Consider the following 143,972-nt stretch of genomic DNA (forward strand, 5'->3'; position numbering starts at 1 on the left):
AAACAGACTCAGTGTCTCGTCACAACACACTGAATGACAAATCACCGAGTGGAACCTCTCACGTTAACGCCACCGCGGGCTTATTTGTGGTGTGGCACACAACGGTTGTACATCTCTCATACTCCAACTATTTTATTCATTTTGCTATTGGTGACATCATTCATATGTGGTCTTATTTGAATAATAAGGATTCGAAGGTACTGCCACCCACTTTCTTGGCCAATAACGCCTTTATGTTATCAGTATAACAAGGCACTGGCTACAAATAGCAGAAGTCCCACACACATTCTTAGTGTGCACACTCATTAAAATCCCCCCGCTGTCTACCCACTGAGGAACAAGAGTGTAACTTTTTGGCAACTTCAATTTAAGCAATTGGGTCAAAATCTCTGGTCCATGTGCAAATTTAGTCAATCCTTCAAATTGGCCGGCGATATCTGCAAGGCTAGCAGTAGCAACACACAGACTTCCCTGCTAATGGCGTAGCTAAAACAGTGTTGCATAAGCCCAGATCAAAGGGTAGTCAACTCTGTGTAGGGATTGGCGCTTAGAAAAGAGCAGATAGCATCAGATGGATTAAAACACATTATGGCCTGTGCTGACAGTCTCGGGCCTGCTAAGGGTCAACAAACACTAACAATAATCCTTCTTCTTCTTCTAGGTGTGTCTACAGGCATGCTTCTGTTCTGCACGATGCAAAGTGGTATCTTTAATATATCAAGGTCCCAATACTATGTGATTGTATGTAGTTCTGTCCTTCAGCTGTCAGTCTATTCATGTCATATTTTATGTTTTGTGTGGACCCCAGGAAGAGTAGCTGCAGTTTTGGGGATCCTAATCAAATACTAACAATGGCTCCAACTTCTGTGGATGAGTGTCAGGACAATTGATTTGTTGGCTCATGGTGAGAGTCAACCATGAGATGTGCATAGGCTACATGGGATCAATCGATACTTTAAAAATGGTATTGAAATCTGATGCTAAGCAGACTCTAAATTCATGTATACATACATGTTGTATATTCTGTACTAAATCAGAGGCGAGACCAACCATGAGAGAAGTCTCTGAGGAGTTGATCAAAATCAGAGCCTATTTGGTACTAAAAACACAATCATTTCTAAATGTTGCTGAGAATGTGTTCATTATCCTCCAATGGACTGGTGTCAGCTGGAGGATCCAATCAATATCAGCTACTTTACAAGGCAACAGATCACATGACCTATCACTGGGTGACATCTTCAAATCAATACACAGGATCGGTGCTTTGTCTTGAATACAAATAATCAAAACAATTGGTCACAAAACCAATCAAATAGAATATTGGTGTGACATTAAATACAAAACACACCCTGAGGTAGTCGGGAACATTATTTTCATGACGATGTATTAATAATGTATCTATTTATAGAATTATTAGGCCTTTTTCAAGCTTATTTTTAAAACCTCAACCAGTACAATATAGTCTCAGGAATGTCATGCAATAAGTGGGCTGTCCAAAGGACAAATCCTATCAGGGCTCTCATGAATCACATGTCAATAATTAGGTCATATCACAACTGAAATGAATCTAATATCATGTATTGTTATTAGTTGGATACAACAATATATATACACATTGTTGGCTATCTAATAAATGAGGTAGTTTATTTGCTACTGTTCCGTTTACTATAGGTCCCCTTCCATAGAATGGAAAACAACAAAGCGTGGATCACTGACGGATGTCTGATCCAGAAAATATACAGCAAACGTCAGAATGTTTTTCACGTTTTGTTCACCAATTCTCAAGATGCATTAGATCAGCCATACCACTTTACACACAAGTAATACCACATCCCCATTTTGGTGTTTGATTTAGGCTAATTAAATTCGGAGAATTTGTTATGCAACTGGTTTAGTGTATCTCCCTAATTTCCCGGTGCGTTCTCTTTTTGCCTTCTGTTGACACGAAATACAATTATAATCATACATCAGGCTTCATTCATATACATTCTCAACAACGAAGAATCATACCTTATTATTGTCGAAGTCCACAGGGGTAAAATTGTTAGATAATACGCTTCTTTCTCGGTATACTGCGTCTTGGAAGCAGGCGCGCTATAATCTGTTGCAGCCAATCCAATAATCTAATCTAATTGGAGTCAGCAGCACTGTTCTCAACCTCAACATTCTTATCCGTTGGTTTACCTGATAAACGAATAAAAATGGAAACCAAGGTGCATTATCAATTCCATTGCATATTGGACGTGCCCGTGGGCGCATAGTGGATGCGCACACCAGGTGTCTATCTACATGTGGAGGTTTTTAATCCATTGTAAAGCGCACCGTTCACTCTTTTCCAACTGTTCCCTGGTCCCGTGACTGCCTCTCTGAAACCTGGCCTCAGAGCAAAACGTATTATATTTGACCAAAATCCGGGTCACTCCATTTAGTATAAAATGTTACTTTACATTAGGTTACATTACATTGGCCCTAGCAATGTAATAACGATCGTAAAATATAATATGAATTATAGGATGTATAGTAATATGATATGCTACGTTCGACTGCTTTAGTATGATATGCTATGTTAGGTTAGGGTTAGGAGTTAGGTTAAAGGGTTAAATTTAAGAGTTAAGGTTAGGGGAAGGGTTAGCTAACATGCTAAGTAGTTGCATAGTAGTAAAACAGTAGTAAGTAGGCGAAAAGTTGCTATTTAGCTAAAATACTAAAGTTGTCCGTGATGAGATTCGAACACGCAACCTTTGGGTTGCTAGACTTTCGCATTAAACACCAACCCAACCAACTCAACCCAACCTTACCTTACCCTACCCTATCCTACCCTACCCTACCCTACCCAACCTACTACCCTCCAGATTGCAAGACATTTGTGTTAAATGTCCACCCCACCCACCGCCCTCCTTTCATTTTTGACTTAAGTAACTTACTGTCCATACCAAACGTAACATATCATACTATTTGAGCAGGGTTGGGTAGGTTACTTTCTAAATGTAATCCGTTAGTTACTAGTTACCTGTCCAAAATTGTAATCAGTAACATAATTTTGGGATTACCCAAACTCAGTAACGCAATCTGATTAAATTCAGTTACTTTTAGATTACTTTCCCCTTAGGGGGCTTTAAAAGACAGAAAATAATAATACCAATTGAACAACATCTATTGCAAGATAAATCAATGTTAGCGTTTAGATAACTGCCCATAAATGGGTGTTGCATTTGACTTTATGGGTTGGTTATGTAGACTTCTTCTAACCCATTGCTTTCCACTAAAGATAATAATATGATTAGGTTACATCTTTACATTAAAAACCAAAGTCTGTCAGATTTCCAGTCATTCCAATTAATTGAATAGGACTTGGAAATATGGTATAGTATAGATTAGCCAAATGATTTTACCTGAACATAACCCCAAAACTAAGGATTTATTAGCCTACTCTGTTGTTTAAGATTTTGTTGTCATGGAGGACTTTTTGGACTCATTGCTTCAAGTTGAAAAATAAATGCTGCTCTCGTGGAAGGGCATGCTTTGAGCACTACCAAAAAGTGCTATTTGCATGTGAAAAATATATGCCATATACTGCATTTGCCATAGGCCTATTGTTTAAGTGTTTGTTGGTGACCCTTTGATATCTCTATAATTTGCAGATGTTTAAAGGGCGAATCCACAGTTGAAACAATAACAAAGCTGTTAAAAGACGAGGGATGGGCCTGGAGAAATGTAACCACTTTCAGATTAATAGACAGAGCTATGGATGCAAGGACTGACACTCTATTATATCAAAAGTATTGTTTTAAACATATTTTTTCAGGCTACACAGTGTTTGTTTACATTTACAATGTTTACAAACATTGGGAGGGGAAAAAAAGCTTATATTTTGGATTCTCATGGGTGTGAAGGTTGAACTAAGCTCATGATCTGATTAGGATCTCTTTTAGTTCTCATTTGGACTAATCTTCCAAGAATCCTTAAATATATATTAAAAAAATATATATAATACCATCACATTTTCACATAACACACTGTTACAAATAACAGACATAATACACTGACATATTGACCAGATAAATACTCTGACAGTCTGAAAATATAGATTGGTTCCTTCATCTACCATAGTCCTGCACAACCTTCAAAGTAATGTATTTAAATGGTTCTAAAGTATTGTTTGAAATAATAAAGATTTCTGGTTTGCTCAGATAAATTATTACATTTCTTTATTGCTCTGAATCTAAAATGTTATTTTGCCTATTTCTCTTTTCTGACGGAATTACACATAGATGGTGGACAATCTATTTCTAGTATTGAATGTCTGTCTCTTATCAACTGAATACCGTTGTGAATTTAGTTTGGCCTCATGCAACCGCTGTCAGATTTCAAAAAAGCTTTACGGCAAAAGCACAATATTCAATAATCTGAGAACAACGTTCAGCCACAAAAGAAAGCCATACAGTTACCCGCTAAATTGTGGAGTCAACAAAAGTCATAAATAGCCTTATAAATCTTCACTTACCTTTGCTGATCTTCATCAAAATGCACTCTCAGGACTCCCACTTCCACAAGAAATGTTCGTTTTGTTCGGTAATGTCCATCATTTATGTCAAAATAGCGACTTTTGTTTGCGCGTTTGGTAAACAAATCCAAAGCCACGAAGCGCGTTCACTAAAAGCAGATGAAATGTCAAAAAGTTCCGTAACAGTCAGTAGAAACATGCCAAACGATGTATTGACTCAATCTTTAGGATGTTTTTTGTGTTCCAACCGGAGAATTCCTTTGTCTTCAGAAATGTGATAGAACAGAGCTCGCTCTCACATGAACGCTCATGGCAGACCTTACTCATTCCCCTCTCCTTCGGCCCCACTTCACAGTAGAAGCATCAGACAAGGTTCTAAAGACTGTTGACATTTAGTGGAAGCCATAGGAAGTGCAAACTGACCCATATCCCACTGTGTATTCGATAGGCGATGAGTTGAAAACCTACAAACCTCGGATTTCCCACTTCCTGGTTGGATTTTTTTCTCAGGTTTTGCCTGCCATATGAGTTCTGTTATACTCGCAGACGTCATTCAAACAGTTTTAGAAACTTCAGAGTGTTTTCTATCCAATACTAATAATAATATGCAAATATTAGCAACTGGGACTGAGGAGCAGGCAGTTTACTCTGGGCACCTTTTCATCCAAGCTACTCAATTCTGCCCCTGCAGCCATAAGAAGTTAATTGAAATGCCTTCCAGGTGACTACCTCATGAAGCTGGTTGAGATAATGCCAAGAGTATGCAAAGCTGTCATCAAGGCAAACGGTGGCTACTCTGAAGTATCTCAAATATAAAATATATTTTGATTTGTTAAAACCTTTTTGGGTTACTACATTATTCCATATGTGCTATTTCAGTGTTGATGTCTTCACTATTATTCTACAATGTATAAAATAGTAAAAATATATAAAACCCTTGAATGAGTAGGTGTGTCTAAACTTTTTACTGGTACTGTACGTGTGTCAAGGTAAGTTCTGATACAAATTTCCTCTGACACAACATCAATGTACATCCAATTCAATGGAAGGAAACATTTAGCACACATACAAGCAAGTGAGATCAACTTATTTTGATTTATATCTCCTTGGACGTTTCCAAGATGATTCAATAAACATTTCACTGGGTCCAAAGGGACTGATATTCCGGTAATGGCTGAAACTGGTTTCAATACCATGGACAAATATCAGATTAGGGCATTTCCAGATCTATGTATAAATTGTCCATTGCCTCTCCTTACAGTGCCAATATTTGTCAGACACAGAAACTTGCATGAGTTTAGATTTCTTAGGGGTCATACATTTTAAATGGATTAATAATATATTCATAACAGAATTGGATAGTTAGCATGTTTTTCCGGATATTTTCCCATGTTTCAGGAGAAAGGCCCAAATCCTTTTCCTAGGTCAGTTCTACACCGTGGTAAACAGAATATCTGGAATTATTAATGATTTTATAAAGTTGACTAGCTATGTGTCTTTTGGACTTAAAAATGTAAATAAGTTTGTTTTGAAATTCAGTAGACTTTGGAGGGTAGATCTTGTCTCACAGATGTTTTGAAAAAATGAGTAGGAAGTCTTTGTTTAGAAATGTATTCAATTTACCCAATAATCTCAAATTGTTGTCAAAGAGGGGCTTGGGGGGATTATATTCCAACAAAGCCCATAGTTTTATGTAAATTGAAATCCATCTTATGTCAGGATTCTTTATCCCTTCCCAGTATTTCGGATTGTACCACTTAGCCTTGAAGAGACAAAGAACATTTGTTCATGTCTAAGACTTCTTGTTCTATGATCTCCCAAGGAGTGGGAGTGAGATCGTTGTTATAAGCCAATTTAAGAGGGTACCTTGCATTAAATGCCAAATAGTATTTCTGAATATCAGGAAGGCCCAGGCCACCTCCATTTCTGTCCATTGATAATTTTGAGCAGCTGACTCAAGGGGGTTTCTCTCTACAGAATAACTTCCTGAATAAAGTATTGAACCTCCAGCTAACATGTCTAAATATTCGGAAATAACTTTAACTTTTTTTTAGAAAGATAAGCTTGAACTGTGCTTGGTGTAGGGTAATTGACTCAACAACAAAATACACATATCTAAGTTTAGCTTTCTTAAGTATCCAGAAAATCTATCGTTATTTCTGGGTTGTTTATTGAAGTTAGCTGGCTAACTCATTGATGCTGCTTTGTAGTATAACCCTCTGCTCTGTGAATTAATTAACCCAGCTGTCTCCATGGAAATGGCAGCCTACACATGATACATTGGGAACAGTGTTCACCTCCTAGCAGACACACTACTGATACAGGGGGAATGTAATCTCTTCATGGATAAACAGTTTCTGAAAAGTACAATTTCAGTAAAAACAGCTAAGTTGTTTCCATTTACAATGGAAAACATTTGCAATTGTAACTGATAAAGCCAATAAATCCCATTGGTTTCCAAACAAGTCTAACAGGAAAATGCAAACTCCCAAAATCTTCCTCTCTCCCTATCCTCCTCAAGCTGACAACTGCTGCTGATGTAGTTTCTATTAATTTTGTTGCTAAGGAACAGTTACCAAGGGTCCAGGTGCCAGAGAGGTGAGACAAGGCAGACTTCCATACATCAGCGGTCACTCAGAGACAGATGTAAGATACCCTGATGATGGCCGATATTCACAGCCGTGTTTCACATAGGCTTACCACAAAAATAATCAAACAGAGCAGCAACATAGGTCTCAAATAAAGTTTAGAAATTCACTGTAATTATCTTGCGAAGATATTCTGTGATATATCAATTTATTCATACAGCATCAATGCACTAGCGAGAAAGAACTGGTAGGTGAAAGCAAATTCTGCATTTATGTTATATATCAATGAGAGGGGACTATTGAGATGCATCACTTCCATCCCTACCTGCCCATTTGTCAACCTATTCCTGGTTTTGGAGATGGCTAAAAAATTATAACCAGGAATGGAGACCCCTGCTCTACGTGACCTGATGTCGTCCTCACAGGTTCTGTCACTCTCCTCTTCTCCCTCCTGCCCCAGACTGTAATCTCAGCCAACCACCCAGTTAATATCATCCAAATTATAATCCAACCTGATTTCCGAAGGAATATGAAGAAATGTAGGATGGGACCTGCAGGACTTTTAGCAACATTCAACATAAAACAAAACAAAATTAGGCTTTGGAAAGATCTAAGGGCAGGTCTGTTTGTAACAGCCCTTTCACAGACTAGTTCACAACCAGACAACCAACCATTCCACTACAGGAGTATCCCCAGCATCCTTCAGAATGGGATAAGCTTCCAGGGTAACCCTCCATTTTACAGCCTGATAATAGGTAAATACATAGTAGCAAAAACGAAATATGTACTAACAATTTAGTCTTAAACGTAGTAACTAGGAACCAAGCAAGTAAGTACTACATATTTAGTGTAGGTAAGTACAAGTACGTACCAGTGAGCTTACCAGATGAGCTAAATGCCTTCTATGCTCGCTTCTAGGCAAGCAACACTGACCCATGCATGAGAGCGCCAGTGGTTCCAGACGACTGTGTGATCTTGCTCTCCGTAGCCGATATGAGTAAGACCATTAAACAGGTTAACATTCATTCGCAAGGCCATGGGGCCAGATGCTATACCAGGAAACTTACTCAGAGCATGCGCTGACCAGCTGGCAAGTGTCTTCACTGACATTTTCAACCTATCCCTTACCTGGTCTGTAATACCAACTTGTTTCAAGCAGACCACCATAGTCCCCATGCCCAAGAATGCCAAAGTAACCTGCCTAAATGACTACTGCCTCGTAACACTCACATCTATAGCATGAAATGCTTTGAAAGGCTAGTCATGGCTCACAACAGCACCATCATCCCAGACACCCTGGACCCATTTCAATTTGCATACTGCCCCCAACAGATCCACAGATGACAATATCTCTATTGCACTCAACACTGCCCTCACCCACCTGGACAAAAGTAATAGCTATGTAAGAATGCGGTTCATGGTCTACAGATCAGCTTTCAACACCATAGTCCCCTCACCAAGCTCAGGACCCTGGGACTGAACAACTCCCTTTGCAACTGGATACTGGACTTCCTGACGGGCCACCCGCAGGCAGTGAGGGTAGCCAACAACACATCTGCCATGCTGACCATCAACACGGGGGCCCGTCAGGGGTGTGTACTTAGTCCCCTCCTGTACTCCCTGTTCACCCACGACTGTGTGGCCGTGCACGACTCCAACACCATCATCACGTTTGCTGATGGTAGGACTGATCACTGACGATGATGAGGCAGCCTTTAGGGAGGAGGTCAGAGACCTGGCAGTGTGGTGGCAGGGCAACAAACTATCCCTCAACGTCAGCAAGACAAAGGAGCTGATCGCGGACTACAGGAAACGGAAGGATGAGCACGCCCCCATCCACATCCTCAAAAAGTTATACAGCTGCACCATTGAGAGCACTGGCTGCATCACCGCTTGGTACAGCAACTGCAAGGCACCCGACAGCAAGGCGCTACAGAGGGTGGTGAATACGGCCCAGTCCATCACCGTGTTTGAAAGTAACTCCTATAACTTTTCTTACACAAGTTGTATGTGAAAGTAAATTCGGAGTGAGGTTGGGTTCATGTGCTTTTTTTTGTTTCCAATCTACAAATAGGTTCCCTTCTTACTAAGGCATTGCAAAACCTCCCAGGTCTTTGTGGTTGAATCTGTGTTTTAAATTCACTGCTCGACTGAGGGACAGATAATTGTATGTGTGGGGTAGAGCGATGAGATAGTCATTCAAAAATCATGATAAACACTATTATTGCACACAGAGTGAGTCCTTGCAACTTATTATGTGTGACTTGTTAAGCAAATTTTACTTCTGCATTTATTTAGGCTTGGCATAACAAAGGGATTAAATACTTATTGACTCAAGACATTTCAGCTTTTCATTATTAATATTAATTTTTAAAAAGCTTTGGCATTATGGGGTATTGTGTGAAGGCCAGTGACACACATTTTTGAGGATAAAGTCTAGAGGTGTGAATACTTTCTGAATGCACTGTATGTACATACAGTGCCTTGCAAATGTATTCATCCCCCTTGGTGTTTTTCCTATTTTGTTGCATTACAACCTGTAATTTAAATAGATATTTATTTGGATTCCATGTAATGGACATACAAAAAAGTATTCCAAATTGGTGAAGTGAAATGAAAAAAAATACATGTTTTTAAAAACATGCATATGTAGTGGTGCGTGCATATGTATGCACCCTCTTTGCTATGAAGCCTCCAAATAAGATCTGGTGCAACCAATTACCTTCAGAAGTCACATAATTACCAAGGAGCTCTCCAAACAGGTCAGGGACAAAGTTGTGGAGAAGTAAAGATCAGGGTTGAGTTATAAAAAAAATATCAGAAACTTTGAACATCCCACGGAGCACCATTAAATCCATTATTAATAAATGAAAAGAATATGGCACCACAACAAAGCTGCCAGGAGAGGGCCGCCCACCAAAACTCACGGACCAGGCAAGGAGGGCAACAAAGAGACCAAAAATAACCCTGAAGGAGCTGCAAAGCTCCACAGCGGAGATTGAAGTATCTGTCCATAGGACCACTTTAAGCCGTACATGCCACAGAGCTGGGCTTTACGGAAGAGTGGCCAGAAAAAAAGCCATTGCTTAAAGAAAAAAATAAGCAAACACGTTTGGTGTTCGCCAAAATGCATAAGGGAGACTCCCCAAGCATATGGAAGAAGGTACTCTGGTCAGATGAGACTAAAATGTAGCTTTTTGGCCATCAAGAAAAACGCTATGTCTGGCACACACCCAACACCTCTCATCACCCAGAGAACATCATCCCAACAGTGAAGCATGGTGGTGGCAGCATCATGCTTTGGGGATGTTTTTCATCGGCAGGAACAAGGAAACTGTTCAGAATTGAAGGAATGATGGTGGATGGCACTAAATACAGGGAAATTCTTGAGGGAAACCTGTTTCAGTGTTCCAGAGATTTGAGACTGGAGCAGACGATCACCTTCTCCAGATGACCTGGAGCCAGTGGGTTTGGCGACGAATATGAAGTGAGGGCCAGCCAACGAGAGCATACAGGTCGCAGTGGTTAGTAGTATATGGGGCTTTGGTGACTAAATGGATGACACTGTGATACACTACATCCAATTTGCTGAGTAGAGTGTTGGAGGCTATTTTGTAAATGACATCGCCGAAGTCAAGGATCGGTAGGATAGTCAGTTTTACGAGGGTATGTTTGGCAGCATGAGTGAAGGATGCTTTGTTGCGAAATAGGAAGCCGTTTCTAGATTTCATTTTGGATTGGAGATGCTTAATTTGAGTCTGGAAGGAGAGTTTACAGTTTAACCAGACACCTAGGTACTTGTAGTTGTCCACATATTCTCAGTCAGAACCGTCCAGAGTAGTGATGCTAGATGGCTGAAGAGCATGCATTTAGTTTTGCTTGCATTTAAGAGCAGTTGGAGGCCACGAAAGGAGAGTTGTATGGCATTGAAGCTCGTCTGGAGGTTTGTTAACACAGGGTCAGAAGTATACAGAATGGTGTCGTCTGCGTAGAGGTGGATCACAGAATCACCAGCAGCAAGAGCAACACGATTGATGTATACAGAGAAAAGAGTCATGCCGAGAATTGAACCCTGTGGCACCCCCATAGAGACTGCCAGAGGTTCGGACAACAGGCCCTCCGATTTGACACACTGAACTCTATCTGAGAAGTAGTTGGTTTGGCAGTCATTTGAGAAACCAAGGCTGTTGAGTCTGCCGATAAGAATGCGGTGATTGAGAGTCGAAAGCCTTGGCCAAGTCGATGAAGATGGCTGCACAGTATTGTCTTTTATTGATGGTGGTTATGATATCGTTTAGGACCTTGAGCGTGGCTGACGTGCACCCATGACCAGCTCGGAAACCAGATTGCATAGCGGAGAAGGTACGGGGATCTGTTTGTTAACTTGGCTTTTCGAAGAATTTAGAAAAGCAGGGCAGGATCGATATAGGTCTATAACAGTTTGGGTCTAGAGTGTCTCCCCCTTTGAAGAGGGAGATTACCGCAGAAGCTTTCCAATCTTTAGGGATCTCAGACGATACGAAAGAGGTTGAACAGGCTAGTAATAGGGGTTGCAACAATTGCGGTGGATAATTTTAGAAAGAGAAGGTCCCGATTGTCTAGCCTAGCTGATTTGTAGGGGTCCAGATTTTGCAGCTCTTTCAGAACATCAGCTATGTGGATTTGGGTGAAGGAGAAATGGGGAGGCTTGGGCAAGTTGCTGTGGGGGGTGCAGAGCTGTTGAGCGGTGTAGGGGTAGCCAGGTGGAAAGCATGGCCAGCCGTAGAAATTATTATTATTGAAATTCTCTATTATCGGGGATTTATTGGTGGTGACAGTGTTTCCTAGCCTCAGTGCAGTGGGCAGCTGAGAGGTGGTGCTCTCATTCGCCATGGACTTTACAGTGTCCTAGAACTTTTTGGAGTTTGTGCTACAGGATGCAAATTCCTGTTTGAAAAAGCTAGACTTTGCTTTGCTAACTGCCTATGTATAATGGTTCCTAACTTCCCTGAAAAGTTGCATATCGCGGGAGCTATTCAATGCTAATGCAGTATGCCACAGGATGTTTTTGTGCTGGTCAAGGGCAGTCAAGTCTGGAGTGAACCAAGGGCATGCTGTTCTTAGTTCTACATTTTTTGAATGGGGCATGCTTATTTAAGATGGTGAGGAAAGCACTTTTAAAGAATAACCAGGCCTCCTCTACTGACAGAATGAGGTCAATATCCTTCCAGGATACCCGGGCCAGGTTGATTAGAAAGGCCTGCTCGCTGATGTGTTTTAGGGAACTTTTGACAGTGATGAGGGGTGGCTGTTTGACCGCGGACCCATTACGGACGCAGACAACGAGGCAGTGCTCGCTGAGATCATGGTTGAAGACAGCAGAGGTGTATTTAGAGCGCAAGTTTGTCAGGATGATATCTATGAGGGTGCCCGTGTTTACAGATTTAGGGTTATACCTGGTAGGTTCCTTGATAATTTGTGTGAGATTGAGGGCATCTAGCTTAGATTGTCGGACGGCCGGGGTATTAAGCATATCCCAGTTTAGGTCACCTAACAGTACAAACTCTGAAGATAAATCGGGGGGCAATTAATTCAAATATGGTGTCCAGGGCACAACTGAGGGGGGTCTATAACAAGCGGCAACAGTGAGAGACTTATTTCTCCTGAACTTATCTCGGCATGACGTAACGAAGGGTATGAATACTCATTGACTCAAGATATTTCTGTATTTAATTTTCAATAAATTTGCCAAAATTACTAAAAACGTGTTTTCACTTTGTCATTATGGGGTATTGTGTGTAGAGGGATGAAAAACAAATGTTTTAATCCATTTTGAATTCAGGCTGTAACACAACAAAATGTGGAAAAAGTCAAGGAGTGTGAATACTTTCTAAAGGCACTGTAAATCCGACCTGTCAGCCCCGTTTCTCTTAAAGATAACGAAAGATTAGATAATGTATCTAATGATGTTCTACTCAATATGTTCTTTATTAAACTCTATTCTTGCATCCCCTCCCCTATCATACTCATATCTCAGTCTCTCCCTTTTCCTCTCATATCATCCACACTGTATCAGTACATGTTCCACTGTTTCTGTTTCCTGGCAGTAATCATACCTTCCAGTGGAATGCTTTCCTATCATATTTCATGTCTTACTCGGCCGGCTGTGTCCCACCCTTAGCCTTCTAAAGATGGCCTCCTCTCTTCTGTCTCTTCCTGCCGTTCTCCCTGACTTTCCTCTGTACTTGGAATACATGTCTACCTTTTGTGTCTCTGTTCCACTGCTCCTGCCATCTCTGCACCACTACTTCCCATATCAGTCGCTTAGATTCAGCCTTGCTCGTTGGCACCTCCACATCCAACTCTCCTAATAGGCTAGTGGCCTGGACCCTTTAATGTCAACACGGAACCCCGCCGATCCATCATGACTGGACTGCCAACGTGATCGCCCGATGTGGTCTCCACAGGCTATTCTGTTACGATTTTGCCGAAGAACCAGCTACTAGCCCTGGACCGCTAGCTTTTCTGAACGCTGTGTCCCCTGCTCGCCTAGCGTAGTAGTGACCACCGAATGGCACCCTGACTCACCTAGTGCTGCTCTTTTGACCCTATGATCACTCGCCTACACAGCTGATGCCCCCTGGACTGTTTCAATAACACGGTACCTCATTTTGTTTACCTGTCGGCCCCAGTCTCGAACTCAGGTCCTGAATGTACCTAACTGACCCGCTCTGCCCATTCATCACCATTTACCCGTTGTTGTCTTTGCTCTCCTGATCAACACCTGTGATTGCTTTTTACCTCTCTCTAATGTCAATATGCCTTGTCTACTGTTGTCCTGGCTAGTTCTTATTGTTTTATTTTACTATAGAGCCCTCAGTCCCGCTCAAAATACCTTAGATAGCTCTTTTGTCCCATCCCACACACATGAGGAGAGACCTCACCTGGCTTAACTGGTGCCTCCAGAGACGAAACCTCTCTCATCGTCACTCAACTCCTAGGTTTACCTCCACTATACTCCCATCCTACCATACCATTGTCTGTACATTATCCCCTGAATCTATTCTACCATGCCCAGAAATCTGCTCCTTATATTCTCTGTCCCCAACGCACTAGACGACCAGTTCTTATAGCCTTTAGCCGTACCCTTATCCTACTCCTCCTCTGTTCCTCTGGTGATGTAGAGGTTAACCCAGGCCCTGTAGCCCCCAGTTCCACTCCTATTCCCCAGGTGCTCTCATTTGTTGACTTCTGTAACCGTAAAAGCCTTGGTTTCATGCATGTTATCAGAACCCTCCTCCCTAAGTTGATTTTATTCACTGCTTTAGCACACTCCGCCAACCCTGATGTCCTAGCTGTGTCTGGATCCTGGATTAGGAACTACAACATTTTCCGGCAAGATAGAACTGTCAAAGGGGGTGGAGTTGCAATCTACTGCAGAGATAGCCTGCAGAGTTCTGAGGGCATGAGACAAAATAATGTGTAGTTTCAGTGGAGAAAGTTGTGTGTGTTAGTTGTGGGGTTGCCCATGGGGCTGGAGCTCAGAGGTGTCCGGTGAGAGAAAGGCAGGTTGAGGTTGCTAGGGTCAGATTAGTACAGAAAGTGTTGTATGCTGAAGCAGTGAAGAGAGTGGTAGAGGAAGATGGGTACAGGGTGAGGGACCATAAGAGAATTCCTGTGAGTAGGCAGAGACTAATAGAGAGTGATGGGAAGAATATTTGCTTCAGTAAGGTAGGTTTCTTGGCAATCATAGCCATGGTTGTCAATTGCACTGCAGAAATTTATCAAAAGTCACAGAAAATAGAGGTTGTCTTGAGATTGTGGCAGCAGCAGAGAAATACTTGGGATTGTGAAGTTTTACTGCAGAACAGTTCAGGGGTGGTAGTGTTCTGTCCTCCCAGAGTGTTAGGCTGGAGTAGGATTAGATAGGGTAAATAATGGAGTGGTGTGTGTTTTTTTTGTTGTTTTTTTTTAGATAGGGCTAATAGTTGGCATGGTCATTTTTCCTTTTCCCCAATTGTATAGTACTGTACCACAAATAATTTAATGTCAGTAGGCCGTGAATGGCGTCACACTCCAGTACATTAGGGTGCGGTGTATGCACCTTAAATTGGATGCGATCCGCGAACACAATCTGAAGACTTTCTCCAACTGCTAACATCAGTGGAATCTAAGGACGATTGCTGAGACGTGGGTTGATCGGCGCTCCGGTAACAACATACAGGAACTCATTGATAACTTTCCCAAGTTGATTGGGAAAGTTATCAATGCTAAAGAGATGGGAGCTTGTTGGTGTTCTGTAAGGACATGGAGCAGAGGGAAAAAGCTCTCAATGTGAAGCAAATAGGGAAGTGTAAGGTGGTGTTGAGCTGCTGGAATGTTCAAGCAGGGAAGCAGTGGATTAAAGGGGTGATAACAGGAATGCCTGTCAGCGTTAGCACTAAAGAGGTTAGCAACAAATTGAGAGGAGGTGTTCTCGTGAATGTTCAAAGATTGCAAGCAATAAAGGGGTGGAATTAGGGTAGACAGCCTGTCTATTCTGTTACATTTCAAGGACAGGGTACTGAAAAAAAGTAAACATAGGATATGAGTTATTATGAGAGGGCGTATGTACCGAAGCCTTTAAGATGTTTTACTGCCAGAGATTTGGGCATGTGGCAACAGCTTGTAAAGAGAAAAAGAGCTGTTCCAGGTGAGGAGTGGAGCATGAGCATGGGAAGGGTGGGGATGGTGTATAACCAAAGTGTTCCAGCTGTGGGGGTGCTCATAGTGTAGTATATGATGGGTGTGGGGCAATGAAGCAGGCAGTGGAAGTGTAACAAGTGAGAGTGGAGAGAAGGGTGTCATATGCTGAGGCAGTGAGGGTGGTCCAGGGAGATACAGGTTCAAATGAGAGATGGGTAGGAGCGTCTAGACAGAGGATTACGGGGCAGGTGGACAGCGATATCGCATACATAGATAGGAGAAAGCTGTTGACGGTCATAGCAGGAGCAATCAATAGCACTGCTAAAATAGAGTCTAAAACAGAGAGGATTCAGCTAATAGTGAACGCGGATGGGAGGCGTCTGAGAATGACAGGGTTGACATGGGAAGAGGTCAGAGATTACCTCAACTACTGGATATAAAAGCGACGTCAACTTACCAACATTACGATAAGGAATACGACTTTTTCGAAGCAGATCCTTTGTTTGGACCTCCACCCTGGACATGGGATCTTATCACAGAGGCCAACCCAAATGAACGCGGTCGCCGCAGGAGTGGTAGACGGAGCAGTCTACTGGTCAGACTTAGAAGGCGAGCACACCATCCACTGCTTCCGAGCATACTACTCGCCAATGTCCAATCTCTAGACAACAAGGTGGACAAAATTATGGCACGAGTTGCCTTCCAGAAAGACATCAGAGATTGTAACATTCTCTGTTTCACGGAAACATGGCTCACTCTGGATATGTTCTCAGAGTCGGTACCGCCACCCAGTTTCTTCACGTATCGCGCCGACAGAAACAAATATCTCTCTGGTAAGAAGAAGGGCAGGGGTCTATGCCTTATGTGTAATGACTCATGGTGTAATCATAGCAACATACAGGAACTCAAGTCCTTTTGTTCACCTGACCTAGAATTCCTTACAATCAAATGCCGAACGCATTATCTACCAAGAGAATAATCTTTGATTATAGTCACAGCCGTGTATATCTCCCCCCAAGCAGATACCTCAACGGCCCTGAAAGAACTTCACTGGACTTGATGTAAACTGGAAACCATATATCCTGAGGCTGCATTTATTGTAGTTGGGGATTTTAACTAAGCTATTCCGAGAACAAGGCTTCATAAATTGTATCAACATATCGCATGCACGACACGAGCTGGTAGCATTCTGGACCATTGCTACTCTAACTCCCGCGAGCCTATAGACAGAAACTAAAACAGGAAACGTTCGTGCTCAGGTCTATCCAAGGCTGGTCCGACCAATCGGATTCCACGCTTCAAGATTGCTTCGATCACGTGGACTGGGATACGTTCCGGGTAGCCTCAGACAACAACATTGACGTAGACACTGACTCAGTGAGCGAATTTATTAGCAAGTGGGTCGGTGATGTTGTACCCACTGTGACTATTTAAACCTTCCCTAACCAGAAACCGTGGTTTGTTGGCAGCATTCGTGCAAAACTGAAAGTGCGAACCACCGCTTTTAATCATGGCAAGGCGACTGGAAACATGACTGAAAACAAACAGTGTAGCTATTCCCTCCCCAAGGGAATCAAACAAGCGAAGTGTCAGTATAGAGAAAAAGTAGAGTCGCAATTCAACGGCTCAAACACGAGACGTATGTGGAAGGGTCTACAGTCAATCACGGATTAAAAAAAGAAAACCAGCCCTGTCGCGGACATCGACGTCTCGCTCCCAGACAAATTAAACAACTTCTTTGCTTTCTTTGAGGAAAATACAGTGCCACTGACATGGCCCACTACCAAAGCCTGTGGGCTCTCCTTCACCGTGGCCAACGTGGGTAAAACATTTAAACGTGTTAACCCTCCCAAGGCTGCCGGCCCAGACCGCATCCCGAGCCGCGTCCTCAGAGCATGCGCAGACCAGCTAGCTGGTGTCTTTACAGACATATTCAATCAATCCCTATCCCAGTGTGCTATGCCCACATGCTTCAAGATGGCCACCATTGTTCCTGTTCCCAAGAAAGCTAAGGTAACTGAACTAAATGACTATCGCCCCGTAGCACTCACTTCTGTCATCATGAAGTGCATTGAAAGACTAGTCAAGGATCATATCATCTCCACCCTACCTGTCACCCTAGACCCACTGCAATTTGCTTACCGCCCGAATAGGTCCACAGACGATGCAAACACCATCACACTGCACAATGCCCTATCCCATCTGGACAAGAGGAATACCTATGGAAGAATGCTGTTCATTGACTACAACTCAGCATTTAACACCATAGTACCCTCCAAACTCGTCATTAAGCTCGAGACCCTGGGTCTCAACCCCGCCCTGTGCAACTGGGTCCTGGACTTTGATGGGCCGCCCCCAGGTGGTGAGGGTAGGAAACAACATCTCCACCCCGCTGATCCTCAACACTGGGGCCCCACAAGGGTGCGTTCTCAGCCCTCTCCTATACTCCCTGTTCACCCATGACTGTGTGGCCACGCACACCGCCAACTCAATCATCAAGTTTGCAGACGACACCATGGTGGTAGGCTTGATTACCAACAACGGCGAGACGGCCTACAGGGAGGAGGTGAGAGCCCTCGGTGTGGTGTAAGGAAAATAACCTCTCACTCAACGTCAACAAAACAAAGGAGATGATCGTGGACTTCAGGAAACAGCAGAGGGAGCATCCCACCATCCACATCGACGGGACAGTAGTGGAGAAGGTGGAAAGTTAAGTTCCTCGGCGTACACATCATGGACAAACTGAAATGGTCCACCCACACAGACAGCGTGGTGAAGAAGGCGCAACCTTAGGAGGCTGAAGAAATGTGTCTTGTCACCTAAAACCCTCAAACTTTTACAGATGCACAATAGAGAGCATCCTGTCGGCTGTATCACCGCCTGGTATGGAAGCTGCTCCGCCCACATCAAAGCTGGGACCGAGAGACTGAAAAACAGCTTCTATCTCAATGTCATCAGACTGTTAAATAGGCATCACTAACAGAGTAGCTGCTGCCAACATACAGACTCAAATCTCTGGCCACTTTAATAAATGTTATAAATTGATTTAACAAAAGGTATCACTAGTCACTTTAAATAACGCCACTTTAATAATGTCTACATATCCTACATTACTCATCTCATATGTATATACTGTATTCTATACAATCTACTGCATCTTGCCTATGCCGCACAGCCATCGCTCATCCATATATTTATATGTACATAATCTTATATTTTCCTTTACATTTGTGTGTATAAGGTAGTCTTTGTGAATTCGTTAGATTACTTGTTAGATATTACTGCATCGGAACTAGAAGCACAAGCATTTCACTACACTCGCATTAACATCTGCTAACCATGTGTATGTGACAGGAAACATGTCTTAATCCGACTATGGAGGGATATGTAGTGGTTTCTAGGGACAGATATATGGGGGGGAAGCCACCATCATAAAGCAAGGACTTTATGAAGGTGGCAAAGGTATTGAACAGGAATATGTGGTGGTGAAGGTGTGGTTGAGACTGCGAGGAGGGGGCTAGTAGTAGAGAACTACTATAATACTACTACTACTTCCCAGATATTGGACTGGGAAGTGCTCGAGGGGGTGGAAGGTCAGGATTTAGGATTGAAGTAAGGTGATGTGGTGTGGGGATTTTAATGGATGAAAATGGCCAAGTGATGTAAAATATGATTGTAATTAAAGATATGTTATGCCTGAATGATGGCAGAGGGACCGGGATCTATTTAGCCAGGGGGAAAGAGTCTGCCTTGGACCTCACTCTGGTATCTAGTGCGATGGCAGGAATCTGTGAGTGGGAGGTATGGGAGGAGTCGACAGTAGGGAGTGATCATTTCCCCAGAGTATGCACAGTAGGCCGGAGGGAGGAGGAGGTGTCAGTGGATGGTGTACTCAGGTGGATAAGAGAGGGGATGTGGATAGAATGAATAACTTGGTGAGAACAGTATTAGTGGGGGCAGCTACTGAGGCTATATCTAAGAGTTCAGGGAGGAGGAGGAGGAGGAAAGCAGTCCCATGGTGGACAAAGGAGTGTGGGGCAATGGTGAGGAGTAGGAACAGGGCATTTAGAGTACTGAAAAGGACGCATAACGTCCAACATCTGATTCAGTAAAGCAGGCCCAGGCCCTGGTGAGGAGAACTATCCGTCAGGCAAAGGGGTCATGCTGAGGTCGGTTCTGTGACATCATTGGAAGGGCGACACCTGTGGGAGAAGTGTGGGGGATGATTAAGAGGATGAGTGGGGTCAGAAGAGAATGGGATTATCCAGTGTTGACACGTGGGAAGGATGTGGCAGTAACAGATGAGGAAAAGGCAGAGATGATGGCCAAATCGTTTGTCCAAGTGCATAGCTCGGCAAATTTGTCAGAGGAGGGCAGAGGGGGAGAGAGAGAAAGAGAGGAGCACCCTGGGGTGCTAGAAAGGAGGGATGATGTAAATTATGCGTTGAATGCACCATTTACTATGGCAGAGGTGAAAAGGACAATTAGATAAGCCTCGGGTAACTTCACCTGGGAAAGATGAGGTGTGCTATGTTATTTTGGCCCATCTTTGTGATGAAGCACTGGATAAGGTATTGTTGTTGTACAACAGAGTGTGGGAGAAGGGGAAACTACCAGGCAGCTGAAAGGAAGCAGTAGTGGTACCAATCCGGAAGCTAGGGAAGGACCCAATGCTACATCAGAGTGGGTTCAGGAAGGGTAGGGGAACTATAGACCCAGTGCTCTGCTTAGAAGCAGATGTCAGTAAGGCTCAGGTGAACAAGAAGACTGTTGTAGCTGTCTTTTTTGATGTGGAGAAGGCTTATGATATGATGTGGAAGGAGGGATTGTTAATCAAGCTTGATATTATGGGGGTAGGAGGAAGACCGTACAAATGGATAAAGGATTTCATGTTTGGAAGATCTATCCAGGTGAGGGTGGGGTACGTCTCTATCAGGCAGCTACCTGGTGGATAATGGTACACTACAGAGGAGGATGATTAGTCTCTGTTGTTCTCAATCATGATCAATGATGTTTACTCTCAGGTACGGACGGATATTGGTAGGTCGGTATTTGCAGATGATGGGGGCTTATGGAAGAGGGGAAGAAATGTGCCATACATAGTCAGGAAGGTACAGGAAGCAATTAATGAGGTAGCGCGGTGGGCATTCATGTGGGCATTCAGGTTCTCTGTAGCGAAAACTCAAGACAGTGTTCTTTACCAGGAGGAAGGTGGGAGATTAGATATGCGGGAGATGAGGTATGCTTGAGGTTATATGGAAGAAACTTGGAGAGGATAGGGTCCTTCAGGTTCCATGGGGTATACTTTGACACCAGACTGACCTGGGCAGAACACATTGAAAGTGTGGTGGGAGAGTGTAAGGTGCTAAATGTGATGCGCTGACTAACGGGAAAGGAGTGGATAGTATGGGACTATGTATTTTGCATTGATCCAAAATATATCCTTTTTCGATGCAGACTAAAAATTTAAGCAAAAACAAGCAAGTTTTATAGCCATACTATGGTTCACATTTTGCATATACAGTATCTGTACATTATTAGGTTATGTGGCATATGCTGCTCTACAATGATTCAACTGCTTTGTATTTCGTTAGTGTAAATTCAAACAAAAGCAACTAGCTAAAACATTACTGTTATTCAGCAAATACAAGTAAATGGTTCAAATGCAGTTTCTGCTTGTTTAACTTTGTTCTGTGGGGTTAACATGGAGTCAAGTGAATACTGTTTTTTGTGCTTTAAAAATTTGGTTAATAATAAAAAAATAGAATAAATAAATAATCCACAAAAATGAGAGTTGGTCCGGGTGCAAAGTCAAAGGTCAGATATATTATCCTCATGATGCCCATACGTCAGTGTTTCACATTTACTTGTGTGTTTTGTATATTTCTGTTTTTGTGAAGTGTAATATACTATGGCAGTATAGCGTATGATTCGGCAGCCCAGACCTCATTGGAAAGGCTAGATGTCATACATGGGCAAGGATTCAGAATATGTAGTGGGGTGTTTCGGACCTCCACACTGGCTGCACTACAGGTGGAGATGGGGAAAATGCCATTGCAGATTAGGAGACAGCAGCTGGCAATGAATATTATTGGGTCAACCTACAGGGACACGGGGTGTCTCATCCTGCGAAAGGGATTTTACAGGCATGCTGGGAACATGAGCGAGAACAGATCCCAAACTTTGGGTGGTTGGGCGAAAGAGATGGGACTGTATAGAAGGGAGTTTAGTCCAACGATAGCTATTCCTGTAAATCCAACATGGCCAATCCCGCCTCCCGTAGTTGATCTGTGTTAGAAATGTTGGAGAGATGTTGGTCCATCTGATTTGTTTAATAGACATCATGATAGGATTCAGGATTTTGTGGCCATTTAAACAGATGATTCAAAAGATCCAAGGACAGGACGCACTGGGTCAGCATTTGTAGTGCAGGAATGTGGGGTGGCGGGCAGGAAACATATTACAGATCATCTGGCTGTATATACGGCAGAGCTGATGGTCATACAGTTGGCCTTGCAGTCGGTGGAGGAAGTCAAGCCAGACAGAGAAGTTATTTGCTCTTATTCATGTGCAGTGTTGAGGAGTCTGCAGTCCTTTAGCTCACGAAGCAGACAAGACCTGCTTTATGAGGTACAAACCCACTACAAACCCATTGCAGGATCAGACAGATGGGTATACAGATACGATTTACTTGGGTCCCAGCCCATTTATTTTTTATTTATTTATTTAACCTTTATTTAACCAGGTAGGCAAATTGAGAACACGTTCTCATTTACAATTGCGACCTGGCCAAGATAAAGCAAAGCAGTTCGACACATACAACAACACATGGAGTAAAAACAAACATATAGTCAATAATACAGTGAAAAAGATAAAAAAAATAAGTCTATATACAATGTGAGCAAGTGAGGTGAGATAAGGGAGGTGAAGGCAAACAGATATATGTATAAATAAATAAAAATATAAAAAGGCCATGGAGGCGAAGTGAGTACAACACAGCAAGTAAAATAAAAACTAAAAAAAAAAAACACTGGAATGGTTGGTTTGCATTGGAAGAAAGTGCAAAGTAGAGACAGAAATAATGGGGTGCAAAGGAGCAAAATAAATTAATAAATAAATACAGTAGGTAAAGAGGTAGTTGTTTGGGCTAAATTGTAGATGGGTTATGTACAGGTGCAGTAATCTATGAGCTGCTCTGACAGCTGGTGCTTAAAGCTAGTGAGGGAGATAGGTGTTTCCAGTTTCAGAGATTTTTGTAGTTCGTTCCAGTCATTGGCAGCAGAGAACTGGAAGGAGAGGCGTCCAAAGGAAGAATTGGTTTTGGGGGTGACTAGAGAGATATACCTGCTGGAGCGCGTGCTACGGGTAGGTGCTGCTATGGTGACCAGCGAGCTGAGATAAGGGGGGACTTTACCTAGCAGGGTCTTGTAGATGACCTGGAACCAATGGGTTTGGCGACGAGTATGAAGCGAGGGCCAGCCAACGAGAGTGTACAGGTCGCAGTGGTGGGTAGTATATGGGGCTTTGGTGACAAAACGGATGGCACTGTGATAGACTGCATCCAATTTATTGAGTAGGGTTTTGGAGGCTATTTTGTAAATGACATCACCGAAGTCGAGGATTGGTAGGATGGTCAGTTTTACAAGGGTATGTTTGGCAGCATGAGTAAAGGATGCTTTGTTGCGGAATAGGAAGCCAATTCTAGATTTGACTTTGGATTGGAGATGTTTGATGTGGGTCTGGAAGGAGAGTTTACAGTCTAACCAGACACCTAGGTATTTGTAGTTGTCCACATATTCTAAGTCAGAGCCGTCCAAAGTAGTGATGTTGGACAGGCGGGCAGGAGCAGGCAGCGATCGGTTGAAGAGCATGCATTTGGTTTTACTTGTATTTAAGAGCAGTTGGAGGCCACGGAAGGAGAGTTGTATGGCATTGAAGCTCGCCTGGAGGGTTGTTAACACAGTGTCAAAAGAAGGGCCAGAAGTATACAGAATAGTGTCGTCTGCGTAGAGGTGGATCAGAGAATCACCAGCAGCAAGAGCGACATCATTGATGTAAACAGAGAAGAGAGTCGGTCCAAGAATTGAACCCTGTGGCACCCCCATAGAGACTGCCAGAGGCCCGGACAACAGACCCTCCGATTTGACACACTGAACTCTATCAGAGAAGTAGTTGGTGAACCAGGCGAGGCAATCATTAGAGAAACCAAGGCTGTCGAGTCTGCCAATGAGGATGTGGTGATTGACAGAGTCAAAAGCCTTGGCCAGGTCAATGAATACGGCTGCACAGTATTGTTTCCTATCGATGGCGGTTACGATATCGTTTATGACCTTGAGCGTGGCTGAGGTGCACCCATGACCAGCTCTGAAACCAGATTGCATAGCGGAGAAGGTGTGGTGTGATTCGAAATGGTCGGTAATCTGTTTGTTGACTTGGCTTTCGAAGACCTTAGAAAGGCAGGGTAGGATAGATATAGGTCTGTAGCAGTTAGGGTCAAGGGTGTCCCCCCCCTTTGAAGAGGGGGATAACCGCAGCTGCTTTCCAATCTTTGGGGATCTCAGACGACACGAAAGAGAGGTTGAAGAGGCTAGTAATAGGGGTGGCAACAATTTCAGCAGATAGTTTTAGAAAGAAAGGGTCCAGATTATCTAGCCCGGCTGATTTGTAAGGGTCCAGATTTTGCAGCTCATTAAGAACATCAGCTGACTGTATTTGGGAGAAAGAGAAATGGGGAAGGCTTGGGCGAGTAGCAGAGGGGAGGGCAGTGCTGTTGTCCCGGGTAGGGGTAGCCAGGTGGAAAGCATGCTTATTGAAATTCTCAATTATAGTGGATTTGTCGGTGGTGACAGTGTTTCCTATCTTCAGGGCGGTTGGAAGCTGGGAGGAGGTGTTCTTATTCTCCATGGACTTTACGGTGTCCCAGAACTTTTTTGAATTTGTGTTGCAGGAAGCAAATTTCTGCTTGAAAAAGCTAGCCTTGGCTGTTCTAACTGCCTGTGTATATTGGTTTCTGGCTTCCCTGAAAAGTTGCATATCACGGGGGCTGTTCGATGCTAATGCAGAACGCCATAGGATGTTTTTCTGTTGGTTAAGGGCAGTCAGGTCAGGAGAGAACCAAGGGCTATATCTGTTCCTGGTTCTAAATTTCTTGAATGGGGCATGCTTATTCAAGATGGTGAGGAAGGCATTTTTAAAAAATGACCAGGCATCCTCTACTGACGGGATGAGATCAATATCCTTCCAGGATACCCCGGCCAGGTCAATTAGGAAGGCCTGCTCGCTGAAGTGTTTCAGGGAGCGTTTGACAGTGATGAGTGGAGGTCGTTTGACCGCTGACCCATTACGGATGCAGGCAATGAGGCAGTGATCGCTGAGATCTTGGTTAAAAACAGCAGAGGTGTATTTGGAGGGCAAGTTTGTTAGGATGATATCTATGAGGGTACCCGTGTTTACGGAATTGGGGTGGTACCTGGTAGGTTCATTAATAATTTGTGTGAGATTGAGGGCATCAAGCTTAGATTGTAGGGTGGCTGGGGTGTTGAGCATGTTCAAATTTAGGTCGCCTAGCAGCACGAGCTCTGAAGATAGATGGGGGGCAATCAGTTTACATATAGTGTCCAGAGCACAGCTGGGGGCAGAGGGTGGTCTATAGCAGGCGGCAACGGTGAGAGACTTGTTTTTAGAGAGGTGGATTTTTAAAAGTAGAAGTTCAAATTGTTTGGGAACAGACCTGGATAGTATAACAGAACTCTGCAGGCAGTCTTTGCAGTAGATTGCAACACCGCCCCCTTTGGCCGTTCTATCTTGTCTGAAAATATTGTAATTGGGGATAAAAATGTCTGAATTTTTGGTGGTCTTTCTAAGCCAGGATTCAGACACGGCTAATACATCCGGGTTGGTAGAGTGTGCTAAAGATGTGGGGGTGGAGGAGAATGAAGCAGTTGATGTACTGGCTAAACAAGCACTTAGTAGTGGTGATGTTGATGTTGTAGTTTCAATGAGCAAGGGAGAGGCAAAAAGCCTGATATGGACAGTGATGGTGCAGAGACGACAGGAGCAGTGGAATAGAGATACTAAGGGCAGGCATTTATTTCAAGTACAGAGGAAATGGTAGGATGGCAGGAAGGGAAAGAAGAGAGGAGGCTATTTTTAGAAGATTAAGGGTGGGACACAGCCAGTTGAATAAGACTTTAAATGTGATAGGAAAGCATCCAACAGGAAAGTGTGATTATTGCCAGAAAACAGAGACCGTGGAGCGTGTATTGCTACAGTTTGGGCAGTATCAGCAGGAAAGAGAGGATGAGATCTAGTATGAGGGAGAAGGGGATACGGGAAATTAGTTTATAGAGTATATTAGGTAGCAAGTAGGATTTAGTTTCTCCGTGTCTGCCCCACACTCCAGTACATTGGGTGGTGGTAATGCACCATAACGTTGGATGCCAACCACCGATAAAACCCATCGAAGAACACAAGAACACAAGAACGCTAAAGACTTGGCCACGAAGCTAGCTAGGCCGTTTACTTGTATTATAGCCATGACCATGTGCCTTACTGTAGATTGTGACAGCCGGTTAAATGGCGTCCCTTGAGAAGGCAAGAACAAGATGTATGTCAGAAGAAGTGCACTTAAATCATAAGGATATGTATATTTGGAATATGGAAGAGGAATGGAGGGAAAAAGAGAGGCAGAGGAGGTCTAAGAGAGAGAGGGTGGAAGAGGGTGAGCTTGAGTCGGTAAAAAATTGCGGGGAAAAGGGAGATGGTTTGTTAAAGCAGAATGGTAGAAAGTGTAAGCAGCATGAGCTGAAGACAGGAGGAGAAATGGAAGTTAATGAGGGCGAAGTATTGGAGGTGGTAGGTGTGGTGAAGTTCTCGGAGCCCGATGCTAGCAACAAGTGTCATGAGTCTGTGACAGTAGGAGTGAAGTTTAGAAAAAGTGGACCCTTGCCTTTTGGCTAATCCATTTGTGATTTCAGGGTGGGTGAAAACAGAGATGGGTGCTGTGGAATTGGTGAGGGTAACAAGAAGTGGTCTTGTGATAATTGTTAGTGTTTCTGCTGGTCAGAAATGTGAATTGTTTTGCTCTCAAGAAAAGAGCGCCATTGAAAGGAGTGATTACTGGGGTAGCAGTACATGTAAAAGTTGACCAACTGAAGGGGAAGATTCCCGGTGTTTGTGGGTGGCGTGATTGGTGAAACAGAAGAATCATTGTCTGTTCTTTTGAGTTTTGATGTTGAGTCTGCCCAACAAAGTGATGTTAGGACCTATGATTTATCATGTACGAGCTTTTATGCCGAATACATTACATTGTTACAGGTGTCAAACTTATGGTTATGTGGCAGCAGTGTGTAGGAGGGAGGTTCCTAGGTGTGAGAAGTGTGCAGAAGGACATGAGACAAAGGAATGTGTAGCATTGGGTAAAGTAGTGGTATCTGTTCGTTGTAGGGGTGCCCATGGAGCTGGGGATCAGAAATGTCCTGTAAGTAAGCGACGAAATAGGCGCCCTTATTATTTTCGGTTCCACCAGGTCTTGTTTGTGACTACGTCACGCATTTTCATATCTGAGCGAGGGGCCCATCCTGCGGACAGGCTCATCCCCTCAAACCCCAGAGGCAAGAGACAGTCCTCTGACATGGGAGTCCAAATACCAAAGCATTTTCCCACTTTGGTTTACTATCGTTATTATTATCGTTCTTGATTTTATCGTTCTTGATCGTTCTTGATTTTTCGTTCATTTTTAGGTTCATGATAAGCAGGCAGATATGGTGCACAGTTTTCTTTTATTTATATCGATGCATCATCGGGAATTTAAGGTCATAAGTCTCAATGTAAACGGACTGGGGAGTGCCATCAACAGAAGTAAGGTAATAGCAAAGATGAAACGGGAGAGAGTTGACATACTATTCTGGCAGGAAACTCACTTATCCACACCTGAACACAAGAAACTCAAGAAAATGGGATGTAGGAACACTTTTTTTTCTTCTTACAAAATGGGTAGAAGGGGAGTTGCAATCTTGATCCCAAATTCAGTTAATTTTGAGTTTATGTCAGAAATAAAAGACAAGGAGGGTAGATTTATACTTGTTAAATGTAAACTGTTATAACAAGGAAGTTACATTATTTAATGTATACGCACCCCCAGGGAGTGACATGGTCTTCTATAGGAAGGTGTTTGATTTAATTGCCACAGAAACCACTGGCACTCTTATCTGTGGAGGGGATTTTAACACAATTCTAAACTCAAAATTGGACAGCACTTTCCAGCATTTTCCTATTTTTCCTATCAAAATAGGAAAATGAGCCTAGTTGCCAAAAAGATCAATAGGATACTGCAGGATCTAGGACTGCTCGGTGTATGGCATGACACCCACAAGACCAATAAGGAATATACTTTTTACTCAGCCCGCCACACTGAATACTCCAGGTTAGAATACTTTTTTATGTACAGTGCAGATAGACACAGGCTTAAGGATTGTAGGATCTGGCAGAGCGACTTATCAGATCATAATGGAGTTTACCTCACTCTACACCTTGATAGCAAACCAAGAAATACTATATGGAGACTTAATACAAGCATGCTGAATGATCCAGCATTCAAGGAATCAATAAAGACAGAATTGAACATCTATCTGGAGAATAATGATAATGGGGAAGTATCTCCTGCTATATTGTGGGATGCAGCTAAGGCGGTTATTAGAGGAAAGATCATAGCCACATCGTCTCTCAAGAAAAAGATTAAAGCACAAACTGCTGAAATTACAGGAAACCCTAAGAAACTTAGAACGATCTCATAGTCAATACAAAGACCCTCTTATATTACGAGAGATTCAAAAGGTGAAACAGGAAATTGACCAGATTTATAGAGAAGAAGTAGAGAAAAAGCTTAGGTTCCTGAAACAACGATATTATGAAGCAGGCTCAAATTACTAGCATGGAGACTCAGGAAACAACAAGCACAAAATACAATTTTTAAAATAAAAGATCCCAAAACAAAAAAGATCACATGCAAATTAGATGAAATACAGAATGCATTTGAATCATATTACACAAATCTGTACAAGCGACCAGAGAAGGCAGATGCACAGACAATAGAGCACTTTTTGAACTCACTTGATCTCCCCTCAATTGGGACAGAGCAAAATGATAGACTAACTTTAGAAATATCCACCGAAGAAATTAATAAAGCAATATCTCAACAAAAAGTCAACAAGTCTCCAGGCACTGATGGCTTCCCTTCAGAATGGTTCAAGACCTTCAGAGAACAATTAGCACTTCTACTTAAGGCCGGTTTTAACTGGACTCTGAGGGAGGGGGGTCTCCCACCATCATGGAGAGAGGCCATCATATCTGTAATCCCAAAAGAGGGTAAAGATAAGAAAGAATGCAGTTCATATAGACCTATCGCAATTCTTAACACAGATTATAAACTATATGCATCAATAATAGCCAAAAGAATGGAGAACATAATCCCAGAATTGATTGACGGAGATCAAACTGGTTTCATACAAAATAGGCAGACACAGGACAATATAAGGAGAACACTACATGTCATGGACCACATTACTCAGAATAAGACAGGTGTAATATTAATCAGTCTAGATGCAGAAAAAAGCATTTGATTCAGTGGGATGGGATTACCTATTCCAAGTTATGGAAAGATTTGGTTTCAACAAAGTGATACAGTGCATCAAAACACTGTATTCATGTCCGACCGCTAGAATAAAGATAAATGGACATTTGACACGAACAATAAAATTAGAGCGAGGGGCAAGACAAGGCTGTAATCTTTCACCCACGCTCTTCTCCTTGTACCTCAAACCATTAGCACAGGCAATAAGACAGGACCCAACCTTAGAGGGAATAACAAATAGTGAACATAAGATATGCATGTATGCGGATGACGTTCTGTTATTCCTTAAAGACCCAGGCTCAAGCGTACCTAGATTGATGGATGTTCTACAAACATTTGGAACATATTCAGGGTATGTGCTTAATAACGTACACAAGACCCAAGCCCTAGTATATAATTATACCCCACAGGAAGAGCTGAAGAATAGGTATAACTTCACCTGGACCTCTTCATCCATTAAATATCTTGGAGTATACCTACCAAAAGATACACCCAAACTTTATTGCATGAATTACGATCACATCAACAAGAAAATATATGATGACCTAGACAGGTGGAACTCGCTTCCCTTAGATCTTAGTAGTAGAATTGAAACAATCAAAATTAACATCCTGCCAAGGTTACTGTATTTGTTCCAATCACTGCCCATAGAAATCCCACCTAAACAGTTGTGGTCCCGTGTAGCTCAGTTGGTAGAGCATGGCGCTTGCAACGCCAGGGTTGTCGGTTCAATTCCCACGGTGGGACCAGGATGAATATGTATGAACTTTCCAATTTGTTAGTCGCTCTGGATAAGAGCGTCTGTTAAATGTAAATTTTTAGGGAATGGGATAAACGGATATCAAGGTTTATCTGGAACAGTAAGAGACCAAGAACTAGATAAACAACATTACAATTACCAAAAAACTGTGGGGGTATGGCCTTACCAAACCTAAAAGATTATTATGTGTCAGCCCAATTGAGACCCCTGGTTTGTTGGTGCAATTCAGAATACGAATCCAAATGGAAAGACATCGAGACAACTTTGACAGAGATACCCATACAGTCAGTTTTGGGAAATAAGGACATGGTAAAAGAAATATACAATAGACAAAATCAGTGGATTAATTTCTCTCTGAAGACATGGTTTAGGGTAGTTAAGCAAAATAATTTAGACAGAGAGATCAAACTGCTGAGTTGGCCCGCATACGACCCCAGCTTCATCCCTGCAACTCAGGACAGCAGATTTAAACAATGGACGCAGAAAGGCATCACATCATTCAGTACAATTATAAGGAATGGGAACCTAGATAACTTCCAGGACCTAAGTAAAAAATATGGCTTGGATAAACAAGATTTTTACAGATACCTACAAGTCCGACACTATTTCTTAAGGGAGATAAAAGTGACTGACCCTCGAGCACCTCCAAAACTAATCCAAGTATTCACTAACACATACAACTTGGGGAGTAACAAAAAAATGATTTCAAATCTCTACTTGGGAATTCAATCCTCAAAGAAACATTCTACAAACTATATTAAAAAGAAATGGGAGGAGGAACTTAACATTGAAATAACTGATGAAACATGGTTGAACATATTAGAGACTCAACAAAGCTCCACCAACTCAAGATCATGGAGAGAATTATGTTGGAACACTGTTATACGTTTCTTCATAACACCTAAACTGAAATCAAAACAGACTGGCTCACCACACCCTTGTTGGAGAGAATGCGGTCTATTGAGAGCGGACCACTCTCATATCTTTTGGTCCTGCCCCGCAATCGAAACTTACTGGGGAGAAATAAGATCTAACATTGGAAAAATAATGGGATTTGACATAGAACAAACATTCATTTCTTTGTATTTGGGTGAAATACCTTACACAATAGAGAAAAGTACCTATTGAAGGTCCTACTGGCAGCCAGTAAAAAGGCTATCACTAGGAAATGGCTACAAAAAGACCCTCCCACAGTGGCACAATGGATAGACATTGTAGAAGAAATACACTACATGGAGCGTATGACCTTTGCTTTAAGAACTCAACAGGAGAGAGGTCAGGAATACTGGGAGAAATGGGTTTCATACTTGGAAAAGGTCTAATTCAAAGATGCTAATGTAACTAATATGATGATGAAGGTATGAAGTGCACTGTAACTGCCATATCTTTTTTGTTCTTTTATTTTACTTTATTTGTACTTTCTTTGTGTTCCTACAATAAAAACAAAGTATATAAAAAAGAAGAAATGTCCCGTGAGAAAGAGGCAGGTTGAGGTTTCCAGGGTTAAGGTAGTGCAGCATATGCTGAGGCAGTGAAGAAAGTAGAGGAAGATGGGTCAAGGGGGAGCGATCCTGAGAGGAGTGGTGTTTGTAGTATATATGTACCAGCACAGAGGGATAGGCCAACAAGTGATATATGTTTCAGTAAGATTGGATTTGAGCATTTATAGCAATGGTTATCATCTGTACTGCAGGGATGGAAAGTAAAGTCGCAGAAAATTGAGATTGTGGTGGCAGCTGCAGAGAAGTATTTGGGTGTGCGAGACTTGATATCAGAAGAGTTACAGGGTGTGTTAAGTGTTGGTATCCCATCCTTTCAAGTTGTTGGTCTGAGGTAGGACTAGATAGATTTAAATAGTGGAGTAGGGTGGTGTTTTATTATTTGATTTATTAATAATTATTTTATAAGTTGTGTAGATTATCGTTTTTTTTTAAAAGCAAAGTATAAGGGAGTTCTACTCCAGTCTAATAGGTGGCGGTAATGCAAACATTTTTTGGATGCCAACCGCCGTTAACCCTAATCGAAGAAGTGCCTCACTGTACTTGTGGTTTTTCATGATTACAGAAGATAAAGTTGAACGCAAGAATGTATACAACAGCGTGCTTCAAATAACAAGTGACTGTGGAGCATTTCATAAACATTGGCTAGTAGGCTGGAGAGCAGCTAGCAATCTAACTAGCTAAAACAGCAGTCTAACGTTCGCTGGCTTGATAACGTGAACCGTTTTAACTTTACCTAGCTACCTGCCACATTATCTATCCAGCTGCAAGATATTGTGTAAAGCATTCTGCGTTTCGTCTTGCGACACAAAAGGGAACATCATGGACAAGGTAATTTACCGGCAAAACATTTTGCTGAGAGAAAGCAGCTACCTAGCTGGCAGCTTAGCAAGATAACGTTAGCTAATGTCAGTTCAGTGATCTCATCATATGGCTGTTAATTTTTCAGTTATTTAATTGTATGATCTGAAGTAGCTTGCTCGTTATCTGTCTTATTGGTAATGTTCATGTGTTGCCATTAAATACTTAGTTAGCTAGCTTGTATCACAGAACAATGAGACAGATATTTCACCAGATGTATACATGTGAAGCATCCGGTTGGCGTTTCCACTCACTATCAAATAAGGTAGTGAGAGGAAGCCCAGTGGCCGGCAGTGGGAGAAGATGGAACGAGATGGATTTTGGCTGACATTCTGCTAATATACTAATCGATGAAACATTTGATCTCAATACTTTTCTGCAACCAAAACAAAAGTCTGTTACAAACAGAGTGGGCTTTTTTTGTAGACTTTACCCTTTTAAAGTGTTTTTATTTTTTTTAATTGCGTTTAGACGGGGTGGAAAGGACTTGAGCCCATTGGATCTCGCTAACTCGTGCTTTTGGGTCTTCCCACCTTGCTTGTTCTGCCCACTATGGCTCATTTGTTCCCATTTGAAACGACAGACCACAGCCTATCTTGTTTTAGTTATACAAATCGGTGCTTGTATCTCACCTGCCACAGATAGAATCCTCCACTTGTTTCGACCATATGACAGGGAACGCCCAGGGTGTCAGCCACATGGCATCAGCCCCGGTTTCAGGCAGAGGTGTACCCCACCCCATGGTGTCTTGGAGGTCACTTATTCCAGAACATACAGTCCTTTGTTTCTCTGTAGTTTTTAATAAAACGTTAATTAAATACAACCACCTTGGCGCTAATGCTCTGAATAATATTTTTCTACAGGCTGATTTCTTAAAGGGTCTCCCTGTTTACAACAAGAGCAATTTCAGCCTGTTCCATGCAGACCCTGTGTGTAAAGCATCGGTGAGCACTTACTCATCTATCAGAACATTTGTAATATGACAGATGAACATCATCAGTCTTGCCCCACCTGAAACGCTTTTAAATTACTTTTTACAGAACCGAAGACCGTCCGTGTACCTCCCGACATTCGAGTACCCCTCAGAACAGAGTAAGTTCCTTCATCCTTACTGGAGAGCACAGACTTCATCGATAGTCTTTATTTGCTTTGTCTTGGGAAACATGTACTGCTAGAAATGTAAAAAATTATTTTAAACTCAAGCCATTTCCCCTTCCAAAACAACAAAATTATTCTTCATAAATGGATTTCTTTTACTTCCTAGTCATTGTCACGGAGAAAACAAATATCCTCCTTCGCTACCTTCACCAACAGTGGGACAAAAAGGTGAGTTGGTGGGGGCTTCCCATTCCTGAATGAATAGATACATTTATGAATACCAAGGTGTCATGCTGTAAATGTAAGGTGTCATGCAAGAGTAACAGAGGTGACCTGTAACAGACCAGGAACTGCTTAAAGCATGGTCAGCCATGCTCACTCTGAAACATCAACTTTGTAGAGGAGGTTGTCAATCAGGTGAGTGAAAGCACTGATTGTCCTCCTCTGTTGGAACAGAATGCAGCGAAGAAGAGGGAACAGGATCAAGGAGAGGGAGGGAGTCCAGCACCTCCACACAAAATTGCAAGGACAGATAGCCAAGAGATGAACGAGGACTCTTAGGAGTGTGTGTACGGATGCGTGCATCTGGAGGAAGTACAGGCACACAAGACATGACTATAAAGACATACGAGACACTCACACTTTGACAAACAACCTGAGAAAATGTCCACCCTGGTTTGGGAAAATGAAAAAAGTGGCTTTTTTTTTGTTACCTTCAAAGAGTTTCCTGCCTTGTCTAGTGCCCTGTTTTCAGCTTCACTGCCTAGCCCTGACCACATGGGGCGCTGCAACATCTTTCCACACAGTTTGCTTCAGCAGACCCAATACACTGAACTTCTGCCTGCCACAGGAGGGGAGGATTCCAAGGGTGTATATAAACCCTGGATTGATGATGCAATGTATTGGCCATTGAGAGGCTTTGAAGCCACTGGTCTGCCATATTGGCACTCTCCAGTAGAAGCAGTCCGCCATAGGAATTAATGGAATTGAACAGTATTTCAATTAAATGTTTGAAGAACAAAATTACATTCATTTCATGCTTTTTTTTGCTGTAATGGGGACAGTAACCCTAGTACTCGCATAATATAATTTAAAAGTATGCATTAAAGTGTCTAATAGAATAAGTGTCAAAAACAAATGTGGCTTCCAATCTTCTTTTTTTTTTACAATGGGGGATTACCAAGATGGCTGTGCTGAGGCTTCAATACAGTGCCCCGTCAGTCATCCAGGGTTTATACACATCATTGGGAAGAATCCTCCCCCTGGACATAATGTTCAACGTGCATTATCTTCCATTCTGCTCTGGATTTGTTTGTGTTTGAAGTTTGCTGCTTTGTTTTACTGTCAATTTTAGTTCTGAGATGTTTACTAGGACAAGTCAGTTAAGAACAAATTCTTATTTACAATGACGGCCTACTCCGGCCAAACCCGGACGATGCTGGGCCAATTGTGCGCCGCCCTATGGGACACAGCCTGGATGACAAGTGACTCAACAGTTTACTAGCTTAGTTTGAATGTTTGCTGCTTTCTGGCAAAGTATCCCTGTTAAAAATGTAATGTCAAACCAAATTGTTTTAGTCACAGGTGTTGACTACTCAGTTTGCTAGAATTGCTTTTCAATTTGTTTACACTGCAATCGATGGACCCATTTAGGTATTTTTGTGAAACTCAAAAGTTATAGCACCGGTAGAACAAAGAATAGTAGCCTACTTAAATATGAGGGGTAGAGAGAATGTTGTATTCAGTATGAAGACCTACAGTGTCTTGTGAAAGTACACACCCCTTGCACATTCTTCACATTTTTGCTACCTTAGAATTAAATCTAAAAAGGAATGAAATGGGATTTTTTTTCTCTACCTTGTAGATCGGTTGGAAAATAAAATGTAATCCTGTGTTGTCTTTTATTTTATTTTTTATAGCAAAATATGAAGACTGCAACGGGTATGTAGACTTTCACTAGCGACTGTATGTAAATATAATAGCCAGTGCCTGCTGTTAGATATTAAGGTCTTGGCTTGATATTTATCAAAAATAACTGACTTTGAATCTGCCTTTTGTAAAATGAATACATGTAGCTACATGGATATTATACTAGATGCTGTTATTAAATGTTAAGAGAAGCACTGCTACCCAATGTTTGTGATCTTGTATTAAAAAAAAGTCAAACTTCCCGAGCTGGGTTGGGGGGGGGTTGTGTGGAGAAGAGGATAAAGATGGTATGAGACGTAACAGACCACTTGCCATGGAATGCAAAAATAGGTGCAGTCGCCAACCTGCCTTGTTCCAGAGATTTAGCTGGTACTAGTACTGGTAACATTCAAATCATTGAAGATAAGATAGTAATGAAAAGAGATGACATGATTAATATCTGCTCTAGAGGTCGAACGATTGATTAATTAAGGCCTTTTTGGATGCCGATTACATTGCAATCCACGAGGAAACCGCGGCAGGCTGACCACCTATTACGCGAGTGCAGCGTCAAAAGGACCTTGTGGCTGCAAGAAGCCAAGGCAAGTTGCTAGCTAGCATTAAACTTACCTTATAAAAAACAATCTTCACATAATCACTAGTTAACTACACATGGTTGATGATATTACTAGTTTAACTAGCTTGTCCTGCGTTGCATATAATCAATGCGGTGTCCTGTTAATTTATCATCGAATCACAGCCTACTTAAACTTTGTCAAATGGGTGATGATTTAACAAAAAAACTATTGTTACACAAATGTACCTAACCATAAACAGCAATGCCTTTCTTAAAATCAATACACAGAAGTATATTTTTTTAAACCTGCATATTTAGTTAAGAAATTCATGTTAGCAGGCAATATTAACTAGGGAAATTGTGTCACTTCTCCTGCGTTCAGTGCAAGCAGAGTCCGGGTATATGCAACAGTTTGGGCCGCCTGGCTTGTTGCGAACTGAGCTAATTTTCCAGAACCTTACATTATTATGACATTGAAGGTTGTGCAATGTAACAGCAATATTTAGACTTAGGGTTGCCACCCATTCAATAAAATACCGAACGGTTCCGTATTTCACTGAAAGAATAAACGTTTTGTTTTCGAAATGATAGTTTCCGGATTTGACCATATTAGTGACCAAAGGCTTGTATTTCTGTTTATTATATTATAATTAAGTCTATGATTTGATATTTGATAGAGCAGTCTGACTGAGCGGTGATAGGCAGCAGCAGACTCGTAAGCATTCATTCAAACAGTACTTTACTGCGTTTGACAGCAGCTCTTAACAATGCTTGATACACAGCTCTGTTTATGACTTCAAGCCTATCAACTCCCGAGATTAGGCTGGCAATACTAAAGTGCCTATAAGAACATCCAATAGTCAAAGATATATGAAATACAAATGGTATAGAGAGAAATAGTAGATGCGTCATAATTCCTACAACCTAAAATTGGTCGATTAATCGGTATCGGCTTTTTTTGGTCTTCCAATAATCAGTATCGATGTTGAAAAATAATAATCGGTCAACCTCTAATCTGCTCTATATAATACATTTCTATACATTTTCTGTAACGTTGCACCCTTCAGAACAGGCCCCAGACCTTTGTTAATATTTACACTGCTCAACAAAATCACTGCAAATGTATTTTCCAGATGCGCAATCGAAGTGAGTTGACTGTTGTCAGTGATCTTCCTTTTGTAGGTATACTTGCCATCCTCTGACTTTGAAGCATAAAGACATGTTATGCTTCTACTAGACTCGTCAATATACACGCTACGCCTAGCCCTGTTTTATTGTGTATAGATGGGTTGGCTGACATCATGAAAATTATGTGCATCGATGTGGCCGGAAGGTGCACGTTGTGATTGTGAATAGTCAGATAGATTGCAACACTGAAAAGAAGCTGCCTTGTGGGGGATCGTAGGTGGCTTGTTTCAGTTCATATCTTGTTATTGAAACCATGTCTTGTTTTGACTGATGTCTATGCCTATATGGCAAAAATTCGCTAGCTAGCGAACCAACAACTGTAAACATGTATTTGAGAGACAAATGCTCATTGTGCAAATGTATTTGTTTTCAATAAACATTTGGAGATTAAATATAGTTTACATGTAAACAGTCTAAGCCCCATAGTTGCGTATGTGTCGAAACAACCAACCTATGTAGGTCAAATGTTCTTTTCAGCTTCGCTCAAATAATTTTTTTTTTTTATTGAAAAGTAGACCGCTGCTGGAAACTAAGACATTGCAGTGCTTGAGGCATCTCTACAGACCAGGGTTCGATCCCAGGCTGTGTCTCAGCTGGCCATGACCGGGAGACCTATGAGGTGGCGCACAATTAACATGGACACCGTTAGGGGAGGGTTTGGCCAGCCAGACGTCCTTGTCCCATCGCGCTCTAGCGAATTCTTGTGGCGGGCCGGGCGCATGCACGCTGACTTCGGTCGCCAGCTGTAGGTGTTTCCTCTGACACAATGGTGTGGTTGGCTTCCGGGTTAAGCGAGCAGTGTGTCAAGTAGCAGTGCGGCTTGACAGGGTCGTGTTTCGAGGATGCATGGCTCTCAACCTTCACCTCTCTCGAGTCCGTACGGCGATGGGACAAGACTGTAAATACCAATTGGATATCTCAAATTGGGGAGAAAAAGGGAGTAAAAAGTACCCAAAAATTATAACTTTAAAAAAAAAAGTTGTTTCCGTTATGTAATTGAAACAATGTAAATGTACATTTGGTTCATACTTTCATGTTTCAGTGAAGAAAGAAATGAACATTTCAGTTTACATTTGTTTTATTATCTATTTTCAAATCTTACAAAAAATATGACAAAATAAAATAAATAATCCCATTTCCCAGTATTATATTTTTCTTGAAAATAAAGTTTTTTTTTGTACAGTGGTACATTGGAAGAGAACATGATGTCTTGTCAGTTAGTGAGGCTGTTGTGAATATGTTTTTTTTAAATTTAGTTAAGAGGTTTAAGGGAAGGGTTCTACATACTGGTAGCTGTACAGCACATCTCACCTCCACTTCACGGCATCATCAACACTCCTCCCACAAGTCTCCAGAAAACGTATGTTTTGGGAACGAGAGGGACCTTTTCTTTATAAAGTTGGAGGAAATACATTCCTAGCGTAAATCAGAGAAACTCCATTTAGTATGATATGTTATGTATCGTATGGTATGAATTAATTTGTGATGTCCATCACCAACTTTGTATGATATGTTACAAATTACAATTCATATTATATGTTAGAAATTTGCAAAACGTACAATATGTTACGAATTTGCTAGATGTATATGTTACGAATTCTAGCTAGGTGTCTAACATTAGCTAGGCTAGGGGTTAAGGTTGGGAGTTAGGTTAAAGGGTTAGGGTTTGCTAAAAGGATTAAGATTAGGGGAAGGGTTAGCCTAAAGGGTTAGGGGAAGGGTTAGCTAACATGCTAAGTAGTTGCAAAGTAGCTAAAAAGTAGTAAGTAGTTAAAGTTGCTAATTAACTATAAATTGTCCATGATGAGATAAGTAACCATACTAAACATAATATATCATACTAACTTGAGTGTCCCGGATGTACATGTACTATGTTATGTCTAGTCTATGAGACCAGGGTGAAATACCATATTGAGTCTCATTGCAGAAGCATGACATTATTCTGTAGCTTGTATAGTTACAGCTAGGCAATCCATGCAAAATGAAAGTTTATGCATGTTTTTTTGCCAAAATTCATATTTGATAGGCATTTTAGGTAACCTCGTCTCCTATTTAAAGCACAGAGAGAGATGAAAAGAAGAGTGTACCAGGGAAGCTTCCTTAGATTAGGTTTCCTATTTCAGAAGGGAGACCGGTGTGTGTCTGGTTCAGCCCAGATGGAGAGAGGAGAGATGGGATGTTAATACCCACACTGAGAAGCCAGGTAAGGTGGAGATCGAAATATTTGGGTAGTGGAACTAGAGATGCAGTTGGCTAAGGCACGGACCAGTAGAAGACTAGTGTATATGGCTGTGCCACTATGTCCCTCCAATACTATATTATTGCAAAGATCCTAGCCAAAGAGGATGACGCAGAGGTGCAAAGTTAATGTTTACTGCATGTCTCTGTGCTGAATCTCTGCTGTGAAGTGCAGTGGTTCGTTCTTCTTTTCAATGAGGAAGACTGGATGTACTATGAGTTTATAGGCACAGATCTAATATCAGATTACCTTCCCCAAATCCAAAACTTAACAGTAGGGGTGGGACACACACAACTGACTGCTGATCAGTATCCAAATACAATGCCATTATCCTCTAAATTAGAGACGTATAAACCACTTTCCTGTTCTCTGGCACCATCCTCTGGCCACATTATAGAAAATAAAGATGGTTGATTAAATCCCTTTGGATTTGCTTGTGAAAGGAATTTAGAAATCTGGGATTTCGAGAAATGTAACTATGTTCTCACATGCCAGTGTACTCAGAAAGGTACTGGTTTGGCAATATCCCAAATGACGTATATCCCAAAAGACACAAGGGGAAATAAAATATATGCCAGCTCTCGAATGATTGGGAACAGCAGCCATCCAGATGAAATAACAACAGCATCAGCATAAGATACTAGCGATAAGAAAAGCAAGCGTTTGCATATGTTAGGTTGTGTTATGAGGCAGGCTGGTATGGCCCATCCTTACACCTGCGGAACAAGCTCTGCTTGTCTCAGTGCAGGACTTCGGGGTTTAGTGCAAATGCTCTCTCTTTCTATCTCACTAATCTAGTCAGATCTTTGTGTTGAACTGGAGTGCCATGATAAGTACACTGTCTATAATGTGTCTCTCTGCAGGCTTGAATGGGGAGAGATTAGAATGGCACACAGTAACCCAAACTCTCCATAGCACATACCGTATACTGTCTAGTCTACACACACATCCATGTCAACATCCTGTGGCATCTTCCTTCATCGGACTCTCAGTTTCCTGGGCAGGCATCAGTCAAAACAACTGTCATTCTCTCTCCCTCTCTTTCTTTTCCTCTCTCTAGAACACATACTGATACGAGACAGTATGTGTTGTCTTTTATCAAACGACCTTCATCTCTGCCGTACACAACATCCACTCTCACTGTCAGACATACCACGTCAGATATTCCTGTTGTTTTCTTGGGAGGTATATACTAAGCTCGGGTGGTTCTTTTTGCTTTGTAAATAAAGCTCATGGCACTTTATGTATGTCTTTAAAATGGGAGATTAGGCTGATGAGAATGAACTTCACGTGTTTTGCAGTACTGCTCAAATTTTAAACACCGATTGATATTGCACGGCTAGCAAAGCCGCTTCGTTTAAGTAGAAAAGCTGATAGGCCTTCAGTTACAAATGTGTATGAGATCAGGCGACCATTTTGTGGATGCTACGAAAGGTCTCGTTACGCGTTTGATTCACACACACCAATAAATGTTTTTCCTTCTCTCCCCCAAAACCAGGCTATTATGTTTGTGGCAAGATGGCCACCAAGATGATTTCAATTTTCAGATGAGAATAAATCAAGATAAACTGCTCTTCCTTTTTCCCCGAAATGTTTTAGAAACACAGCTCATGCATGTCTATATGTATTGCAGACAAAAGTGAGGTATGTGTGTCTCTATACGCGCACGGTTATGTTTTCATCATCATCACCATCAGCCCATTCCCCTCACAGCCTCTAGGCAATGTCTACATACACAACCTCAGACCCAGACAGCACGGAGAGAGGCTTGGCCTTTTCACCCCACTTATTTTTCCTTGTAGTAGATATATTAAGTTCTCACAGCAGTTTGTCATCTCTTTCCAAAGAGAGACTAGACTTTACGGTCCGGGGAGTCCGTGTGGTGTTCGTTCTCCCCTGCGTCCCCTCCAGGTGAACGGCTCTCGTCCGTCACCCCATTCAGGTCAGACTTGGTGGGCTGTTTGTCAGACGCCTGGTACCCCTCTCCTGGTCGGGGTAACTGGGTCCCATTCACACAGGAGCCCCCCTCCGACTTCCCAAAGTTAAACAGTTTCCCCGGGTTGAATGACTTGCTTGGCGACTGAGACCACTCCTGGTTACCACTTGGGACGGTCGCAGACATCGTGGTAATCGTTGCCGTGGCTGCCGCTGCTGCAGCAGCGGTCGCTGCCGCAGCGGTCGCTGCCGCTTCCTTCTTATTCTCGGGCGACTTGAGGAACTTGAAGCTAAGGAACCCGGGGAGCTTGGGTTCGTTTCCGGTGGGAGACTGAGGGGAGCGCACGCTGCTTGAGGATAACTTGTTCTGTAAAGGGATGATCTGTTTGAGCTTCATCACGTTGTTGTTGGCCAGGAGGGAGCTGGGCCTCTTGGGCTTGTCCCCCCCTCCACCCTCCCCAGTGCGGGACTTCCCCCCATGGCTCTTGTCGTGGTGGTGGTCTCCCCCGGAGGAGTCCTTCCCCTCATCTCTCTCCCTTTCCCTGCGAGCCTGGTACTCCGCCTGCCTCTGCCTCTCCTCCTCCTCTCTCTTCCTCCTCTGTAGCTGTTGATAGTGTTGCTGTGCTTGCCGCTCATGCCTCTGTAGGGAGAGAAACAACCGTTACAACAACTCATTCAATCACAGTCTGACAGAATTGTGCACACTCTGAACCGAGAAACTATCTATTCACTCTTAACCTCTACCAGGTACAGCCAGAAGAGGATGGTTTCTTTTCTGGGGAGTTTTCCTACCCAATGTGCCTCTGCTTGCTCTTTGAGGTCTAGGCCGGGTTACTGTATCACTTTGGATTACTGGGTCACTTTGTGACAACTGGTGATATAAAAAGGGCTTTCTAAATCAATTTGATTGATTATTGATTGATACAATGAACTCCTCACAACATCAATGTGATTCAGGCATGGACAATTTACCTTAAAGGCCTCCCTGCGTTGGTACTCCAGTTTTGCTATCTTCTCTCCTACCCAGCTGGGGACATCTGGGATCGCTACGTGAATGATGTACTTCAGCAGGATGGCAAAGTGCTGAGAGAGAGCGAGCAAGAGAGAACGTGATAACATTTAAAAGACCAGGCTGGTCAGGCTGTTTGAGTTAGCAGGCCAAGCCAGAGAGCTGTTCACCTGTGAGCTGTTTACTGGCTGCAGTGCTGTGTTGTTTATTTAGTATGTTGAGACTCTCCTATTCTGTTCACCCCCCTCCCTTTTACACCTCACCACCAGCAGTGTGACAGAGTGGTGGAGATGTCCAGAGATCATGTAACACTTGAGCTTTCTTACAGGTACGTACAGTCTCTGGCTGGGAGTAGGGTTCACATCACTCACCACACATCTGCCCTGTCAACAATCACAGAAGTAGCCAGGATTGATCCGCCTCATTTCACACTTTATAATTTTTTACTGCTATGGGCACTTAGCTGAAAGCTGCCTCAGAGAAGAATACATTTCATTGAGGTAGCTGTGGTTAGCGTTAAAATAGTATTGCCTGTTTCTAAGCTTTCATAGGGCTTAAGACACACCTGCTGCTGACTAGTGAGCAAGACTAGCTTCAACATGGTAGATACCGTTCTAACGAAAATCCCTTCTCTGGGATGTAAAACAACTTTGACATCTTTACTTACGAAAGATTTAAAGAAAGGAGGAGGTTCATATGAAATTGCAAATGACATGCCCAGCAGTCTCCAAAATATATGTCATATTTATTATTTTGACTTCATTTTAATCTCATCTGAAAGCCTGCTAGTATACTGCACACTGAGGACGGCTTGATGCCAAAACGCATTGGTGCAGCTGCAGGTCACAATAAACGTTTGAAATGTGTCTTGGAAGACACTACTATGACCACAGCTCACCGAGGTGACTTTTAAAGAGACAAGTCTATAAGGCCTGCTGGGCTGCTGTCAGTTTGAGAGGTTGAGCTGCTCTGAGATCAGTTGACCAGCCATATATCCTCCCCTCAACTATTAGAAGACGTCAATCAAATCTGACTCTGGATCAGTGCTGAGAGTTAGTCTACCACCTACAAAATACCTATTTAAACCCTGCCAACACTGAAACAGAGTGAGACTCAAAACCCCATCAGCCAACTGAGCTAAAGCCTAGGCATTAGCTGATGTCAGGTGTGTGACTGTAGTAGAGTCTGTACTTCGAGAATGACAATGGAGATGATGGCCATCTCAGGGCTGAGCCAGGGGAAGAGTCGCTGCAGCTGACCACACTGACCAATCAGGTAACAGTTGACTATGATGGCGATTAGACCCATGGCTTCCATTGCTGTCTGCAGAGAGAGACACACACACACACACAACAGACAGGCTTACTGTATTTACATGCAGTATAACACAAAACCTCATGCTTTCAAAGCTTACACAAGGTAAATTCATGATTAGGTTTATACTAAAGGACAGGGCTCTGTTTATGAAATATTAGTGCTGGGCTGCAAAAAAAGCCTGTGAACACCGTGGCCTTCCATAACCAGAGTCCCCCGTTCCCACTGCCGGTCTTAGAACTGTCCTTTAGTCCTACCTGTCCCTGGCCCTTAGTCCAACCTGTCCTTGTCCTACTTGTTATTGTCCCTCAGTCCTACCGGTCGCTCAGTCCTACAGTTCTGTTCTACCTGTCCCGTCGCTCAGTACTACCTGTCCCTCAGTCCTACATTCCACTGTCCGTCCCTCAGTCCTACCTGCCACTGTCCCTCAGTCATATCTGTCACTGTCCCTCAGTCATATCTGTCACTGTCCCTCAGTCATATCTGTCACTGTCCCTCAGTCCTACTTGTCATTGTCCCTCAGTCCTACTTGCCCTGTCCCTCAGTCCTACTTGTCCTGTCCAGTAGTCCTACCTGCCACTGTTCCTCAGTCTTACCTGTCCATGTCCCTCAGTTCTACCTGTCCCTCAGTCCTACCTGCCACTGTCCTTCAGTTCTACCTGTCCCTCAGTTCTACTTGCCACTGTCCCTCAGTCCTACCCGTCCTGTCCCTCAGTCCTACTTATCCCCAGTCCTACCTGCCAGTGTCCCTCAGTCCTACCTGCCAGTGTCCCTCAGTCCTACCTGCCAGTGTCCCTCAGTCCTACCTGCCAGTGTCCCTCAGTCCTACCTGCCAGTGTCCCTCAGTCCCACTTGTCATTGTCCCTCAGTCTTACCTGTCCATGTCCCTCAGTTCTACCTGTCCCTCAGTCCTACCTGCCACTGTCCTTCAGTTCTACCTGTCCCTCAGTTCTACTTGCCACTGTCCCTCAGTTCTACCCGTCCTGTCCCTCAGTCCTACTTGTCCCCAGTCCTACCTGCCAGTGTCCCTCAGTCCTACCTGCCGCTGTCCCTCAGTCCTACCTGCCGCTGTCCCTCAGTCCTACCTGCCGCTGTCCCTCAGTCCTACCTGCCGCTGTCCCTCAGTCCTACCTGCCGCTGTCCCTCAGTCCTACCTGCCGCTGTCCCTCAGTCCTACCTGCCGCTGTCCCTCAGTCCTACCTGCCGCTGTCCCTCAGTCCTACCTGCCGCTGTCCCTCAGTCCTACCTGCCGCTGTCCCTCAGTCCTACCTGCCGCTGTCCCTCAGTCCTACCTGCCGCTGTCCCTCAGTCCTACCTGCCGCTGTCCCTCAGTCCTACCTGCCGCTGTCCCTCAGTCCTACCTGCCGCTGTCCCTCAGTCCTACCTGCCGCTGTCCCTCAGTCCTACCTGCCGCTGTCCCTCAGTCCTACCTGCCGCTGTCCCTCAGTCCTACCTGCCGCTGTCCCTCAGTCCTACCTGCCGCTGTCCCTCAGTCCTACCTGCCGCTGTCCCTCAGTCCTACTTGTCATTGTCCCTCAGTACTACTTGCCCTGTCCCTCAGTCCTACTTGCCCTGTCCCGTAGTCCTACCTGCCACTGTTCCTCAGTCTTACCTGTCCCGTAGTCCTACCTGCCACTGTTCCTCAGTCTTACCTGTCCCTCAGTCCTACCTGCCACTGTTCCTCAGTCCTACCTGTTCCTCAGTCTTACCTGTCCATGTCCCTCAGTCCTACCTGCCAGTGTCCCTCAGTTCTACCTGTCCCTCAGTTCTACTTGCCACTGGCCCTCAATCCTACCCGTCCTGTCCCTCAGTCCTACTTGTCCCTCAGTCCTACCTGCCAGTGTCCCTCAGTTCTACCTGCCAGTGTCCCTCAGTCCTACCTGCCAGTGTCCCTCAGTCCTACCTGCCAGTGTCCCTCAGTCCTACCTGCCAGTGTCCCTCAGTCCTACCTGTACTTCAGTCCTACCTGCCACTGTCCCTCAGTCCTACCTGCCACTGTCCCTTAGTCATACCTGTACTTCAGTCCTAACTGCCACTAAGTATCATTTCTACATTTTTTTGTAAGTTCTTTCAATTTGACATATTAAGTACTGAGCTTGAACATGACTGTTCTACCTGCCACTGTCCGATACTCTCCACCCTCTGACCAAAGGGCCTCTGCAGGCCGGTACAGAGCTTTAAGGCATCGCTGCGGATCTCTATGATGTTGTTAATGAGAGCACACATGGCCGCCAAGGGGAAGGCTGAGGAGAAGAGAACCACATAGCCAAACTGGACAAACATCTCCTGGTAATCCTGGAAGGTGTCCTGGAAGGGACAAAATACATAACAGACACTGTCAGCACTGTGACATGGATAGATGATTATCACAGTGTTTAATATCTTTATTGTTTCAGTAAGGGCCAGAACAGAAGTTGTGTAAATGTAGTTGTACATGTATGGGAAGTTAGCTAGTCATGGCTAACTTTGCCTCGCACAGTGACGTCAAAAGACCTAAAGTAATATCTTACTGATTCTGAGTGCAAGATACAGATACCATGTATTTACTTTTCTTGGTGGTAATACATACTGTATCTGCACTGTAGGGTTGTGCCACGAAAAGAGTGCCTTTTGCGTCCCTTTGATATTTTAATACGAAATTGTGCACCAATATTTTGCATTTTAAAAGCTAGTTATATTAGGGGCCACCCAAGTAGCGCAGTGATTTAAGGCACTGCAGTGCATCGCAGTGCTATCGTATGGACATTTCAGTCGGCGCTTTGCGCTGACAGAAACAAACATCTCTCTGGCAAGAAGAAGGGTGGGGGTGTATGCCTTATGATTAACTTTTTGTGGTGTAATCATAACATACAGGAACTCAAGTCTTTTTGTTCACCTGACCTATAATTCCTTACAATCAAATGCCGAACGCATTAACTACCAAGAGAATAATCTTTGATTATAGTCACAGCCGTGTATATCCCCCCCCACCCCCACCAGACACCTCGACGGCCCTGAAAAAACTTCACTGGACTCGATGTAAACTGGAAACCATATATCCTGAGGCTGCATTTATTGTAGCTGGGGATTTTAACAAAGATCATCTGAAAACAAAGCTCCCTAAATTGAATTAGGATATCGAATGCGCGACTCAAGCTGGCAGCATTCTGGATCATTGCTACTCTAACTTCCGCGACACATACAAAGCCCTCCGCCGCCCTCCTTTCGGCAAATCTGACCACGACTCCATTTTGTTGCTCCCTGCCTATAGACAGAAACTAAAACAGGAAATGCCCGTGCTCAGGTCTGTTCAATGCTGGTCCGACCAATCGGATTCCACGCTTCAAGATTGCTTCGATCACGTGGACTGGGATATGTTCCAGATATCCTCAGACAACAACACTGATGTAAACGCTGACTCGGTGAGCAAGTTTATTAGCAAGTGCATTGGTGATGTTGTAGCCACGGTGACTATTAAAACCTTTCCTAACCAGAAACCGTAGATTGATGGCAGCATTCGCGCAAAACTGAAAGTGCGAACCACTGCTTTTAATCATGGCAAGGCGACCAGAAACATGACTGAATACAAACAGTGTAGCTATCAAACAAGCTAAGCATCAGTATAGAGAAAAAGTAGAGTCGCAATTCAACAGAGACGTATGTGGCAGGGTCTACAGTAAATCATGGATTACAAAAAGAAAACCAGCCCTGTCGCGGACACTGACGTCTTGCTCCCAGACAAATTAAAACAACTTCTTTGCTCACTTTGAGGACAAGACAGTGCCACTGACATGGCCCGCTACCAAAACCTGTGGGCTCTCCTTCACCGTGGCCAATGTGAGTAAAATATTTAAACGTGTTTGTTTTAACCCTCGCAACGCTGCCGGCCCAAACGGCATCCCTAGCAGCGTCCTCAGAGCATGCGCAGACCAGCTGGCTGGTGTGTTTACGGACATATTCAATCAATCGCTATCCCAGTCTGCTGTGCCCACATGCTTCAAGATGGCCACCATTGTTCCTGTTCCCAAGAAAGCTAAGGTAACTGAGCTAAATGACTATCGCACTGTAGCACTCACTTGTGTCATCATGAAGTGCTTTGAAAGACTAGTCAAGGATCATATCACCTCCACCCTATCTGATACCCTAGACCCACTCCAATTTGCTTACCGGCCCAATAGGTCCACAGCCGACGCAATCACAACCACACTGCACACTGTCCTAACCCATCTGGACAAGAGGAATACCTCTGTAAGAATGCTGTTCATTGACTACAGCTCAGCATTTAACACCATAGTACTCTCCAAACCCGTCATTAAGCTCAAGACCCTGGGTCTCAACCCCGCCCTGTGCAACTTGGTCCTGGACTTTCTGACGGGCCGCCCCCAGGTGGTGAGGGTAGGAAACAACATCTCCACCCAGCTGATCCTCAACACTGGGGCCCACAAGGGTGCGTTCTCAGCACTCTCCTGTACTCCCTGTTCACCCATGACTGAGTGGCCATGCACGCCTCCAACTCAATCATCAAGTTTGCAGACAACACTACAGTTGTAGGCTTGGTTACCAACAACGACGAGACGGCCTACAGGGAGGAGGTGAGGGCCCTTGGAGTGTGGTGTCAGGAAAATAACCTCACACTCAACGTCAACAAAACAAAGCAGATGATCGTGGACTTCAGGAAACAGCAGAGGGAGCATCCCCCCTATCCACATCGACGGGACAGTAATGGAGAGGGTAGAAAGTTAAGTTCCTCGTCGTACACATCACGGACAAACTGAAATGGTCCACCCACACAGACAGTGTGGTGAAGAAAGCGCAACAGCGCCTCTTCAACCTCAGGAGGCTGAAGAAATTTGGCTTGTCACCAAAAACACTCAAACTTTTACAGATGCACAATTGAGAGCATCCTGTCGGGCTGTATCACAGTCTGGTACGGCAACTGCTCCGCCCACAACTGCAAAGCTCTACAGAGGGTGGTGCGTTCTGCACAACGCATCACCGGGGGCAAACTACCTGCCCTGCAGGACACCATTACCCGATGTCACAGGAAGGCCAAAAAGATCAAAGACAACAACCACCCGAGCCACTGCCTGTTCACCTCGCTATCATCCAGAAGGCGAGGTCAGTACAGGTGCATCAAAGCTGGGACCGAAAGCTGGGATCCAGCTTCTATCTCAAGGCCATCAGACTGTTAAACAGCCATCACTAACATTGATTGAGTGGCTGCTGCCAACATACAGCCTCAAATCTCTAGCCACTTTAATAATTCATAATTGGATGTAATAAATGTATCACTAGTCACTTTAAACAATGCCACTTTATATAATGTTTACATACCCTACATTACTCATCTCATATGTATATACTGTACTCTATACCATCTACTGCATCTTGCCTATGCCACACGGCCATCGCTCATCCATATATTTATATGTACATATTCTTATTCATCCCTTTACACTTGTGTGTGTATAAGGTAGTTGTTGTGAAATTGTTAGATTACTTGTTAGATATTACTGCACTGTCGGAACTAGAGGCGAAAGCATTTCGCTACACTCGCATTATCTGCTAACCACGTGTATGTGACCATATAAAATTTGATTTGATGAAGGCATGACCTGAGTAAGCATGGGGTAAATCAAGGTCCATGGTAACAGGAATCCATGCTCAGCAAGCACTTGATCAGCTACACATGGCCAGCTACGTTACTCAGTATGGCAACGCAAATAGAACTACAGCACTGATGGGGTTTGCTTCTCTAGTTGGTTTAAGTCCCATGGATATATGATGATGGAATAGTCTATTTAGAGAGTTGGCATTGTTGACATTTCACATAGTGAGTGAGCATGTTCATTAGTTAGTTTGTGTGTGTGTGCATGCGTACATACAGTTGAAGTCAGAAGTTTACATACACTTAGGTTGGAGTCATTAAAACTCATTTTTCAACCACTCCACACATTTCTTGTTGAACAAACTATAGTTTTGGAAAGTCGGTTAGGACATCTACTTTGTGCATGACAAGTCATTTTTCCAACAACTGTTTACAGACATTCATTCAGTGTATCACAATTCCAGTGGGTCAGAAGTTAAATACACTAAGTTGACTGTGCCTTTAAACAGCTTGGAAAATTCCAGAAAATGATGTCATGGCTTTAGAAGCTCCCGATAGGCTAATTGACATCCTTTGAGGTGTACCTGTGGATGTATTCCAAGGCCTACCTTCAATCTCAGTGCCTCTTTGCTTGACATTATGGGAAAATCAAAAGAAATAAGCCAGGACCTCAGAATTTTTTTTTTGTTGACCTCCACAAGTCTGGTTCATCCTTGGGAGAAATTTCCACAAGCCTGAAGCTACCATGTTCATCTGTACAAACAATAGTACGCAAGTATAAACACCATGGGACCACGCAGCCGTCATACCGCTCAGGAAGGAGATGCGTTCTGTCTCCTAGAGATGAACGTACTTTAGTGCGAAAAGTGCAAATCAATCCCAGAACAACAGCAAAGGACCTTGTGAAGATGCTGGAGGAAACAGTTACAAAAGTATCTATATCCACAGTAGCCTATATCGACATAACCTGAAAGGCCGCTCAGCAAGGAAGAAGCCACTGCTCCAAAACCGCCATTAAAAAATCCAGACTACGGTTTGCAACTGCACATGGGGACAAAGATCGTACTTTTTGATGAGAACTGTTTGGCCATAATGACCATTGTTGTGTTTGGAGGAAAAAGGGAGAGGCTTGCAAGCCGAAGAACATCATCCCAAAAGTGAAGCACGGGGGTTGCAGCATCATGTTGTGGGGGTGCTTTGCTGCAGGAGAGACTGGTGCACTTCACAAAATAGATGGCATCATGAGGGAGGAAAATTATGTGGATATATTGAAGCAACATCTCAAGACATCAGTCAGGAAGTTGAAGCTTGGTCGCAAATGGGTCTTCCAAATGGACAATGGTCCCAAGCATACTTCCAAAGTTGTGGCAAAATGGCTTAAGGACAACAAAGTCAAGGTATTGGAGTGGCCATCACAAAGCCCTGACCTCAATCCCATAGACAATGTGTGGGCAGAACTGAGGAGGCCTACAAACCTTACTCAGTTACACCAGCTCTGTCAGAAGGAATGGGCCAAAATTCACCAGCAGGGAATTTTTTACTAGGATTATATGTCAGGAATTGTGAAAAACTGAGTTTATATGTATTTGGCTAAAGTGTATGTAAACTTCCAACTTCAACTATATCTATGTAAGTGTTTGTGTTGTCCTACCTCATAGGTCTGCATGCAGCTCTCAATCTCAGCCTGTGCCAGAATCGTACTCTCCTGCTCCTCTGGCGGGTCGATCCACGACTCCCTCTTGGTATCAGAGTCTAGTCTCTCCAAACTCCTCTGCCGTCTGTGATGACGCACCCTCACCGTGCTCTCCTGCCCAGAAGGCAGTGGGGCAGCCGCCACACTTTCATTGGCCGAACCACCCGTTTCCTTCATCTCATTGTCATCGGCATCATCATACGTCTCGAACACCGAGGCCGGGTCCATCCCCTTCTCCACCATGGTGGGGCTGCCATCCTCCAGGAAACTATCCTCTATTGTGGGGACGCAGCCCCCTCCAGACGACTTCCTGTCCACCTTCTCTATGAAGCTAACCTTCCTCAGCTTCAGGCCACAGTCTATCAACTCCTCGTTCTCTCCCTCACTGAACCTCCCGCTGTCTCCCTCCTCCCTCTCCCTTTCCTCCTCGTCAGGCACCCCACATCCACCGTTCAGACATTTCTTCTCCCTATAGAACAGCAGAAAGGTTAGGCTTCCACTTACTTTAGTCTAATCAACACCATTGTATCTAATAATGTGAATAGGTCACACATCCTCAAACAAATCAAAATATAGACTTGTCTATACTCAAAGAAACATGCCCTAAAAAAAAAGCTCTAATTTAACTTATTCATGAATGAATATAAGCCGTTGTGTCAGCATTACCTGGGGTCAGGCTGTCCCACCCCGGATCTGGTTCCCCTCAGGCCGTGGCCCGGTACGGCCTGGTCAGTGGGTGAAGCATGGGCCTTTCCTGCGGCCAGCCGGCAGTACTTGAGCAGGGTTGAGAGGAGCAGGTCCCAGACGCCGCGCAGGGTGAGCTCGCCCAGCTTGTGGCGCTCGTACAGGTAAGGCTGCAGCACCTCTTTCACGTTCTGGACAAACTGCCGGGTGATCAGGAGGGTGGCCAGCATCTGACAGGATCAAGGGTTAAATAAAGTAGAGGATCAAGGCTTAAAGGTCAGAGTTGTCATGATCGGTCACTGGGTTTAAATACCATCGGTGGAGCTTTCCATAAGTAGGCACCACACTAAACAAATAAAATGGTAAAAAATATAATTTCTTTGCAGAAATACACTGAGTATACAAAACATTAAGAACACCAGTCCATGACATAGACTGACCAGGTGAATCCAGGTGAAAGCTATGATGTCACTTGTAAATCCACTTCAATCAGTGTAGATGAAGGGGAGGAAACGATTTATACATGGATTGTGTTTGTGTGCCATTCAGAGGGGGATTGGGCAAAATAGTTAAGTGACTTTCAATGGGATATTATAGTAGATGCGAAGCGCACCGGTTAGTGTCAAGAACTGCAACGCTGCTGGGTTTTTCATGCTCAACAGTTTCCTGTGTATATCAAGAATGGTCCACCACCCAAAGGACATCCAACCAACTTGAAACAACTGTGGGAAGCATTGGAGTTAACAAAGGCCAGCATCCCTGTGGAACGCTTTCAACACCTTGTAGAGTCCATGCCCTGACGAATTGAGGCTGTCCTGAGGGCAAAACTCAATATTAGCAAGGTGTTCCTAATGTTTGGTATACCCAATGTATAATATTCACTTGGTACTATATATATGATGGACTGAAAACAATCCTCTATATAAACCGCAAGCAGTTCACGCCCATTCAAATACAGTAGATACACACACTACTCTGTATGCAGCCTAGTCAAATGTGCTACATCAAAACCATGACATGCAAAACTACTACTGCAGGAATAAATACAGGGCATTGTGCTCAGGCCCAGAGGTAAGACCCAGGAAACATACACGGTGTCCTTTCACTGCAAACCATGACCAAGTCAAAGCACAAACCACAGATAGCACATTTACAGACAGCCCATAGTCAGTCCATCAGTTTACACAAAGGCTCACTCAGTGCTTATACATGTTCCTTAACACGAACAGAAAGTGCAGTATGAAAACATATCCCAGACATTTTTGGCTTTCAGAAATAAAACACTGAGAATATACAGTAAACACCCAAAGACAGTAATAACAGAGTGGCTGAACGAAACCTAACCTAAACATATAAAAGCTTTCTATGCAATGCCAACGATGCATAAAGATGCTACAAACTACAAGCACAACAAACGAACAGACAACAACTCTAAACAAATAAGCACGGGTGAAAGTAAAGTGGTTCGGTACGGCGTCCTGGCAAAACATGAGCCTATCACAGTAGTGGACACAAAATCTGGCCTAATGTCAATCGGCAAATGGCATGACACCTTTTGGTGTTTTGTGTAACAGATGTCTCTTTCCATTCACCACTGTTTGGAGGCTGGAAATATGTTGCGAGTGGATGAGCATGCGTGGGTAGCCTAGTGAAGGAGCCCGTTGAAGTGAGTGATTGACAATCATATGAAAAAGCATGATGGGTTGTGTTTATGCCACAATAAAAAGGTAATCATTTTAAAAGTTAAAGACAAATCTTCACGACTAGGCCCACAGAGATCATATTGAATTAATAGGGATTCTATATGTAATTCTATGATTAGGCCCATAGAAAATATGGGGTGCTGGGCAGGTAATGTCAAGATGACTCTAGAGACAGCAGGAGCGGTAGAGATACTCTGAATGATCGGCTATGAAAAGCCAACTGACATTTACTCCTGAGGTGCTGACCTGTTGCACCCTCTACAACCACTGTGATTATTATTATTTGACCATGCTGGTCATTTATGAACATTTGAACATCTTGGCCATGTTTTGTTATAATCTCCACCCGGCACAGCCAGAAGAGGACTGGCCACCCCTCATAGCCTGGTTCCTCTCTAGGTTTCTTCCTAGGTTTTGGCCTTTCTAGGGAGTTTTTCCAAGCCACCGTGCTTCTACACCTGCATTGCTTGCTGTTTGGGGTTTTAGGCTGGGTTTCTGTACAGCACTTTGAGATATCAGCTGATGGTAGAAGGGCTATATAAATAAATTTGAAATAAATTTGAAATTTGATTTGATGACTAACCCCTGACCCCACGGTGGGGGCCGAAGTCATACTTTGGACCTAAAAGAGGCCCTGATGACCCAGATGGTGAAGACCAGCAGCGTGATCTTGAGAAAGAGATATGGCAGCACATTGTCCTTCAGCTGCCCGAGAAGACTCTGGCCCAGTGAGAACACCAGTAACATCTAGGACCACACCACAAAACCAGCACCAAAGACCCACACAACACAGAGACAGATGGAGAAATAGGCAGAATGGAGAGAGAGCAACATGTGAAGAAGGTAGTGGGATTAAGGAAGGAAGACCAGGGAGGTGAAAATGGTTTGGGTAACTTTTGGAAGGAGAGGAAACATGGTGGGATTTCAGTCGCTTTTACCTCTTTCAGACGCTCCATGTCTCTGAGGTAGAATCCAATGTAGAAAAGACTGAGGTAAGAATTTACAAACTGAAACTGCAGATAAAGAAACAAAACATGTGAGTTGAAAAACTTGAGAGAAAGTATAGTAGATTCTGTATTTCAATCATTTGTCATGTGAAAAGTGAGTCCAATTTCCATGTAATAAGGAAGAAGATGACACCACTCACAAGAACCATTTTGATGATGAGATTTTTCTCATAGGCACTCTGGAGTCTGTAGTTTTCTGTGGGGGAAGAAATATAATGTCAGCATTCACAGAAATAATCATCATCACCTGAATAAAAAATAAATATATATATATATATATATATATATAAAATAAACATCCTCTCACTGTCAACTGCGATTATTTTCAGCAAACTTAACATGTGTAAATATTTGTATGAACATAAAATTCAACAACTGAGACATAAACTGAACAAGTTCCACTGACATGTGACTAACAGAAATGGAATAATGTGTCCATGAACAAAGGGGGGGGGGTCAAAATTAAAAGTAACAGTCAGTGTCTGGTGTGGCCACCAGCTGCATTAAGTACTGCAGTGCATCTCCTCCTCATGGCCTGCACCAGATTTGCCAGTTCTTGCTGTGAGATGTTACCCCACTCTTCCACCAAGGCACCTGCAAGTTCCTGGACATTTCTGGGGGATGGCCCTGGCCCTCACCCTCCGATCTAACAGGTCCCAGACGTGCTCAATGGGATTGAGATCCGGGCTCTTCGCTGAACATGGCAGAACACTGATATTCCTGTCTTGCAGTATGGCTGGTGGCATTGTCATGCTGGAGGGTCATGTCAGGATGAGCTTGCAGGAAGGGTACCACATGAGGGAGGAGGATGTCTTCCCTGTAACACACAGCGTTGAGATTGCCTGCAATGACAACAAGCTCAGTCCAATGATGCTGTGACACACCGCCCCAGACCATGACGGACCCGCCACCTCTGAATCGATCCTGCTCCAGAGTACAGACCTCGGTGTAACGATCATTCCTTCAAAGATAAACGCAAATCTGACCATTACCCCTGGTGAGACAATACCGAGACTCGTCAGTGTAGAGCACTTTTTGCCAGTCCTGTCTGGTCCAGGGACAGTTTGTGCCCATAGGCGACGTTGTTGCCGGTGATGTCTGGTGAGTACCTGCCTTACAACAGGCCTACAAGCCCTCAGTCCAGCCTCTCTCAGCTTATTGCGGACAGTCTGATCACTGATGGAGGGATTGCGTATTCCTGGTGTAACTCGGGCAGTTGTTGCCATCCTGTACCTGTCCCGCAGGTGTGATGTTCGGATGTACCAATCCTGTGCAGGTGTTGTTACACGCGGTCTGCCACTGCGAGGACGATCAGCTGCCCGTCCTGTCTCCCTGTAGCGCTGTCTTAGGCGTCTCACAGTACGGACATGGCACATCTGCAGTCCTCATGCCTCCTTGCAGCATGCCTAAGGCACTTTCACGCAGATGAGCAGGGACCCTGGGCATCTTTCTTTTGGTGTTTTTCAGAGTCAGTAGCAAGGCCCCTAGTGTCCGAAGTTTTCATAACTGTGACCTTAATTGCCTACCGTCTGTAAGTTGTTAGTGTCTTACCGACCATTCCACAGGTGCATGTTCATTAATTATTTATGTTTCATTGAACAAACATGGGAAACAGTGTTTAAACCCTTAACAATGAAGATCTGTGAAGTTATTTCAATTTTTACAAATTATCTTTGAAAGACAGGGTCCTGAAAAAGGGACGTTTATAAACGCACTACCGGTCAAAAGTTTTAGAACACCTACTCATTCAAGGGTTTTTCTTTATTTTTTACAATTTTCTACATTGTAGAATAATAGTGAAGACATCAAAACTATGAAATAACACATATGGAATCATGTAGTAACCAAAAAAGTGTCAAAATCAAAATATATTTAATATTTCAGATTATTCAAAGTAGCCACCCTTTGCCTTGATGACAGCTTTGCACACTCTTGGCATTCTCTCAACCAGCTTCACCTGGAATGCTTTGCCAACAGTCTTGAAGTAATTCCCACATATGCTGAGCACTTGTTGGCTGCCTTTCCTTCATTCTGCGGTCCAACTCATCCCAAACCATCTCAATTTGGTTGAGGTCGGGGGATTGTGGAGGCCAGGTCATCTGATGAAGGACTCCATCACTCTCCTTCTTGGTAAAATAGCCCTTACACAGCCATATGTGTTATTTCCTAGTTTTAATGTCTTCACTAGAAAATAGTAAAAATAAAGAAAAACCCTTGAATGAGTAGGTGTTCTAAAACTTTTGACCAGTAGGGTGTGTGTAATATAATATAAATATATATTTATATTATATATAATATAAATATATATTTGGTGCCTTGACGGAAGGGCACCACCAGGAGTGGAGCCTGCGGCTTAATTTGACTCAACACGGGAAACCTCACCTGGCCCGGACACGGAAAGGATTGACAGATTGATGTATATATATATATATGTTGTTCTGCCTTAGTACTCAGGAATCAACTGTCAAGCTTGACAGATGAGTGCTCTGTGTGTGTGTGTGTGTGTGTGTGTGTGTGTGTGTGTGTGTGTGTGTGTGTGTGTGTGTGTGTGTGCGCGCACATACGTGTGTGAGTGCATACGTGCGTTCATGTGTGTGTTTGCCTGCGTGTTCTCACCCATGTTGTTGAGCCAGCAGGCTATCTTCCGGTACACCTCGTCACAGGCGGTCACAGTGATGGCCAGCATGATCTTAGGGATGAACCTGGCCAAGCGAGGTACCTCCTTGATCCCCATCACAAACTCCTGTGAGACAACAACAGCTGCCTAATATTGTTGCAATCCTCGCTAATATGAGCCATGTTACGATTCCCACCAAGTGGGATAACTCTATTGGCACAACGCATAGGGTGTTGACATTTCATGGCAGCAACCCGTTACAATCAATTCCACAGGTATATTTCCCTTCAAATCCTTTCTGCGGTTGAAGGAAATGTTATTTTGTAGGGTTGTTAAATTCGGTTAACTTTCTCAAAATTCCCAGGTTTTTCCAGAAATCAGAGTTGGAAGCTTTCCTGGAATGATGAAGGAATAAGCACAAAATCCGCAATCCTCCAACCACGATTTCTGGAAAACCTGTGAATTTTGGGAAAGCTCCCTAGACACTAGGAAGGCAGTTATGTAGGTAGAGCAGCAGCAGGCAGAAGGAGCAGTACTGACATACCTGCAGCTCGAAGCAGATGAGCATGGCCAGGAAGACAAAGCAGAGACAAAGGAGACAGATGGGCAGGCTGATCAGCCACCTGAACATCCTCCTCCTCCACGGAGGGTAGTATAACTCCTCACAGCCTGTTATGGGACTGCACCGCTTCACGCCCTGCAGGGGGGAGGGGGCGAGAGAGGAGATGGAGGGGATGGGGCAAGAGGGAAAGGGTGAGAAAGAAGGTAAAGGGTGGGAGGAGAAAAGTGGAGGTAAATGGAGAGTGAAGAGAAAAGCAAGAAAGGGTAGAGCTGACACTTTCAAGGAGTGGGACACTTTTTTTATTTAACTTTTATTTAACTAGGCAAGTCAGTTAAGAACAAATTCTCATTTACAATGACAGCCTACCCCGGCCAAACCCGGACGACGCTGTGCACCGCCCTATGGGACTCCCAATCACGGCCGGATGTGATGCAGCCTGGATTTGAACTTGACTGCTGCGCCACTCGGAAGCCCCTAAAGCTTATAACCCGGAAGCTTGTAAGAAATCCCGCTATGCCATACGACGAGCCATCAAACAGGAAAAGCATCAATAGAGGACTAAGATCGAATCGTACTATACCAGCTCCAACGCTCGTCGAATGTGGCAGGGCTTGCAAACTATTACAGACTACAAAGGGAAGCACAGCAGAGAACTGCCCAGTGACACGAGCCTACCAGGCGAGCTAAATTACTTCTATGCTCGCTTCGAGTCAAGTAGCACTGAAACATGCATGAGAGCATCAGCTGTTCCGGGCGACTGTGAGATCAGGCTCTTTGCAGCCGATGTGAGTAAGACCTTTAAACAGGTCAACATTTACAAGGATAACCAGGACGTGTACTCCAAGCATGCGCTGACCAACTGGCAAGTGTCTTCACTGACATTTTCAACCTCTCCCTGTCTGAGTATGTATTACCAACATGTTTCAAACAGACCACCATAGTCCCTGTGCCCAAGAACACTAAGGTAACCTGCCTAAATGACTACCAACACGTAGCACTCATGTCTGTAGCCATGAAGTGCTTTAAAGGCTGGTCATGGCTCACATCAACACCATTATCCCAGAAACCTTAGACCCACTCCAATTTGCATACTGCCCTAACAGATCCACAGATGATGCAATCTCTATCGCACTCCACACTGCCCTTTCCCACCTGGACAAGAGGAACACCTATGTGAGAATGCTACTCATTGACTACAGCTCAGCGTTCAACACCATAGTGCCCTCAAAGCTCATCACTATGCTAAGGACCCTGGGACTAAACACCTCCCTCTGCAACTGGATCCTGGACTTCCTGACAGGCCGCCACCAGGTTGTAAGGGTAGGTAACAACACATCCGCCACACGGAGGACCCACAGCTGTGCATGCTCAGTCCCCTCCTGTACTCCCTGTTCACTCATGACTGCACGGCCAGGCACGACTCCAACACCATCATTAAGTTTGCCGATGACACAACAGTTGTAGGCCTGATCACTGACAACGACGAGACAGCCTATAGGGAGGAAGTCAGAGACCTCACCGTGTTGTGCCAGGACAACAACCCCTCCCTCAACGTGATCAAGACAAAGAAGATGTTTGTTGACTACAGGAAAAGGAGGACCAAGCACGCCCCATTCTTATTGACGGGGCTGTAGTGGAGCAGGTTGAGAGTTTCAAGTTCCTTGGTGTCCACATCACCCGCAAACTAACATGGTCCAAGCACACCAAGACAATTGTGAAGAGGGCACGAGAAAACCTATTCCCCTTCCGGAGACCGAAAAGATTTGGCATGGGTCGTCAAAAGGTTCTACAGCTGCACCATCGAGAGCATCCTGACTGGTTGCATCACTGCCTGGCATGGCAACTGCTCGGCCCCCGACCGCAAGGCACTACAAAGGGTAGTGCATACGGCCCAGTACATCACTGGGGCCAAGCTTCCTGCCATCCAGGACCTCTATACCAGGTGGTGTCACAGGAAGGCCCTAAAAATTGTTAAAGACTCCAGCCACCCTAGTCATAGACTGTTCTCTCTGCTATCGCACGGCAAGCGATACCGGAGCGCCAAGTCTAGGTCCAAGAGGCTTCTCAACAGCTTCTACCCCCAAGCCATAAGACTCCTGAACAACTAATCAAAGGCCTACCCAGACCCCTCTTCTACGCTGCTACTCCTCTCTGTTATTGACTATGCATAGTCACTTTAACTCTACCTACATGTACATATTACCTCGACTAACCGGTGCCCCCGCACATTGACTCTGTACCGGTACCCCCTGTATATAGCCTTGCTATTGTTATTTGACTGATGCCATTGAATTATTTCTTACTTAACACTTGTTTTTCTTAAAACTTCTTAAAGCATTGTTGGTTAAGGGCTTATAAGTAAGTATTTCACTGTATTCGGCGCATGTGACAAATAAAATGTTATTTGATTTGAAATGTTCTCATGTCCTCCTCACCATAAACTGTGTCCGTGGTTCCTCTAGGGACTCGTTAGGGGTATCCAGCGTACCCCACTTATAGGCTAGCTCCGCCCCCCTCCTCTTCCACCTCTCCAGGAACAGCGTGGCCCACACCACGTTGAACAGAGCAAACACTACACAGCAGATATCACGACTTGTCTGAGAGAACACACAGAGAATACACAGGTGAATCTTTAAATAGGAAACGTGTAACCTCTATAACACCTGTGTAAAAACTAAAGGAGTACTGGAGGAAAAGAAAAACGTCTTAGGAAGAAATGGGATCATCATATCTGAGGTTACTTCGAAACAGTTTCTACATTTTCAAGTGTCAACAGTTCGATATCTCACTCTGTGATTCAGTTGAAAAGGCTAACATTGTTAGAGAACGGCATAAGTCTGTTAGAGAGCAGATGAGTGTATCACAATTAACATCTGTGTGTCTATGTCCTAAACGTGTTCCAGACAGTGCACTTGAAAAGTAAGTGGTAAGTAAGCCTTGGACAAGTAAGGTTTGTCCGAGCCAGAACTGCCCATAGGGGCAGAATCTTATAGTGCCTTCAGAAATTATTCATACCCCTAGACTACCATATTTTGTTGTGTTACAGCCTGAATTCAAAATGGATTATACACGCAATACCCCATAATGACAAAGTCAAATCCAGGGGTTGGAACCGGTTCAGGAAACAGAACAGAAAACCGTAAAAGAACAACATTTTTCCAGTAACAGAAACGTAACCTGAAACGAAAGTGATCCATACTGTTCCCGGAACAGAACCGTTACTTTTAAAGCATGGGAACCGGTTAACAACATTGTTTTACGTTTCAGCCATTTTTTCTAGTCCCACAACAAAATACAACGAAGCACCTATGCAAAGCCCTCCCTCTGTCACTCAGAAACTTATACCAGTGTGTCACGCCTTGATCTGTTTCACCTGTCCTTGTGATTGTCTCCACCCCCTCCGGGTGTCACTGATTTTCCCCAGTGTATTTATCCCCGTGTTTCCTGTCTCTCTGTGCCAGTTTGTCTTGTATGTTTCCAAGTCAACCAGCAGTTTTCCCATTCTCCTTTTTCAAGTCCAAGGGTTTTGACCCTTGCCTGTTTCTGGACTGTGTAACTGCCCGCCTGACCATTCTGCCTGCCTTGACCACGAGCCTATCTGCCACTCTGTACCTCCTGGACTCTGATCTGGTTTTGACCTTTTTGCCTGTCCATGACCATTCTCTTGCCTACTCCTTTGGATTAATAAACATGTTAAGACTCCAACCATCTGCCTCCTGTGTCTGCATCTGGGTCTTGCCTTGTACCTTGATAAGTATCTGCCTGCAAGCTGAAAATCTTTGCCTGTGCGTGTTTAGGCTACCTGCTCCTCCCCCTTCTGAAGCATAGGCTACTATACTTATACAAGCTTGATTCAGAAGATAGGGAGAGATATTTGTAATTAAGTAGAGAAAAATGGATTCACTTTTTCAATGCTAGTTAAGGATACAATAGGTCTATTTATCACATTGGATTTATTAACTAAAAAAAGGTAAGACGTGTTTTTAATTCTTGTGCTGGTCTGCACACACAAGCTTGTTAGTTAGCTAGCTCGCTCAAGCTTGTAAGCTAGCTAGCTCAAAGGACATTCAAGGTTCCTCCATAGAAGCCGCTCCTTCTAGGTATAACTCATATAATGCATGTCATAACAAGATGCCCAGCGATTCAAACCTCCTCCTCAATCCTCATTCACTCTCTCCCCACCCACAAAATGTAAGTCGCATATTGCAGCATAGGCTACACTTGTCTGTCCATCATGTATGTAAACAACTAGCTTGCCTGCTCTATCCGCACGGATTGAAGTAATTTAATGAGCTAAATGTAAAAACCTGTTGATTTCACAGGTTAAAAAAGGAACAGAATGGAACAGTATAAACGGGTACTTTTTTGAGGTCGAACCGGTTCAGGACTTTATTTTGCCTGTCGGAACAGTGGAACGAACCCCCCAAAAATGGTGATTCTGTTCAGATCAAAACAATTGAAAAATTATTTTTGTTCCAACCCCTGCTAAAAACGTTCGATTTTTTTGTGTGCACATTTATTGAAAAATAAATACAGCAATATCTAATTTACATACGGTATGTATTCACACCTCAATACTTTGTAGAAACACCTTTGGCAGTGATTACAGCTGTGAGTCTTTCTGGGTGAGTCTTGAAAAGTTTTCCCACACCTGGATTGTGCAACATTTGCCAATTATTATTTTCAAAATTATTCAAGCTCTGTCAAATTGTTTGTTGATCATTGCTAGACCACCATTTTCAGGTTTTGTCATAGATTTTCAAGTAGATTTAAGTCAAAACTGTAACTTGGCCAATCCACAACATTTATTGTTTTGTTGGTAAGCAACTTCAGTGTCGATTTGTCCTTTTTTTTAGGTTATTTTCCTGCTGAAATGTGAATTAATATCCCAGTGTCTGGTGGAAAGCAGAATGAACCAGGTTTTTCTCTAGGATTTTGCCTTAGCTTTATTCCACTTATTTTTTATCCTAAAAACTCCCCAGTCCTTAACGATTACAACAATATCCATAACATGATACAACCACCACTATGCTTGAAAATATGGAGAGTGGTATTCAGTAATGTGTTGTATTGGATTTGCCCCAAACGTAACACTTTGTATTAAGGCCAAAAATGTAATTGCTTTACGATTTTTTTGCATTATTACGTTAGTGCCTTGTTGAAAACAGGATGCATGTTTTGGAATATTTTTATTCTGTACAGGCTTCCTTTTATTTCTGTCAATTAGTTTGGTATTGTAGAGTAACTACCATGTTGTTGATTCATCCTCAGTTTTCTCCTATCACAGCCATTAAACTCTGTAACTATTTTAAAGTCACCATTGGCCTCGTGGTGAACGCCACTGGCCTCCTCTCCGGCAACTGAGTTAGGAAGGATGCCTGTATCGTTGTTGTGACTCTGTTTTGATACACCTTCCTAATTGTAATTAATAACTTTACCATGCTCAAAGGGATATTCAATGTCTGCTGTTTTTTTTTTACCCATCTATTAATAAGTCCCCTTCTTTGCAAGGCATTGGAAAATCGTATTGTGTGAATCGATTTTAAATCAGTCTGTAACACAAGAAAATGTGGAAAAAGTCAAGGGGTGTGGATACTTTCTGAAGGCAATGGATCTCCTGTTTCTGTAGTGAGGCAGCTTGATATACAAGTACACGCCGTGGACAGGATGCTAGAAAAGGCCCAGTGTGAAAGTCACCTGATCAGACTCCGTCAGAATCCAGAGCACAAAGCCTATGATAGCAGGATACAGCATAGATGTGGTGTAGAATCCCAGCCAGGCAAAGTACATGGCTATCTTCACCCCAAAGTAATCATGAATATCATCTAGTTACACCACAGAGGGAACGAGGGAGAGAGACAGTTAGCAATGAAACATTTATAATTCAAATCAACATACAATTATGTGAGTGAAGAAACTTTTCTGGTGAGTTTTGGCCTCGGTTGACCTTTAAGGTCAGGTTTAAGGTCACATGAACCACATATACAGTTGAAGTCTGAAGTTCATACACCTTAGCCAAATACATTTAAACTCGGTTTTTCACAATTCCTGACATTTAATCATAGTAAAAATTCCCTGTCTTAGGTCAGTTAAGATCACCACTTTATTTTAAGAATGTGAAATGTCAGAATAATAGTTCAGAGAATGATTTATATATCAGCTTTTATTTCTTTCATCACATTCCCAGTGGATCAGAAGTTTACATACACTCAATTAGTATTTGGTAGCACTGCCTTTAAATTGTTTAACTTGGGTCAAACATTTCGGGTAGCCTTCCACAAGCTTCCCACAATAAGTTGGGTGAATTTTGGCCCATTCCTGACAGAGCTGGTGTAACTGAGTAAGGATTGTAGGCCTCCTTGCTCGCACATGCTTTTTCAATTCTGCCCACACATTTTCTATAGGATAGAGGTCAGGGCTTTGTGATGGCCACTCCAATACCTTGACTTTGTTGTCCTTAAGCCATTTTGCCACAACTTTGGAAGTATGCTTGGGGTCATTGTCCATTTGGAAGACCCATGTGCAACCAAGCTTTAACTTCCTAACTGATGTCTTGAGATGCTGCTTCAATATATCCACATAATTTCCCTTCCCCATGACGCGGTCTATTTTGTGAAGTGCACCAGTCCCTCCTGCAGCAAAGCATCCCACAACATGATGCTGCCACCCCCGTGCTTCACGGTTGGGATGGTGTCCTTCAGCTTGCAAGCTCCCCCTTTTTCCTCCAAACATAACGATGGTCATCATGGCCAAATCGTTCTGTTTTTGTTTCATCAGACCATAGGACGTTTCTCCAAAAAGTACAATCTTTGTCCACATGTGCAGTTGCAAACCATAGTCTGGATTTTTTATGGTGGTTTTGGAGCAGGGGCTTCTTCCTTGTTCCAGGTTATGTCGATATATGACTCGTTTTACTGTGGATATAGATACTTTTGTACCCATTTCCTCCAGCATCTTCACAAGGTCCTTTGCTGTTGTTCTGGGATTGATTTACACTTTCGCACCAAAGTACGTTCATCTCTAGGAGCCAGAACGAGTCTCCTTCCTGAGCGGTATGACGGCTGTGTGGTCCCATGGTGTTTATACTTGCGTACTATTGTTTGTACAGATGAACGTGGTACCTTCAGGCGTTTGGAAAATGCTCCCAAGGATGAACCAGACTTGTGGAGGTCTACAATTTATTTTCTGAGGTCTTGGCTGATTTCTATTGATTTTCCCATGATGTCAAGCAAAGAGGCACTGAGATTGAAGGTAGGCCTTGAAATACATCCACAGGTACACCTCCAATTGACTCAAATTATGTCAATTAGCCTATCAGAAGCTTCTAAAGCCATGACATCTTTTTCTGGAATTTTCCAAGCTGTTTAAAGGCACAGTCAACTTAGTGTATGTAAACTTCTGACCCACTGGAATTGTGATACAGTGAATTATAAGTGAAATAATCTGTCTGTAAACAATTGTTGGAAAAATTACTTGTGTCATGCACAAAGTACGTGTCCTAACCGACTTGCCGAAACTATAGTTTGTTAACAAAAAAATTTGTGGAGTGGTTGAAAAACGAGTTCAACTGTACATCATGAAAGATTCACCCAGCACAGCCTGACTGCACTCACAATTCACTTACAGCAAACACTAGTCTATCAAGACGGAGGAAAAGAACACAAACAGTTCTGTGTGTGTGAGAGTGTTAATTGGGGAGAACGGGCTTGTGATAATGGCTGGAGAAGAAAAAGTGGAATGGTATCAAATGCATGGTTTCCATGTGTTTAATGCCATTCCATTCACTCCATTCCAGCCTTTTTTATGAGCCGTCTTCCCCTCAGCAGCCTCCACTGGTACTGACCTAGTGGCTGTTTCTCACACACGGCCTGCACCCAGGACTTCATCAGCTGACTGAGGATCCTCTGCTCGTGGAGCGGAAACACCTTCTGGATCACGCCCCGCACACTTAGCTCTGGGACTGGTGGAACACGAACATGAATTCTTATTTTCAAACACACAGAGTACAAAGTGGTACACATAGAAGCATTCAGGAGCACACACACACACATGCGCGCACACACACACACACACACACACACACACACACACACACACACACACACACACACACACACACACACACACACACACACACACACACACACACACACACCGGTATACAGTATTAAGTATGTTATTGGGATTAACACAGTGCTGGGTATAAACAAGTTACACAACATTATTTACTTCACAGTGACTAATAAAGGCAAAACAAACAACAAATGCTGCTCACTGATTGGCTGTCCCTCCAGGAACTCTATGTTGTGAAGCACCTCTCCATTCTTGGCACGTAGATTGTCGAGCCAGTACTTGATGATGCTTTGCCTCTCCTGAGGAGAGATAGGGACCGACTGGTCAGACAGAATCAAATCTTCAGGTTCTCAGACAAGGTTATTTATCACACAAGTCTCTGTGTGTGTGCGTGCGTGCGTGCGTGCGCGTGCGTGCGTGCGTTGACCTGTGATGTGAAGAAGCATAGTTCACTCTCAATGTTCTCATAGATGTAGTCTTCTTCACAGGAGAAGCTGCGTGTTCCTCCCCCAAACTCTGGCTTCACTGATTTCCTCAGACCCATCTCCTCTGCCCCACGCAACAGACTGAGACACAGGGAGAGAGAGTAAGAGGGAGAGAGTTAGGGAAACACACACAGGCTTCCACAGGCACACAAGGCTGGAGCAGAGTTGGGATGGAGAAACACACACTCACAAACCAACAGAGGGGCACAGAGTGACAGACAAGCAAACAGACAGGTGTTAGACACTCACACACACTCACACACATACAATAAAAACAAGAACATACACATAAAGATTGGAATACATGGTCTAATGTGAATAAGACCTGGCCTGGCATGCCACGCATCTGATAAGAATTCCATATGACACATCCCATGATAGATGCACATGAAGGGACCAAATAACACTGAACAGAGCAGCAAAGGAAAGCCTGAGTAAACTCTGAATGACAGCAGTCTAGAATGACAACAGTATCTATTCTAGGTTCTACTTCGCCTCTCCTCTCCTCCTTTCCTCCTATCTCTAGAGGCTGACTATGCAGTTGTGCTCTGTTCTCTCTGCAGAATGATAAGCCCAACTCACACAGCTACACACACACACACACACACACACACACACACACACACACACACACACACACACACACACACACACACACACACACACACACACACACACACACACACACACACACACACACACACACACACACACTTCTATTAGCTGGCATTTACCAGCACACATCTATCATACTGTTATGGCCCTCTCGGGTCGTGAATGAAACAGCTTTACAATATAGTCCATAGTACTGAACTCAACAATGACTGAAACCGATCAACGATCTAAGAAGAAGGATTATATCTATTTATAGGGTAACACAGACTGCATTTACACAAATCCACAATTTCTTATCCAGATGAAGCCAGTATGTTTTAGAGAGGTATCCTGCTACTGCCAAGACTCTTTACGAGGGGTCGTGACTGAACACGTCCAAGCACCCAAGCTTCTATTGGATTAAAAGTTAAAATAGCCTTATTTTCCTTTCAATTCAAGAAGTCTTTACCTGCGTGTAGTGTCCCGTTGTCATTGGCCACTGCTAACCTGGGTTAAATAACCAAGTCTAATACTGCTGAGAGGGCTAGCCTAGCCAGTTGTACTCTATGCAGCTTGCTCTATGCTAATTTAGACAATAATATATCACCAGTAATGAAAAATCCAGCCCTGCTTGCGGGAAAAAACAGCGAACTCAGACCTAGTGAATGGATTGATGAATGTTGCCATCTGCTAGAAGATAAGTACGATAAGCAAGAATTTCAATAAGCATTTTTCTATGGCTGGCCATGCTTTCCACCTGGCTACCCCTACCCTGGCCAACAGCTCTGCACCCCTCGCAGCAACTTGCCCAAGCCCCCTCCCTGCTTCTTCTTCACCCAAATCCAGATAGGTGATGTTCTGAAAGAGCTGCAATATCTGGACCGCTACAAATCAGCTGGGCTAGACAATTTGGACCCTCTCTTTCTAAAATTATCTGTCAATTGTTGCAACCCCTATTACTAGCCTGTTCAACCTCTCTTTTGTTTCGGCTGAGATCCCTAAAGATTGGAAAGCTACCGCGGTCAGACACTCTAGACCCAAACTGTTACAGACCTATCTATATCCATCCTGCCCTGCCTTTCTAAAGTCTTCGAAAGCCAAGATAATAAAACAGATCACCGACCATTTTGAATCCCACCATACCTTCTCCATTATGCAATCTGGTTTCAGAGCTGGTCATGGGTGCACCTCAGCCACGCTCAAGGTCCTAAACGATATCATAACCACCATCGATAAAAGACAGTACTGTGGAGCCATCTTCATCGACCTGGCCAAGGCTTTCGACTCTGTCAATCGCCGCATTCTTATCGGCAGACTCAAAAACCTTGGTTTCTCAAATGATTGCCTCGCCTGGTTCACCAACTCCTTATCATATAGAGTTCAGTGTGTCAAATCGGAGGGCCTGTTGTCTGGACCTCTGACAGTCTCTATGGGGTGCCACAGGGTTCTCAGGCCTACTCTTTTGTCTGTATATATCAATGATATCGCTCTTGCTACTGGTGATTCTCTGATCCACCTCTACGCAGACGACGCCACTCTGTATACATCTGGCCCTTCTTTGGACACTGTGTTAACAAACCTCCAAACGAGCTTCAATGACATACAACACTCCTTCCGTGGCCTCCAACTGCTCTTAAATGCTAGTAAAACTAAATGCATGCTCTTCAACCGTTTGCTGCCCACACCTGCCCGCCCGCCTAGCATCACTACTCTGGACGGTTCTGACTTAGAATATGTGGACAACTACAAATACCTAGGTGTCTGGTTAGACTGTCAACTCTCATTCCAGATGCACATGAAGCATATCCAATCCAAAATTAAATCTAGAATTGGCTTCCTATTCGCAAACAAAGCCTCCTTCACTCATGCTGCCAAACATACCCTCGTAAAACTGACTATCCTACCGATCCTTGACTTCGGCGATGTCATTTACAAAATAGCCTCCAACACTCTACTCTGCAAATTGGATGTAGTCTATCACAGTGCCATCCGTTTTGTCACCAAAGCCCCATATACTACCCACCACTGCGACATGTATGCTCTCGTTGGCTGGCCCTCGCTACATATTCGTCGCCAAACTCACTGGCCCCAGGTCATCTATAAGTCTTTGCTAGGTAAAGCCCCGCCTTATCTCAGCTCACTGGTCTCCGTAGCAACACCCACCCGTAGCACGTGCTCCAGCAGGTATATTTCACTGGTCATCCCCAAAACCAACACCTCCTTTGGCCACCTTTCCTTCCAGTTCTCTGCTGCCTATGACTGTAACAAATTTCAAAAATCACTGAAGCTAGAGTCTTAGATCTCCCTCACTAACTTTAAGCCAGCTGTCAGAGCAGCGTACTGATCAATGCACCAGTACACAGCCCATCTGTAAATAGCACACCCAACTACCTCATCCCCATATTGTTATTTATTTGCTCCTTTGCACCCCAGTATCTCTACTTGCACATCATCATCTGCACATCCATCACCCCAGTGTTAATGCTAAATTGTTATTATTTCACCACTATGGCCTATTTATTGCCTTACTTCCCTAACCTTACTACATTTGCACACATTGTACATAGATTTTTCTATTGTGTTTTTGACTGTACGTTTGTTTATCCCATGTGTAACTCTGTGGTGTTGTTTGTGTCGCACTGCTTTGCTTTATCTTGGCCAGGTCGCAGTTGTAAATGAGAACTTGTTCTCAACTGGCCTCCCTGGTTAAATAAAGGTGAAATAAAAATAATTTAAAAAAAAAATAAGTGAACGCATATCATTTTCTTTTAACCTTCAATCTCGCGACTATTAGCATTTCCATATCACTTTCATGGTTCAACACACGTTTGAATCGTTTCAGCAGCAGTAAATGAGATTACATACATTAGCTTTTCTATCGCATTCATTTGGGGGATCCAATACACCTGAGATTGAGCGTGCAAGTATGTGTGACTGTGTGTATGTGAGATTGTGTGCACACACATGCTGGTACAGCCATCTGCCTTGAGCATTTTTTCAGTAACACACACTGACACACTTACAGAAAGCGCTCTCTCTCTTTCTCTCTACTCCGTTCACTTGTTAAGAGGTGAAAGCCACCCGTAAATCACTCGGGATAGGATAGTCAAGAGCCCTTGAAAACAGATCAGTCAGCACAGCAGACATCATCTAACACAGAGTGAACAGCATTGTGGGGTAGTGTGGCTAATGCCCTCTGCGCTGTTACTTTGGTTGTTGAGTATTTACCCAGAGTCATCTCTAAATCCCCTGGTATTTACCCAGAGAGGAAAGATACAGCATAATAGTATCATGTACTGTACAGCGTTTAGAAAGAGTTGAAGCTATTGTAGAATGTAAGTCCTTCCAACATTCTACAATGAAATTCTTGTAAACTTTCCCCAAATTCCCTGGTTTCCCAGAAATCCTGGTTGGAACATTCCTGGAATAATGAGAAATTAAGGAGGTAATCTGGGAATCCTCCAACCAGGAGTTCTGGAAAACCAGGGAATTTTGGGAAAGTTACCAAATCTAGGTTCAGATCTCTTAGCAGTGGTTGTAATACACTCACATACAGCAAAGGGAGGCCACACTAGTATTGCTAATACACTAACTAACCTTCTGCAGTTGATATAGGAAATGTTCTATTTATGGTCAGTCAAGACACTAATTCAAACAGGTTTACTAAAGCCTCGGTAACCACCCTCTATCCCAGGATCCATTTAGATGCTAACAATAATAAATTACATGCCACCCCCCCCCCCCCCCCCGGGGTTCTTACTTCTCATAGGTTGCCGTGACGAAGAAGGCATGGACGCGCGTGCGTTTGTGATGTCGGATCTGGATGTTTAGTTCTGGAATGCCCAGACGCAGGTGGTTCAGTAGCCATAGCAACGTGTGGTCATCTGTCTGGTCTGTCACAGGAAATAAAAAAAATATACAATTATTTGGTTACATCATCATAATAACGGTTTTAATGAAAATTCCAACCTTCGAGATATTAACAGTTTTACTGTGAAATTGTTCCACATAAACCAACACAGAAACACTGTTTTTAATTAAACTCAGACGTAGCATCATTATCTCAAAAGAGTAAATAACCCATATTAGTATCATTACTTTCACACTAGCCTGGAGCGATGAGTGCGTGTTGTCTAATGAGCATTATGTTCCAGTAATGACTGAGAAGAGTAGCACAAGCATATCTATGTACTGGGATGGCTAATGTTGCCATTACACTATCACCATTCATAAAGTCAGGCCACAGAGACCAACATGAAAAATGACTTCTGCTTTTCAAAGTGCATTGATGGCCGTGCAAACGTGTAGGTAAACAAAAACAAAAGAGACACCTGAGAAAGTCATGAGGATGTCACAGTTCTCAGTGGGCACGGTCTTCATCCAGGACTTATGAGACATTATGTACCTCCCAGCCTGCAGCAGCCGCTTCCCAAATAACTTATCTAGAGAGGAGAGAGAAAAGAGACATAGAGAGAAAGAGAATCACAACGACAGTCACCTTTCAATAGTGAAGCAGACAGACAGATTAGGACACTTCTTTTCGAACTGTAAGTCAGTGCTTCCCCCCCCACACACACACATCCTTTCCACACACATCCTTTTCCTCTACCACACACACACATCGATTTCCTCTACCACACACACCCTATCTGCCAAACACACAGTGCATTTGTAAAGGATTCAGACCCCTTGACTTTTTCCACTTTTGTTACATTAAAGCCTTATTCTAAAATGGATTAAATATTTTTTTCCCCTCATCACTCTACACACAATACCCCATATTGACAAAGCAAATAGTTTTTTTTTAATGTTTTATGTTTTCAGAAACACATAATTTACATAAGCATTCAGACCATTTCCTATGAGACTCGAAGTTGAGCTCAGGTGCATCCCGTTTCCATTGATCATCCTTGAGATGTTTCTACAACTGGCCATACGGCCATACTGAGCAATTGGGGGAGAAGGGCCTTGGTCAGGGAAGTGACCAAGAACCAGATCTTCACTCTGACAGAGCAAAATAGTTTCTCTGTGGAGATGGGAGAACCTTCCAGGACAACCATCTCTACAGCACTCCACCAATCAGGCCTTTATGGTAGAGTGGTCAAACGGAAGCCACTTCTCAGTAAAAGGCACATGACAGCCCGCTTGGAGTATGCCAAAAGGCACCTAAAGGACTCAGAAATTCTCTGGTCTGATGCTGTGGGGAATTTTCCAACAGGGCAACAACCCTAAGCACACAGCCAAGACAACACAGGAGTGGCTTCGGGTCTCTGAATGTCCTTGAGTGGCCCAGCCAGAGCCTGGACTTGAACCCGATCTAACATCTCTGGAGAGACCTGAAAATAGCTGTGCAGTGACGTTCCCCATCCAACCTGACAGAGCTTGAGAGGATCTGCAGAGAAGAAGGGGAGAAACTCCCCAAATACAGGTATGCCAAGCTTGTAGCGCCATACCAAAGAAGACACAAGGCTGTTATCGCTTCCAAAGGTGCTCCAACAAAGTACTAAGTAAAGGGTCTGAATACTTATGTAAATGTGATATTCCGAGCTGACAAGGTAAAACTCTGTCATTCTGCCCCTGAGCAAGGCAGTTAACCCACTGTTCCCAGGGCGCCGATGACATGGATGAAAATTAAGGCAGCCCCCTGCACCTCTCTGATTCAGAGGAGTTGGGTTAAATACGGAAGACACATTTCAGTTGAATGCATTCAGTTGTACAACTGACCCCCTTCCCATTTTCACTTTATTTCCTTTTTTTTTTGCTATAAATAAATAAAAATAACTGTTTTTGCTTTGTCATTATGCGGTATTGACAAAGCAATTGAATCCATTTTAGAATAAGGCTGTAACGTAACAAAACGTGGAAAAAGTCAAGGGGTCTGAATACTTTCCAAACGCATTGTACACCCGTCCCCGCTCTATCTGCCAGAATTAAATGTCACCCTACTTCCCTCTGCAACATAAGAGCGAGCGAGTCAAACTTAACCCCTACCTTTCTGGGAGACATTGTCAACACTCTCTTTCTCCTTCTACATTGTCAACACTGACTATCCCTCTCTCTATTACTGTGTATGTGTGTGCGTGTTCATGCACATACATGCGTGCATGCATTCATTCCTATAAGTGTGCCTGCATGTGTGCGTGAGACCATACACACACAATGTGTGGCAATTTGCATATACTCCAGAATGTTATGAAGAGTGATCAGATGAATTGCAAAGTCCCTCTTTGCCATGCAAATTAACTGAATCCCAAAACAACATTTCCACTGCATTTCAGCCCTGCCACAAAAGGACCACCTGACATGTCAGTGATTCTCTTGTTAACACGGGTGTGAGTGTTGACGAGGACAAGGCTGGAGATCACTCTGTCATGCTGATTGAGTTCGAATAACAGACTGGAAGCTTCAAAAGGAGGGTGGTGCTTGGAATCATTGTTCTTCCTCTGTCAATCATGGTTTCCTGCAAGGAAACACGTACCGTCATCATTGCTTTGCACAAAAGGGCTTCACAGGCAAGGATATTGCTGCCAGTAAGATTGCACCTAAATCAACCCTTTATCGGATCATCAAGAACTTCAAGGAGAGCGGTTCAATTGTTGTGAAGAAGGCTTCAGGGAGCCCAAGAAAGTCCAGCAAGCGCCATGACCATCTCCTAAAGTTGATTCAGCTGCGGGATCGGGGCACCACCAGTGCAGAGCTTGCTCAGGAATGGCAGCAGGCAGGTGTGAGTGTATCTGCACACACAGTGAGGCGAAGACTTTTGGAGGATGGCCTGGTGTCAAGAAGGGCAGCAAAGAAGCCACTTCTCTCCAGGAAAAACATCAGGGACAGACTGATATTCTGCAAAAGGTACAGGGATTGGACTGCTGAGGACTGGGGTAAAGTCATTTTCTCTGATAAATCCCCTTTCCGATTGTTTGGGGCATCCGGAAATAAGCTTGTCCGGAGAAGACAAGGTGAGCGCTACCATCAGTTCTGTGTCATGCCAACAGTAAAGCATCCTGAGACCATTCATGTGTGGGGTTGCTCCTCAGCCAAGGGAGTGGGCTCACTCACTCCTAAGAACTCAGCCATGAATAAAGAATGGTACCAACACATCCTCCGAGAGCAACTTCTCCCAACCATCCAGGAACAGTTTGGTGACGAACAATGCCTTTTCCAGCATGATGGAGCACCTTGCCACAAGGCAAAAGTGATAACTAAGTGGCTCGAGGAACAAAACATCGATATTTTGGGTCCATGGCCAGGAAACTCCCCAGACCGGAATCCCATTGAGAACTTATGGTCAATCCTCAAGAGGCGGGTGGACAAACAAAAACTAACAAATTCTGACAAACTCTAAGCATTGATTATGCAAGAATGGGCTAACATCAGTCAGGATGTGGCCCAGAAGGTAATTGACAGCATGCCAGGGCAGTTTGCAGAGGTCTTGAAAAAGAAGGGTCAACACTGCAAATATTGACTCTTTGCATCAACTTCATGTAATTGCCAATAAAAGCCTTTGACACTTTTGAAACGCTTGTAATTATACTTCAGTATTCCATAGTAACATCTGACAAAATATCTAAAGACACTAAAGCAGCAAACGTTGTGGAAATTAATATTTGTGTCATTCTCAAAACGTTTCTGTTTCTCAAACTAGACAAACTAGCAACGGGTGTGGCTGAAATAGACGAATCCACTCATTTGAAGGGGTGTCCACATACTTTTGTATATATACTGTATCTTCTATAAATCATATATCATGAGTTGAACTAGATACCACAGCCCTCTAATCACCTGCCACATTAAAACACTTCTTCTCTGACCAGTCCACCGTGACCTCTAGCCACATATCTGATTTATACCAGCACTAGTCAAACAGTCAACTAAGCTAATCACCAAGCCCTTGACCAGTTGAATTAGGTGGTCTAGAGTGTATATTTGGAAGATCTACAAAATATGTTGAATAGCTAGGTGTCCCCATGGAACTGGTTTGAGAAATACACTGTGTGGTTCTGCTTCCTGGAACAGACTGAGGATGAAAGAGGGGCAGAGTAGGACTACTTCCTGGAAAGAATGCCCAGGGGGTGTTCCAGAGAAATAAAAATAGCCCCATACTGTCAAGGTGTACATAGCAAAGGTAAAATAAGGTTCAGATTGTTCATCTGTAACACTAGATAACCTTCATGCATGCATCACTTTGATACCTAGGCAGCCTGAACACGCAGAGTTGAATTTGGAGTTCGTACAGAGATAGTTAAGGAATTTCATCCAACTGGGCACACTGGTTGAATCAACATTGTTTCCACATCGTTTCAACGTGGAATAGACGTTGAATTGACATCTGTGCCCAGTGGGATTTTGTTTCAGGATGTTATTCTATTCCAAATAGTGATTTAACAAATGAAAACAATAGAAACAAAACGTAAAAAACATTTATGTTTCAGTTTCATCTTAAGAGTTATTATTCACAGTCTCTAAATCCATCCTGTTCCCCATGCAGTTGCAGTTTGGCAGAAAAAGAACAGCCTGACAAGCATTCTAACGAGGCCTGTATTCACTGCTCTAGACACACACACACACACACACACACACACACACACACACACACACACACACACACACACACACACACACACACACACCTTCTGAAAGCCAACACCTCCACAATACCTCGATTTATGAACCTCACTGACAGGCACACTGCTGTGCATCTTACGTGTGTGTGGGTTTTAGTGTGTGTGTTCGTCTCTGTGTTTGGGTAATGCTCATAGGAAAACCCATTTCACACTGGTGGCGTCTCCATTTTTATTTAACTAGACAAATCAGTTGAGAACAAATTCTTATTTACAATGACGGCCTACGCCGGCCAAACCCGGGCGACGCTGGGCCAATTGTGCGCCGCCCTATGGGACGCCCAATCACAGTCGGTTGTGATACAGCCTAGAATCAAACCAGGGTCTGTAGTGACACCTCTAGCACTGAGATGCAGTGCCTTAGACCGCTACGCCACTCAGGAGCCCCCATTTGCCCAGACATTGCCCATCAGGGCTTAAGTGGGGACATTTTGCCGGTCCCCACAAGTAAAAAGGTTAGGCTTAGGGGTTAGGTTTAGGGTTACAAGTAGGGTTAGGGTTAGATTTAGGGTTAGGAATAAGGGTTAAGGTTAGCTTTAGGGAAAATAGGATTTTGAATTGGAATCAATTGTTTGTTCCCAACAAGGATAGTAAAACAAATGTGTGTGTGTGTGTGTGCTCTGCTCACGTGGCTCCCCTGCAAGAGGAGGTCGTAATTTCCACCAAAATACCATGGAGAGACAAGCGCACCTGACACCATGCTGCTGAAGAGACAGAGGAAAATACAGTCCCTATCAACAGACCCAGGGTCAGCAGTCACAGACAAACTCAAGCATTTTACTGGGAAATCACTGTTCTAGGAACAGGGCTTATCTAGCGACAGCTAGGCCAAGGCACCTGCTCTGTTATGTGTACTCAAGTATGGGCTCCACTGATCTATCACCATTCCGGTATTGTTGAATAATATTACATACGGTACCAGTCAAAAGTTTGGACACACCTAATCATGCAAGGGTGTTTTCTTTAGTTTTACTATTTTCTACATTGTAGAATAATAGTGAAGACATCAAAACTATTAAATAACACATATGGAATCATGTAGTAACCAAAAAAGTGCTAAATCAAAATATATATATATATATACACATTTTAGATTCTTCAAATTAGCCACCCTTTGCCTTGACAGCTTTGCACACTCTTGGCATTCTCTCAACCAGCTTCACCTGGAATGTTTTTCCAAACGTCTTGAAGGAGTTCCCACATATACTGAGCATATTGTTTTTCCTTCACTCTGCAGTCCAACTCATCCCAAACTATCTCAATTGGGTTGAGGGATTGTGGAGGCCAGGTCATATGATGCAACACTCCATCACAGCCTGGAGGTGTGTTTTGAGTCATTGTCCTGTTGAAAAACAAATGATAGTCCCACTAAGCGCAAACCAGATGGGATGGCGTATCACTGCAGAATGCTGTGGTAGCCATGCTGGTTAAGTGTGCCTTGAATTCTAAATAAATCACTGACAGTGTCACCAGAAAAGCACACCCACACCATCACAATTCCTCCTCCATCCTTCGCGGTGCAAACCACACAGGCGGAGACCATCCGTTCACCTACTCTGCATCTCACAAAGACACGGCGGTTGGAACCCAAATCTAAAATTTGGACTCAATCAGACCAAAGGACAGATTTCCGCCGGTCTAATGTCCATTGCTCGTGTTTCTTGGCCCAAGCAAGTCTCTTCTTCTTATTGGTGTCCTTTACTAGTGGTTTCTTTGCAGCAAATCGACCATGAATGCCTGATTCACGCAGTCTCCTCTGAACAGTTGATGTTGAATTGTGTCTGTTACTTTAAGCATTTATTTGGGCTGCAATCTGAGGTGCAGTTAATTCTAATGAACTTAACAGCAGAGGTAACTCTGGGTCTTTCTTTCCTGTGGCGGTCCGCATGAGAGCCAGTTTCATCATAGCGATTGATGGTTTTTGCAACTGCACTTGAAGAAACTTTAAAAGTTCTTGACATTTTCTGGATTGACTGACCTTCATGTCTTAAAGTAATGATGGACTGTCGTTTCTCTTTGCTTATCCGAGCTGTTCTTGCCATAACATGGACTTGGTCTTTTACCAAATAGGGCTATCTTTTGTATACCACCCCTACCTTGTCACAACACAACTGTTTGGCTCAAAAGCATTAAGGAAAGAAATTCAACAAATTAACAAGGCACACCTGTTAATTGAAATGCATTCCAGGTGACTACCTCATGAAGCTTGTTGAGAGAATGCCAAGAGTGTGCAAAGCTGCCATCAAGGCAAAGGGTGGCTACTTTGAATAATCACACAAATAAAATACATCTTGATTTGTTTAAAACATTTTTGTTTTCTATATGATTCCATGTATATGTTATTTCTTAGTTTTGATGTCTTCACTATTATTCTACAATGTAGAAAATAGTAACAATAATGAAAAACCTTGGAATGAGTAGGGGTGTACAAACTTTTGACTGGTGCTGTGTTTATATATAGTAATATATAGATATAAACAATATAATAATAGAAAAGCAAGGCATAGGACTAAATGGAATATAATGTATTATTGTAAGTCCTCACGAGGAAAGAGCTTGATGTAGAATTTTTTTTTGGGGGGGGGGGGGGGGGGGTAATGCTGAAGGAAATGCAAACAAACATGTAAATTCACTAACCTCAACCTCCCCCCACCTCCCACTGCTACAGTAAATTCACTTCAAACAATGGTTACATAGACTACAGTAGTTTAAAAAGGCAAATGTTGAGGCCTAGGTAAACAAGTAGGATCGTTTACATGTTAGCTAAGCATCTTGCAGTGACATCAGCCAAAGTAATTCACTTTTCACTGAGACTTTAAATACTATCACTCTCTGAGCACTACAGCTCAGGTTTCTGTGGTTTAGCTGTATTCACAGACACTTCAGAGTATATTAAGTGGTTGAGAGCATCATATTGAATCCTGGGGGTCGACTCAGGGGGTGGGCCAGTACATGTGAACAAGATTTAGGGGTGATTTCATGGTGTCTATATCCAGAGCGTGATGCGCTGTGCAACGCCAACATGTCACATACTAAATTACTGCATACACAGGACAACACAGATGGGATGTCAACTTTGACTAAACAGACCTGGCACTAACTATTTAATACATATTTATAACAATATTCTGACTACATAAATGTGCGTTCACGAACCAAGAACTGTTCGTAACATGTTTATTACACATTCATAACAGCATTCATAAACTACAAATAGGTTCTGCTGGGACTTTTTCCAGGTACATGTTATGTAGTGACCCCCAAAAAATGTCTCCTCTGTCAATACATGCTGACCACACCACTCGCGTTACATGTGTGTGAGCGTTGCAAAATACATTTACACATGCATGTTATTCAATGAATTAATCCAAACTGCTCGCACGTGTTTGCGTAGTTAGGCGATAAAATAGAACTTTGTTCCATTTTTTACGCTTTAAGCCCCGCCTCTCCCATCTCCTCATTGGTTTTTAGGAGCATATACCCACGTGGGAGATTGAAAGCTGAACTGAGGTCCACACTCCAGTCCAGTTGGTGGTGGTAATGCACCTTAAAAAGTCCACAGAAGAAGAGATCATTAGAAACTAACTAAGTTTCCCCTTTTATCTGTGGATTAATTGTTGGAGTAGAGAACACACCTTTTTTGTGTGGGTCAAAATTCTACAAAGATCAAGGGAAAAAAGGACCTTGTGCATTTCAGGTAAAATAACAACCCAATCTTTATATCCCAGGACAAATTAGCTAGCAACAACAAATTAGCTAGCAACAGAAAACTAGCTAGCTAAATGTCCATGAATGTTTCATGTTTTTCTACCTGTCCCCAAATGAAATAGTTGGTTCAGAGTTCATTTTGATATTTCAACCTGCGTGTCCTGATCGTGTCTGGTGTGGTTGGACAAAATCAACAAGCCTTTTATGGCGCACGCGCGTGCCCAGTGTAGTAGGCATGTTAGTGTTCTTTCTTATCCCATATTCCCCCTAAAAACAGGGACTGTATTACCTCACAGGCAGACCAGGGGGAAGGGAGTGTGTGTAACTGCTTTGAGCGGCACGTGTTTCTCATGGGCTGGTTTTTAGAGGAATGACATATCCCGAACCCCATTCCCTTTAGGCACTACGCTGAAGATCTGAAAGAACTGGACAGCTGCCCATTGATTTGGGATTCAGCACTACCCTATGTACTAGCGTGATTCTGTATGACTGACAATCATGTCCACAGCCACAATACCAGTACAGTGTAATAGCAATGATCCCATTAAGAACATCTGCTCTGTTTCTGGGCCAAATTATCTAATCATGCTCATTTCTTCAATTAGAAGGTCTTCTGTTCCTATAATTCCTCTCTCGCTCTCTCGCTCTCTTGCCCGCCCTCTCTCTCGCCCGCCCCTTCTCTCTCTCACTCACTCGCCCGCCCCCTCTCTCTCACCCCCTCTCGCCCCCTCTCTCTTGCTCGCCCCCCCTCTCACGCTCCCTCTCCCCCTCTCTCTCTCTCCCCCTTGCTCCTTCTCTCTCGCCCGCCCCCTCTCGCTCTCTCTCTCACCCCCGCTCTCTCTCAAAATGTGGGTCTCTTAACGTTTTAAAGCCTTTCACTAATTTGTGCTAGTTCAACAACAGTATATTTTGTCAATAGAAAATGGGGGTTCAAGAACATAACTGAGTGTGACCTTCAACACGGTATATTACACTGTTTAAAGAGTGGGCTAGATCAGACAGTGAAGAGCAGCAGTATAAGGTGGAGTCTGAACAGTAAAGTGCCAGAGCCACAATGCCTTCTATTCATCCAGGTAACAATCATTAAAGAGTGCCAGTGTGGAGCGGAGCCCCTTTCACACAACTCCATACAGACTTCTTCCCAGATCCACAGACTGCTGGTTATCTAACTGGCTGAATTGGCCATTGTGATGAAGGGGGATTAATAAGCGAGTGGCTCTGAATATAGTTAATGAATAGCAGCTTTTGTGTGTCCAACTCCAACGGACAGCCGTGTTCCATAGTGGTCCCAGCGAAAGCCCCCAAACACAAGAAGAAGATCCTCTAATGACCACAGCAACAAAGGGATACAGGATTTACCAGACCAACAGTACAACCATGACGATGCAAGGCCGTTTGGGCATTGCAAGATGTAGCACAATTTTTTGTTACACGCCTATAGACAAATCACTGGGGGAGATACCTGATTGGATGGGGTCTGAACTATTAAGTCTGATGTGATAACCCTAACTCAAGAGAGGGAATTTACAGAAGGGAAAAGTCGTGAGATATAACCTACAGTTGAAAACATTTCCATAAAAAAGGAGGTATAAGTTTTTGATGTGTTTCTCAAACAAAAAAACGTAAGGAAACCAAAGGGTACCGAAGGAGGTGAGCAGAACTAAACCAAGCACAAGCAGTCTTTCAATAAGATGCTTAGAGAGAGAGGGCATTAGTGTTGGAGGCACTGACCCACTTCAGAGTGACACCCCACTGGGCAAAAACCGGTTGAATCAACATTGTTTCCACATAATTTCAACCCCAAAAGAATCTATGACGTTGAATCAACATAGAAAACTGATTGGATTTGCAAAAAGTCGTCAACGCAAGGGCATTTCATTTTACCCAGCTTTTAATCTAAATCCAATGACATGGTGACATTTGTTGTTGACTTCAAATATAAATCAAAACTAGATGTTGAACTGAGGTCTGTGCCCAGTGGGACTATTAACAATGACCAACTATTTCAGGAAATAAGGGATTTAAATCTATTTCCATTTTGAGGCAAAGACCTACTAGTGTATTATCTGTATAAAGAATTGAAAAACTCAAGTCCATTTATATTTCTCTCTCTATTATTAGGTTACAGTGAGTAAAAAAACACACAATTACAATGCACCCAGCTAGCACATTTAGTTCCTTGGAAGTTGTGTGAACGTACGTTTTTGGTTTCCCATTGGTTCTGGGAACGAAGCCATACATTTCCTGACTGGTAAAACGGAACGTTATTTAAATGTTCTGAGAACGTTCATTTTTTAGGTAGCAGGGAGGTTCTGAGAATGTTTTAATATGATTCCCTGAAAGTTTTCCTGGGAGATTTTATTAACATTCTGGGAATGGAATTGATATATATATATTTTTTTAAGTAATTAAAATAAGATTTTTAATAACACTGCTAGCTTAGTTTGGATGAACTGCTTTGAACTCTAAGCACAGATGGGACACATGGAAATTCATTTGCATGAGCATTAATGATGCAAACATTGTTTTTATTATTGTGGCATCAGGGAGATTTGAACCTATGATCTTCTGTTCTCTATCAATGAAAGTAGTCCACTGCGCCATGTTTTTTTTAATTCACACAAAGCTGATAATTTTTGTCTATTCAATCAGCCCCGCTTTCAAAAGGAAACAAGCACTGATTAAGATCAGCTGTGGCCAATTAGTAAGTGCGGCCACCACACCTGAACACACTTACCAAGATAGAGGACAGAGAGAGTTGTGTTAATGCTGCAAACGGAATGTATATGCTTTTAAATAAATTCTTATAATGTTCTTTGGATGTCAATGTTTTTTTATGTTTTTATAGTCCCGGTAGGTATTCAAACAATAATAAGGAATTCCCCTCGACCACGCCCACAAAATTGGGCAAAAAACAACATTCTTTCCTATTGACCCCTACTGTAAAAAAGAGGCAACTTCGTTGTTTTGGTTATACAGAAATAACAAAACATGACGAGAAGCTGCTGTGTTGTTCAATGTACAGAAACTGATTTATAAAAAAGAAAATATCACATTTACATAAGTATTCAGACTCTTTATTCAGTACTTTGTTGAAGCACCTTTGGCAGCTATTACAGCCTTGAGTCTTCTTGGGTATGACGCTACAAGCCTGGCATACCTGTATTTGGGGAGTTTCTCCCATTCTTCTCTGCAGATCCTCTCAAGCTCAGTCAGGTTGGATGGGGAGAGTTGCTGCATAGCTATTTTCAGGTCTCTCCAGAGTTAATTTGGGTTCAAGTCCGGGCTCTGGCTAGGCCACTCATGTGACTTGTCCCGAAGCCACTCTGTGCTTAGGGTGGTTGTCCTGTTGGAAGGTAAACTGTCGCCCCAGTCTGAGGTCCTGAGCGCTCTGGAGCAGGTTTTCATTTAGGAACTCTGTACTTTGCTCCGTTCATCTTTGTCTCAATCTTGACTAGTCTCCCAGTCCCTGCCGCTGAAAACCATCCCCCCCAGCATGATGCTGCCACCACCATGCTTCACCGTAGGGATGGTGCCAGGTTTCCTCCACATGTGACGCTTGGCATTCAGGCCAAAGAGTTGAATCTTGGTTTCATCCAACCAGAGAATTTGTTACTCATGGTCTGGGAGTCCTTTAGGTGCCATTTGGCAAACTCCAAGCGGGCTGTCATGTACCTTTTACTGAGGAGTGGCTTCCATCTGGCCACTCTACCTTAAAAGGCCTAATTGGTGGAGTGCTGCAGAGATGGTTGTCCTTCTGGAAGCTTCTCCCATCTCCACAATCGAACTCTAGAGCTCTGTCAGATTGACCATTGTGTTGTTGGTGACCAAGGCCCTTCTTCCCCGATTGCTCAGTTTGGCCGGGCGGCCAGCTCTAGGAAGAGTTGGTGCTTCAACTTCTTCCATTTAAGAATGATGGAGGCCACTGTTTGCTTGGGCACCTTCAATGCTGCAGAATTGTTTTGGTACCCTTCCCGAGATCTGTGCCTTGACACAATCCTGTTTCGGAGCTCCATGGGCAATTCCTTCGATCTCATGGCTTGGTTTTTGCTCCGACATGCACTGTCGACTGTGGGACCTTATATAGACAGGCGTGTGGATTTCCAAATCATGTCCAATCAATTGAATTTGCCATAGGTGGACTCCAATCAAGTCGTAGAAACGTCTCAAGGATGATCAATGGATCCAAGATGCACCTGAGCGCAATTTCGAGTCTCATAGCAAAGGGTCTGAATACTTATGTAAATACGTTTGCAAACATTTCTAAAAACCAGTTTTTGCTTTGTCATTTTGGGGTATTGTGTGTAGATTGCTGAGGATATTTTAGTTTTTTCTATTTTAAAATAAGGCTGTAAAATGTGGAAAAAGTGAAGGGGTCTGAATACTTTTCCGAAGGCACTGTACATCTAGCCAGGTCAAAAATAACTGAACTACGGTTCGCAATTCTCCCACGTAGGGAAATAGAGCCTGCGAAAGAGTTAGGCTATTCGTTTGAGAGAGTGGGAAATGTGGGGACGCTGTGTCCAAGTAGTCTACACGTAGCTATGTGTATAGAAAACATTTAATCACAGGTAAGACATTTAACTTGTTTAGTACAGTCTGTTTGTAACTCAACTCACTACTTGTAGGTGTATAGTCCGTTTGTGTTGTTGATCTTGGCTAGCTTAATGTTCCGGTCGGTAGCCATCTAGCACTCACTCACTCAAGTGGCTGCTAGAATCATCATGAAAAGGGGTATGAGGGAAGCCCAGTGGTCGCCAACCTTTTCTTAGTCAAGATCACTCTCCGAGTCAAAATCAAATTAAGCCCAATCAAATTGATGTGGACTTAGAACATCACTTTTTTATTTTCTATTACAAAAAAATATGATTTTGAAAGTGAAAATCAACAAAAATCTGTGAAAACTTGTAAAAACAAAATTGGAAAACATATGATTTTCACACAGGGTGCCTTTCCTTCACTGGGTGGGCCGTTTGGGAACTTTTTGGCAAAATTAGAGTATTCCCACTTCTCCAGGCACCAATACACCACTGCATAGGGCCGATGGAAACACAGCAATCACACAGAGCATGATGTTGAAGGATATACATACAGTAATAAGCTAGTAGGTCCCAATCATAAGAATACAAAAATACAACCATTAAGCATTTCCCAATAAGAATTTACATAATTACTTCATTGCAAAAAACATGTCACCTTTAGCACACAAAATAATTGGTGACCTAAAGTTTGAATGCAACAATGTTTCACACACATAAGTTATTTTCAAAGAGATGGCTAACAGCTAGCGAGCTGCATTTTTTTGTTTAAACACAGTTCCACTCACCAGATGATGATAATTTGAAACTTAACTTTTTGTTTTAAGTTATTCTTGAAAAGGGAGACGCTAACAAATTAGCAATAACATCCTATTTGATAACACCTGCTACAGATGCTGAAAACTAGCCGACAACAAAAACTAGTTAACTAGACCATGGGAAAACTACTGCTAGTTTATTGCGCAGAGACCGGTGGCCTTCGAGAAGGCAGAAGTATCCATACGTTTTTGTAAAAACGGTCCCATCCATTAAGTCAAAATGTGATTGGTTGATGTCCCAGTCACTCCAAATTGTTGCCCTATTGCAGTTGAATGGAAAATGACTTCTATCTAGCTTCTGATGGCCTAGCCAAAGGCTGACTAGATTTAGCTCCCCAGAGACTAGCAAAGAAAAATCAGTGTTAACCCTTTCCTTTCCAACAAAAACTGAAGAGATTAAATCAGAACATTGAAAATATTATTATTGTTTTTATTTTATAAATACTTATCCCTTCACTGAAGGCGTAGAAGCCCCATTCTTCCTCACTTTGGGTTAGTAATAATTTGTATATTGGCTCTACTTTCCCTCAGAATGCACTTTTTCACTATTATGAATGTCTTAAGAATTCATTTGTTGTTCTGAAATATGAACACAGAAATACTGGACAATTTGACAAAAGTACAATCATGGTCTTGAGTTTTTTTCTGGTCTCGGTCTCGGATCCCTTGTCCCCCTCCCGGTCTCGGTCCCCCCTCTGGACTTGGTCTTGACTCCAAATCTATTGGTTCCTGTCTTGAAATCTCTCTTGCTTTAAGTGGTCTCGAACACAACACTGCTTCAGACACATGAAATGGTTCAAAATGGGAACACTTTGCCCGGCGTGCAGGGCAGCTGATCGACCGGTTGATGTCCTACAATATTATGTTTTTCTAAGTAGTGAGAACGCTCGGGAGTAGGCAATGTTGAAAAGTAATCTTTAGACACGTTGTACTTTTTTTAAATGTAGTTTTGTAATTGCTAAAACAAGCAGACAAGAAAATTGCATTTGAAAAAGCTAACGTTCTATGTAATACCGACTGAGTCTATGGAACGTTTTCTTTTTGTTCTGAGAACATTACTTTAAATACAACCATGAGGAAACGTGATGCTAATGTATTGAAATTCCCACAGAAGAACATTATTTCTTAGCGTTCTCTGAAAAATGTAAGAACGTTACTTCAAATAGAACCATGAGGGAACCTGTAGGAAACGTTAAGCTGAAGTACTGAAATTCCCACCTATGAAAGATATGGTTCTCAGAACGATATGTGCTAGCTGGGTATCCTGCATCATTCCCAGATTTTTGTGGGAAGGTTGTATGCTAAATAAACATAGGACAACCACACTCTCACCAAGCTCTAAGAAACATATGGTTCTCAGAACATTATGTGCTAGCTGGGCATTGTTTGTGTCCCTCATTTCACCTCTCTCATTTCACATCTCATCGGTTTACTTCTCATAAGGTCAATAAGAAATCACATAACTCTTATTACTACAATATTACATATTTACACCCTTTACTGCATTTTCATGTGTATAGCCCATGGCTCTAACAGTCAAATAACATGGTACATTTTACTCACTATGATGTAATGTAATACTATGGTAGACCAGCGATGAGATGACAGACTGTCTAGTAGTGACTTAATCCAGATTCTTAAATTTTTATTTCTGTCTAAGGGAAGAGAGAACATTTCACTTTCACTCTCCTGATGAATTAGTTAAAATTGCCAAACTGCTGCTGTGCTCTGCCTCTGAGCAACGCTCATCTCCATACTGTACAACCACACTGATGACAGAATATCTATTTATAGAAAGTCATTCTAGATCTAATTTCCACTTTTAACTCGGACACACTATCACACATACTATAGTCACGCATAGTATCATACTGTATATCCAGCAACCCTAACCCTCATATCCGTGCTGAGACTGATGCCCTATACCGTAGTAATGATATCCATGTGACGTCTTTGAGGATGTGGGTGTCAATAATAATGGCAGTGGGACACTACAGTCAGTAATTGGACTGCTGATCTCAAGCCCTTATCGCTGCTATTATAGGCCTGGGTTTTATCTGTAGAAAGGTCCTATTGTAGTGGTAGATACAGTACATGTTCATGGACGGTTCCCAGGCAGATCGATACCCTGAGGATGTAGAAATTACAGCCCTTAGATCCACTCGCAGTCGGCGTTCCAATTCACCACAAATTTGTTTGATGGGCTTGAGGTCAGGGCCCTGTGCAGGCCAGTCAAGTTCTTCCACACCGATCTCAACAAACAATTTTTGTATGGACCTCGCTTTGTGCACAGGGCATTGTCATGCTGAAACAGGAAAGGGCCTTCCCCAAACTGTTGCCACAAGTTGGAAGCACAGAATTGTCTAGAATGTCATTGTATGCTGTAGCGTTGGAACTAAGGGGCCTAGCCCGAAACATGAAAAGCAGCCCCAGACCATTAGTCCTCCTCCACCAAACTTTACAGTTGGCACTATGCATTCGGGCAGGTAGCATTCTCCTGGCATCTGCCAAACCCAGAATCATTCATTGGACTGCCAGATGGTGAAACGTGACTCATCACTCCAGAGAACTCGTTTCTACTGCTCCAGAATCCAATGGCGGCGAGCTTTACACAACTCCAGCCATCACTTGGCATTACAAATTGTGATCTAGGCTTGTGTGTGCCTGCTTGGCCATGGAAACCCATTTCATGAAGCTCCCGATGAATAGTTATTGTACTGATGTTGCTTCCAGAGGCTTATAGAGAGTTTGGAACTCGGTAGTGAGTTCCCATTTCCACAGAGGAACTCTAGAGCTCTGTCAGAGTGACCATCGGGTTCTTGGTCACCTTCCTGATCAAGGCCCTTCCCCCCCCCCCATTTGCTCAGTTTGGCCGGGCGGCCAGCTCTTGGAAAAGTCTTGGTGGTTCCAAACTGCTTCCATTTAAGAAGGATGTAGGCCACTGTGTTCTTGGGGACCTTTAATGCTGCAGAAGTGTTTTGGTACCCAGATCTGTGCCTCGACAAAATCCTGTCTCAGAGCTCTAAGGACAACGACCTCATGACTTGGTTTTTGCTCTGACATGCACTGTCAACTGTGGGACCTTATATAGACAGGTGTGTGCCTTTCCAAATCATGTCCAATTAAGTTGTAGAAACAGCTCACGGATGATAAATGGGAACAGGATGCACCTGAGCTCAATTTCGAGTCTCATAGCAGATGGTCTGAATACTTACGTAAATAAGGTAGCTCTGTTGAATTATTTTTATAAATTTGTAAAAATGTCTAAAAACCTGTTTTCACTTTGTCATTATGAGGTTGTGTGTAGGCTGATGAAGGAAAAAAACTGTGACTTGGGTGACTGGAGTCTGGACTTGGGTGACTTCCTCTGACACCACCTGGTATAGAGGTCCTGGATGTCAGGGAGCTTGGCCCCAGTTGTGTACGGATGCCGAGCAGTTGCCATACCAAACGGTGATGCAGCTAGTCAACATGCTCTCAATAGTGCAGTTGTAGAACTTTGATGATCTGAGGGCCCATGCTAAATCTTTTCAGCCTCCTAAGGAGGAAGAGGCGTTGTTTTGCCCTCTTCAGGACTGTGTTGGTGTGTTTGGACCATGATAGGTCCTTAGTGATGTGGACACAGAGGAACTTGAAGCTCTCGACCATCTCCACTACAGCCCCGTCGATGTGAATGGGGGCGTGCTCAGCCCTACGTTTCCTGTAGTCCACGATCAGCTCCTTTGTCTTGCTGACGGTGAGAGAGAGAGGTTGTTGTCCTGGCACCACACTGCCAGGTCTCTGACCTCCTCCCTGTAGGCTGCCTCATTGTCGTCCGTGATCAGATCTACCACCCTCGTGTCGTCAGCAAACTTCATGGCGGCACGCAGTTGTGGGTGAGCAGGGAGTACAGGAGGGGAAGCACACACCCCCGAGGGGCCCCGCTTTGAGGGTCAGCGTGGTGGATGTGTTGTTGCCACCCCTCACCACTTTGGGACGGCCAGTCAGAAAGTCCAGTATCCAATTGCAGAAGGAGGTGTTTAATCCCAGGGTACTTAGCTTAGTGATGAGCTTCGAGGGAACTATGGTGTTGAACGCTGAGCTGTAGTCAATGAACAGCATTCTCACGTAGGTGTTCCTTTGTCCAGTTGGGAAAGGGCAGTGTGGAGTGCAATAGAGATTGCTTGATCTGTCGATCTGTTGGGGCGGTATGCAAATTAGAATGGGTCCAGGGTGTCTGGGATGATGGTGTTGATGTGTGCCATGACCAGCCTTTCAAAGCATTTCATGGCTACAGATGTGAGTGCTACGGGCTATAGTCATTTAGTCAGGTTACCTTGGCGATCTTGGGCACGGGGACTAGGGTGGTCTGCTTGAAATATGTGGGTATTACAGACTGGGTCAGGGAGAGGTTGAAAATGTCAGTGAAGACACTTGCTAGCTGATTAACGCATGCTCTGAGTACGGGTCCTGATAATACGTCTGGCCCTGCAGCCTTGTGAATGTTACCTGTTTAAAGGTCTTACTCACATCGGATACGGAGAGCGCAATCACACAGTCGTCCAAAGTCGTGCTCTCATGCATGGTTCAGTGTTGCTTGCCTTGAAGCGAGCATAGAAAGCATTTGGCTCATCTGGTAGGCTTGCGCAACTCAGCAGCACGAGGCTGGATTTCCCTTTGTAATCCGTGATAGTTTGAATCCTGGCACTCGTCAGATGTGGCAGGTTTCGCAATCTTAGTAGTAGGATTAGATAAGACAAAAACACTTAGACACATTTCAAAGTGGAAATGTCGGGTGCAGAATCAGGGTATAGAGAAGGTGTTGCACTGCATTTTCCTGACAGCCTATTTATGAGAGGTTCTCATGCAACACCGCACAGTGGCAGGCGACCCTTTTGTTTTGCTGAGGGATCAAAAGTGGCACAAGAACCACAGTGTCACGACTTCAGCCGAAGTCGGCTCCTCTCCTTGTTCGGGCGCCGTTCGGCGGTCGACGTCACCGGTCTTCTAGCCATCGCCGCTCCACTGTTCATTGTTCCATTTTTTTTCCCCGCACACCTGGTTTACATTCTCTAATCACACTACATATATATATTCCCTCTGTTCCCCCCATGTCTTTGTGTGGAATTGTTCTTTGTTACGTGTTTTGTGTGACGCGCCAGGCTGGTTCACCCGTAGTACCGTGTTCACCCATAGCATGTTGACTAGCTGCATCACCGCTTGGTATGGCAACTGCTCGGCTGACGCGCCAGGCTGGTTAACCCGTAGTACCGTGTTCACCCGTAGTATGTTTAATTGTTAAAAACATTTGCTTCATTTGTGAATTTGTCGCGCTTTACACTTTTGCTTTTGGCTGGAAGTTTGTTTGATGCAGTTGCGTCGACTGTTGTTTGCTTCTGCCAAAAAAGTGTGTGCCTGATCACAACTCTGCTCTCCTGCACCTGACTTCTACACCAGTAGCGCACAACCTGACAACCAGCAAGGAATTTGGTTAGCAACTGTGTTTTAATCACATTGCCTATGCACCGAAAGAGAACTAATATTATTGTATGTTATCGCTCTAACTAGGGGCCAGAGATTTATTTGTCCAAATGAGAAGAGATGAGATTAAAGTATGTGGTTTTTTTATTTTTATCTCCACTGCTCATTTACCACAAATATAAAATGTATTCAGAACTGAAACTGTCATCTATTTTTGGAAAAACCAATTAGGAAAAGAGGAGAGGGTGATGAACTGGTGCTGAAATACTAATGCCTGAAAATGGACCAGAAAGTGTTCCTCTCCCCTGTAGGCCAACTAAAAAGCCCTTCGGTAGAGGGGCTGATCTGTTGATATTCCTCATGTCATGACTGAGGCTAAAAACAGTCTTCCTCTGCATGGCTCCATGGCCATTGTACTTATACTGGCCTTGCTTAGCAACAACAACAAAAATCCCCCCCTGCTCAGTACACAGGGAGGATAAAGGAGAGGGATTCTCCGTTTCCATGAGAATTGCAATATCTATGACACACACCAAAGTACAGCAGTATTGACTCTGCAGGCAGCGATCACAGGGTGACATGCTCAGGAAAGACATTCAAAAGCCTCTCTGTATTGGCAAGGTGGATGTTTATAGATGAAATGCAAACATTTCTCATGTCTAGAATAGACCTAACTTCTAGGAACAAAGTCCACATGCATCCACAAGCCAGTCAAAATCATAACCACTGGCTCTTGAGTAAGAGGCAGGCTGACTAGATTTCACCCTCAGACATTCACGATAAATGTAGGACTAGTACCACTCTTGCATTTTTCATCTCTGGAAGAACGATAGAAACACAAGACAGCAACTTGAGACAGTGAATGGGCATGTATAGGTAGATACTGCTGGAGGGCCCCACCAGGTTACGCACAAATACTCTCATCATCCCTAAATATGTCCTGTAGACTACACAGCAACTGCTATCTTTAATCTACCTGGTCTTTGGGTCGTTCCATGTAATTAATGCCCTTTGCTCCCCTTTGATACTTGTAAGTAGAAATTGTGCACCAATATCGAATTTTAAAAGCCTGTTTTATTCAATGAAGTGCCCTTTAATGTAGACCTAAATGTTAACCTAAGTATACCTCATAATATCTATAGCTACTTCATCATGGATTTAGCCCAAGTGTAATCTACACACACTATGCAGGCTAGTTTGTAGGCTCTTGTTACCCTGACAATATATGATCACTTCTCATAAGACATTGTAACCAGGTTGTGCAATGGACTGGCTGTTAAAATATCAAAAACATCACTGTGCTTCTCCTATAAAGCAGTAGTCTATGGTGCTATGAGAGGAGAAGTCTGTTAATAGGTCGTTATCAATAAAAACGTCACAATAAGGCGCAGTGTTCGATTTGCCTGCCGGGGGGCTAGGAGACCCTCAATTGGCGACTGCACATCGTTTAAGCGATTGTTAAATAAATATGAACTACTTTGTTATAATATCATCATCTCTTGAAGAGCGTAGTCAGAACTACAAATCTCAGATTATTCCAAATTGAGCTCTATCATCAGAGTTACACAGCAAGTAACTGCATGCTTTTCATGATCAGTAAACATCAATTGATCATGTAATTTCAGATGTGCGAGTAGCCTTAAGATATCTCTCAATATTGGCCACCATTCAGATACGCGAGAGTAGAACATTCTTATTATATCTCAGTGGGGTCTCAATATTGCCGCATTTGCCGATGTACTGTTAGCTGATGTTTTGTTTGCAAGCTACTGGTAGAAACTTTGTACAGTTGGCTTAAAATAGTGGTAATTATACCTAATGTACTTTTTTCTCCAACCAACGTAGGCCTACCTAGCGAAGTTAGCTAACATTATCCCCTTGTCAACATTGTTTTTAAGAGTGTTTAATTATGATTGCTGCTGACAGACATGATATGCTACATTGAGTGATGGATGATGTCAAATTAGCTAGCTAACTAATAACAGATCACGTCAATATGGCTGGTTAAGAAGCTAACTTTCAGGGGATAAACTAGATGCCCAGCTATTTCCAAATATAGTTTTATTTGCTTGCCATCTACAGTGGTGATGACAGAAGTCCGACTGACAACTTTACCAGGACGAGGATTTACCGGTGTAAATGGATAGGTTACCCTCACGTATCTTAAATGACATGATCAATTGATGTTTACTGATTATGAAAAGCATGCAGTTACTTTATGTCTAACTCGGATGATAGTGTAGTTCTGATCACCGTGGTGATATTAAAAGCAAATAGTTAGCTATAACATTTATTTACCAATCCTTTGAAAACAGCACATAGTTGTCAATGGTTTTTTGAGAAGCTGGTGGTCTTCTTGCTCCCCAGTAGCCAAATCGAATACTCTACACCGTATTGTGACGTTAGAATAAAATAGGATCAGATAGAATTGAATAGAGTAGAATGTCTACAGTAAAAAGTGTAGGCTCTTGCTTCTACAAATGTGGTGGTGAGTTTGATGCTTTTGCATAAATTGCTTTGCCTTTCAGTGCTGTCTCAGAGGGCTGGTGTACACTACTAGAAAAAAAGTGTTCTTCGGCTGTCCCCATAGGAGACATTTTTGATTCCAGGTAGAAACCTTTGTGGTTCCAGGTAGAACCGGTTTTAGTTCCAGGTAGAACCCTCTGTGGAAAGGGTTACAACTGGAACCAAAAAGGGTTCTTCAAAGGGTTCTCCTATAGTCCTAAAACCCGGAAATAAGTTAGCTCTGGTTCGTTCAGCCATCCCTATGGGACAAATGAATGGGGAAAGAATAGGGGGTTTTGGAATAAATGATGCGGAGCGCTCTAGAACAGGTTTTCATCAAGGATCTCTCTGTACTTTGCTCCGTTCATCTTTCTCTTGATCCTGAATAGTCTCCCAGTCCCTGCCACTGAATAACATCTCCACAGCATGATGCTGCCACCACCATGCTTCACCGTAGGGATGGTGCCAGGTTTTTCCAGACGTGACGCTTGGCATTCAGGCCAGAGTTGAATCTTGGTTTCATTAGACCAGAGAATATTGTTTCTCATGGTCTGAGAGTCCTTTAGGTGCCTTTTGGCAAACTCCAAGTGGGCTGTCATGTGCCTTTTACTGAGGAGTGGCTTCCGTCTGGCCACTCTTACCATAAAGGCCTAATTGGTGGAGTGCTGCAGAGATGGTTGTCCTTCTGGTAGGTTCTCCCATGTCCACAGAGGAAATCTGGAGCTCAGTTAGAGTGACCATCAGGTTCTTGGTCACCTCCCTGACCAAGGCCCTTCTCCCCAGATTGCTCAGTTTGGCCAGGTGGCCAGCTCTAGGAAGAGTTGGTGCTTTCAAACTTCTTCCATTTAAGAATGATGGAGGCCAATGTGTTCTTGGGGACCTTCAATGCTGCAGAAATGTTTTGTTACCCATAGTCCTATCTCGGAGCTCTACAGACAATTCCTTCGAGCTTGGTTTTTGCTCTGACATGCACTGTCAACTGTGGGACCTTATATAGGCAAGTGTGTGCCTTTCCAAATCATGTTCAATCAATTGAATTTACCACAGGTGGACTCCAATCAAGTTGTAAAAACATCAAGGATGATCAATGGAAACAGGATGCAAGTGAGCTCAATTTCGAGTCTCATAGCAAAAGGTCTGAATACTTATGTAAATAAAAGGTATTTCTGTTTTTATATTTTATTTCTAAAAACCTGTTTTCGCTTGGTCATTATGGGGTATTATGTGGAGATTGGTGAGGAAAATAAATAATTTCATAAATTTTAGAATAAGGCTATAACGTAACAAAATCTGGAAAAGGGGAAGGGGTTTGAACACTTTCCGAATGCACTGTACAAAGTAAAAGTGCTATACATCAAATTCCTTGTATTAAGCAAACCAGACTGCACGATTTCATTTTTTATTTACGGTCAGCCAGGGGCACACTCCAACACTCAGACATAATTTACAAACACAGTATTTGTCTTTAGTGATTGCACCAAATCAGAGACAGTAGGGATGACAACACTTTATATTGATTGGTGTGTGAAATGGACCATATTTCTGTCCTGCCCCAGCATTTAAAATGTAATGAGTACCTTATGAGTACTTTTTGGTTTCAGGGAAAATGTATTGGAGTAAAAAGTACATATTTTCTTTAGGAAGTAAAAGTATTCAAAAATATCAGTAGTAAAGTACAGCTACAAAAAAAAATACTTAAGTTGTGCTTCAAAGTATTTTTAATTTGTTACTTTACACCACTGCAAAAACATAATGACATCACTGTGCTTATCCTATCAACCAGTAGTCTTTGGTTAGGCTCCCTTACCTACTCTGGCTGGCTATGGCCCCTCTTCAGACAGCCAGGACACACACACTACATCATTCTGCAGCAGGCAGCACAACCATTGGGGGAAGGACGCTGTCTGTGCTCTGCTCTCTCTGCGGGCCCTCTGCCCAGACATATGAAAACAACTCTGTGCAGCTGATGCTGTTCCCCAAATCTCCAGTTCCGGTTCTAACATGCAGTCAGGACTGTATCCACAAAATAACACAGGCCCGGCGCCAATTGCAGAATATGACTGATGTTGCAAATTCAAAAACAGGTTATTCCTGCTATGAGTAGGCTATAGGCTCCCCATGGCAAATTAATTCATAAGTCCCACTGGGCACAAACTGGTTGAATCAACTATTGTGGAATCTACGAGGAAAATACATTGGATTTGAAAAAAGTAATCAACGTAAACTGATGTTTTGAGGGTGAAATTTCAACCATAGGATTATGTCATCATGGTAACCAAATTTCAACATAGTATAAAATATGTTGAATTTGTTCCTTTAAAACATCAGGTCTTCAACATTATACCCACTATCAGAAGACAAAAAACAGTCTGGGCAGCACCTACTGGAAAATGTATCAATCTACAGCAGTGGCGTGTCAGTGCTGTTTCAGATGAGGGAGGACGATTCGCTTTTCATGAGCATGGCCTTATTTCTATTACAGTATATTGGATGACTGTCATTCATATTCCATTCACCCAGTTTAAACGTAACAGCGATAGGTTTAGGCTACTACATGATACTCAAAGTTCCCTATAACCATCATGAGGTTGCTACAACCTAGCCTATGAATGAAAGTTTACAACGTAGGTGCACACAGGTCGAGAGACAAATTTGATGTGACAGGCAGTGACACATGGTCAGACAATGACATTCAATACCGCCTGGCACACTTTTGCCTGCATCTAGCTGATAGTGGGTGTAATCATTAGTCCAACAGTTGCAAACGAGAGTCTATTGGACAAATTCAGGTATGTTTATCCCCGTTTTGTTCCATTTGCTTCTGTTTAAGTAATGTTTTTCAACAGAATTGGCGGAATGAATACACCCCTGATCACACAAACACAGTTCACAGTTTCATAGCAGCCACGTTGAATTCCTTCTCACATCTACATTATGCGCTCTCCTCCTTTCAACTCTTCCCTTCGCTTGTGGGAAAGATGCACAACACATCAGCTGTATGTGACAAGGTGAAAAAACCTTTCCAAGCTAAACCACTACACAAAGCCTACATCGTTCTCACCATATTAGCTAAAGTAACGTCATAGTCAGCAGAACTAACGCATTAGTAAACCCGCTACAATCATGCAGTAATGTTACAGTGTACAGTCAGTAAGTAGTTACACCGGCGGGCCCCAGTGGCAATAAAAGCTTACCTTGACTTGGAAGAGTTCCAGTGTTGTGTTGGATAGTCATAGCCAGCTAGCTAACATAACATCCCTCGGTTTGAGCAGGGTGTTTCAGTAGGCTAAACTAGCTAGCTGCATTTAAAAAAAGCTAAAAGTCTATTTCTCTTGCTTCTCCTTCATTCAGGAATAAATGAATTTGTTCAAAGTCATTCCAAAGGGCAGGTTTAACAGAACAAATCATGTGACCATACATTTTCACTCATATATCATCAATGATGCGTTGATTCCGCCTGCACTGATCGGTCTTTAATGGGATAGCTCGAAAGTAGTTTGGCTACAATGAGTTTTCATAACATTAGAAATATATTACCTAGGTGACATTGCCTAATGAACCCAATTTCACCCTCAAATAGTCCAAATTAATATATGCTAAAACAATAAATCCGTAATTGATTGTGAAGTTTTTTTTGCTGAGGTAGTCTTAGTTGCCTACATCTAGCAAAGAAGTTTGGTGCTTGACAGAGCAGTATTTCTGGAGTTCGACAATGTGCACGACAACTAGCTTACATTTTTCCGTTAGGTTGTTAACGTAGCTCTAAGCCAGTCACTTCATATAAAATTAATAGGAAGCTAACCTAGAGCACACACACTCAATGCTGAACACCAAATGTTTCCTCCACAAGCTAGCTAGTTAGCAAGCTACTTTAGCAACAATATTTTATCACAATTGATGAGTTTTGAAGAAGCTGCTAGCGCTGCCTGTTCTGCAGTGAGATCCTCCCGTCAGCTCAGCTTGTGCTGCACTCAGCTGATCGCAACGATCGCAGAGAAACACGCTGATCTATGGACTGATTTCTGACAACAGTCACTCTTAACCTCTACTGGATCAGTATTCACCTCTGAAGATAAATAATGTCCTTACATTCAGTAATCTTGCTCTGATTTGTCATCCTGAGGGTCCCAGAGATAAAATGTAGCATAATTTTGTTTGATAAAATCAAATTTTATATTCAAATGTAGTAACTGGGTTCTACAGTTTGAACCTCTGCTGTGTAATAATTTAGCTAGCTATTCTGCATATTTCATAGAGTCATACAAAAGTGCAGTGATATCAAAGATTGGGAACTAAGTTTACATTTTTAATAGGGGATGCTCGGGAATCCTAACATTTTAGGATGTCCCACAAGACAGATCGGATAAGGGAAGAGCGTCGCGTAGGAGTGATGCCATCTGACGTAAGACAATGGGCCTATATAGCGTTTGCAAAATCAACATCTGTTTCAATTCAACCCAGAATTTAACTAAAAATAGACAATAAAATAGGCCTAGTGTTTCAAGCTCTGGTTGATCTCAAATTTAATATATACTGATTTTGAATTGTGTTTGGTTGTCAACACAACCAAATATCAATATTTGAAGGAGATGTATCTTCTGCTTGGATAGTTGCTTCTGTGACACTGACTTAGTCTGCCTTTAATTCCAGTTTGTCTAGAGATTAATAATTGATATGTTGGATTCAAGTCTCCATCTCAACCCAAAATCATGGTAAAAAATAGGAATAATTCGAACTTTATTTAAAGTGCATTTTAAAAGTTTGATTTGATTTAGTCCCGATTCTTTCACTTTTTGGGGGGGGGGGGGGGGGGGTTGAGATGAGACATGAATCCAACATATCAATTATTAATCTCTAGACTGGAAGTCAGTGTCACAGATGGAACCAACTATCCAAGCAGAAGACACATCTCCTTCAAATGTTGATATTTGGTTGCGTTGACAACCAAACACAATTCAATATAATTTTGAAATACAATAAATAGCCTATTGACTTAGAAAAGTTAACAAACTATATGTTGGATTCATGTCTCCAACTCAACCACAAATAAAAGTTAAAGAATGGGATTAAGACAGTGGCTCAGATGGAACTATCAAAGCAGTAGATACATTGCCTTTAAATGTTGATATTTGGTTGCGTTGTCAACCAAACACAATTAAATATTACTTTTTTAATACAGTAAATAGCCTAAAGTTAAGGCTAAAATTCCACATTAAAATGTACACATTTTGAGGTTACTGTAACTATAAATGTCTTCTTAGGTAATTATATAAAGTGTGCATGTTCAAGATTGCATGCGTAGGTCGTAGCAGGTCTGTGGAGATCTTCACATTTGCTGTAATAATCTGCGCAGAATCTCAAACGGTATTGATGACTTGCACTCACATGTACTTTTATGTCATCTCAACTGCAATCCAGGCCACTTGGTTCTGCTATTAACACACTGATAACACAATAAAATGTTGTATAAATAAACAAAATATCTGACATTGTATTCCTATTTAAAGTGGTTGAAAGCACAGTGATGGACTTTTGGGTGACTAACTAAACCAAAAATCAGATTCAATGTTTTTCCATTGGAATGAGTTTGTGCTTTTAGATGGTTGAAAGCATAGTGGTAACACATTTGGAAATTCAACTAATTATTTTTGAATGGGTGAATAAATATTGTAATCTCATTGATCAACATCTCAACCAAATATTACCCAATATTTGTGGTGTGCCCAGTAGGTTGATAGAAGGGGGCACAATGCCAAAGATTCTAGACAAAATACTTCATTTAAATAACAAAATATTCAACTGTCATTGTGGGAAATGCGTTTTAGTTTAAACAGGCTGTGTAGCCTACGTCTTCGTGGTAAACGGTTAAAACCAGACCATTTGAAAACTCAGTAGCCCTAATCCATAAAATGCTTTCAACGTCTAGTTTTTAATTTACTTTTGGTTGAGTTGTCACCTAAGTGAAATCAAGGTGAAATCAACAAAACATCCCACCATGTCATTGGCTGGATTTAGGTTAAAAGTTGGGTGGAAAATAAATGCCATTATGTTGATTACTTTTTACAAATCCAATCAGTTTTCCACATTGATTCAAAGTCCTCACGTTTATATTTTGGGGGTTGAAATGACATGGAAACAACGTTGATTCAACCAGTTTTTGCACAGTGGATGGTAATTCCAGGATGTTGCTGGATATTACAGACTAAACATCCCACATGTCAAACCTACAACACACACATATGGAGTGGGTGTTAGTAGGCTAGCCGAGAGAGAGACAGCGACGATGATACTGTGACATTTAAGGACAAAGACATCCTTCTATAAATAATATAAGATGTGGGCTGTTTTTATGGTGGCCATGTGCCTGCAAGGACGGTGCGGCGCCGGTCCTATATTGTGATCCCATGCTCGTCTCGTTTCTCGTCGCATCTACCCGTCCTATCCGCCCACAAGCCAAACTGACCCTTTGAAATACGGGCTCACCCAGTACACCGGAGGACGTTTGCTGCGAGGAGGCAGCACTTGGATCTGTCTTTTCTCCCTCGCGTTGCGATCGGTGTCTGTGCCAAAAGCCCTCGGTGCCGTCTCTGCTGTCGGAGGAGCTGATACTGGCAGCTGCGGCTGCTGCTCCTGTCGCCCCGGTCTCAGGCATGCTCTTTCAGTGGGGCGTTACGGACGATACTCTCCGGGAAAAGGGAGAACGAAATCGCATCTCAGGCAGACAAAGCATGGACCGCGACCGACCGGTGGGTCAGAGAGACAGAGGTTAAATTAACGTGAAGTGATGGTTGTCATCCTGGTTTGCAGCAGAATGCGAGCAGATGGATAGCGCTCGGTTGATTCGTAAGTATCGAGGAGGGACAAAGAGAAAAGGGGAGACGACGCGTAGGCTACAGCCAGCCTCATTCACACACAGACACATGCACGCTGGAAATAAAATAACGTGATTTTCCTCCTTCCCCTCCAAGAGAGAATTTCAATAATTACACCTTTCACTTTCTCTGACCTCTGCAAGCAGCCAGAGAGCAAATTGTTTTTATAGAACCACTACCCGAAGCAGAAGCGCCACCACCGATCTGATATCAGTCAAAATACTAAACGTGTTATATTTATTTTCCAATCCCACTGGTCACGCTGACATTTCAACGTAGATAATTGGGTACTATTTGGTTGAGACGTTGATCAATGAGATTACAACCTATAGTCACCCACTCAAAAATACAAAAGTTAGTAAAACGTCCAATGTATTATCATGATGCTTTCAACCGTCTACTGTAAAACCACAACCACCAAATTCCAATGGAAAAACAATGTCAGATTGTTGGTTAAATTGTCACCCAAAATGTCTGTCACTGTGCTCTCAAACATTTAAAGTCACAGCAAAGTTCAAACGGGAATACAACGTTAGATATTGTGTTTATAAATACAGCAGATTAGTGTGATATCACTGTGCTTCATCTAATAGCACAATCAAACGATGCTGGATTACAGTTGAGATACATTACCAGATTTTGTGCAGATTATTACAGCGATTGTGAAGATCTCCACTGACCTGTGATAACCTATGGCTTCTATCTTGAACATGCATGCTTTACATGATTGCATAAGAAGAAATGTATTGTTACAGTAACCTCAATGTGGCTCATTTTCAGGTTGAATGTTACATTAGTTTATAGCCTTAACTTTAGGCTAGTTACTATATTGCAAAAGTAAGGCTTAAAAAACAAGATATAGATTTATCAATAATGGCTGAAAAGGCTTCGACCATCTTGAATGGCATTTTCTATTCAAAATTTGGAAGCTTTCAACTTTCCAGCTGGAATAATAAATGTAATAAAAAAATTATATAAATCTCCTTAAACAAAAATATACACAAATAATACATTATCTGATGAAATTGCTTTAGAAAGTGGCACAAGACATGGTTGTCCTCTCTCCCTCCTGTTTTCACTGGCAATTGAACAGCTTGCAAAAAGAATTTGACATTACCCAAATGTAACAGGTACAAGTATTGGTACGCATAAATATAAACTAATCTTATTTGCAGATGATCTCCTGATATACCTGACCAATATCGAAAACTCAATGCCCCACTAGTTAAAAATATTTTCAAAATACTCAAAAATCTCAGGATATACAATGAACGTGAAAAAAAAAACGAAATAATGGCAATCAGAAAAATAAAAAGAATAACTCATGATCTACTGCAATCCTTTAAGTGGAACACAAAAAATATCAAATACTTAGGGTGCTAAATAAGTGACAAACAAATATATTAACAATAATATCCCATTACTCAACAATATGAAAACAGATGTATTTAAATGGAACAATCTTCCCATACATCTTACAGGTAGGTAGAATAAACCTCTTCAGAATGGTAATACCAATAAACCCACAGAAGACATCCTTTAAAAAAGTATACTCTGTCATGAAATACTATATAAGGGCAAATATAACTAATATAATAAAATGAGAGTTTTACATCTTGCTAAGTCTGAGGGTGGTATTAACCTCCCAGAATTGTAATTGTATCAACTCACCACCCAGGGCTTTGACTTGCAATTGATAGGTAAATGTACTAAAGAGGAACAATGTGTACATATTGAAGATGCGCAAGCGCATCCCTAAAATCTTTTCCCGTGTCGATTTTCAAAGGATAAAGCAAAGAACATTGACAATTTCATAATTAAGAACGCTATAATATGGAAGAAAATTAAACGTATTCTATAATAACTAATATCACAACCCTATTGAACAATCCTTGGATAACGTTTCAGAATTCACTGATAAACTGGTCCACATGGAAAACTGGCGTAAGGCATAGTAAGACTTGGTAATATGAAATACATTTTTTTCCATGACAGAACTAAAAAGGAATTTTGGACTGACCAATATAGATATTTTCAAATATAACCAATATAATAAACAGATTTCCACATTTGGGATGACATTTGTTTTTTCCCTCATCAATCTACACACAATACCCCATAATTGTAACGGGTTTCGTCCTCTTCGTCTGACAAGGAGTAGTAGGAAGGATCAGAGGACCATTGCGCATCGTGGTAAGTGTCCATAATGATATATTTAATAAATCAAAACGAATACTGAACGAAAATAACAAAAGTACAAACAACCCGAAACAGTCCCGTATGGTGAAAACACTAACACAGGATACAACCACCCACAAAACACAAAGAAAAACAGGCTACCTAAATATAACGACTGACACCTGCCTCTGATTGAGAACCATACTAGGCCAAACAAATAGAAACAGACAACCTAGACATAAAACATAGAATGCCCACCCACATCACACCCTGACCAAACAAAACATAGAAACATACAAAGCAAACTATGGTCAGGGCGTGACAATAATGACAAAGCGAAAACAGGTTTTTTAGAAATACCTTATTTACAGTTGAAGTCGGAAGTTTACATACAACTTAGTCAAATACATTTAACCTCCGTTTTTCACAATTCCTGACATTTAATCCTAGTAAAAACTCCCTGTCTTAGGTCAGTTAGGATCACCACTTTATTTTAAGAATGTGAAATGTCAGAATAATAGTAGAGAGTGTACGGCCTGGGTGTCGGAGTGTGAAGGAAAAAGCGCAGGAGCAGCAATTGCAAAACAAATGCTCTTTAATGAAACACGGACAAACTAGGCCACCCTACTAACACACTGGGTGTACACTAATAAACTACCCCAGACACGTGGGGAATGAATAATGTCCAGAAACATGAAGCACAAAACCAACACCAACTTACATACAAACAATCCCGCACAAAGAAACGTGAATGCCGGCTGATTAAATAAGCCCAACTAATTAACCCTCATACAAAACAGGTGCGCCCAATAAACACATAGGGAGGGGGAGAAAAGGATCAGTGGCAGCTAATAGGCCGGTGAAGACGACCGCCACCCGAACGGGAAGGAGAGCCTGCCTCGGTCGAAGTCGTGACAGAGAGAGTGATTTATTTCAGCTTTTATATCTTTTATCACATTCCCATTGAGTCAGAAGTTTACATACACTCAATTAGTATTTGGTAGCATTGCATTTAAATTGTTTAACTTGGATCAAACGTTTCGTGTAGCCTTCAACAAGCTTCCCACAATAAGTTGGGTGAAATTTGTCCCATTCCTCCCGACAGAGCTGGTGTAACTGAGTCAGGTTTGTAGGCCTCCTTGCTCGCACATGCTTTTTCAGTTCTGCCCACACATTTTCTATAGGATTCAGGTCAAGGCTTTGTGATGGCCACTCCAATACCTTGACTTTGTTGTCCTTAAGCCATTTTGCCACAACTTTGGAAGTATGCTTGGGGTCATTGTCCATTTGGAAGACCCATTTGCGACCAAGCTTTAACTTCCTGACTGATGTCTTGAGATGTTGCTTCAATATATCCACATCATTTTCTTTCCTCATGATGCCATCTATTTTGTGAAGTGCATCAGTCCCTCCTGCAGCAAAGCACCCCCACAACATGATGCTGCCACCCCTGCACTTCACGGGTGGGATGGTGTTCTTCGGCTTGCATGCTCCCCATTTTTCCTCCAAACATAACGATGGTCATTATGACCAAACAGTTCTATTTCTGTTTCATCAAACCAGAGGACATTTCTCCAAAAAGTACGATCTTTGTCCCCATGTGCAGTTGCGAACCGTAGTCTGGCTTTTTTTATGGCGGTTATGGAGCAGTGGCTTCTTCCTTGCTGAGTGTCCTTTCAGGTTATGTCGATATAGGACTCGTTTTAGTGTGGATATAGATACTTTTGTATCTGTTTCCTCCAACGTCTTCACAAGGTCCTTTACTGTTGTTCTGGGATTGATTTGCACTTTTCGCACCAAAGTACATTCATCTCTAGGAGACAGAACGCGTCTCCTTCCTGAGCGGTATGACGGCTGTGTGGTCCCACTGTGTTTATACTTACGTACTACTGTTTTTTTTTTTTTTTTTTTTTACAGATGAACGTGGTACCTTCAGGCGTTTGGAAATAGCTCCCAAGGATGAACCAGACTACTGGAGGTCTCCAATTTTTTTCAAAGGTCTTGGCTGATTTCTTTAGATTTTCCCATCATGTCAAGCAAAGAGGCCCTGAGTTTAAAGGTAGGCCTTGAAATACATCCACAGGTACACCTCCAATTGACTCAAATGATGTCAATTAGCCTATCAGAAGCTTCTAAAGCCATGACATAATTTTCAGGAATTTTCCAAGCTGTTTAAAGGCACAGTCAATTTAGTGTATGTAAACTTCTGACCCACTGGAATTGTGATACAGTGAATGATAAGTGAAATAATCTGTTTGTAAACAATTGTTGGAAAAATCCACAAAGTAGATGTCCTAACCGACTTGCCAAAACTATAGTTTGTTAACAAGAAATTTGTGGAGTGGTTGAAAAACAAGTTTTAATGACTCCAACCTAAGTGTATGTAAACTTCCGACATCAACTGTACATAACTATTCAGTCCCTTTGCTATGAGACTCGAAGTTGAGCTCATGTGCATCCTGTTTCCATTGCAACTTGATTGGAGTCCACCTGTGGTAAATTCAATTGATTGGACATGATTTATGAATAAATAAATGAATAAATGAATAAAGCTCACAGTTCATTAGAAAGTGCATCGGCGATGTTGTACCCACAGCAACTATTTAAACATTCCCAAACCAGAAACCGTGGATTGATGGCAGCATTCACGCGAAACTGAAAGCGTGAACCACTGCTTTTAACCAGGGCAAGGTGACCGGAAACATGGCCGAATTCAAACAGTGTAGCTATTCCCTCCGCAAGGCAATCAAACAAGCTAAGCGTCAGTATAGAGGCAAAGTAGAGTTGCAATTCAATGGCTCAGACACAAGAGGTATGTGGCAGGGTCTACAGTCAATCACGGATTACAAAAAGAAAACCAGCCCCGTCGCGGACCAGAATGTCTTGCTCCCAGACAGACTAAAAACTTCTTTGCTCGCTTTGAGGACAATACAGTGCCACTGACACGGCCCGCTACCAAAACCTGCGGACTCCTTCACTGCAGCCGACGTGAGTAAAACATTTAAACGTGTTAACCCTCTCAAGGCTGCAGGCCCAGGCGGCATCCCCAGCCGCATCCTCAGAGCATGCGCAGACCAGCTGGCTGGTGTGTTTAAGGACATATTCAATCAATCCTTATCCCAGTCTACTGTTCCCACATGCTTCAAGAGGGCCACCATTGTTCCTGTTCCCAAGAAAGCTAAGGTAACTGAGCTAAACGACTATCGCCCCGTAGCACTCACTTCCGTCATCATGAAGTGCTTTGGGAGACTAGTCAAGGACCATATCACCTCCACCCTACCTGACACCTTAGACCCACTCTAATTTGCTTACCGCCCCAATAGGTCCACCGATGACGCAATCGCAACCACACTGCACACTGCCCTAACCCATCTGGACAAGAGGAATACCAATGTGAGAATGCTGTTCATCGACTACAGCTCAGCATTTAACACCATAGTACCCTCCAAACTCTTCATCAAGCTCGAGACCCTGGGTCTCGACCCCGCCCTGTGCAACTGGGTACTGGACTTCCTGACAGGCCGCCCCCAGGTGGTGAGGGTAGGTAACAACATCTCCACTCCGCTGATCCTCAACACTGGGGCCCCACAAGGGTGCGTTCTGAGCCCTCTCCTGTACTCCCTGTTCACCCACGACTGCGTGGCCATGCACGCCTCCAACTCAATCATCAAGTTTGCGCACAACACTACAGTGGTAGGCTTGATTACCAACAACGACGAGACGGCCTACAGGGAGGAGGTGAGGGCCCTCGGAGTGTGGTGTCAGGAAAATAACCTCACACTCAACGTCAAAAAACAAAGGAGATTATTGTGGACTTCAGGAAACAGCAGAGGAAGCACCCCCCTATCCACATCGACGGGACAGTAGTGGAGAGGGTAGTAAGTTTTAAGTTCCTCGGCGTACACATCACAGACAAACTGAAATGGTCCACCCACACAGACAGCGTTGTGAAGAAGGCATAGCAGCGCCTCTTCAACCTCAGGAGGCTGAAGAAATTCAGCTTGTCACCAAAAGCACACACAAATTTCTACAGATGCACAATCAAGAGCATCCTGTCGGGCTGTATCACCGCCTGGTACGGCAACTGCTCCGCCCACAACCGTAAGGCTCTCCAGAGGGTAGTGAGGTCTGCACAACGCATCACTGGGGGCAAACTACCTGCCCTCCAGGACACCTACACCACCCGATGTCACAGGAAGGCCATAAAGATCATCAAGGACAACAACCACCCGAGCCACTGCCTGTTCACCCCGCTATCATCCAGAAGGCGAGGTCAGTACAGGTGCATCAAAGCAGGGACCGAGAGACAGAAGCTGTTTTTCAATCTCAAGGCCATCAGACTGTTAAACAGCCACCACTAACATCAAGTGGCTGCTGCCAACATACTGACTCAACTCCAGCTCACTTTATTAATGGAAATTGATCAAAATGTATCACTAGCCACTCTAAACAATGTCACTTAATATAATGTATATGTATATACTGTACTCTATATCATCTACTGTATCTTGCCATCTTTATGTAATACATGTATCACTAGCCACTTTAAACTATGCACTTTTATGTTTACATACCCTACATTACTCATCTCATATGTATATACTGTACTCGATACCATCTACTGCATCTTGCCTATGCCGTTCTGTACCATCACTCATTCATATATCTTTATGTACATATTCTTTATCCCTTTACACTTGTGTGTATAAGGTAGTAGTTGTGGAATTGTTAGGTTAGATTACTTGTTGGTTATTACTGCATTGTCTGAACTAGAAGCACAAGCATTTCGCTACACTCGCATTAACATCTGCTAACCATGTGTATGTGACAAATAAAATTTGATTTGATTTGAGCCTGTCCTGTCTAGGAGGATTACCTACATTATGATTGATTTATCATTGCAAAAAATGTCTTCACGGATATGGGGTAGCAGGTGGTGGTTAGAGCGTTGGGCCAGTAACTGAGTGGTTGTTAGATCGAATCCTCGAGCTGAAAAGGTAAAAATCTGTCGTTCTGCCCCTGAACAAGGCCGTTAACCCACTGTTTCTAGGCTGTCATTGTATGCCTTGAAGCATATTTCTTGGTCTTCATACGTTTTCCATGTAAACACTGTAATAAATGCCATTCTCTTTCGCAAAGCCAAATGTTCTCTAGTTTGTAAAAGCATAAAGGTGAATCGAGACCTAATTTATTTACTTTGTCAAACCATGTCAACATGTGGAGCACACTGTGCAACTCAGTTTCAATATACTCAAACTGTGCTTGTCAATAGACAGAGAATTCCTGAAAAACAGCTTCAAAACAAATATTGATGTTAGCCGAATCTTTAACACATATTTTTAAGCTAACAATTATTTCAGGTACCATCCCCCCAGGATCTGGAAGGCGGCCCATATACTCCCCCTTCAAAGGTGTTGACCTAAATAATTATCGCCCCATTTCCAAACTCTCTTGCCTAGCAAAAATTCTAGAATCCCTCAACTTATACCTAACAAAAATATAAACGCAATATGTAAAGTGTTAGTACCATGTTTCGTGTGCTGAAATAAAAGATCCCAGAAATTTTCCAAATGCACAAAACCCCTATTTCTCTCAAATGTTGTGCACAAATTTGTTTACATCCTTGTTAGTGAGAATTTCCCGTTGGCAAGATAATCCATCCAACTAACAAGTGTGGGATATCAAGAAGCTGATTAAACAGCATGATCACAGCCTGGGCAGGGTCGAAGATTCGTTTTGGCCAGTATTCGTTGACGTTTCACATATGCTTTATAGTGCAGAACAGGATACCAAAAGCGCCAGGATCCGGATCATACATAGATACACTATATATTTATATATATACAAAAGTATGTGGACACCCCTTCAAATTAGTGGATTCGGCTATTTCAGCCACACCCGTTTCTGGCAAGTGTATAAAATCAAGCACACAGCCATGCAATTTCCTTAGACGAACATTGGCAGTAGAATGGCCTTACTGAAGAGCTCAGTGACTTTCAACATGGCACCGTCATAGGATGCCACCTTTCCAACAAGTCAGTTTGTCAAATGTATGCCCTACTAGAGCTGCCCCGGTCAACTTTAAGGGCTGTTATTGTGAAGTGGAAATGTCTAGGAGCAACAACGGCTCAGCCGTGAAGTGGTAGACCAAACAAGCTCACAGAATGGGACCACCAATTGCTGAAGCGCGTAGCGTGTAAAAATTGTTTGTCCACGGTTACAACACTCACTACCGAGTTGCAAACTGCCTTCGGAAGCAACATCAGCACAAGAACTGTTCGCCGGGAGCTTCATGAAATGGGTTTCCATAGCGAGCAGCGGCACACGCCTAAGATCACCATGCGCAATGCCAAGTGTCGGCTGGAGTGGTGTAAAGGTCACTGCCATTGGACTCTAGAGCAGTGGAAACGCGTTCTCTGGAGTGATGAATCACGCTTCACCGTCTGCCAGTCCGACGGACGAATCTGGGTTTGGCAGATGACAGGAGAACACTACATGCACAAATGCATAGTGCCAACTGTAAGGTTTGGTGGAGGAGGAATAATGGCCTGAGGCTGTTTTTCATTGTTTGGGCTAGGCCCCTTAGTTCCAGCGAAGAACAATTTTAACGCTACAGCATACAATGAAATTGTAGACGATTCTGTGCTTCCAACTTTGTGGCAACAGTTTAGGGAAGGCCCTTACCTGTTTCAGCGTGACAATTCCCCCGTGAACAAAGTGAGGTCTATACAGAAATGTTTGTCAAGTTCAGTGTGGAAGAATTTGACTGGCCTGCACAGAGCCCTGACCTCAACCCCATCAAACACCTTTGGGATGAATTGGAACGCTGACTGCGAGCCAGACCTAATCGCTCAACATCAGTGCCCGACCTCACTAACGCTCTTGTGGCTGTATGGAAGCAAGTCCCCGCAGGCTTCTAGTGGAAACCTTCCCAGAAGAGTGGAGGCTGTCATAGCAGCAAAGGGGAATAAGATGTTCAACGAATAGGTGTCCACATACCTTTGGTCATGTAGTGTATGTGAAACTGCCCAGATTACATTTCATAGTTTAAAAATAATCTACCTAATGTTAACTGGCTAACAAAAGTTTAATGACCAAAAGGAAATAATGAATATTGATTGTGTTGCAACTATGTGTTAACTAGCTTAATTCACTAAATTAGTTAAAATACAAAAAAATGTGTTCAAACAGGGGAAAAGGGGCGACATGGACTGTCTGTGAAACTAAGACATTACTGGAGATTTGGGAAGATGAGAGTATCAAGGTGGAACTGGCAAACACCCACAAAAATACTGTGGTGTACGGGTAAATTTGAGAACGTATGGGGGGAAATGCTACTCAAGGAATGCAGAGCAGTGTTGGACATATATTTTTTTTAAACAACTCACAGTACATTTCAGTTAGGGATGCACTTAGGAAGCTTGGTGGATGAAAAAGACAATTGTCAATATTTTGACATGATTGACGCTATCATTGGCTCACGACCAACAAGAATCCCAATCGGAACTGTGCATACATTGTCATAGATGAGTCCTGTGCCTACTGCTAGCTAGTAAAATAATAACAGTAGGCCATGTAATGTATGGCTTGCCTGTGAGTAGTCCCATTGATGATGCAAGTCCGTTGCTTACAATACATAGACCTTTTATTTAACCAACTAGCCAGCTCAGTCACATTTCAACTTATTTTGGTTACAGTAATCAATACTGCAAATATATTCAAGCCTTGAATCTTTGTTTTTCAGGTGATCCTGCTTGTGCTTCAAGGGACATTATCCAGCAAGCTGGGACCTGTACCATCAGTGACAAAGAGGAAAAGGAAGGCACCTGACACACACACAGCACCATGGCAGCAATTGCGGACACAGGATGAACAATTTGAGGAGTGTGTGAATTTGGAGACTGATCGCCTCTTGAGAGAGAATAAGCAGTTAGATAAAATGGTGGCATGGACAGCAAATGAGAAGAACAGCGAAAGGCAGGTTCAGCAAATGGATGAACTCCTCAGCGAGAATAAGAGCTTTGCTACTGTGTTTCAGCAGCTGTTGTAAAGGACGTCACGCCGCTTGCTTACCGAGTGCCACTTCCTCTTCCTTGCTAGCACACTTGACTGCTCTCCGGAAGCTTCTTACCAGTCAGCGCCACGCGAAAGCTAGCTATTCGTTGGTGCAAGTGGAGACACTTCAGGCTGAGGAGTAAGTTTCACACCTCCGCATGTGCTACAGTACATTCACCCCTCAAACTTACTCAACAGCGACCCCAGCGTTGTAGATCCGAGTTACTCGGCACCCCTGTAAAGGACGTCATACTGCTTGCTTAGCGAGTAGCACTTCCTCCCGTTTCGGCCCATACATGGCGCAAATGCGGAACCTCTGCCTTGCTAGCATACGTGACCGCCCTCCTGAAGCGTCTTACCAGTCGGCACGATGCGAAAAGCTAGCGATTCGCTTGCGCAAGTGGGGACACTTCAGGCTGAGGAGTAAGCATCACACATCCCCATGTGCTACATTGGCAAACACATTTGAATGTGTGGCAGGAGCCCTTGTCCCACCTCATGAAAGCTGTCCCCCAACAACACAAAGCAGGCCCAAAACACAAAGTGGTATCCCCTTCACAACTCTATTTGGAACTTCAGTGTACACAGCCTCAGATGTGACTCACATAGAATGCCTTCAAAAAGTATTCATAACCCTTGACTTATTCCACATTTCATTGTGTTACAGCCGGAATTCAAAATTGATCAAATATTGATTTTTTTCACCCATCTATACACAATAACCCATAATGACATGAAAACATGTTTTCAGACATTTTGCAAATGTATTGAAAATAGAATCCAGAAATAACTCATTTACATAAATATTCACACCCCTGAGTCAAAACTTTGTAGAAGAACCTTTGGCAGTGATTACAGCAGTCTTTCTGGGTAAGTCTCTAAGAACATTCCGCACTTGGATTGTGTAACATTTGTCCGTTATTCTTTATAAAATTATTCAGACAACCATTTTCAGTTCAAGTGGATTTAAGTCAAAAGTGTAACTCAGACCCCCGGGAACTTTCACTATATTTTTGGTAAGCACCTCCAATGTATATTTAATGATTTACAAGCATACCCATAATATGATGCAGCCACCACTATGCTTGAAAATATGGAGAGTGGTACTCACTAATGTGTTGTATTTGCGCCAAACATAACAATTCTTTTTAAGGATAAAAAGTGAATTTATTTTCCACCAAAAAAAGAACATGCGGTATTGTGTGTTTAAATTCAGGTTGTAACATAACAAAATGTGGAAAAAGTCAAGGGGTGTGAATACTTTCTCAAGGCACCATATACATAATTGACAACGAGCCATCAACATCCACCACAACCACATATCGTCATCTGTAGCCATCCGTTGCAGAAATGTTGTCTGATTTGATCAAATACATCTAAATACATCATTCTAATTAGTTTCATTTTGGTTTTTAGACAGTAAATAATATATGTTATTTATGTGATCAGATTTAACATACATCAATTAATGCCAATGTTTATTATATACAGTAATAATAATATGTTTGTTACATAATAATAGCATGTTATGTTAACAATGTTGCAGCCAATGATTGCCATCTTGAATAGATAAGACCCCTGTAGCCTAGTTTATGAACATTGATTACTTAAATACGTTGTTTTTCTAACACAAAAAAACAAGACCAAGCCAAATAAATATTTAGTTCATTTATTTCAATTGATTGTTTGCACAGCCTACACATATTCTATGCTTGATTGTTAAAATACGGGTTCATCGTAATGTACAATGTGAAATTCCATTTGACAGTTTTGCTTGTCATAACAATGAACTTCAGCAACTGATGATTCCATGCTTTCCATGTTCTTTGAAGCCTGGCAAAGTATGAGGCGAGTGCATCTCTGATGTCACTGCTGCTGTGGCACCTGGCCCTCCCTTCCAGTTGCATTGCTGAGAATTATTTGTTGTTATACTTCATCCTACTCAAAAGTCTCATTATGATTTTTTTTTAAATGATGCAGCACACAGCATGGTGTAATCAGTTTGTTTATTATGTCAATGTGAGTCATTGCGTTTAAGCAAACACCTCCATCTTTCCTTCAGTTGACCAAAAACCCTCTCTACAGTAATGTGAGAAGTACTGGGCCTCATTAACGTTGGTCTGCACAGGTGTGATTCCTCCTCTCTCTGAGTAGGGCTTCATCAGCGACCGAAGAAGTTGGTAGGCAGATTCTTCTAATTATACATTTGGTGCATTCACTCCATGAAAGGTCTCAATCCATCTTGGGAGTAGTCTGCCCTCCTGACTCTTGGTAAATAGTACTGAATTGATCAGGACATGGGCATCACGAACTGTACCAGCCCAACCAATGTGGATGTCCCAAAACTTACATTTGTGATCTATATCCCCTTGTAGGATCACAGAGTAAAACCTCTTTCTATTATAATAGTCCCCCTTGTCTTGTGGTGCTAAGATGGCTATATGAGTGCCATCGATTGCTCCACAGCATTGGGGGAATCCTGGTTGACGGTCATGGAATCCGTTTACTATGTCTCTGAACTCAGCCTCCGTTGGTTCTCTTGATGTAAACGTTTAACATTTTCTCCCGGGTGAGACCAGCAGTTTGATTAGTGACTGTACATGCAGTTGACAAACCTACACCAAACAATAACGAGATGGTTTCAATCAATCAAATTTATTTATGAAGCCCTTTTTACATCAGACGATGTCACAAAGTGCTGTACAGAAACCCAGCCTAAAACCCCAAAGAGCAAGCAATGCAGGTATAGAAGCACGGTGACTAGGAAAAACTCCCTAGAAAGGCAGGAACCTAGGAAGAAACATAGAGAGGAACCAGGCTCTGAGGGGTGGCCAGTCCTCTTCTGGCTGTGCTGGGTGGAGATTATAACAGTATATGGCCAAGATGTTCAAACGTTCATAGATGATTAGCAGGGTCAAATAATAATAATCACAGTAGTTGTAGAGGGTGCAACAGGTCAGCACCTGAGGAGTAAATGTCAGTTGGCTTTTCATAGCCGATCATTCAGAGTTAAAGACAGCAGGTGCGGTGGAGAGAGAGAGTTGATACTCTATATTAGTGGCAAGTCTCCACAGATAAATGGCAACACGCTGCTCCACAGACAGTGCTTTCCTGTAATGACACTGTTGCTGGACAAGAGAAGGACGAAGAATATCACATAGACTGAGGAATGTTGTCTTCCTCATCCTAAAGTTCGCCCTCCACTCTCTGTCAGTCCAGTTTTCAAATGCAGTCAGCCACCACTGTGCCTCCCTTGGAACAGCCCATATACTCATGGTAAAAGAGAAATACATGGCTGAGGCTTACTACTTCAAATTGTAAACCTGAATGGTAAGCTACAATATAGCAATTCTAGACAAAATAATATGTATAACAAATAATAATGATAGATCTGATAGTGCATGCATGTCAATATCACTTATTTGAAAACAGAACATAAAACAAATTAAATGATATATGCATTCCATCATGTCATTTTGGCTAGTGTTCTTCAATGATATTAGATGGCTGGTGCCATCTAACGGACAACATTGTAACTGAATTTGTGGGTCAATTTTCGGGTCATGGCTAGAAGGAATCCAGCTTTTATCAGAATTGACTTTTCGTAGCAGGTTTTGGAGAATTTACGCGGCAGGTTGGGAGAATTAGGTTAAGTTTAGGAAAAGGTTTAGGTTTAGCTCAAATGTATATAAAAACAATGGACAAAAGCTGAATCCAATCTAGACATGACACAATTTGTGACTGTTATTATAGGCTACAGACAAGTTGCGCAGAAATATCCAGGCATCTTTTTACTCACCATGTTGCATGTTATTGGATGAGTACAGTATGCTGAGAAACATTACATTTCATTAACTCTTGATTCATCATTAAAAACGGTTGGCCTTGGCGTTGTTGTGTGAGCCTCCTGTGTCGGTTTAGGTGGATAGTTTGCTATTGTACTGCTGCTTTTACATAGTTCAATAAATGCATAATGGTCCCGACATTTTGGCAACACTTTTTAACTTGGTTAAAGGAAATCATAAGAGGAAATTGACATTTTTGTAAATTCATTCAGGTTATTGACTATGGCGATATCGTCTATATGAATGCAGTTGCCACTGTACTGAAACCATTTGACACAGTTTATCATAGCGCATTGTGCTTTATTACGGGTGATAGGTTCAGTACACATCATTGCGTTTTGTATCAATAAGTAGGCTGGCCCTCCTTGAAGTCTCATAGATCGATACATTGCACTCTTTTTGTCTAAAAAGCCCTCTTGCATAAACTTCTGCCAAACCTTACCTCATTGTTGACCTTCACACTTACAGTATACGTTACCAGACCCGGACTCAAGGATGGCAATATCCACCGAGTTAGGTAAATCTTCTTTTAGTTTTTTTGTGCCTCATGTGGAATGATCTTCAAAAGTCCTTAAAGTTGGTGGACTTGGTGTCTCTATGGCAATTCAGGCGGATGTTAGCTATAATAAACCGTGTCAAATGGTTTCAGTACAGTGGCAACTGCTTTCTTTTTAACTGAAGAATGTGTTTGTTTCATATGATTGTGTTTTGCTTTTCATGTTTTGTGTTTGCTTTTCATGTATTGTGTAATTGATGTGTATATAGATATGTATAGTGTAATTGTTGTTTATTGATGTGTTGGATAGGTCATCATTGTAAATAAGAATGTATTCTTAATTGACTTACCTGTAAAATAAAGGTAAAAAAATCAAATAAAAAAATAACCATCTCTACACGTGAAAAACTCCCCAACCTGTTATCTGTTGTGTGTGTATGTAAGGTGCGCGTTTCATGTTCCACTACAGTGTATACATCAACATTATGACTGCTGTGACTACACATACAGTCAGAGGTACAGTATGAAGACAAAGACTTGGTGCTGATGGCTCAAGTAAGGTGACAGCTGTCCTCTATGGAGCCCACTAAATAATTAAGTACACAGGTTAAATATTGTCCCTCCCCCGCCTTAAGCAATAGCTGCTGGGCACAAACTGGTTGAATCAACGTTGTTTCAATGTCATTTGTTAGATGTATTGTGATGTGGAATCTATGTGGAAAATGCATTGGATTTGAAAAAAGTAATCAACCTAAACTGTTGTTATGAGGGTGACATTTCTACCACAGGATTATGTTATCATGGTAACCAAATTTCAACATAAACAAACCTTGTATGAAGTATGTTGAATTTGTACCTTTAAAACAATGTCACGTCTTCAACGTTATTCCCACTATCAGAAAAATAACTATAGACTGGGCAGCACCTCCTACTGGAGAATTTATCTATCTACAGCTACCTTTGGTCTCCCATCCAGGGTCTTAACCTAACCAAGTCCAGCCCTGCTTAGCTTTGATATTTGTCACTGATTATTACCAATATGCTGTCATGAGAATGATTTTTGAGAGATCTCCACTTAAAAACGAAATAGATTCACTGTTAATATCATCAAGATATATTGTTTCAATTCAAAACAGGATTAAAATAAGAATAGACAATACATATATGACTGGTTGATTTCAATAATTCTATTTTAGTCATATTGAATTGTGTTTGGTTGTCAACGCAACCAAATATCAACATTTGAAGGAGATGTATCTTCTGTTTGGATAGTTCCATCTGAGCCACTGACTTAGTCTGCCTTTAATCCCAGTTTGGCTACAAATTAATAATTGATATTCATGACTCTTTATTTAAAGTGCATTTAAAGTTTGATTTGATTTAGTCCTATTCTTTGACTTAGATTTTTGTTTGAGATGGAGGTGTGAATCCAACATATCAATAATTAATTTGTATTCAAACTATAATTAAAGTCATACTAAGTCAGTGGCACAAGATGGAACTATCCAAGGAGAAGATACATCTTCCTTCAAATGTTGATATTCGGTTGCGTTGACAACCAAACACAATTTAATATTACTTTTGAAATACAATACATTTAGCATATTAACTTGTCCACAAGTAACAAATGATATGTTGGATTCACATCTCCAACTCAACCAAAAATACAAGTTAAAACCTCTTAAGGATCCGTCCAGATGAGTCTGACGACGCGCAGGCGCGCGTAACAATGGTGACAGGTGTGCACCATAACGAGCAGCCTGGTGACCTAGAGGCCGGAGAGGGCGCACAAATGACAGTTAGGGCCTACATAAAGCTGTCCAAACAGCAGGATTAGCCCCTGTCAATTTTCGCCTAAAATGACATACCCAATCTAACTGCCTGTAGCTCAGGACCTCAAGCAAGGATATGCATATTCTTGATACCATTTGAAAGGAAACACTTTGAAGTTTATGGAAATGTGAAAGGAATGTAGTTGAATATAACACAATAGATCTGGTAAAAGATAATACAAAGAAAAAAACAACCGTTCTTTTGTAAAAATAATTAAATGTCATAATATATTATTCCAGCCCAGGTGCAATTCAGATTTTGGCCACAAGATGGCAGCAGTGTATGTGCAAAATTTTAGACTGATCCAATGAACCATTAGATTTCTGTTCAACATTTTGTAGCAAGACTGCCCAAATGTGCCTAATTTGTTTATTAATAACTTTTCATGTTTAAAATTGTGCACTATCCTCAAACAGCAGCATAGTATTATTTCACTGTAATAGCTACTGTAAATTGAGCAGTGCAGTTCGATTAACAAGAATGTAAGCTTTCTGTCAATATCAGATATGTCTATGTCCTGGGAAATGTTATTGTTACTTACAACCTCATGCTAATTGCATTAGCCTACGTTAGCTCAACCGTCCCGTGGAAGGGACACCGATCCCGAAAAACATAGCTGATATGGCTGACTTGCTTAAACAAATGTGGTTTCTACTGACAATTGAGATTTACAAACTATGGCATAAGGGAACGATGAGCAGATAAGAGGCAATACATAATAATAAGAGGCGTAATTCCGATTAAGACATTAATGAGCGAGCTAAGACAGACGTAGTCAATATAACTATTTGTTCAGCACTTCTGAAATGTGCAACGACAGATTTCAGAACAAGGGCCATTCTTACTGTATTCTCCAGGTACACCAAGATAGAACTGTAGGAGAAGTAAAGGTTAAGCAGACAATGAAAGCGCTTACAAGATTTGATGAGGACATTTCTCTAAAACAGGCTATAGGCTACATGTGCATCACCAAGTCAGACCAGTAGGCTAAGTTATGAGGGGGAAAGGGACCAAATTAGTATTACTTTCTTAGATATGGTATACATATCTCCCTGGCATATTACATTATTTATACAGCAGCATACAATACTTTTTTGGACTCACCTTGTTGTGCTGTGCTCACATGAACAGGAGGTGGTCCTTCTTGTGGGGAAATTTTGTCATCAAACTTCGCCCTCAAAGTCTGGCATTCCCTGGATTTATGGTGCTTTCAAGACAACTTTGAACTCGGAAAAAAACAAGGTTGAATCATCATGTCAGTGATCTTGAGGTCGGAGCTCTAGAAAGAGGCCCGAGTTCCCGACTTGGAATTCCGAGTTGGATGACCATTCAAAACGTATTTTCCTAGTCGGGGCTCGTTTTTTTTGTTGAGTTCCCAGTTGTTTTGAACTCACTGAAGTTTGAGATTTCCCAGTTCTGAGTTTCCAGTTGTTTTGAACGAGGCAGAAGTCATGCTGAGGTTAACCTTTTCTGGCCCATAGTGTTGAGTGTGAATGTTTATCCTTTTAAGCTTGGAAAAGAGACCCTTAGACACAGACTTGTACCACATATCCTCTCCACCGAATAGCAAGCTGGGTAAGCAAAATCAGGATTGCGCTTGCAGTTTGCCACTGATTCCTTTCAAACCACTCATTGTTGAATTTGCGATTTCCAACTTGTTGTGTAATGTTCATGTCCAATGGCCGATGAGAACCGACACGTTTTATCTATAATTTCTCTTCATATGACAAGGTTTGAAAAGGATTTGCCTGTAGATTGTCGACGTGATTCATAATGATGACTGCTTGTCTAGCTTGCTAGCTAATATTTTGAAAGTATGATGTTGTCATGATCAGTCCAATCAAAGCTACGGTAGATATAATGTGATTTGTGGTAATTTTACCTGTGACCAATGACCTTGAGCCTTCTTGGATAGGCACTTCTAATGTAAATGTATGGCAGCACCCAATGGGGCTTGAGCTTTCAAGCTCTCCCTGTAGATTTTGCGGTAAGGTAGTGTTGCCATGAGAGCCAATCACGGTGCTACTAGAGAAGATTACCAACCCCTACCCTCTGTATTTTCCGCTGGCTGCCAATCCACCACAAAAAGCACTGAGCTACGCTGAAACACTTGCATTCATGAGTTGCCTTACTCAAGAAAGCAAACAAGAGGCTGTTTGTATGCAGCTTTATATATAAGATTATATTATATTATTGTTTGCAAACTGATATGTGACACGGATTAATGCCATAATAACAGGCTCTGCCCCACCTGCCCTGAATGACGGGTCGCTACTGATTGAGACACATCCAATGCAAATAACCATATACAGTATCTTTAGCTTAAACTGACAGATTTTTATTGGGATTTTTTATTATGCTAACTGATGTTTGTGAGTGTGCGGACATCGACTCTAATGGCTAATTGTAACGCTCATCCTCCTCGGCTGAGGATGAGCATGGATCGGACCAAAACGCGGCGTGGTTTGAATACATACTTGTTTTATTAAAGAAAGACGAACACGAAAAAACACTTGATAAACTACAAAACAATAAACGACGTTAACAGACCTGAACTTGAGAACATATAACATGAACGCACGAACAGGAAAGAACAACCGAATGAAATAACGAAACGAACGAAAACAGTCCCGTGTGGCACAAACACTGACACAGGAACAATCACCCACAAACAAACAGTGTGAACAGCCTACCTAAATATGGTTCTCAATCAGAGGAAACGTAAAACACCTGCCCCTGATTGAGAACCATATCAGGCTAGTTAACAACCCTAAACATAGAAACAAATAATATAGACTGCCCACCCCAACTCACGCCCTGACCATACTAAACAAAGACAAAACAAAGGAAATAAGGTCAGGAACGTGACACTAATAAGTGACAACACACAACATATATATAAATATAAATTAATCCCATTACTCAACAATATGAAAGTAGATCTATTTAAATGGACAATATTCCCATAAATCTTACTGGTAGAATTAACCTCCTCAAAATGGCATGGCTCCCAAAGTTTTTAGATTTATGTCACGCCCTGGCCTTATTATTCTTTGTTTTCTTTATTATTTTAGTTAGGTCAGGGTGTGACATGGGTAATGTTTATGTTTTGTTGGTTTTGGGTGTTTATTTGGTAAAGGGGTTATGGGGTGTAGTAGATGGTTTTGTGTTGAGTGTATATGTCTAGCGTTGTCTATGTTGGTTAGTTATCTAGGGGAGTCTATGGTTACCTGAATGAGTTCCCAATTAGAGACAGCTGATTTCGGTTGTCTCTGATTGGGAGCCTTATTTAGGGTAGCCATAGGCTCTCATTGGTTGTGGGTAATTGTCTATGTAAGAACGTTTGTAGCCTGTTTGTATGTGCACAACGTTTGTAGCTTCACGGTCGTTTTGTTGTTTGTTATTTTGTATAGAGTTTTGTGTCGTGTTCATCTTCGTTGTGTTTAATAAAAGAAGATGGCTTATTTTCCAAGTGCTGCGTTTTGGTCCGTCAATCCGCCACACGATCGTGACAATTTATTCTTGGTAATACCAATTACCCCACCAAAGATATTCTTTAAAAAAGTATACTCAGCCATAACAGACTTTTTATGTGAAAATATAACTCTGAGGGAAGTCTGAGGGTGGTTTTAACCTCCCAGACTTGGAATTGTATCAACTTGCCACCCAAGGCTTTTACGTGAGACATATTGTTAAATGCACTAAAGAGGAACAATGGGTACATATTAAAGATACGCATTCTCACACCCAGAATCTTTTCATGTGTCTATTTTCAAAGGATAAAGCTAAGCACATTAAGAACTTCATAGTTAAAAACATTATAACAATATGGAAGAAAATGAAACAGATTATACAAGAATCAATATCACTTCCAAAAACACAACCCTATGGAACGATTATAACGCTCGTCGGAAGGAGACCAAGGTGCAGCGTGGTACGTGTTCATGCTTCTTTATTAAAAACCGAACACCAAACAAAAACAACAAAAGAACAACGAACGTAACGTTTTGAAGGCTCGCCAGAGCTAACAAAAACAACATCCCACAACCTAAAGTGGCAAAACAGGCTGCCTAAGTATGATTCCCAATCAGAGACAACGATAGACAGTTGTCCCTGATTGAGAACCATACCCGGCCAAAACATAGAAAACCAAAACCTAGAAATAAAGAACATAGAATGCCCACCCAAATCACACCCTGACCAGACCAAAAAGAGACATAAAGAAGACTCTCTAAGGTCAGGGCGTGACAACGATCCTTAGATAGCTTTTCAGAATGCACCGGATTAGCTGGTCCAAATGGAAAACTAAGGCATATAAACCATAAATGACCTACACGGAACCCAAACCGTCTGTGCGCCATCGTGCATAAATGTATTTTGTCCTCCCACACCAAATGCGATCACAACACCCAGGTTAAAATATCAAAACAAACTCTGAACCAATTACATTAATTTGGGGACAGGTTGAAAAGCATTAAACATTTATGGCAATTTAGCTAGCTAGCTTGCACTTGCTAACTATTTTTTCCTATTTAGCTAGCTTGCTGTTGTATAAACATTGAGTTGTTTTTTTACCTGAAATGCACAAAGTCTTCTACTCCGACAATTAATTCACACATAAAACGGTCAACCGAATCGTTTCTAGTCATCTCTCCTCCTAGGCTTTTTCTTCTCTTGACTTTATATTGCGATTGGCAACTTTCATAAATTAGGTGCATTACCGCCACTGACCTCGTTTGTCTTTCAGTCACCCACGTGGGTATAACCAATGAGGAGATGGCACGTGCTTCTATAAACCAATGAGGAGATGGGAGAGGCAGGACTTGCAGCACGATCTGCATCACAAATAGAACTGACTACTATTTTAGCAAAGCAGTTGCTTGGCAAAGCAGTTGGCGCGCGTGAGCAGTGTGGGCGCAATAGTTGAATAATATAGATTTCAAAATGTATTTTGCAACGCTCGCGCACGCGACGCAAGCGGTGTAGTCATCCTGTTAGTAATAGGAAATACTGTACATTTATTTCCATGACAGAATTAAAAAACTATTTTGGACTGACCAATGTAGATATTTTCAAATACATGCAACTTACAAGTTTCATATCACGAAATGTGGATTTAAAATCTTTCGGACATTATAACAATCTTGAAGGAACCTTGCAGACAGTCTATTCAACTGACAACCATTTAAACTATTGGTACCAAGACTTAAAAAGAACTGATATTGGCACAGGATGGAGGGACTTTTGGAACATAACTAACTAAATTACCGGGAATGAAAACTCACGCTCAATCCATATATACTAATGTATAGAATATATTATACTAGAGCCAAAATTCACAAATTCTACAGAACAACAACAGAGTTATGTCTTTAAGTGTAAAACTAACAATGACTCAATAATCCATGCCTTCTGGGAACACTATGAAGTCCAAAAATGATGGGCGGGGTTAGAAATTTGACTGTCAGAAGTATTACAATGTAAATGTACTTTTAATCCGCCTGTCTGCATATTTCAAGACATGTCATGTGTTGGAGCAGTGAGATCCCCGATGGGTTGGACAATAATCTTCTCGTAATTGTTTACTTAAAAACTGTAAATAAACCAATCCTATATCATTAAGTCAATGGAAAAATCATATGCTTCATTATCTGAATATTGAAAGAGCGTGGGCGACGCAAAGTAACAAAATGTTTTGGTCACTTTTGAATGCTGGCGGTGCTTTCACTTTAGTGGTAGCATGAGACGGAGTCTACAACCCACACAAGTGGCTCAGGTAGGGCAGCTCATCCAGGATGGCACATCAATGCGAGCTGTGGCAAGAAGGTTTGCTGTGTCTGTCAGCGTAGTGTCCAGAGCATGGAGGCGCTACCAGGAGACAGGCCAGTACATCAGGAGACGTGGAGGAGGCCGTTGGAGAGCAACAACCCAGCAGCAGGACCGCTACCTCCGCCTTTGTGCAAGGAGGAGCACTGCCAGAGCCCTGCAAAATGACCTCCAGCAGGCCACAAATGCGAAGACATCAACACTATGAAATAACACATATGAAATCATGTAATAACCAAAAAAGTGTTAAACAAATCAAAATATTTCTTATATTTAGATTCTTCAAAGCACCACAGGGCTTCCTATCCGAATAATATATGTCTTTATTAGACTCCAAATAAAGTCCTGTTATTGTTTACTATTGAGCTTTGTCTTTCGTGGGGACTGACTCATGCCCTTAGCTCTGACACCGATTAATGACCGAGACTGGCTGTCAGTTGTTTGGCTGGGCAGTAGGGAGGTAGGGATGCTACCATATAGTACTTTACACTATGTACATATAGTTTGTCGGACTAAAGCTGAATTAAGCCATGTGAGTCTGGATGAAAATATCCCATGGCAGAAGACGGTTGATGTGTTTGTCGATTATCTTATTTTGACATGTTTCCAAGATGATGAAATAAGATAGATATGGGATATAAAAAATATCTAAAGAATGCTTTCGGTTTCCTTATAGATGCGAATCTCACTCTCTCTCTCCCTCATCCCTCTCTCTCCCATCCCACTTTCTCTCTCTGTCATCCCTCTCGATCTCTCTTCCCATCCCTCTCCCTCATCTCTCTCTCTCTCCCCCACTCCTCTCGATCTCTCTTTCAAGCCCCCTCTCTCTGTCATCCCTCTAGATCTCTCTCCCCATCCCTCTCACTCGTTGCAGGGACCACCAGGGACGTGGTGGAGACCACACTGGACATTGTGGGGTTCCCTGTCCTCTTGAGTGTCACTGCGGGGCTCAGAGTCAGCCTAGACAGCGTGGAGAGAGAGTGGGTCTGCAGCGCCCACCACAGGTACTGTATGGTGCTTATCAATCAATCAAGCAATCCATTATTATCAACATATATATAGTACACCACATAATATATGTTGCACAAGTCTTTATGGTCAAAATGTACGTTTCATTTCAAATAATTGAATATCTTTGTTATGTAGTTCACCTAAAATGAATACACTTCATTCTTATCTGAGTGAAATCCAGCATACGTGGTGTAATTGGGGGCAATGGGGTTCACATTCACAGATCCGCTCTGTGTGCCCACTCCCCTTGGTTGACTCAGGGTAAGATGGAGTGAGGGGCTAAAAAACAGGCCTTAAACAAAGGATTTCCTGAGAACAGTAGAGGCTCCTTCACCTGTAGCTCTGTCATCCATCAGACACAAGCAGAAAGGAAACTCACTCCTATGCAGTCCAACCAAGATTTATAGTTAGATACAAGCACCTTCAATTAACTATTATGCTCCTCCAAGTGGCTGAATATTATTATGCTCTAGATTCAAATTACCACAACCTTCTGAAGAAAGTCACCATAAACATGGGCGATATATTCTATTTTAAGTTACCTGGTATGGATCCACATACCGTATGGATTTTTAGAATACAGTCTATAACAATGTTTTGATACAGTGCTAAATAAATGAAAAGATTTACAAATTGGACTACTTCACTATCAGTTTTGTCCTAGTTTGTTTGAGTATAAAACAATCAGAATGGAGAAAGCCATTAAAACAACGTAGAATTCATTTGTTGCCATACTGTCATTTTCTTGCCAACATTCTACACAAAATACTATTTCAAAGTGGAAGAATAAAAAAAATTATACAGTACCAGTCAAATTAAATAACACATGTAATACCCTTGTTAAAACCAAGTATAGAGTTTATTTGTTATAATTAATTTGTATTAGATTTAAAAGGTGATCGAATTGCTCCTGAATTGTAATGTCATTAATGCGTTTCTTTTGAAGAAATATTTCTTTAATGTACAAGTGAATAGGTTGGTCTACATTTAGGTTTAAGTTTTGACTAAAAAAGTCGCTGTGGCCAATGGCAGAGTTGACCTGGTTAACAGGAGGCCTGGGAAAGAGACGTTGAACGAAAGAGGGAGAGACGTTGAAAGAGAGATGGAGAGACGTTGAGAGAGAGATGCAGAGACATTATCAGTGTTGGTGAATAAAAACTATGAAAGAAGACGATAAAAATAGAACAAACCCCATATCTACTGAGTTTGGAAGCTTAATACTGATTTGATTTTATAAGAGAGTATTGTTATTTTGTTTAGAAAGACTTAGCTACCGTCGCTTCGTGGAGGTATTTGACAACTCGAGGTTAGCCTAGCATCGTGCGAGACCTGGAGAGAATTGCTTGTGGAAGATTAACGAGTTCATGTTTCCATGGGATATCTGTTGCTGCTAAGGAGTACTCTGCATTGATAGCTGTGCTTGCTGTGGATCTTGTGAGGACACCTGCACGGAACTGCTATACTTCGCTGAGGAAATATCTACGAGTAGTGAGTAACCACAACAGTGTGGTGCTTCGGGACTTTATGTGTGTCATCGTTTTTTTAGCTCCAACGCGCGCCAACGGGTTTAAGCAAGCTTGCAAGTCATTTGGACATGGGTTGTGAAAAATCATTGGGGTTTATTCTTTTCATTTCTTTTCATGTGGTACATTCAAAATGTGATAATATACATCTTGAACCTTATGTCTGTTTGAGTCACATTTGAGCCTGGTGAGAGGGTTACACACATAAGAAAACATGTAGTAACCAAAACAGTGTTAAACAAATCAAAATATATTTTTTATTCTTCAAAGTAGCCACCCTTTGCCTCTGGGTTTGGCGGATGCCAGAAACAGATGTGAAATGGCTAGCTAGTTAGCGGTGGTGCTTTAAAAAAAAATAAGTTTTAAATATTTATTTTTATTAACACATCAATACAGAAAGTACATAAGGGAACACAAGTATATATATATATTATATATAATGGACAATCGAGCTAGGGGGTACAAATATCACATTACAATTACACAAGGACCTTAATTAAGGGACATACATACACTTACAATTCTAACAGCTTTTTTGTTAGTAGAGTATTTAATAGTCTTAAAATACAGTTAAATTTATTTTTGTAGGGTAAGAAAATGTGTTTTTTTGTTAGTAAATTTACATTTGTGTATATGAAATTTGGCCAAAAGAATAAAGAAATTAATTACATAAAAATGTTTCAGCTTATTTTTATCATATGTAAAGAATCCAAGCAGTACATCTCTCCACAATAGTGTAAAATCTTCATAAATGTGTTCAATTATAAATCTACTGATGTCTTGCCACAGTTTTCTTACATGTATACAATGCCAAAAAAGATGCAACACTGTTTCTGGGTGGTCATTACAAAAGGAGCAATTTGAATTTATGTTTTCCTTAAACTTCTTCATATAGTGGTTGGCAGGGTAATATTTATGAATTATTTTAAAGGAAACCTCCTTAATTTTGTTAACCAGTAGGTATGTGTGTGGCAGCATCCAAACTTTTTTCCAACAGATATTATCAATAAATCCATTCCAATAAGGCATGACATAAGGTATAGATACAACATCCTGCTGAAACAAGGTTCGTATCTGTCACGATCGTGTGGTGGATTGACGGACCAAAACGCAGCTTTAGGAAAATAAGCCATCTCCTTTTATTGGTGAAGAAGGCAAACGAAACAAAAACACTTAAACACTAAACAAAACAAGAAAACGATCGTGAAGCTAAACAACGATGTGCACACACTGGCTACAAACGTATCACATAGACAACTACTCACCTAGAATGAAAGCCTATGGCTACCCTAAATAAGGCTCCCAATCAGAGACAACCGAAATCAGCTGTCTCTAATTGGGAACTCATTCAGGTAACCATAGACTCTCCTAGATAACTAAACATACATAGACAACGCTAGACATCTGAACTCAACACAAACCCATATACTACACCCAATAACCCCTTTACCATAGAAACACCCAAAACCAACAAAACACAAACATTCCCCATGTCACACCCTGACCTAACTAAAATAATAAAGAAAACAAAGAATACTAAGGCCAGGGCGTGACATAACCCCCCCCTTAAGGTGCGAACTCCGGGCGCACCATTACACAGTCTAGGGGAGGGTCTGGGTGGGCTTCCATCCACGGTGGCGGCTCCGGCTCTGGTTGTGGTCCCCACGTCACCACAGTCCCTAACCACCTCCTAGGCTTCCTCCAAATGACCCCCCTCCACATTAACCCCATTGCATTAAGGGGCAGTTCCGGACTAAGGGGCAGTACCAGGGTCAGGGGCAGTACCAGGGTCAGGGGCAGTACCAGGGTCAGGGGCAGTACCAGGGTCAGTACCAGGGTAAGGGGCAGCACCAGGATAAGGGGCAGCTCCGGACTGAGGAATGGCAGCTCCGGACTGAGGAATGGCAGCTCCGGACTGAGGGACTGCAGCTCCGGACTGAGGGACGGCCCATGGCTGGCTGACAGATCTGGCTGCTCATGGCTGGCTGACGGATCTGGCTGCTCATGGCTGGCTGACGGATCTGGCTGCTCATGGCTGGCTGACGGATCTGGCTGCTCATGGCTGGCTGACGGATCTGGCTGCTCATGGCTGGCTGACGGATCTGGCTGCTCATGGCTGGCTGACGGATCTGGCTGCTCATGGCTGGCTGACGGATCTGGCTGCTCATGGCTGGCTGACGGATCTGGCTGCTCATGGCTGGCTGACGGATCTGGCTGCTCTTGGCTGGCTGACGGATCTGGCTGCTCATGGCTGGCTGACGGATCTGGCTGCTCATGGCTGGCTGACGGATCTGGCTGCTCATGGCTGGCTGACGGATCTGGCTGCTCATGGCTGGCTGACGGATCTGGCTGCTCATGGCTGGCTGACGGATCTGGCTGCTCATGGCTGGCTGACGGATCTGGCTGCTCATGGCTGGCTGACGGATCTGGCTGCTCATGGCTGGCTGACGGATCTGGCTGCTCATGGCTGGCTGACTGATCTGGCTGCTCATGGCTGGCTGACTGATCTGGCTGCTCATGGCTGATTGGCGGCTCTGGCAGATCCTGTCTGGTTGGCGGCTCTGGCAGATCCTGTCTGGTTGGCGGCTCTGGCAGATCCTGTCTGGTTGGCGGCTCTGGCAGATCCTGTCTGGTTGGCGGCTCTGGCAGATCCTGTCTGGTTGGCGGCTCTGGCAGATCCTGTCTGGTTGGCGGCTCTGGCAGATCCTGTCTGGTTGGCGGCTCTGGCAGATCCTGTCTGGTTGGCGGCTCTGGCAGATCCTGTCTGGTTGGCGGCTCTGGCAGATCCTGTCTGGTTGGCGGCTCTGGCAGATCCTGTCTGGTTGGCGGCTCTGGCAGATCCTGTCTGGTTGGCGGCTCTGGCAGATCCTGTCTGGTTGGCGGCTCTGGCAGATCCTGTCTGGTTGGCGGCTCTGGCGGATCCTGTCTGGTTGGCGGCTCTGGCGGATCCTGTCTGGTTGGCGGCTCTGGCGGCTCCTGTCTGGCTGGCGGCTCTAGCGGCTCCTGTCTGGCTGGCGGCTCTAGCGGCTCCTGTCTGGCGGACGGCTCAGTGGGCTCATGGCAGACGGGCGGCTTTGCAGGCTCATGGCAGACGGGCGGCTTTGCAGGCTCATTGCAGACGGATGGCTCAGATGGCGCTGGGGAGACGGATGGCTCAGATGGCGCTGGGGAGACGGATGGCTCAGATGGCGCTGGGGAGACGGATGGCTCAGATGGCGCTTGGCAGACGGGCAGTTCAGTCATCGCTGTGCAGACGGCAGACTCCTGCCGGCTGAGGCGCACTGTAGGCCTGGTGCGTGGTGCCGGGACTGGTGGCACCGGGCTGGGGACACGCATCTCAGGGCTAGTGCGGGGAGCAGCAACAGGACGCACAGGACTCTGGGGACACACAGGAGGCTTGGTGCGTGGTTTAGGCACTGGTGGTAAAGGGCTGGAGACACGCACCATATGGCTAGTGCGTGGAGGAGGCACTGGTGGTACTGGGTTGGGGCGGGGAGGGGAGGTGGCGCCGGAAATACCGGACCGTGCAGGCGTACTGGCTCCCTTGAGCGCCGAGCCTGCCCAACCTTACCTGGTTGTATGCTCCCCGTCGCCTGACCAGTGCGGGGAGGTGGAATAACCCGCACCGGCCTATGTAGGCGAACCGGGGACACCATGCGTAAGGCTGGTGCCATGTACGCCGGCCCGAGGAGACGCACTGGTGACCAGATGCGTTGGGCCGGCTTCATGACATACGGCTCAACGCTCAGTCTAGCCCGGCCGATACGTGGAGCTGAAATGTACCGAACCGGGCTATGCACGCGTACAGGAGACACCGTGCGCTCTACTGCGTAACACGGTGTCTGCCCGTACTCTCGCTCTCCACGGTAAGTACAGGGAGTAGGCGCAGGTTTCCTACCTGACTTCGCCACACTCCCTTTAAGGCCCCCCCCAAGAAATTTTTGGGTTGTACTCACGGGCTTCCAGCCTTGTCTCCGTGCTGCCTCCTCATATCGCCTCCTCTCGGCTTTGGCTGCCTCCAGCTCTTCACGAGGAAGGCGATATTCTCCCAGTTGTGCCCACGGCCCCTTACCATCCAGTATCTCCTCCCATGTCCACGAATCCTGTGTAGGTGGGTCCTGTTGCCGCTTTCCATGCCGCTTGGTCCTGTATTGGTGAGTAGTTCTGTCACGATCGTGTGGTGGATTGACGGACCAAAACGCAGCTTTAGGAAAATAAGCCATCTCCTTTTATTGGTGAAGAAGGCAAACGAAACAAAAACACTTAAACACTAAACAAAACAAGAAAACGATCGTGAAGCTAAACAACGATGTGCACACACTGGCTACAAACGTATCACATAGACAACTACTCACCTAGAATGAAAGCCTATGGCTACCCTAAATAAGGCTCCCAATCAGAGACAACCGAAATCAGCTGTCTCTAATTGGGAACTCATTCAGGTAACCATAGACTCTCCTAGATAACTAAACATACATAGACAACGCTAGACATCTGAACTCAACACAAACCCATATACTACACCCAATAACCCCTTTACCATAGAACAGGGGTGTCAAACTCATTCCACGGAGGGCCTTGTGTCTGCAGGTTTTTGGTTTTTCCTTTCAATAAAGCCCTAGACAACCAGGTGTGGGGAGTTCCTAACTAATTAGTGATGTTAATTCATCAATCAAGTACAAGGGAGGAACGAAAACCCGCAGACACTCGGCCCTCCGTGGAATGAGTTTGACACCTGTGCCATAGAATCACCCAAAACCAACAAAACACAAACATTCCCCATGTCACACCCTGACCTAACTAAAATAATAAAGAAAACAAAGAATACTAAGGCCAGGGCGTGACAGTATCGCTCTGTTGTTGAATGGGCCAAAAGAGAAACAAATCTTAGCGGTTAGCGGTGGTGCGCGCTAGCAGCCTTTCAGTCGGTTACGTCACTTGCTCTGAAACCTAGAAGTAGTGGTTCCCCTTGCTCTGCAAGGGCCGCGGCTTTTGTGGAGCGATGGGTAACGATGCTTCGTGGGTGACTGTTGTTGATGTGTGCAGAGGGTCCCTGGTTCGTGCCCGTCGAGGGGACGCCATAAAGTTATACTGTTACATTGATGCTGTTGACCCGGATCACTGGTTGCTGCGGAAAAGGAGGAGGTCGAAAGGGGGGTGAGTGTAACGGATGTGAAATGGCTAGCTAGTTAGCGGTGGTGCGCGCTAGCAGCCTTTCAGTCGGTTATGTCACTTGCTCTGAAACCTAGAAGTAGTGGTTCCCCTTGCTCTGCAAGGGCAGCGGCTTTTGTGGAGCAATGGGTAACGATGCTTCGTGGGTGACTGTTGTTGATGTGTGCAGAGGGTCCCTGGTCCGCTCCCGGGTCGGGGCGAGGGGGGCGGTCTAAAGTTATACTGTTACACCTGCCCAAATGCATAGTGCCAACTGTAAAGTTTGGTGGAGGAGGAATAATGGTCTGAGGCTGTTTTTCATGGTTCGGGCCAGGCCCCTTAGTTCCAGTGAAGGGAAATCTTAACGCCACAGTGTACAATGACATTCTAGATGATTCTGTGCATCCAACTTTGTGGCAACAGTTTGGGGAAGGAGAAATGTGTATATACCCCTCCCTGAGTACACACACATACTGTAGGCCCTGTCAATGTGCGCACACACACACACACACACACACACACACACACACACACACACACACACACACACACACACACACACACACACACACACACACACACACACACACACACACACACACACACACACCTCCCCCCACAGACTTCGCCCAGCTGACTGCAGGGAGAGAGTGGGGAGAGTTGGCCTAGTAGGAAGTGCAGATAGTTATTGTACTTAAGGTGATTTCTGTGTGTCTGTCAGGGGATCTAGGGCTCATAACCTGTGGAAGGGCAGGAATGAGGTGGTCAGAATAAGCATCCTGCTGCTGCTAATCCCTATGGGTGGGGGAGAGTCCACATAGAGATACAGTAAATGTTCTGATTCAACAAAAATGTACAATTCTAATGTGTTCTGTTCCCTTCAGGGTGTAGCAGGCTGACCTGACACTAGTAGTGGTGGACCACTAAGCTACCCCCAGATCCTCAGCAGGCACTGTGTTGCCCAACCCCAGCCAGGAGCACCCCGATGCGGACATGGAGGCTATCTCAGACAGGGTCCTGCTGGTGTTCAACAAGAGTGACCTGGTACCTGAGGAGCAGAGGGAGAGGACAGGGAGAGAGCTGAGAGAGAGCCTGTTTCCTATCCTGCCCCACCAGTACATGGCTGGAGGATTTCCTCACTGTGCTGCAGAGAACAAGGTCAAGACTGTGAGTATGGAGTTAATGTCTGCCTCAGTGAATGTTTGTGTATGTTTCTTAGTGTATGTTTCTCATACAAATATTTACGCATGTTAAGTTTGCTGAAATTAAACGCAGTTGACCGTGAGAGGACGTTTCTTTTTTTGCTGAGTTTATATACAGTACCGGTCAAAAGTTTGGACACACCTACTTATTCAAGTGCTTGAAGAGTGCCCAGAGTGCCCCACGGTGGCGGTATGGTATGGGCAGGCATAAGAGACGGACAACTAACATAATTGCATTTTATCGATGGCAATTTGAATGCACAGAGATACCGAGGCGAGATCCTGAGGCCCACGGTCGTGCCATTCATCCGCCGCCATAATGCACGGCCCCATGTTGCAAGGATCTGTACACAGTTCCTGGAAGCTGAAAATGTCCCAGTTCTTCCATTGCCTGCATACTAAACAACCAGTCACTCATTGAGCATGTTCCCGCCAATATCCAGCAACTTCGCACAGCCAAGTGGAGTAGGACACCATTCCACAGGCCACAATCAACAGCCTGATCAACTCTTATGCGAAGGAAATGTGTCGCGCTGTACAAGGCAAACGGTCACACCAAATACTGACTGGTTTTCAAATCAACGCTCCTACTTTTTTTTTTTTTAAGGTGTCTGTGATCAACAGATGCATATCTGTATTCCCAGTCGTGAAATCCATAGATTAGGGCCTATTGGATATATTTCAATTGACTGATTTCCTTATATGAAATGTAACTTAGTAAAATCTTTGAAATTGTTGCTTGTTGCTGTTATATTTTTGTTTAGTGTACTATTACAATGTAGCACTGTAACCTACGTTTGTGATATATTTACATTCATTCCATGTTGCTACCTTTTCATCTATGACTATGTGCTTTGGGTGTTAGTGTGTTACTGTGTGCTGCTATATAAACTGATGACACATTTTCCCTGTTTGATTGACAGCGAGGAGTGTGAGGCCTACAGTGAGTTACTGTCACTGTACAAGGGCAGAAAACAGCAGGTCATACCACACTGGAGACACATAGCAGGTGGCTAAAACACACACACACACACGTCACACACTCGCAAATGCACATCACACACACGCCTCGACTGCTGTTTATGGAAAACATACAAACACACACGCTCACAGCAGTTCATTCCTCTTCCCAAGTCTGGTCACGGAGAGACAGCAGCCATGAGTCTGAGGACTGAGGAGCTGTCAACCTCCTCCTGAACACCAGGAGACGCTGTGGAGACATAAACACACATCCAGACAAGGTTATATCACTATGATACTGTGTGTCTGCCTACCTGTCTTTGCATATGGCAGGGGAGTAATCATTAGTAGGAACGTTTTGCTACTAAAACAAGAGTTTCTATTGGAACGTCCCTCTGTTTCGTTCTGTTTGCTTCTGTTTTAAGAAAAACCTTGCAACAGAAACGGCGTCGTGAATACAGCCCTAGGGGCCTCATTTATCAGCGGAGCTTAAACGTTTCACTAAATTCAGGAGTACTTGGCGATTCTAGGATTTGCATGCACAACAAATTATTGCCATTTATCAAGCTGTCGTACGCAACATATGCACATGTTTTCTTTGCAGTGGCGATTTTAGTATGTAAATCTTGGTGGGGCAAACTCCCCCAAAAAATGTTAGATGCAGGCCAGCAAAGCCCGTACACAACAGAGCACTAAACGATAAATGATTTGCACTATAACGGTGACAAACGGTGACCACAAACTGTTAGGGCCTACATAAAGCCATCCCAACAGCAGAGCGTTCTTTTCAGCACCATAGTGGATCTTTCCCACCATTACACCTGGCTAGCTACCACTGCTACACCTGCCTATCAGCGGAGTCTTGTCTGGCAGCGAAACAGTTCATTCTGCCTCATTTACGGCATTTAAAAAAAAACATAGCTGATATGGCTGACTTGCTTAAATAAATGTGGTTTCTACTGACAATTGAGATGTTCAAACTATGGCATAAGGGAACGATGAGCGGATAACAGGCAATCTGTAATTTCGATTAAGACATTAATGAGCGAGCTAAGACGGACGTAGTCAATATAACTATTTGTTCAGCACTTTTGAAAAGGCTATAGGCTACATGTGCACTACCAAGTCAGAACAGTAGGTTACGTTATGAGGGGAAAGGGACCAAATTATTAGGGTGAGGCCCTTGACAGCTTACTACACAACATACACATAGTATTACTTTCTTAGTAACAGTATACATATCTCCCTGGCATATTACATAATTTATGCAGTAGAATACAAGCCATTTTTGGACTCACCTTGTTGTGCTGTGCTCACTTGAACAGGAAGGTGGCGCGGCAGTCGTTGTGGGCAAATTTTGTCATCAAATTCTGGCATTCTCTGGATTTATGGTGCTTTCAAGACAACTTGGAAAAAAGCAAGGTCGAACCATGACGTGAGTTATCTTCAGGTCAGAGCTTTAGAAAGAGGCCCAAGTTCCCAACTTGGAATTCCGAGTTCCCAACATGGAATTCCGAGTTGGATTACCGTTCAAAATGTGTTTTTTTTCCCAGTCAGAGCTCGTTTTGTTTTATAGAGTACCCAGTTGTCTTGAACTTACTGAAGTCTGAGATTTCCCTGTTCCGAGTTTCCAGTTGTTTTGAACAATGCAGAAGTCATGCTGGATTGACAGCATGGCCAATGTATTTAACCTTTTCTGGGCCATGGCATGTGAATGTTTATCCTTTTATCCACCCACTCCACTGAATAGCAGGCTAGTGATTGCTTTGCAACGCTTGCAGTTAGCCACTGATACCTTTCAAACCACTCATTGTTGAATTTGCGATTGCCCACTTGTTCTGTAATGTTTATGTCCAATGGCTGATGAGCACCGATATGTTTTATCTATAATTTCTCTTCATATGACAAGGGTTGAAAAGGATTTTGACTATATTAGCTCACACGGTTACAAGGATTTACTTTCATGCTAGGTTTAGGACCTCATATTGAAGCTTAGAGACCCCAACTGATGTATGGAACAATCTTAAAATGATCTACTTTGGTTTAGATACAAACATCCATGTGGTTTCGTCCTTCACAGACTCCATAAAATGACTTTGTAAATATTTGGTCAAATTATTAATTTTGTGTATGGTTTCCTAGAAACAAGGGTGGCTCAACTTACCTCTTTGGCTCAATTTACCTCACCATCCCCTATACAGTAAATAAGGACGTTATTGTCAGTCCCCATAAAAGTTAAATAATGGCAATTTTTCAGGCGGAGTTATACTGCTCGTTCACACGCATACATATTTGACAGGTCTGATTTATCAACGGGAAACATTCCTATATGGAGTGAGCCAAGATTGTTGTGTCTTTTCAGAAATGGTGCACGCAAATATGAAGTGTAAAATGTAGTTATAAATGAGCAGTGGTGGAAAAAGTACTCAATCAGTACTTTACACCACTGTAAATGAGACCCCAATCATTAAAACTTTGCCCGGAAAACACCCCAATAACACCCTTTATTTGCTGTTTAATTTGCACTATTGGAATTAGGCCACGGGTTTGTAAAAGAAAGAGGAATGGCATATTTCATCACATTTCTGTAGAGCTGTGGGCAGAATGTTTTAATATTTTTCAAACTAAACATGCATGCTGCCTATAGCGAGTGCCTGTCCACATTCGGCAAGATTGATTGTATATTGGAAAAGATTTTAAAAAGTAGGTTACAGCCCCCACTTCTATGCAAAGGACTAATTGTTGAGTTTGAGTTTATTTTATATTTACAGTGACAGTGCACATTAATCAACGTTTCAGTAAAAGTGCCAGTTTTAGCCAGCCGGCTAATTTTCAACCTCAGTCCCTGGGCAGGTTATTAAAAACAATTACAATATAGACAATCATTGAGCAGTGAGCACACGCAGAGCAACATAGGACAAGCAAGACATAGCATACAGACAGAGCAACATAGGACAAGCAAGACGTAGCATACAGACAGAGCAACATAGAACAAAAAGCAGCAAGACAAAATTCATAAAAGCAACAAAGTGTTTCCACACCTCACAAGCTACAGACAACAGACAACATGGAAAGCGGCAATACACAGCTAGGAATTATGTTCACAAATCTGATTGACCTTTAGCCATGTCTTCATGCATTTTGTGAAAGTGTGATATGTGGTGCAGTTATGTGTGTCTGATGGCAGTGTATTCCAGACATGGGAAGCTCTCAAAGAGAAAGCGGATTTACTAAAGGTGCTTTTCCTTAAGGGCACTATACAGTCACCTCTCATGGCAGACTTCGTGGATCTGCTGCCATATGTTTGGGTTTTCTGTTTAACAAAAATACTGAGTGGAGGGGGAGCCAGGCCATTTAGGATCTTGAATATAAGACATGCGTCGGTGTATTGCACAAGATTTTTCCAACTTAGGAGCTCATGCTTTCTGAGGATGTAACAGTGATGATGGCTATTGGGCTTCCTATCAAGCACTTTGAGAGCCTGTTTGTAGACAGACTGAATAGGTTTTAATGTTGTACAGCAAGCTTGGGCACAACTAGTCAAGCAGTATGTTAAGTGGGGGAGTATCATAGATTTGAAGTACAGTTTCGCTACCTCTGTAGTCAAACAATTTCGTATAAATCGGAAATTAGCTAGGTTGAATTTGGTTATCTGAATTACCTTTTTCACATGCTTTTTAAAAGAGAGGTTGGAATCTAGTATGATGCCAGGGTACTTAAAATCAGATACCACCTGGAGCTTCTCCCCTGACACAGACATCTGGCTCAGTAGCATCTGTTGCCCTCTTTGTGAAGAACATGCAAACAGTTTTTTTCACATTGAGATGCAAACACAAGTCACTGAGCCACTTTGTAACCTGGACCATTACAGTAGTGAGTTCTTGTGCAGCTTGTTGTTTGCTCTTTACATGCAGATATATCACTGTATCATCTGCATACATTTGAACCCCCTTCTGTCTGAACCCTGTACAGACAGAAGGCAGATCATTAATGTACAGGCTGAACAGGAGGGGCCCCAGTATTGACCCTTGGGGCACGCCCACATCATAGCTAAGAGTGGGCGACAGCTCATTGCTCACTCTGACACACTGAGTTCTGCCTTCAAGGTATGATTTCATCCATCTCAAGGCATCGGGGGAAAAGTTGAACTTGGACAATTTTGTGATGAGAATCTCATGGTTAACAGTATCAAAAGCCTTCCTTAGGTCCAGAAACACAGCCCCAACAACGCCCCCTTTGTCCATCTTGGACACATTTTCCAGAAGAAAGCAGTTGGCCGTTTCTGTGGAGTGTTTCGCTCTGAAGCCAAACTGCATGGAGTGTAATGTGAAGGGGCTGTTGTTGAGGTGCGCAATTAGTTGTTCTGCTACACACTTTTCAACAACCTTTGACACCACAGGTAGTATACTAATGGGCCTGTAGTTACTCACGTCAGCAAGGTCGCCCGATTTAAAGATGGCCATTATTATGGCCGAAATCCATACCCTTGGAAACACTCTGAGACCAATAGATGTGTTGGTGACCTTAGTAATGGGGCCAATGAGTGATTCTTCGTAGTTTTTAAGAAAGGTAGAGTCCAGCCCAAACACATCTTTGGCTTTAGAGTTCTTTAGTGAGCTAATCACCTTGTTCACCTTTGACTCAGAAACCTCCCATATGATGAAGACAGGTTGCGTGTCATTTACTAGCACTGAGCCCAAGAAACCAGTGGAGGAGTTCTGTGTCAGAACCCTGACAGAGTCAATAAAGTAGGAATTGAAGGCTATTGCTATTTCGACTGCATCCTGTGTTAGATTGTTATTCACCATGATTTCTAGTCTTTTTGCAGTGTTACTACGGTCTTTCCCTGTTAACCTTTTTAGATTCTCCCAGATCAATTTAGAATTTCCCTTTGCTTCACCAATTATGTTAATAAAAAAGTTTGCCTTGGCCTGTCTGATTTCTTTCATCACCTTATTTCTCAACATGGTAAACCTACGTCTGTCATGCTCTAATTTGGATCTTAGGGCTATTTTTAGAGCATAATCTCGTTCTTTCATCAATTTCCAGATTTCTCCATTTAGCCAAGGAAGAGTTATTCAATATTTATTATTTCTATGTGTTGCCTTGGTATAGGCTCTGACATTAAGGCTCTGACATTAAATACGCTATTGTTCAGCAATACTGTAGCCCACCCATACTGTCAAATATTTGACATAAGCTACTGGTCTATTTACTGTGTTGGCAGATTATTTAATTTTTTTGCCGTAATTTATGGTGTATTTGGCAAAGGACTGTGACAGTTTCTGAAAGTTTCAACAATGTTTTTGCATCGACTTTTCCCCAAACCCAAATAAGCTGGACTACTAGCGAATTCTGAAACATTGTCTAGGCTAGCTTACAAAAAACAATAGATACTTCAAAATAAAATATAAACTGTCTTGATGTTCACCTTGATGTTAAATTCATCTGTAGGCTATAAACTGCACTGTCTATGGGATCGCATACAGCAAAACTTGAAATGCATAGCCTATATACAGTTGAAGTCAGAAGTTTACATACACTTAGGTTGCAGTAATTAAAACTCGTTTTTCAACCACTCCAAAAATGTCTTGTTTAACAAACTATAGTTTCGGCAAGTTGGTTAGGACATCTACTTTGTGCATGACACAAGTAATTTTTCCAACAATTGTTTACAGACAGATTATTTCACTGTATCACAATTCCAGTGGGTCAGAAGTTTACATACACTAAGTTGACTGTGCCTTTAAATAGCTTGGAAAATTCAAGAAAATTATGTCATGGCTTTAGAAGCTTCTGATAGGCTAATTGGCATCATTTGAATCAATTGGAAGTGTACCTGTGGATGTATTTCAAGGCCTACCTTCAAACTTCGTGCATCTTTGCTTGACATCATGGAAAAATCACAAGAATTCAGCCAAGACCTCAGAATTTTTTTTTTATAGACCTTCACACGTCTGATTCATCATTGGGAGCAATTTCCAAACGCCTGAAGGTACCACGTTCATCTGTACAAACAATAGTATGCAAGTATAAACACCATGTTATTCGTATCTCCCATTTACATTGCTAGTTATAGTCAAATGTTAGCTAGCTAGCTGATTCATGCGGGGTAGTAATATTATGAATTGGGATTGTGGCTAATTGTTTAGCAAGCTAGCTACATGTCTGAACAAAAAACTCCACTATGCAAGGTACCATTTCACTATACCGTTTACACCTTCTGTATCCTGTGTGTAGTAGAGTTAAAATGGCAATTCCATCAAACTTCAAATTATTAGAATAGTACACAACGCAGAACAGAACAACCAGGTTGAGGATCAGTGGCCAAAGCCCGCGAACAGGAATATTCCAAGTTCAGACAGAAGGGGGAGTCAGATCGCCAGGAACTTTGTTGCGCTACTGGTGCTGCCTGTTGATGTTAGGTAGGCAACTACAGTAGCTGAATGATGTTAACATCTTCGGGTTTTGTTTCATTAAATGTATTGTATTTCATCTGGGTGCTTGTGTCACCTACTAACACCCTGGTACTACCTATAGCTCCCGTTCTCCTCAGTCCGAGAAAACACTGAGAGAAAGGTATGTTGCAGATTACTCCTTTGTAGAAGTCCATAACGTGAAATAAATAAAAGATCCCAAGGTTAATGCTGTAGATATGTATTGTTATTAATATAGGTTACAGAGTGTTAAAAGTGCTGCTGTTGCTAGCTAGCATGCCTTTCTGTGATGCAGACGGTTAGCTGAGCTGCCGACTGGTGCTGGCTTGCATTGTGGGAAATGTAGTTTGGTCCTCTACCGTCTGAATGGAATAGAGGCGATTTCACGTTGTAACTTGTTTAAGTTGCAGTGTTTTTGTACATGAGTTGTTGAATTTTGGTACTGTCAACACTGAAAGCACCTAGCAATGTATTGGGGATGTGAGACAGGATGTGTTTTACCTTTCTTCATGCTCCTGTGTAGAACAACTTGTCAGATGCTGCATTGGACACTGATGTGTTCCTGTCCTGTCTTTAAACAATACTATTACAGGTATGGTTCTATTGTCTAACAATTAAGATTATACATTCTTTGTATTAAGGACTGGTTATTATTTTATATTATACATTATAGAGGTCGACCGATTAATCGGGGCGATTTCAAGTTTTCATGACAATCGGAAATCGGTATTTTGGGGCGCCGATTTGCCGTTTTTTTATTTTTTTAACAAATCTTTATTTATCTAGGCAAGTCAGTTAAGAACACATTCTTATTTTCAATGACGGCCTAGGAACGGGGCAGAACGACAGATTTTTAACCTTGTCAGCTCGGGGGATCCAATCTTGCAACCTTAGTTAACCTGTTTGGGCTGCAGGGGCAGTATTGAGTAGCCAGATAAAAGGTGCCCATTTCAAACGGCCTCGTACTCAATTCTTGCTCGTACAATATGCATATTATTATTACTATTGGATAGAACACACTCTAGTTTCTAAAACCGTTTGAATTATATCTGTGAGTCAAACAGAACTCATTTGGCACAAACTTCCTGACCAGGAAGTGGAAAGTCTGAAATCGATGCTCTGTTCTACTTCCTGCCTATAAATGGGCATGATACGTATGAGTATACATGCACGTCATACACCTTCCTCTGGATGTCAAGAGGCGGTGAGAGAAGAAATTTAGTGTTTATCTTGATCTGAAGTGGAATACAAGCTCTTTGTATGACGTGTCCCCCATTTCCGGTTTTCTGGAGAGCGAGAGGCGGTACCTGGATTTGCCTTCTGTTTAGCTGCCGTTATAGGCGACTACTATCTCCGGCTTTGATTTTATTTGATACATGTGACCATATCATTGTAAAGTATGTTTTTTTCAATATAGTTTAATCAGATTATTGAATTTTGCCGTGTTCCGTTCTCTGACTTTGTTGACGATGGAGCGATTCGTGCCACTTGGCTAGTGCGCTTGCTAAATCGAGAGGGAAAGTGAAATTTCTAAATCCAAACAAAGACTGTTCTGGACAAAGGACCCCTTGTCCAACATTCTGGTGAAAGATCAGCAAAAGTAAGAAACATTTTATGATGCTGTTTCATATATCTGTCGTGCATGTGAACTAGTCGTCGGCGCCCAACGTTTGGGTACTCAGCTATACCGAAGCTGGATGTCGTAATGAAGTTATTTTTTAGAATTCTAACACTGCGATTTCATTAAGAACTAATGGATCTATCATTTCCTATACAACATGTATTTTTTAGTTATGTTTATGAATAGCTATTTGGTCAGAATATGTGTGTCATAAAAAGTGTCAGAAAAATATCGTTGCTGTTTAGACGTTGTGGAAAAAGTAGCTAAGATAGCAACATGTATAACCACTGATTTCAGCTCTAAATATGCACATTTTTGAACAAAACATAAGTGTATGTATAACCTGATGTTATAGGACTGTCATCTGATGAAGAATATCAAGGTTAGTCAAAAATTATATATCTTTTACTGGTTTGTTACGATCGCTAACCTTTTGCTACTGGGAAATGGCATGTGTTTCTGGCTATTGTGGTAAGATAATATAACGCTATATTGTGTTTTCGCTGCAAAACACTTAATAAATCGGAAATATTGGCTGGAATCACAAGATGCCTGTCTTTCATTTGCTGTACACTATGTATTTTTCAGAAATGTTTTATGATGAGTAATTAGGTATTTGACGTTGGTGTCTGTAATTATTCTGGCTGCTTTCGGTGCAATTTCTGATTGTAGCTGCAATGTAAACTATGATTTATACCTGAAATATGCACATTTTTCGAACAAAACATCGATTTATTGAATAACATGTTATAAGACTGTCATCTGATGAAGTTGTTTGTTGGTTAGTTTGGTTGGTTCTTGGTTAGTTAGGTTGGCTTTGTGCATGCTACCTGTGCTGTGAAAAATGTCTGTCCTTTTTTGTATTTGGTGGTGAGCTAACATAAATATACGTGCTGTTTTCGCTGTAAAACATTTTAAAAATCGGACATGTTGGCTGGATTCACAAGATGTGTACCTTTCATTTGCTGTATTGGACTTGTTAATGTATCTTTTGAATTTCGTGCCCTGCACTTGAAGTGGCTGTTGTCATAAGTGTATCGGCATCGGGCTGCAGCCATAAGAAGTTAACTAGTCCAATGCTCTAACACCTGATTACATTGCACTCCACGAGGAGCCTGCCTGTTGGCGAATGCAGTAAGCTAAGGTAAGTTGCTAGCTAGCATTAAACTTGTCTTATAAAAAACAATCAATCAATGACTGTCATTGTTCCAATGTGTACTTAACCATAAACATCAATGCCTTTCTTAAAATCAATACACAAGTATATATTTTTAAACCAGCATATTTAGCTAATAGAAATCCAGGTTAGCAGGCAATATTAACCAGGTGAAATTGTGTCATTTCTCTTGCGTTCATTGCATGCAGAGTCAGGGTATATGCAACAGTTTGGGCCACCTGGCTCTTTGCAAACTAATTTGCCAGAATTTTACGTAATTATGACAACATTGAAGGTTGTGTAATGTAACAGGAATATTTAGACTCATGGATGCCACCCGTTAGATAAAATACGGAACGGAATAAACGTTTTGTTTTCGAGGTGATAGTTTCCGGATTAGTCAAAGGTATATGGTTTAGAGAGAAATAGTCGACGCGTTATAATTCCTGTAATAACTTGCGGCTGAATTTGAAAGGGGTTCCTTCGTTATTTTACCGTTCATGTCTTCCATAGAGAATGTCTTGTTCTACTTCAAATACGGTCTGTGTTTCGTGCAGGCTTAAACCGCCTCGATGTTTTGATACCCGTGTAAATCTCACTAGGATAAGGTAACGTTTGTCAACATATTTTCATAATTCCACTCTACAATTTTTTTTATCTTCGCTTATATTTAGCCAATATTGATCAGAGTTACCTTGTCCTATGGATATCTACAGTTATAAAGTTGGCACGGTGATGTAAGCCTACACGAAACACAGACCTTATTTTAAGTGAATCTAAAAATACCCTATGCAATAATGAAGGAACCGCTCTTCAGATTTTGCTAGGTGTCATGGGAATTATGACTCGCACTTTGGTTGTCAATTCTTACCATGCCCATTATTAAAATAGGATTTCCTGCATATAGAAATTAAGGTTTTTGTTTTCAACATTCATCCTTAAACTTTTTATTCAAACAGTTGAGAGTATTTGTCTCCTAAGCAGACTCTTCAGTATCATTGTCACTTCAGAGCTGTGTGTGTGTATTTATGTATTATATTAAGTTAAAATAAAAGTGTTCATTGTTCATTCAGTATTGTTGCAATTGTCATTATTACAAAAGTGTGTGTGTGTATGATATATATTTTAAATATATATATTTTTTAAAATAAATCGGCCGATTAATCAGTATCGGCTTTTTTTGTCCTCCAATAATTGGTATCGGTATCGCCATTGAAAAATCATAATCGGTCGACCTCTAATACATCATGGCTTTATGTATGAGTGTGATTGTGTGAGTCTGAGAACACAGAGAGAAAGAACAACTTGTCAGATGGTGCATTGGAGACTGATGTGTTCCTGTCCTGTCTTTTCACAATACTATTGCAGATCAACATAAAAGCCTAAAAGTCAGCCGTGGTGTCGCTCTTCATTTCTTGGTTCTCCTGTGGTACATAAGAAACCCGCTACATGTGCATGTGACAAATAAACTTTCACTTTATTTTATATTTTGTGTATTTACCAGAGACGGTAATGTGAAGAACGACATGACCTGCACCAAAGTCAAATTAGGATTTAACGTTAGGGTAACAAGACAGTGTACAAGATCTAAAATTCTCTGGTAGAATACCCTGCTTTTATTTCGTCACACTCACAACCGTAAGTTGTTTTCTGTAATTACCTTGCCATTAACATGTAAATAATGATCTTGGCGTGGGTATATTTTCCTGTAATAATGAATACAAATTAGCTAAAACAAAACCAAAAAATGTAGTACTTCAAGACACATATCATATTATCAAAGAGGATGATTTCAAATACCTAGCATATTTATGATTGTCTGGGTAGAGCAAGCCACTATCTGGGTATGTATTATTGGTTTTCTGATTGTTGATGATTTATACTGGTAAAGCCAAAAGGAACTGCCAGTTGTTTTTTAATCTTTGTACAGAATTCCATGCTCGGTGACGTGGATGCGGGGGAGGTCATTTGTGGCTGGTGTGTCCTCTACCCATCTCTATGGTCAAGTGAGGACGGAGGGCACTCGTGGCAGGTGTGACCTTTATGGTAAGGTATTAATACGGGCAGGTTCGTGGGCACCTCCTTTCTTCTTTTGTTTTTATATATTTTTTTAAATAAATTTTATCCCATTTTCTCCCCAATTTTCGTGGTATCCAATCGCTAGTAATTACTACCTTGTCTCATCGCTACAACTCCCGTACGGGCTCGGGAGAGACGAAGGTCGAAAGCCATGCGTCCTCCGAAGCACAACCCAACCAGCCGTACTGCTTCTTAACACAGCGCGCCTCCAACCCGGAAGCCAGCCGCACCAATGTGTCGGAGGAAACACCGTGTACCTGGCCCCCTTGGTTGGCGCGCACTGCGCCCGGCCCGCCACAGGAGTCGCTGGAGCGCGATGAGACAAGGATATTCCTACCGGCCAAACCCTTCCTACCCCGGACGACGCTATGCCAATTGTGCGTCGCCCCACGGACCTCCCGGTCGCGGCCGGCTGCGACAGAGCCTGGGCGCGAACCCAGAGACTCTGGTGGCGCAGTTAGCACTGCGATGCAGTGCCCTAGACCACTGCGCCACCCCGGGAGGCCGGCACCTCCTTTCAATCCGGGTCCTTCAACAAAACAGAGCTGAGTAGCTGAGCACGACAAACAACTCACAAACAACAACCAGGGAAAGGGGGATACCTAGTCAGTTGTCCAACTGAATGTATTCAACTGAAATGTGTCTTCCGCATTTAACCCAATCCCTCTGAATCAGAGAGGTGCTGGGGGCTGCCTTAATCAACATCCACATCTTCGGCGCCCGGGGAACAGTGGGTTAACCTGTCTAGCCCAAGGAACTCCTCCCACATTCCACTGAAAAGGCAGAGCGCGAAATTCAAAAAATATTTTTGGGAAATATTTAACTTTCACACATTAACCTCTACCGAGCACCTACCCCGGGTCCGGGAGCACCCCCCACCCCCCCCACACTGATTAGCATCGCTAGCATAGCGTCACAATTAAATAGTAGCATCTAAATATCATTAAATCACAAGTCCAAGACACCTAATGAAAGATACAGATCCTGTGAATAAAGCCACCGTTTCAGATTTTTATAATGTTTTACAGGGAAGACACAATATGTAAATCTATTAGCTAAACACGTTAGCAAAAGACACAATTTTTTTACTCCAACAGTTTTTTCCTGCGTCAGTAGCTATCACTAATTCGACTAAATAAAAATATATATAGCCACTAACCAAGAAACAACTTCATAAGATGACAGTCTGATAACATATTTATGGTATAGCATAGTTTTTTTTTGAAAAATGTGCATTTTTCAGGTATAAATCACAGTTCTACATTGCAGCTGCAATCTGAAATAGTGCCGACGCAGCCAGA

The 143,972-nt window shown here is 42.7% G+C and overlaps 3 protein-coding genes and 1 long non-coding RNA gene across 4 annotated transcripts in view; 2 read left to right on the forward strand and 2 right to left on the reverse strand.

Moving 5' to 3' along the window:
* LOC129855644 (protein ABHD8-like) overlaps positions 1–2,354 on the reverse strand; it is a 7,671-nt gene extending 5,317 nt beyond the window's left edge. Inside the window, exon 1 of the mRNA XM_055923526.1 lies at positions 2,011–2,354. The gene's annotated coding sequence lies outside the window, so the exon portion shown is untranslated. The remainder of the gene's footprint in view (positions 1–2,010) is intronic.
* Positions 2,355–32,135: 29,781 nt separating this feature from the next.
* Positions 32,136–35,774, forward strand: LOC129855646 (DET1- and DDB1-associated protein 1-like). The gene is made up of 5 exons (XM_055923528.1): positions 32,136–32,476; positions 33,370–33,450; positions 33,547–33,598; positions 33,771–33,832; positions 34,061–35,774. Exons 1-5 carry the CDS (start codon positions 32,468–32,470, stop codon positions 34,163–34,165), a joined length of 309 nt encoding a protein of 102 aa, XP_055779503.1. The 5' UTR covers positions 32,136–32,467; the 3' UTR covers positions 34,166–35,774.
* A 2,563-nt stretch (positions 35,775–38,337) lies between these two features.
* LOC129855645 (anoctamin-8-like) lies at positions 38,338–99,086 on the reverse strand. The gene is made up of 18 exons (XM_055923527.1): positions 98,910–99,086; positions 71,111–71,221; positions 70,540–70,672; positions 66,128–66,266; positions 65,903–65,999; positions 65,471–65,587; positions 63,325–63,452; positions 60,063–60,224; positions 57,610–57,762; positions 57,065–57,191; positions 54,589–54,644; positions 54,380–54,454; positions 51,721–51,968; positions 51,013–51,523; positions 45,890–46,081; positions 43,652–43,783; positions 42,424–42,534; positions 38,338–42,091 (listed from the first exon to the last, which is right to left on the reverse strand). The coding sequence occupies exons 1-18, from the start codon at positions 99,076–99,078 to the stop codon at positions 41,369–41,371; spliced, it is 3,384 nt and encodes a 1,127-aa protein (XP_055779502.1). The 5' UTR covers positions 99,079–99,086; the 3' UTR covers positions 38,338–41,368.
* Positions 99,087–99,189: 103 nt separating this feature from the next.
* Positions 99,190–114,271, forward strand: LOC129855647 (uncharacterized). The gene is made up of 3 exons (XR_008759531.1): positions 99,190–99,269; positions 103,394–103,535; positions 109,221–114,271. It is a non-coding gene; the product is annotated as an uncharacterized LOC129855647 (long non-coding RNA).
* The last annotated feature ends 29,701 nt before the right edge of the window (positions 114,272–143,972 follow it).

The sequence above is a fragment of the Salvelinus fontinalis genome, chromosome 5 (genome assembly GCF_029448725.1).
Source record: "Salvelinus fontinalis isolate EN_2023a chromosome 5, ASM2944872v1, whole genome shotgun sequence".
In the NCBI taxonomy this organism is placed as follows: Eukaryota; Metazoa; Chordata; class Actinopteri; order Salmoniformes; family Salmonidae; genus Salvelinus; species Salvelinus fontinalis.

Bases quoted from the DNA above. Each gene is read 5' to 3' on its own strand.
- LOC129855646 (XM_055923528.1), top strand. The intron at 33,451-33,546 runs GTGAGCACTTAC...TACTTTTTACAG, and splicing joins ACCCTGTGTGTAAAGCATCG to AACCGAAGACCGTCCGTGTA. The intron at 33,599-33,770 runs GTAAGTTCCTTC...TTTACTTCCTAG, and splicing joins CGAGTACCCCTCAGAACAGA to TCATTGTCACGGAGAAAACA.
- LOC129855645 (XM_055923527.1), bottom strand. From the start codon at position 99,078: ATGCCTGAGACCGGGGCGACAGGAGCAGCAGCCGCAGCTGCCAGTATC. The intron at 66,267-70,539 runs GTAAGAACCCCG...CCTGTGTCTCAG, and splicing joins GTCACGGCAACCTATGAGAA to TCTGTTGCGTGGGGCAGAGG. The intron at 60,225-63,324 runs GTGACTTTCACA...GTGTTCTCTCAG, and splicing joins TTCTGACGGAGTCTGATCAG to ACAAGTCGTGATATCTGCTG.